The sequence below is a fragment of the Mauremys reevesii genome, linkage group 9 (assembly GCF_016161935.1).
Source record: "Mauremys reevesii isolate NIE-2019 linkage group 9, ASM1616193v1, whole genome shotgun sequence".
Taxonomy (NCBI): domain Eukaryota; kingdom Metazoa; phylum Chordata; order Testudines; family Geoemydidae; genus Mauremys; species Mauremys reevesii.
The window spans coordinates 81,306,028-81,433,035 of record NC_052631.1 but is presented as its reverse complement, the minus strand read 5'-3'; the positions used below and the strand labels follow the sequence as shown (position 1 = coordinate 81,433,035).

The following is a 127,008-nucleotide window of genomic DNA, read 5'->3' as shown; positions in this document are numbered from 1 at the left end:
GTGGTTGTAACACTGGTGTCCTAGTGATGGCTGAAGGCTTGGTTCAGAAGGTAGGTGAAGGTTGGAGTTTGCTTTTCCTTCTTCCAAAACATTTTGCCCACCGCTAAGTGCAATCCTACCACTTTGCCTTTCCCTATTTTGAAGGAGCCAATCCTTTTATTCAGTTTCTAGGACAAATGGGAAAGATTCTGGGAGACACCGGCTTCAGACTTCTGAGAAGAAGTTCCACAGACTGTTAAATGGCTTGCTTTGTTGACCCAGGGTACGTCTATACTACCTGCTGCATCGGCCAGTAGTGTTCGATGTATCGGGGATCGATTTATCGCATCTTGTCTAGACGCGATAAATCGATCCCCAAATTGACGCCTGTACTCCACCTCGGCAGGAGGAGTAAGCGGAGTCAACGGGGGAACCATGGCGGTCAACTCGCATCCGTGAGGACGGCCAGGTAAGTTCAACTAAGATACTTCGACTTGAGCTACATGAATAGCGTAGCTGAAGTTGCGTATCTTAGTTTGACCCTCACCCCCCTGTGTAACCCAAGCCTTTGCGTAGCTGAAGTCAAAGTCTCTTAGTTCAACTTACCTGCCCGTCCTCACGGCAGCGAGTCGACCGCTGCGGCTCCCCCGTCGACTCCGCTTACTCCTCCTGCTGAGGTGGAGTACAGGCATCAGTTTGGGGATCGATTTATCGCGTCTAGACGAGATGCGATAAATCGATCCCTGATACATCAAATAGTATAGACGTACCCTCACTGGGGGGAAGGGGGCGTTGAAATGGCTCTGAAGATTTTTCTCTGCCTCTGGCTGCAATGGGCCATTTTTGTTACTCATGTGACATGAGTGTGTATAAGAAACCATTCCTACAGTGGTACAGGTCTCCCGCCTGACTTCTCTTACTGTTTTCATCTCCAGGGGGTCCTCCCCTGAAAAAAGGTTCTAGGTATTGCTTTGTGATTGAAACTCCCTGAAAAGCAATAGGCAGAGCTCCTAATTTTATGGTACATGAGTCTCTGAATTATATCTTGCCTATCTGAATTATGTAGCAATGGGAAAACATGTAGGGGTTCCTGAAAATGACAAGGAAATAAGACAACCCTTCTGCTCCCTTCTCCTGCCAGTTTAGATTAAATCTAGGCAGAGGCTTTTTCAAGAGATAATCATCAGTGTTTCAAATTTTCTACCACTGGAGGCTACTGATGGAATCCATTTTACTAGGATTCAAGAGAGCATTAATCATTTAGAGAGACACTGTAACAAGGGCATAATCGTGACAATTAATGCTCGTGATCAACTATTATTTAAGAGTATAGATGGCACTAGACACAATCATGGTGATTCTGGATCACTGGTGCAGAGGTAATCCGATCAGTAAGCTTGGTAGAGCGAAGGAATTTCCACTCCCTTCCTCACAGTGGAGTTTTCACAGGTAAATTTTTTCACCTGCTTCTGAAGGATGGATCAGAGACCATTCATTACAATGAGGTAGGTATATGCTACATGTTCTATCCAATGCATTTGGGAATAGTTTTCATTCCCCTCTACCATCTGAACTAGGTCCACAGGTGCCAACTTTCCAAAGGCCCGGGGGGTGTTCGACTCCTGGCTCTGACCCAGGCTCCGCCCCCACTCTACCACTCCCCCAAGGCCCCACCATTTCCCCACCTCTTCATGCCCCTGCTTCACCCCTGCCCCACCTCTTCCACCCCCTTCCCTGAGCGCACCGCATCCTCGCTCCTTCCCCTTCCCTCCAAGCCTCCCGTATGCTGCAAAACAGTTGTTCATGGCAGGTGGGAGGCGCAGAAAGGGAGGGGGAGGCATTGAAGCATTGAGCCCACTGTGGAGCGGGAAGTGCTGGGGTGTGGGGTGGGGAGGCGCTGATAGGGTGGCTGCCGGTGTGAGCTCAGCACCCAGCATTTTTTTCCATGTGGGTGCTCTAGCCCTGGAGCACCCACGGAGTCGGCACCTATGCCTAAGTCCTTCTCATTTGTTTCTGCACTCACTGATAGAAAGAAATCAGTGGAGGACTCCCTATACCAGAAATAATTGATTTCTGCCTGCTGCACAGCACAGCTAGGGATGAACACATTGCATAAGCACTCCCAGCTGTTGCTTCAGCTCTCTCCGGGATATCCCTAATGACAAGTTTTCCCTCTGCTTACTTCTCGGGCTTTCCAAGAGCATGCCTGAGGCAACTGAGCCTAAATACAATGTAGGACATCCTTCTGGGCAGCTACACTGGAAACTTCAGAGCCTTTGGTATACACTTAGGTCGTTTGATTTTGTGTGCTTGCACTCTGTGGGCATATTGCTAAGAAATCGGTAGACTGTGTCATAATTTCCCAACACATCTGAGTGTTACTGCATGTGTCTTTGTCCCTTGGGCTTCCAGGAATGTGGCCTTGCTGACTTTTGCTCACTTTAAGTCTTACTCTGACTGTGAGAAACTGGGTGCTGTTTCATTCAGCCTTGTATAAGGGGCAAACCGGAAGATTGCAGGCTTGGCCAATTCTCTCTACTAAACAAACACATCATTCTCAAGGCTGCAAAACTTTCTTCCAATGCCAGCAATGACAAAAGCAAGGCCACCTGGCTGCAGCAACACTTCTGTTGCTCAGGAGTGTATCAGAAGCTGCTAGATGGGTGACATCCCTTTCTAGAGGGTTGAGAGAGCAATCTGCAAAGTCAACCTGGGAGAGTGGGGTGCAGGGAGACTAAGCTGCTGTGAAGTTCTGTTGGCTTTGGAGACCATTCTTGCCTTGTGAATTCACAGGCATATGGGCAGGTCACCGTTCATAGGTGCTATGCAGAATGATGCCATTGTATTCAGTGTGCCACTCTGTCAGCCCATCGAGTTCTAAATGCTCAGAGAGCTGGTGTTGTGATATGCTTCTAGATCACCAGTGAACCTCTTGACTAGGCCAATCTTTTTTACTATTTGGTTGTTCAGTGGTTGATGGGAAATGAGTTGGGGGAGGGTCTCAGTCTAGCTCCTATGGGACAGATGTCTCCACCTGGGTGGCATGAATTGGCCATCTTCTTGTCAAAGTTGGCATTGAGGACAAAATCTTAGAAAAGAGATGACTAAGGGGGGGAATATAATAGAGGTCTATAAAATCATGAATGGTATAGAAAAAGTGAATAAGGAAGTGTTATTTATCCTTTCACATAACACTATAACCAGGGGTCACCCAATGAAATTAATAGGTAGCAGGTTTAAAACAAACATAAGGAACACAATGCACAGTCAACCTGTGGAATTTGTTGCCAGGGGGTGTTGTGAAGGCCAAAAGTGTAACTGAGTTCAAAAAGAATTAGCTAACTTCATGGGGGTTAGGTCCATCAATAGCTATTAGCCAAGATGGTCAGGGACACAACCCCATGCTCTGGGTGTCTCTAAACCTCTTATTGCCTGAAGCTGGGATTGGATGACGGGGATGGATCTCTCACTAATTACCCTGTTCTGTCCATTCCCTCTGAAGCATCTGGCACTGTTAACAGTTAGGATACTGGGCTATATGGATCATGGGTCTGACCCAGAATGGCCATCCTTATGTTCTTAAGGACTGAGTGAGATACAGAGGCTGATCTTTTCCTCTCCTCCCTAGAGATGGTGGTTCTAGGTCAGTGTTGGCAGGCCTGTTCCATAGGTCTCTAGGGCTGTCAATTTAAATTGCAAATTCCCTTCAGCAAGAATGATTTCACCTCATCTGAGATTTCCACTTCTCTCTTGGATGTTGTTTTCAGAGCCCCTCACCTGTCATTTTAGCGCTATCGGTCCTGATTTTGTAACCTTGGGGTATGAGGTTTCTGGCACTTTACTGTAGTGATGGTTGAACCTCAAAGCATTCAGCAGATGCTGAACTTCACCATCTGTAATTTGGATGTAATTGATCTGCCAAACTGGGCCAGAACAGGTTGTTTCATGAGATTTCCAGAACCAGCATGCAGACAGCTCCTCTTGGGGTATCTTGACAACTTTGCTTCCAGGAGGAACCCAGAGCAGCACGGGCAGCTGTGAAAATCAGCAATGATGCAATTGTTAGCTATGTTCCGTTTAAGTCTGGGGCAAAAAAGTCTTTTATCTGAATTGTTTGGCCACCCCTTAAATATTGTGGAGGTAGCACTGTGTGGAAAGCACAGTTGGGTTACCAAAATCCTGCCTCTGTTCTTGCATAGGAGACGTGTAACAGAAATACACTAGCCACAGAAATGCTAATTGGACCCATATGACTTTTAGGAGCTCCATATGATGAAGCTTGTGTGCTTGCAGTTTATAGATCACAAAGACTGTGAATATTTCCTGCCATGGCATACCCTGGGGAACCCAAGTAAAGTCACAAGTGTATGTTTTACAGCAGGCTCAGGGCCAGATGTGTTTAATTGGTAGCCCTCCGTTGTGATTCCCTTGTCTATACTACATGCTCCATATTTCCCAGTCTCGTTTCTCCAGCCGACAGGAATCCGATTAGGTTGCATTCATGCAAAGAAAGGCATAGGGGATGAGTGATTTAATATCCAGAGAAAATCCCTCTCCATCTTTTGAGCAGCACTTCAGAATAACCTCAGTAGAGGCAGAAAGAACCCATCTCAGGTTTTACACTGTGCTTGCTGGGTCTGATCTATTATTGTTGCTATAATGCAACAGTTAGTTATTACAGGCAACGTATCTGCGTTGATTTGTTGTAAGCATCCCTGCAGAAACAGGTTGTGAGTTTTATGCAGACTTCCAGCCAGAATGGGCATATTCAGCAAAGTTCCTGGACCTTCACCTTCATATAGAGTTTTAGGGCCAAATCTAGCCCTAGTGAAAACGGGTGTGACTTCCATTCATACACTGAAAGCTGTCTCCCTCTTATGATGAGGATGAATTTAGCTCTTGGTGTATTATCAAGGCTCCCAGTGACTCTTTCAGAGGTTGAACTAACAAAGAGTAGAAATGAAGCATTTAGCAAATAATCCCCCCCGGGGGCGGGGAGAGGGAGAGCAAGCCCTGTTTGCACAATTTAAATCTGATCCTGAGCAGCTTTACTGTGCAGTATCCTCACTTCACTCCATACAGGATTAGCCCAGAGAGGCCCCCCTCGCCGAGCAATAGCATATTCTAGCAAGCTCTTTGGGTTTAAATCAACAGTGTCCCACCGCTAGCCCATACACAGGCTGCAGGTGCAGCACGGGTATGCTCATTCACCCTTAATCAAATTTCTGTTCTTAGAAACATTTGCTGAAGGGGTAAAGTTTGAGTCTGTTCAGATTTGAATGGCTCTAGTTTGCCCTTCCTTGTGCAGGGAATGGCAAGGACTGACACATGAAGATACATAGTGTAGGGACTTTCATGCAACTGCATTGTAGCCCTTCAAGAAGCTGGGTGCTTATGTAAATTCCTCAGGTGATCACTGCTTCGTTCTCCTGCTCAACTGGCAGTTGTTTCATAGGTGGCGGTGGCCCAGCTTGCACTGACCTCCTGTAACTTGTTTGACAGCTCTGCGGACAGAGTGACGGTGCATTTTATAAACCGGGATGGAGAGAGACTCACGGCCACAGCCAAAGAAGGGGAGAGTTTGCTGGAAGTGGTGGTTAATCAAAACCTGGGCATCGACGGCTTTGGTAGGTGCCCCCCCAGGGTCAAGCACAAATGTGAAATAAGCAATGCGGGGAATTGTGAGACTGCAGACTGTCAACGTCACTCATTGTTCTGGTTATCATCAGTTCTGCGGTTGGGTCAAACTCTGATCGCTGAACTGGGGGCCAGCTTCTCTCTCTGCCACACAGTCCTTAATGAGTATGTCTGTGTCCGGGGAGCAGGGGTTTCACATCCCTGTCTCATTTAAAGGGCCAGAACATCAATATCTGTGCACCCCGTCCTAGCTGGCATCCCATGGACTGTATTAATGTGGTTATTTGATACATCCAGATAAATATGTTCATATTTCAACTATATTCATTTGGCTTTGGGAGCCTTCTGGATAAGAGGCATGGGGCTGTCAGTAAATGTTAGTAGCAAGAATGGCTCCTTGATTTCCCTCTGGAACCTCTCCTGATGCACTTTCGGCCTGGGTATAGGCATGGCCGCCTCTTCTCCCAGTTCCTCAAGAATGTCTCCCTTACCTCCTTGCTGTTCTCTGATGCACTGTGCTGACCCCTCCCGCTTCCCACAGGTGCCTGTGAAGGGACATTGGCCTGCTCCACGTGTCACCTCATCTTTGAGGAGGACGTCTTTCAAAAGTTGGATGCCATTACAGACGAGGAGCTGGACATGCTGGATTTGGCCTATGGACTCACTGATACGTAAGCATTTCTGCCTGTTGGAGTTGGCCTACAGAAACCCACCACTTTCTGGACTGGGAACGTTCTGTCTCGCTCCTCGTAATCCAGTCTCTCAGTGTTTATAAGGCACCAGTTACTGAGAGGGTGTGATTTATTTTCTATTATGAATGTGTCTTAAGAATCTCCTTCCTCTGGGAGGGTAGTGCTACCTCCATCCTGTGATAGCTGAGCTGTTGTATGAATCTGGGGACAAAACAGAATGGTGCGGGCATTGGCGGTGGGAGCTAGTGGGTTCTTTCCTTTGCCATAAAAATGTCTGAGGCTCATTCTGTTGTGTCTGCTTTTCAGATCACGCCTAGGCTGCCAGGTGTGTGTGAAGAAGGCGATGGATGGTTTGACTGTCCAGGTCCCAGTGGAGGTTGCTGACATGAGGAGAGAGCTGGAAGTGGGAAAGCAAAGCAAATAATGTACAAATAATATTAGTAACCAGCATTGGCACCTGCACAAAACCTTCCCTTTGATTTAGGCGTTTTTTTTAAGTATGTTATATTTTATTGTTTCCATTGAGCCTTGTGACCAGTTTGCATTAGGTCACATAGGCCCTGATTCAGGATCCATCCCTATTCAGCAAAACTCTTCCTTACACATGTGCTAAACTTGAAGGACTTAAGCACATGCTTAGAGTTAAGAACATGCTTAAGTCTGCTGATGTTCAACAAAGCACTTCAGTGTTTTGCTTAAATGCTCTGCTGAATTGGGGCCATAGCAAACACAGGTGATTCTCTCCCTTCCTTGAAGTTAAGGACGTGCCATTCACAGTAACTGTTGGGAATTTTGCTGGATCTGGCTACTTAACTGTAGAGAGACTTCCCTTTTTGACATAGTTGGGGGGACGCTAGAATCATAATTGCATGCATCAGCTTGATTAAATAGGCTAAGTTAGTTTGATAAATAGCAATGGATTGATAACAGGATTCTGCTATTTTACACAGAAATGGAATTCTTTTTCCATAAATATGAACGTTTTGTGCCAATGTGCACCAACTGTGCTAATTTCTCCAAATATTTGCTCCTTTCCCCACTATTGTATCCCATTCCAGCTCAAAAATAAAAGGCTAATCACTGGGTTTCTAGACCAATTAACTTTTTGTTTTCCTGATGTGGTTGATAGTACAATGAATGAAATGGAGATTTGAGGCATGAACATGCAGTTGCTGTTTTAAAAGATGTATTTTACCTCCTGGATTCTTTCTTGATGGGCATGTCTAAGCTGCAGTCAGAGGTGTGACTGCAGCCTGTGTCGTCGTATCCAAGATCGCTTTGATCTGTCTCAAATGACAATAGCAGTGAAGCCCCAGCAGCATAAGCTGTATAACCCAACCTGCTCACTTCACTCTCCCTTAGACTTGAAAGGCCAAGCTGCAGCCTTTTTAATGCACTAGCACAAGTCTGTAGACCTGGGCTGAGAGGCTCACTCCCAGAGCCAGTGTAGACATGCCCTAGGTATGTACTCAAGCAGCTAGCCCGCTGCTTCGGCTTCACTGATCTTTGTATTCCAGCTAGCTAGACCAAAGCTAGCTCTGGCATGTAGACACATGCTGTAGTCACCTCTCTGACTACAGTGTAGACGTACCCTATATGTTTGAGTGAAATTTCTAAACTTGCCACTGAAGCCACATGGACATTTGAAGTCTGTATTCAGGTTTTCCATTCAGAAATCTTTCTCTCAGAAGTAAGGATTTGGTTGCAAATTCACAATGCATTTATCAGGCAATCAAAAAACAATGCCCTAATGGGAAACTGTCTATCAGCTTGCACTATGTTTTAGCAATAAAAGGGAATACTTTTTCACACAATGCATTATTAGACAGTGGAATTAATTGCCACAAGATATCATTGAGGCCAAGAATTTAGCAAGATTTAAAGAGTGGCTGGACATTTATATGAATAACAAGAATGTCCAGAGTTATAATAGCTGATGCTAACAAAAGAGTACTGCAAGGGAGATAAAATGTCATGTTTCAGGGTTACTTTAAGCTAATCTTTTAGAGATTAGGATGAGTCCTTCAGGGGCAGATTTTTCCACATCTGCTTACTGTGGGGTTTCTTGCATCTTCCTTCAAATTGTTTGGTGCCTGACATCTGCCATAAATCTGCTTCTTCACGTGCAATCCAATCCCATGTGGCTGATTTCAACCACCTAGCCTGTTTTGGCTGGGATAAGCATGCAGATTGCTAGATGCTGATGTGAACCATTTTAAACTGGGAAGCATGTGAAAACAGGCTCTTTGGTGAGATTTCCAGTGCCTCCTGCTCCTGAATTAGCTGGCAGTAAAATGAAAAAAGCCTTTCTCACAGTGATTTGGCACAGCCCAGGCTGGAAACCAGCAGCACTTACATGAGAAAATGGAACAAAAAAGTTAGCCAAACTCTTTCAAATAGCAAAGATTCTAGACAGGTCTTATTGTAGTTGACCTGATGTTGCCAACCGTACTGTCAATGGTAAATAACCCAGTGTCATTGTCACCTGCATCTCCTGGCATTTTTGTTTTTATGCTCCCTCTGTTATTTCTATACAGATTCCATTGTTCTTAGAAATATGCTCTGCCCTGCATTGCCTGGGTGGCCTGCAGGGTGTTTTGAGCTGCTGCTTTGATACTGAGAAGGTGATACACAAAGAGGTAAAAATACTGCACCGGGCTGTAGCATGAATGTGTATGGGTAATAACAGCACAACACACTTCACCAGAATGACTATCATGCTCATGATGTCTTTAGACTCTGAAGCAAGTTAAACCCCACTTATAATAGAAGGGTTCCATCCAGCTTGCTGAATGCCCCTTGCCTCACAATATACTCCCCAGTGCGGTAGGGAAGAGTTATCATCCCTATTGTACAGAAGCAGAACCTGAAGCACACAGAAGGGTTTTTGTTTTGTTTTTCTTTTTAAAGACACATTTTTCTGGCTTGGGCCAGGTTTTCAGCAGTGACTAGTCCATTTTGGGTTTCTGAGTACCCAACTAGAGACCTGCTAAAGGGCCCTCATTTTCAGAGAATGGGTGCTCAGCACTCTCTGAAAATCGGGTTGGGCACCCAAAACCACTAATCCTTTGCTTAGGCCCTAGGGTTAGGCACCTAAATAGAAGCAGACTGATTTTCAAAGCTGCTGGGGCTTCTGGTGATGTCTCAAGAATGAGGCAAGGGTAGTTAGTGCCGCCTCATTACGCGTCTCCTGGGCCTAGTGCCTAATGTGGTCACCACGGTCTAGATGGGATTATAACCCTGTCATTCACAGTCTGCTTGGTTTTGAAAAGCTCCACCCTGGATAGTCCCCAAAAGCAAGCTAGTAAAAGGGAATGGCTGCTACTGAGCTAACAATCCAAAAGCGAGCTGCTCCGAGGAACCACTCAGAGCAGAGCGGGAATGACCTGGTGGCTGAAAGCAGCTAGGCTTTGTTCTAGCAGCTGTCTTGGGCCTGTGCAGAATGGGGGCCTACTGAGAAGCAAGAGACTGGCCCCTCCCTCTGCACTTGGTTCTTCCCATATTTGCCTGAAGAAACCACACCTTTGGATTGTGTCACCACTCTTGAGGAGCTGGGGAGTGATAGCAGCAACAGCAGAGACTGCTGGGGTCCAGTTCCTTATTCCCCAACATGCATTAACCAGAGACATGTTCAGGTACTTGCATGTTATGGGCCCATTTTTTTCAGCTTCTGCACTATGTTCTTTAGCTTCAGTGGATTCTTTTGGTTGTTGGCACGAATGCACTACTAATAAAGGTTTAATAATAACAAAAGTCTTTCCTTCCCTCACAAAACACTCCTCAGAAAAATGACTCCACATATCTTCCATATCACCAAAGATAAGTAGGTTCTTCAGCAACCCAAACCATCATGAAAAGTCAAGCAGCATGACACACCACACATATACACCCCTAACCTGAGCCCAGTAGATATAATTCATTTGCAGGGGTCTCTGAAAGTGAGTTGGTACATCAATGCTATTGTATGGTGTGCTACAGTAAATGCAGTAGGGTGAGTTAAGGAGGGAATTTCTGCTTGTCGGTTGAATTGTCTTGCGTTTATCATGCATTTTATGTCAGACCCTTAGTGTAATGGGAATAAGATGATTATCATTCTAGAACCCTGGTGACTAAGGGTATGTCTACACTATGAAATTAGGTCAATTTTATAGAAGTCGATTTTTAGAAATTGATTTTATACAGTCGATTGCATATCCACACTAAGCGCATTAAGTCGGCAGAGTGCGTCCTCACTACCATGCCTAGCATCGACTTACGGAGCAGTGCACTGTGGTAGCTATCCCACAGTCCCCGCAGTCTCCACTGCCCATTGGAATTCTGGGTTAAGCTCCCAATGCCTGATAGGACAAAAAACATTGTTGCGGGTGGTTTGGGGTACATTTAGCCAGTGGCCTCTCCCTCTGTGAAAGCAACGGCAGACAGTTGTTTTGCGCCAGACACCAGAGCGATTAGAAGATCACAGCAAGGCGCTCTGTGCATTAGAGAGGCTTTGAAAACCAGTTTCATGACTGCCCAGGCTTTGGTGTGACAATTCTGTGTTTCTCCTAGATGCAAACCCAAACTCTTGTGATTTTAATTCCCTGTGAGCCAACTACCCTCCCCCCTTCGAAATAAAGTAACTATTGTTTTGAAACCATGCATTCTTTCTTTATTAATTAAAACAAATGAGATAACAGACAAGGTAGCCCGGGTGGGGTGCGGGAGGAGGGAAGGACAAGGCCACATTGCTTATTGAAGCCACACTAAAAATCAAATTGTCTGAATGACAGCCTTTTGTTGCTTTGGCCATCCTCTGCAGTGGAGTGGCTGAGTGCCCAGAGCCTTCCCTCCGCGTTCTTGGGTTTCTGGGTGAGGAGACTATGGAACATGGGGAGGAGAGTAGGCGGTTATACAGTGGATTCAGTGGTGGTCTGTGCTCTTGTTGGCTTTCCTGCAGCTCCAACAGATGCTTCATCATCATGTCTGTTTGCTCCCCTAACAGACGCTTCATCATGTCCTTTCCTGGCCACTGCCACTGAATGCCTCCAGGCATTAAGCTGTGCCCTATCAGTGCGGGAGGACTGCATGAGCTCGGAAAACATGTCATTGTGAGTGCCTTTTTTGTTCGCCTTCTAATCTGTGATAACTTCAGGGACAGAGATGATGGGGGAGCGTAGAAACATTCTACGCTCTATGATTTCTGGTCACCTGTGCTGCTGAGTATGCCACTCTGACCAAACAGGAAATGAAATTAAAAAGTTCCCGGAGCTTTTCCTGTGTACCTGGCTAGTGCATCGGAGTTCAAAGTGCTGTCCAGAGCAGTCACAATGAAGCACTCTGGGATAGCTCCTGGAGGCCAATACCGTCGATTTGCATCCTCACTACCCCAAATTCGACCCAGCAAAGTTGATTTTAGCACTACTCCCCTCACCGGGGAGGAGTACATAAGTCGATTTTAAGAGCCCGTTAGGTCGACAGAACAGGGTTGGTTGTGTGGATGTAGTCATTTTTAAATCGACCTAATGTGGCTAAATTTGACCTAACCCCGTAGTGTAGACCAGGCCTAATATTCCAGAATGCTGACCTTTTCAGTATTCCACATTTTTAATGCATGTTCCTACCAATCACATCCCCTTCAGGTGCACAGTATTATCATTTTTAATGATGATACTTAGCACAATAGAAAGACACATGGATTAGATTAATTAGAACACCAGAACTTTAACTATTCAAGTGTAAGGGGTTTAAGGTAGAATAGATAGTTCAAAAACTGGTTCCACATGATCAAATTAAGATGAGTCCAAACCAAATTATTTATCTGAACCTTCAAACTGAGTTTTGGCTAGAGTGGGAATCTGGATTCCCAGCCTTGGTTTTGTGTTTTGCTTTGCCGCACCAAGCCCTTACTGATGAAGTTTAGTAAAACCAGAGCTAAATTACCCCCTTGATCAGACCTTTAGTCAGGGTCATTAAACATAAGGCTTGACTTTCTAGAACAACATTGCTAAAAACAGCTCCATCTGGTTACTTAAAGAGAGAGATTTAGGCTGATGGCTACAGTTTGAGGAGTCATTCCTGTAGGTTTCAACTGGACACAAGGTGGCACTCTCTGTACAGCAGCATCACCAGATCCTTCAGTGAAGATAATAAAACAACAAGGCAGGGAATACAACCTCAGTTCCTTTTAAGACACCCTCCCCACTCTGCACCCTTGATCTTCTTCCCCTTCTTATAATCTCTCCAGTTTGGGCACTGAATTCACTCAAAACATCTATCCATATCAGAACTTGAAGACCTTCCCAGAGCAGTAATGCCTTTGGCTGGGCCTAGAGGAGTGCTGAAGTGAATCCTAGCCCTCTTTGGCTGCTGGAAGATCACCCCAGGGCCTTTAGGTAATGTGTAACAGAGGATAAAAGATTGACACCTTCCAAATATCCACTATAGGCTTTTGATTTCTGCTGCTTTTCCCTTAGGACAACATCACTGAAAAAGTACAGCTAGCAGAGACTAGGGATTGATGGATTTATGGAGACATTGCCCTGCACAGGTCTTTCCTACATACTCAGCCCACCACCAGTAGGTCAGATTCAATTTCCCAGCAGGACAATTAGAGGTTCCCAAGTTTATTTCAGGATTACAAGAGCATGATGCAGCGTCAGGGCTTCAGAGTCACTTTGATGAGTGTCCAGTTTGCCACTGCAGATTTAGCACCCTATGCAGTACAGCCCCTCACAGTGTCCTATGTGACAACCTTTTCCCAGTTGTTTTTCTTTGTCTCACTGCTTCACTGAGGCAGGCAGAAATGGGCAAAGGACAAAGCAGTGGGAGGCATTTTATTAAGAAATACACTTCTTGACAGGACCCTCCTGAAAATGAAAGAGAGACAACACCTTGCCCTGATCATCTTCGGTCCTTAGTCCCGACTCCTGCTCCTTTCTCCTGGCAGTAGGTAGTGGTGTATGTATAGCATAGATCACTGGTAGAGGGCTGGGTCACTACAGAGCAAAGATGTTGCTTCTTAGGGTACAAAATTAGGTTGATTTTATAGAAGTCGCTTTTTAGGAATTGATTTTATACGGTGGATTGTGTACGTCCCCACTAAGCGCATTAAGTCAGCAGAGTGTGTCCTCAATACCATGGCTAGCATTGACTCAAGGAGTGGTGCACTGTGGGAAGCTATCTCACATTTCCCACAGTCTCTGCTGCCCATTGAAATTATGAGTAAAGCTCACAGTGCCTGAAGGGGCAAAAACATTGTTGCGGGGGGGAGGGGGGAGGTTGGGTACATGTTGTCACTCTCCTCTCCCTCCATGAAAGCAACTGAAGACAATCATTTTGTGCCTTTTTGTCCGGGTTACCTGTGCAGACGCCATAGCATGGCAAGCATGAAGCCCGCTCAGCTTACCGCTGCTGTTGCGAGCATTGTAAACACCCCATGCATTATACTGCAGTATGTGCAGAACCTGGCTAAGAGACGCCAGCACGAGGACAATTGTGATGAGGATATGGCCACAGACGTTCCTGAAAGCACCGGATGTGGCAATTGGGACTTCATGGCGGCAGTGGGGCAGGTTGATACAGTGGAACACCGATTATGAGCCCGGCACAAGCACAGACTGGTGGGACCACATAGTGTTGCAGGTATGGGATGATTCATAAGGCCACTTTCCTGGAATGCTGTGAGTTGCTTTCCCCAGGCCTGAAGTGCAGTAATACCAAGATGAGAGCTGTCCTGACTGTTGAGAAGTGAGTGGCGATAGCCCTGTGGAAGCTTTCAATGCCTGACTGCTACCGGTCAATCAGGACTCAATTTAGAGTGGGCAAATCTACTGTTGGGACTGCTGTGATTCAAGTAGCCAGTGCAATCACTGATGTTCTGCTATCAAGGGTAGTGACTGTGAGAAATGTGCAGGTCATAGTGGGTGGCTTTGCTGCACTGGGGTTCCCTAACTGTGGTGGGGTGATAGACGGAACCCATATCCCTACCTTGCCAACCAGTACCTAAACTGCAAGGGGTACTTCTCAATGGTTCTGCAAGCACTGGTGGATCACAAGGGATGTTTCAGTGACATCAAAGTGGGATGGCTGGGAAAGGTGCATGACACTTGCATCTTTAGAAACTCCAAGCTGTCTGAGCAGCTGCAAGAAGGGACTTACTTCCCAGACCAGAAAATTACTGTTGGGGATGTTGAAATGCCAATAGTTATCCTTGGAGACCCAGCCTACCCCTTGCTCCCATGGCTCATGAAGCCATACACAGGCAGCCTGGACAGTAGTCAGGAGCTGTTCAACTTTAGGCTGAGCAAGTGCAGAATGGTGGTAGAATGTTCCTTTGAATGTTTAAAAGCTCGCTGGTGCTGTTTGCTGACTAGGTTAGACCTCAGCACAACCAATATTCCTATTGTTATTACTGCTTTCTGTGTGCTCCATAATATCTGTGAGAGTAAGGGGGAGATGTTTATGGTGGGATGGGAGGTTGAGGCAAATCGCCTGGCTGCCAGTTTTGAACAGCCAGAGACCAGGGCGATTAGAAGAGCACAGGTTGCCGTGCTGTGCATCAGAGAGGCTTTGAAAACCAGTTTCATGACTGGCCAGGCTACGGTGTGATAGTTGTGTGTTTTTTCTCCTTGATGCAAACCTGCCCCCTTTGTTGATTTTTAACTCTCTGTGAGCCAACTACCCTCCCCCTTTGATCACAGCTGGCAAAGGAAATAAAGTCACTATTGTTTTGAAACCATGCATTCTTTCTTTATTAATTAAAAAAAAGGGAGATAACTGATAAGGTACCCCTGGTGGGGTGTGGGAGGAGGGAAGGACAAGGCCACATTGCTTATTGTAGCCACACTACAAATCAAAATTGTTTGAATGACAGCCTTCTGTTGCTTGGGCCATCCTGTGGAGTGCAGTGGCTGGGTGCCCGGAGCCTCCCCCTGTGTTCTTGGGCATCTGGGTGAGGAGTATATGGAACTTGGGGAGGAGGGCAGGCGGTTGTACAGTGGATGCAGCGGAGGTCTGTGCTCTTGTTGGCTTTCCTGAAGCTCCACCAGATGCCTGAGCATGTCCGTTTGCTCCCCCATTAGCCTCAGCATTGCATCCTGCCTCTGCTCATCGTGGTCACTTAATGCTTTCCTGGACTCTGCCACTGAATGCCTCCATGCATTGAGCTGTGCCCTATCAGTGTGGGAGGACTGCATGAGCTCGGAAAACATGTAATTGGAAGTGTGTTTTTTTCGCCTTCTCATCTGTGATAACCTCATGGACAGAGATGATAGGGGGAGCATAGAAACATTTGCACCTGCGGGGGGATAAAAAGGGAGAGTAAAATTTAAGAAGATACATTTCTGAGAACAAAAGGGAGACTCTTTCACAGTGAATCAAGCCATTCACAGCAGACAGCACATGTGCTTTAGGTACAAGGTCACATTTTGCCATTTATATTGAGCACCTGCTGGTATGGTGACACATCACACATGGCTGGGCAACAGAATTCGGTTTCTAGGCAGCCATGATAAGCCAAAGGGTACATGGAGTTGGCTTCTTCTGTCTTCATAACATGTGGGAATGGTTTCAAACTGCATTACCCTCCTTTCCCATAGCAAACGATGCCGGTTGAGTTTGCCATTTAAAAGGAGGGGCTGCAGTTCTTGGGTGGATGTGCAGCACACACTTCCCCCCACCCCTCTGCGTGGCTATTTGGGATGATCCCTTTTAGCCAAGTGCAAACAGCCCAGCATGAATGGGGTCCTTTTACTGTTCCCTTACAAAAATTCCCCTATTTCAACCAGGTGACCATGAATGATATCACTCTCCTGAGGCTGACACAGAAAGATATAGACTGAATGTTGCTTGAATGCGACCAAAACCCAGGACCATTCGCTGCCATGCTTTGTGCTGCAATGATTCCAGACTACTTGCTACTGGCTTGACGTGGTAAAGTGTCCTACCGTGGAGGACGAAATAAGACAGCCCTCCCCAGAAACCTTCCACAATGGCTTTCAGAGTACCTCCAGGAGAGCTTCATGGAGATGTCCCTGGAGGATTCTCGCTCCATCCCCAGCCACATTAACAGACTTTTTCAGTAGCTGTACTGGCCGCCAATGCATCCTAAGTCTTCAGGGGAAATCAAACATTAAACACTATTGCTTTTAAACCCTGTACTGTAGTTACAAATGTGCACTCACCAGAGGGGTCTTCTCCACCGTCAAGGTCAGGGATCCCGCCTTGGGAGGATATCGGCTCCAGGGTGATGAAAAGGTCGTAGCTGCCAGGAAGAATGGATTCACTGCTTGCCTGCTGCACATTCCCCTCTTCCTCCTCTACAAAATCCTCCTCCGTGTTGTGTGAGACTCTCCACTTACAGGTGTTCATGGACAGTGGTGGTCCCTCCCCACCCCAAGAATGTGACGCAGCTGATCGTAGAAGCGGCATATATGGGGCTCTGACCCGGAGCGACCATTTGCCTCTTTTGGTAGGCTTGCCTGAGCTCCTTGACTTTCACGCGGCACTGCTGGGTGTCCCTGTTGTAGCCTCTGTCCATCATGCCCTGTGCGATTTTGGCATATATATTAGCATTTCTTCTTTTTGATCGGAGTTCTGCCTGCACAGATTCTTCTCCCCGCTTCAGCAGTCAGATCCAGTGTCTCCTGTTCGCTCCATGCTGGAGCTTGTTTGTGATTCTGGGGGGACTGCATGGTCACCTGTGCTGCTGAGCTCACCACGCTGACCAAACAGGAAATGAAATTCAAAAGTTTAAGGGGCTTTTCCTGTGTACCTGGCTAGTGCATCGGAGTTGAAAGTGCTGACCAAAGTGGTCACATTGGAGCACTCTGGGATAGCTCCCGGAGGCCAATAACGTTGATTTGCATCTGCATGATCCCAAACTCAATCCAGCAAGGTCGGTTTTAGTGCTACTCCCCTCATCGGGGAGGAGTACAGAAGTCGATTTTAAGAGCCCTTTAGGTCGACGGAACGGGGTTGGTTGTGTAGACGCTTCATTATAAAATCAACCTAACATGGCTAAATTCGACCTAACCCTGTAGTGTAGAGCAGGGCTTAGTGTGGTGAAATACTTCAGCACTAGAGAAGGGCCTGGATCCAAGCAACCTGAACAGTGGCTGGTGACTATGAAATCTAGCGCTAAATGGAGCAGTGCTGAGTATTCCTACCTCATAGTTGCAGAAGTGGGTCCTGACACTAGAACAAGGCTTCAGTCCCACATGGCAAATACAATCCAGCATTAGCCTCTATTCTATGCTGTCGTTTGGAAGTGATTCACATTTGATTCCTGGTCTTGGCTTCCTGCTCTTGGAGCTGCAAGTGCTGTGGGAAGGAGTCTCTAGCATTACTCTGAAATTGCCCTTCTGCCCCAGGAGTCCTTTGAGTGCATTAGGGGAGTTGGAATATGCTTTTTGCCATAGTGCCATACCTCAGAAGGGGTAAATAAAATAATCAACACCACCTGGGTCACTGGCAATGCATCAATGCTCCAGTTATTTCCACTCAACTTTCCCACCACACTGTGACTTTCCCATGCGAGAGCCAACAGGTCTGGCTCATTGCAGCTTCACCCTCAGTGCTCTCCTACTTATACTTCAAAGCTAGGCCACAAGCTGCTGCTGAAAGCTGTCAGCACCCCTTCCCTGAGTCCAGGCTTGAGGCCACATACCCAGCAGGTGACAAACTGAGTGATTAGCTGCTGGCTGACAGGATCGAGGGACTGTCACATTCCCATTCAGAATATGGCTGCCTTTCCAGGAAAAGGGGCTTAGGGTGAGAAGTCTGTTTCCTTTGATGTGTATGTAGTAAAAATAACCCTCGGTCCCTATTAGCACATGTACTCCCAGGCTGGTGGCACAGAGATGGGCCCACCACCCAAAAGGCTGCCTGGGAGACAAGGGCTGCTTGCTGGAAGAAAATCCACTATAGAGACAGCCTGGGAGAGCTGTTCTCCTGGGTTTGTTGATAGGTCAGAGGTGGAAGCAGGGATTCTGAGAGGAAAAGCTATAGCTGACCCTCACACTTGAATGGTTCCAGCCAGTCTGGAGGATGAGGTAGCAAAACGTTCACTCAAAATCTGAAGAAAATGGGCCTGAGGTACATGAATCACTGCCTCTCCGAGGCAATTGAGATGGTCTGCTCTGTCCTTGCTTTATCGGTCCGGTCAGGCACAGAGCATTGTTGGTTCATGGATGACAGCTACACAAGTCCCTTTCCTGAGTGATGACTGTCACTGGTGTCTTTCTGGTGTCCCTTCACATACAGCCTTTCAATATGACCAATAGCCATCCCTGTTCTGATTTCAGAAGGGTAGCCCCACGGGGAATGTCTACACAGGAGCCCGCATGTGTAATTTCCAGGTGGAGTAGCCATACCCACCCCTGCTCTAATCGAGCCGGCACGCTAAAAGTTGAAGCGCAGCCATGGCAGCATGAACAGTGGGAGGAGCTAATCACCCAAGCTTATACCTGGGGTCTCTGATGGGATAATCCTTGGGGCAGCTAGTCCGTCCTGCTATTCATGTCAGTGTGGTTACACTGCGCACTAGCTCCATGGGTGGGTACGTCTACATCTTTCAGCTCCAGTGTAGACATACACAGAGGAAAAATCCATCTATATACAAATACTAGGGCTACATGCTGAAGGAAGTTGTGGCCTTTTCTCATGGGAGAAGCCAGGCCTCTATATATTTGCATCCTTTCTCACTGAGCGGTCCATAAGCTGAGGAGTGCTGCAGAGGTTGACTGAGTTACTCCTGTAAGTAGTTCCCTGGCACGCCAGGTCATGGCACATCTTAGCACTATCAATGTTTTCAGCATTTTCTGGTTCTTTTGCACCCAAACAGTACAATTCTCATTAAAAAAAAAAAGCTCCTAAAATGTCATGGGCCAGATCCTCAGCTAGTGTAACTCAGCATTGCTCCACTGACTTCAACAGAGTGAGGATGATTTACACCAGTTGAGGATATGCCCTGTATTTGAGGGGGTTTTGTTTATTTCTAGGCGGTCTCCAGCAAACAGGGGCTATAACTGCCATTATATGATAGATGAAACATGAATGAAATAGCTCTGACACCCCCAGAAAGATGTGATAGCAGAGAAAAACAGCCAGACCTAGCATCCCTAGAACTAGAGCTAGCTAGACAATGACAGTAATGGCTGTGGGTAGTATTCTATCTGCCTCTGGACTGTCCAGCTGTGCCAGTTTAAAGTCATGGGGCCCGACTCACTGTGTGCATACAGCCACAGCGGCCTAGACTGAACACGTGAACATATTGCTCCACTCTAATGAGAGAGTAAAAGAGGGATCTCTCTCTTGCTGAACCTACAGGAACTATGCTACATGGTTTACTCTAATGAGTTGGGCATAATCCTGGTTGCCTGGAGCTCCTGAGTTCTAATCTCAACTCTGACAATTGCTTCTTCTGTGGCCTTGAGCAACTCATTTCACCTTGCTGCCTTGGTTTCCCCAGCTGTAAATATGGTGATACTCTCCTCAAGGGTTAATTAGTTAATGTCTGTAAAGGACTTTGAAGATGAAAAGCCCTCTATAAGTGCTGTGTCATTAAATTTATCTCTGCTGGAAGATATCATAGCTGGGTCAGTTACTGCAGACAACATACTTACTAAATCTTCAGTGTGGAAGTCATTCTCCCAGACAAAAATGTAGGTTATAATAATATTTTGATTCAGCCTGAAAATTTGGCTCCAGCAAGCCTTTCCTTTATCCTAATCTCGATTTGTCAGCTGCCATGCAATTCCGTCCCCCCCACCCCACCCACTATTTTTGCATCAATAAGAGCTAATACTATCTCTAACATGTGAATTGCATGCCATGCTGGCTGAATCAAGGCACTGGATGGCATGGTAGCCTACTGCCTAATGCAGCCTTATCAGGGACTGACAGAGGAGAATTGGTCTCACAATAATTAAGTTAGAAATAATATTTTGGTCCCTTCAACTGTCAGTTCCTATCTGCTGTCTCAAAATGCCTGAGATTAGAAGTGGCCGTTTTGGAGTATCAGCCCAGTGGTAGCAGGGAGGCCAGTACATGTTGGTGTCTTTACCACATAGTCACTTACAAAAAATTACAAATTTGCTAATGGGCTGGATCCAACTCCCACTGAAGCCAAAGGAAAGACTGCCACTAACTTCCATGAGCGTTGGATTTGGCCCCATGTGAGCATCTGCGGCTAGACCGCTGTGAAGAAACTCTCCCCGTGCAGTGACATTGACTGTTACCCCATCCCCCAACACACGTGATTTGCTGGATTCACCTTGTGGTGTGTTTTCCACTTCCCATCAGACCCGAAAGCAGTTTCTGACAATTGCATTTGGTTCCCCCTGGTGATGAAAGCTGTTTTGGCTGAGGGAGGGGTGGGAATATCGCTAAATCATAGTCCTGCCATGAGTGGGGGGAATGGATTAGGGGCCCTCTCGAGGTCCCTTCTAGTTCTATGATTCTATAACTGCTAAGGGCTCAGTTTAAATAAATAAATTAATAAACAATGCTCCCATGACATCAATGTGAATTTGGAGGCAAATAACCAGCATTTGTGCGATTCATGGAAATCTGCATCTAATTCACTGACAATCTTCATAACTACAAGCAAAAGTAACCCCCGAAAGGGCAGAAAAAGAAAAACTGAGGAGGAAAGCAGGGAACATGCTGAAGGCACTCAGAGCTCGCTGCACCTGTGGTGGTTAGAATGATGATGTGGAGGCCACTCCCCTTTTCATACCCTCAGATCTCTCCATGCGGGGAGTGTGAGGCCAGTGGGACATTGCTCAACAGATGCTTCTGGTGCAGGTGCCTTTAGCCCACAAATGGAGCTCTGCAGAGGGCAGCTGAAAACGAACTTGTGGTTTTTGCATAGGGTCTTGCTATTTAGTATTATGCTCAGCCAGGATCCTGACTCACCTAGGACGTAGGGTGAAGTGATGGAGGCTATTGCCAAAGAGGGCAAATGAGGGGGGAACACCAGTCTCCATTTTCTGGCCTGTGGTCCCAGGGAACTCTGAATTGTCTCATGAATGAATTTGCTTCAGTTTGATCAGAAGCCTTTGGTGCCCATGCTCCCTGAACAACTTTGGTGCTGAGATTTTAAACACTATTGTAAAATTGCTCTTTGATGCTGGAAAGGCTCAAGTACAAAAGACGCTAGGGCACTGGCCGTGCTCGGGGCTGTATGTTTACACTGCAAAATAAAATAAAGACTCGATGGCAGCGAGTCTCAGAGTCTGGGTCAACTGGGCTCAGGGGGCTTGCGCATTCGGGCTAAAAAATAGCAGGGTGGCTGTTCCCACTCCAGCTGGTGCCTGGGCTCTGAGCTTGCTCCCCTGTCACCGGGTTTCAGAGCCCAGGCTCCAGCCCGAGCGAGAACATTTACACTACTATTTTCAGCCCTGGTAGCACACAGCCTGTAAGCCCGTCAAGTGATGCAGGCTCTGAGACTCACGGCTGCAGGATTTTTCTTCTTCTTCAGTGTAGACCTACCCTTGGACTGAGGGAATGCAAGCACGAGATGTCATTAGCAGTTACAGAGAGCCCCGTGCCCCCATCTCTGGCACATTAAAGCATTGATAGCTGATGGAAAGAAGGTAGAGTTGCCAAGTTTCTAATAGCAGAAAACCGAACACTCTTGCCCTGCCTCTTCTCCAAGGCCCCGCCCCTGCCCTGCCCCTTCCCTGAGGCTCCACCCCTCACTCACTCCATCCCCCCCTCCCTCCATCACTCGCTCTCCCCCACCCTTGCTCATTTGCTCATTTTCAGTGCAAGGCCCAGGCAGGCACCAGGAGCTGACTTGAAGCTGCAACAGTTTGACTGTGGGAGATGGAATGTGTGATTCAAATACCCTTCACCTCACCAGGGAGATTTTAAACACCGTTGTAAAATTAATTCCCCCCCAAAAGAGCCTCACTCACTCGCAATGAGTGAGACTAAAGAGGCTATTGTAGGAGCTTGATTTTTTTTCTTGCCTTCACCCAGCTGTCCTGGTAGGAGATCCAGTAGTGCTGCAGTCACTGACTGACTTCTTCTGCACCTGACAATGAACAGCGGGGGAAAAGTGATGCTGTTCCATGCTTAATGATTAGTTTAATTGTTTAAAGGTATGCTTTGATAGATAGTATATGCAATGTGGACAAATTGATGTTATGGGAGTCTTAATGTTAACATTTCCTGACACTTATGTTTAAATATATAAGCTTAATATTGCAGTGATGTTATTTTATGAATTCTTTAGCGCTCTTCTATTTTAAGAAGTTGAGGTTGCATAAAATGTAAGTCATGCTGCAGAAACTGACCCGTCCCTATTTTACCATCTGGCTAACCAATAGATTGTCTAGTGTTCTTCCCCCCACCCCCACCTGTACTGTGTCCTAGATTTATCCCAAAGCAGGTTGAGAGGAAATATGGAATGTCACACACAGCATGACCACCTGTCCTTCATTCGGTGCCCAATGCTCCACATTACACATCAAATCAATAAATATTGTCTTGTATACACCAATAATCATGCAAAGGCTTGAGCACTGTAATATAATGTGTTATTTGTATATGAGTGTGCGTCACAAATAAAACATTGGGGAGGTGCCCTTAAAAATAAACTTTCTCCTATAATTTCCAAGTTGTCCTTTATTTGACACATAAAGGGTCTGTCTATGGGCATGAGGGCGATTACCATAGCCAGGGACTAGCTCAGCGGTTTCAGGAACATCAGGCCTAGTGACGCTCTGCCTTCCCTATTGCCAGGCCCCTTTTGTGCACCATCAGACCACATGAGCCACTTACTTTCTGCATCTTTCTGCCCAGCCTCACAGCACCACCCCTGGATGCACTGACAGAGACACGCCCCAAACCACACGAACCTACATGCACCTCCTGCAGTGGGGGACTGGCCTGCACAGCCACCTAGGCTAGCAGCTGCTGTGTCCCTCTTGCTGGGAGGGAGTGTGTGTCCCTCTCATTTTTCCCACACGTGCAGAATGAATTTTGTTACGTGACACATCACCTTCGTTTGGTGCACGTAACGCAATTCATGTGGTGGGGGTGGGGCCGAGGGTTTCGGCGTGTGGGAGGGGGCTCAGGGCTGGGGCAGAGGGTTGGGGTGCAGGGGAGTGAGGACTCTGGCAGGGGGTGTAGCTGAAGATGAGGGGCTCAGGGCTGGGGCATAGGGGTGAGGTGCGGGGGAGGGGAATGAGGGCTCTGGCTGGGGGTGGAGGCTCTGGGGTGGGGCCAGGGATGAGGGGTGTCAAGGTTCCTTCCCCACTCTGAACTTTAGGGTACAGATGTGGGGACCTGCGTGGACACTTCTAAGCTTAATTACAAGCTTAGATCCGGTAACACTGCCACCAGCCAGAATTCCAGTGTCTGGCACACTCCCTGTTCCCCCAAAACTTTCCCCTCCCTGTAGAGCCTTGAGGCTTTTCCACCAAGTCCCTGGTGATACCGAGCCAACCCCTTGGATCTTAACACAAGGAGAAATTAACCATTCCCCCCTGCTTTCCCCCACCAACTCCTGGTGAGTCCAGACCCAATGCCCTGGGATTTTAAAACAAGAAAGAAAAAAAAATCAATCAGGTTCTTAAAAAGAAAACTTTTAATTAAAGAAAGGAAGGTAAAAATCATCTCTGTAAAATCAGGATGGAAAATACTTTACAGGGTACTTAGATTTATATAGCCCAGAGAAAACCCCTCTAGCCTTAGGTTCAAAGTTACAGCAAACAGAGGTAAAATCCTCTCAGCAAAAAGGAACATTTACAGGTTGAGAAAACAAACATAAGACTAACACGCCTTGCCTGTGCTACTTACAAGTTTGAAACATGAGAGACTGATTCAGAGAGATTTGGCGAGCCTGGATTGACATCTGGTCCCTCTTTGTCCCAAGAGCGAACAACTCCCAAACAAAGAGCACAAACAAAAGACTTCCCTCCACCAAGATTTGAAAGTATCGTGTCCCCTTATTGATCCTCTGGTCAGGTGTCAGCCAGGTTTACTGAGCTTCTTAACCCTTTACAGGTAAAAGAGACATTAACCCTTAACTATCTATTTATGACAAGGGGTTTGGAGTGCAGGCTGCCCCAGGATTACAGCAGGAGAGAGGACTCTCTCCTCCCACAGCAGCACCTGGTCTGGGGTGGGGACAGGTGCCTCTCCCCCAGCCATGGCAGATTTGGGGCTGGGCTGAGGCTGCGCAGCTTAGAAGGAACTAATAGTGTCTACACAGCAAGTAAAGTTGGCTGCCCCCTGTCCGGGGCTCGCTGTGGGGCTGTGTCTGGGCTAGCTGAACCCCAAGCTCTGAGACCCCCCCCCAAGGGGTGGGGGGACTCAGAAAGCCCAAATGTCTGCACAGAAATGTTACAGCCCCAGTCTGCTGAGCCAGGCCAGCAGGGCATTTAACTGAAGTGTAGACATACCCCAGAGAGCTGAGGGGGCTGAAGTGGAGGCTCCTGGGTAGGGACTACAGGGGAGGGAGCCACAAATTCGGAGCATCTCTTCCTGAACCCCCCCCAAGCAACTGCTGGCCGCTTGTGTGGAGCAGGGCCACCTACCTGGGGCGGCTGCAAGGAAGAACAGGAGGGTGGTTGGGGCTGGGGGTGTGGGAGAGGGTCAGAGGGCAGAAAGGGGTTCTGGGCTGGGGGTTGAGGTGCGGGAGGGAGCGTGTAGGCTCTGCGGTAGGGCCAGGGAAAAGGGTTGGGGTGTAGGAGGGGGCTCCAGGAGGGGAGGTGGGGCTGAGAGTTTCGGCATGTGGGTGGGGGCGCTGGGCTGGGGAAGGGGGCTGGGGGTGTGGGCGGGGGTGAGGGATCTGGGGTGGGGGGGGGGGTTAGGGCTTCAGGCTGCAGGGGCTGGAGATGAGGGGTTTGGGGTTCAGGAGGGGGCTCTGGGCTGGGGCCCAAGGAGTTCGGCATGTGGGCGTGTGCAGGGCTGGGGCAGGGGTGTGTGGGATCTGGATGGCTCTGGCTGATGCAGTTCATGGGGGCTCCAGGAAGCGCTGACCTCAGGAGGCCCCTTAAATAGCAGCCGCACCAGCACTGCCCGGCATTTCCTGGGGCCAGAGAAAGCAGCAGCATGTCTGGCTCCTAGGCAGAGGAGTGCCAGCTCCACAATGCGCATTGGCCATGTTGCCCCAGATTCATGCCCACCATGGCTTCTTGGGCAATGGGCACTGTGGCGCCTGCTTAGGATGGTGCCTGCAGGTGGGGTCAGTGCACGGGGGTCCCTTTCTGACCGGACACCTGGCAACCCTAAAAGAAGTGCAAGTGTTGCAGGCACGGCCATTATATCTCTTGGTCTGCTGTGGCCTGTAAAAGTAGGAGCGTTGCAACGTGACCACAAACGCGTGCTGCTGACTAGTGGCGGAAGGGTGGTTGGGGGGGGCTGATGATATCACCCTGTTTGTGTTAACCGAGGACAGAGTTAGTACAAATATGAGTCATCGCTGTGGGGCAGTGTGTTCCCGCCTTTCTAGTGTGTCTCTCAGAAGCTTTGTGTTGCCCATAAACCGTTTTTCCCTCAGCAAGAGGAAAATCCACTAAAACTCTAACACAGGATAAACTGGGGGTTGTGTGATCTACCCTAAAAGGGCGCTTTGGTGACACTTGACCTCTGAGCGGCCTCTGACCTTGTTGAACCTTGTGAAACTGGCAGAGGCTAATGTGTGGAGGGACTGGGGGGGGGAGGGGGGGGCGGAATGGGCTGCCTTAACTTTCTGGCTAAGCAGCAAATACAGAATTGTTTATGTAGGCTGGCAAAGGAAAAGGCTGTAGGCCCTCAGGGGTGTTTACACTAAAAGAGTTTGTTTCTTGGACGGCAGCTCAGTGAGGAGAAACGAGGGGGCCTCAAAATAGCGAGCAGGTCATGCTTTCCAAAGTCAAAGTTATAAAGGGATCAGGCTTAGGAAAGAGGTGGCATCACACCCCACAGCCATGCTGGTTCGTCCGTGGCTCAGGAGAATAAAGGCTACGTGGCCCCATGCCACACACTCCCACTCCTCCCCCCCCCCAACATGTCCTGGCCATAGTTCAGGGGCAGTTGGGTCCCCAGACCACAAACAACGATGCGCTCCACTACTCTGAAGGAGAATATATGAAAAACTTTAGGTTTAAGACACCAGAGATAAGGAGGCAAATTCTCTCCCACGGTTAGTCCCCGCCCATTGTGCTGAATGCCTCTCTCACTGCAACCACAGGTATCCACTAATGTGAAAAGCAGACACACACATGGCCTTGTTATTGTAGGGTTGCTTATGGATGCTGGGACTGCACATGCAGGGTTGTCATTATACAGTTCTTACAGGAGCGGGGCAGCATAGAGAGTTGTTCACAACGTAGGCCTGCTTGTGCTGGTCTCTGGTAGCACACTGGGTCGCTGCATCGTGGCTTGTTATTATAGGTTTGCTTCACAGGACTGAGCTATTGAAAGTTTTTCTCCTATTCCCCTGCCCCCCCAGTCTTTGTTTGGAAAAATATACAGGGAGAACCACCCAGACCTGACATTCCTAGGTCAAGAGAGCAAAGGACCTAGTTGGAGCCTCCTGAGCTTGACACTAGCTCTTTAAACTTGCTGAAATGTCAGCAGAATTATTCTTAGTGTCTTTATGTGACAGAGACTTGAAAGCTTTTGCTCTGCCTTTGGCCAAGGCTCTGGATTGAGAGGTTCTGCCAAAACTCCTTGTTTGGACTGCGAACAGCTCAGCCACTAGACCCGTTTACTATTCATTAAACTGTTTGGAGTACAGATTAACTTCTGGCCCGCCAAGTACAGATTAACTCCGGTCTCAATTTTTATGACTTTTTCACCTGCCATGAAAGGGGAACTTAGGACACTTCGACAAGGGCTGACTCATTTCACTGTAGCCTCTGCAGGTTTCTCAATAGCCACCACAGAAATGCAGTTCATCTTATAGCAATACTTTTATTGCATTGCAATAATACATGTGTTCTGCTAAACTTTTTTCAGCAAGCTAGTGATTCCCTACACCTCCCAGGGTACGTGCCAAGAGAAACTGTTTTCCTCAATCGTCAGCAGTGGAAATGAACCGCTGCTGCCAAAATTGTGCCGTTCTACACAAATATCAATAGCTCTTGGGCTTAAAGTGCAGCCTTCACAAAGAATAACAAACAGATTGTCTATGCTGATTAAAGTCAAGTGCTAAAGTCAGACAAGCTGAATAGTTCTGATTGCTTTCATAAGTCAGCGAAAAGTAATTTGTGAGGGAGGTCATGACAGCTTCACAGCCATCGAAGTGGCCAAATTCTTCCCTGGTGCAACAGCCTCGTTGTCAGGGATTAATCTGGCCCAACTGTGACAGTTACAAAATAAAATGGAAGCATACTGGATGGCTCAGACGACTGGGCTACAGAGCTCACGTACTGTTTAGTGGCCTGACGGAAATCTACGCTAGAGCCGAAGTGACCTAAAGTTGCAGTCGTCTCACAGAGATTCAGTGAGTGCTTTGAAATGAAATGATTGGTCTTAGTCCAGAGCCCAGTGACCAAACAGCCACAGCACACACACACAACTGGCACCTTTCTCAATGGAGAGGCCAAGGGCTGGAAGGACGGAGGGTCAGTGACCTTGGGCAAGTCACTTACTCTTTATTGTCCATCTGTAAAGGGAGCTTATTGAGTCGCCCTATGTGCCAGGTATAGGGTGAGGATAAATGCATTAACATTGGGAAGGGGCTCAGCTTGTATGGCTGTCTGTCATATCCAACGATGACATCACAGCATTTTGCCTCTCCTCTTGTGGCTAGATAGTCAGAGCTGCGAGGAGCCAGGGCACAAACAGATGTCACATAGACAAGTGTAGGCTCCTACTGAAGAGTTGGCACCATGCTTGGCCCTTTTTCTAGTCTGTCCATTCCTCGGGTTGGAATTCAGGTATTATAGTGCTAAAGGCTACAGAAGTAACTAGGTAGCTAGAATGGGCATGGGGATGCAACATTACTCCTGGAGGAGGGGCCTTCCAGCTCACTGGGCTGGGCTCAGTGTTTGTGTGTCTGTGAAGTTTGTATTGCTGCTGCCCAGACCATATATGGACTCTGGAGCAGGAGAAAACATCAATCCCAGGGCTGTCAATCCAGCGCCTCTTCCCAGCACTAACTACTGTAAAACTAAAGACAAGGAAACACTAGACGGGCGCCAGGCATTAAATGACAAACAAAGCTGTGTTTCTTTTATTGAAATAATTACAACCATAGCTTGGGAAAAGAAGGTGAACATCTCTTCAGTGAACATGTGTGAGGGAAACGATAGTGGGCGTTTTGTAGTACAATTATATACATCTTTCATCAGGCAAAGGCCATCCAGGTGAACCAGGAATAAGAACAGGAGTACTTGTGGCACCTTAGAGACTAACAAATTTATTTCAGCATAAGCTTTCGTGGGCTAGATAAATTTGTTAGTTTCTAAGGTGCCACAAGTACTCCTGTTCTTTTTGCGGATACAGACTAACACGGCTGCTACTCTGAAACCAGGAATAAGAGGATGCACAGATTGTGTCAAAAGCTACATGTACCCAACTGAGCTCAGTACACCTTGGAAAATGGGCTATTGTGCTCACCTTCTCCTCTGATGACATGTAATTTACCAGGAACAGCCAAAGAGCATGGGACAAGCTTCTTCCCTAGTGATTTCCAGGGGCATTGATCAGAGCGGTGATGGTGATTTGTACTGATTAGACATTACCTCCCTCTGCATTAGGATCCAACCCTGTGAGGTGTTGAGCAGCTCCAGCAGTGGGAAAGGGAAGTGCTCAGTCGCTTGTAGGAACCACTTAGCACTGTGAAGGATCAGGCCCTAAAGCAGTGAACAGAGATGCACAAATTCCTTGGGCTCTGCTTTTCTCTTCTCTGCCCTCCCTACTTTTACTTTAACATGATGGGTGTGGCAGTGTGGGGACCAGCTTTGGAAACTCCTGCAAAACATTCAAACCAAACATCCAAAAAACTTCAACCTCTGTGACTTTTCCCATCTATAGAAACTTGCGAGTCTTAACCTCCATCAAACTAAGGCTTCAGCCTCTTTGGAAGTGAGATGCAGCATCCTTAACTTCCAAACAAGTTTGAATGGGTCTGACCTAGCTGAGGATTTCAGGACAGGCTCATTGAATGCAGTGGTTCAGATGCTCTGAGGCTATGTTTTCACGTTTCCTGTCCTGATGAATCACTGGCAGCTTCATTATTAAATCCTCTCTAAAATTCACATCATTTGTACTTATCCCCAGATCCAGGCCTGCTGCAGTCAGTCGACACATTGGTGCATACACTTCACTGAGTGGGAATTAATCACTACTCGGGGGAAGCTGAAACTGTCTAGCAGCTGCTGTTTTTTCAGCCATATGTAGTCCAGTACTTGGACTGCATGGCAGCTTTCTGGCCAGAGAGGATCTTACTTCAGTATCTACTCGGCAACACTTCTCAACTACTTCCACAACTCCTTGGACATCATGCCAAAACCAAACCACACTCAACTCCTCCTAAGAATGGTTAAGGATTTAATTAGGATCCCCACATTCACTGCCTCTATACCTGAGAAGGGAGTTCTTGAAATTTCACCATCAGTTAAAGTCCCCAGGAAATAATTATTTTGTCCAGGACACTTATATAGGACCAGCCACTCGCTGAGAAGAACCAAGGAGCAGACCCCCAGCTAGTGTAAATTGTCATAAAGTAGAACCTCAGAATTATGAACATCAGAGTTACAAACTGACCAGTCAACCACATTTGGAACCAAAAGTATGCAATCAGGCAGCAGCAAAAAAAAAAAAGGCAAATACAGTACAGTACTGCACTGTATTAAATATAAACTACTAAAAAAATAAAGGAAAAGTTTAAAAAGATTTGAGAAGGTCAGGAAACGGTTTCTGTGTTTGTTTCATTTAAATTAAGAGGGTTAAAAGCAGCATTTTTCTTCTGCATAGTAAAGTTTCAAAGCTGTATTAAGTCAATGTTCAGTTGCAAGTTTTTGAAAGAACAACCATAACGTTTTGTTCAGAGTTACAAACATTTCAGAGTTACGAACAACCTCCATTCCCCAGATGTTCGTAACTCTGAGGTTCTACTGTAGTTCCATTGAAGACAGTGGAGCCACAACCATTTACACAAGCTGAGGATCTGAACCAAATACTTGCTGGGCGAAGCCAGAAGAAGAGAAAGTGGATGCACGATAACAGATTAACATTGCAATTTTCAAGGTGCCTAATCCTTTAACTCAATGGGAATTGGGCAACTGATTCCCTTAGGTGCCTTGGAAATCCCAGCCTCAGTCAACAAAGAAAACCCTTCAATTTTAAGCCAAACTATGGGGGGGACAAGGAGGTTAGAGAAAGAAGAACTAGCTGTGCATTTTGAGTTGGGGTGAAGCATCATACTTTGAATTTCAATAAACATTGGTGACAAAAAATTAACAACATTGTGGAGTTTTGTACAAACTTAAAAAATTTGCAGAGTGACTCAAAGCTTTGCTCCACTGTCAAGGATCCACCATGATTTTTTTTTATGAAATGTAAGATAAGTTCGCTGTTCAAGCCCTCCACTCACCCACACACACCTATGACTTGAGGCAAAATCAGGGGAGCTTGAAATTCAGATGAAGGTCTCTGTACAATTCAATTAATTTAAAACTCTAGGGGAGGATTCAGCCCACTGGGCACTGGTCAGTTAAGTACCTTTTGTAGAAAAAAGGTAGCAAAGAATAAAAAAAACCCCAAAACCCAAACATTAATTACACATTAGCATCACTTCACACTTATTGACCCACACAGTCTGTAAGATTCTTCACACCTTGATTGTATTTTACAGAACGTTTTCCCAGCACGCTTTATAAAAAACAGTCACAGGTCCCACTCTCTCCTCTCCTAGACAAATGTCTCTTCTGCAAATGCCACTGTCTTGCACTCCTCTGGAGATGCATCCGCGTGTGGTTGGCTTTTGAGCCACTCCACCCTGCCCCGGATGAGTTCGCTCTCCACAGCTTCTGCATCTGCTGCATGGCAGTTCTTAGCCTCATCGTGCTTGAAGTATTCCCTGACGGTGTTGCGGATGGAGGCCGGGAGGATGATGCGGATGGTGTGGCTGAAGGCGTTGATGCTCTTCCTGTGGCTTTTGGCAGATGCCACTTGCTGAACATCGTCCATCAGCCCCTCTGCAGGGGGAATGCTTTGGGGAGTCTCTTTGCACTCCACCTGCAGCCGCTGGCTCGTTGCTTCGTGATGGTATCTCCTGGAGACAGACTGCAGCACCAAAGGGGTGTTCTGCCCATAAAACACTGTCTGGGGTATATGGACTCTTACTGTTTGTTGGCTCTTGGACATGTTTTGGTCACTGCTGCTGTTCGATTTGGTGCTATGGACGCTCACTGAGAAACTCTCATCCTCCTGTTCCATTGGAGACCCCTGTGGGCTTCCTTTATTTGGGGCCATGTAAAAGGTTATCTTGGTGCGCTTCAGGCTTTCCTGCCTGGGAGGGGAAACCTCTGGGCCTTTTATCTCAATGTGCTTAACTGATTTCTCCCTGGGCCCTTGCTGGCCAGTCGCTGATGAGCTCTCATTGGTTGGGATATGAGTGGGGGGGTCTCTTTTACATTCAGACTCCTTGAAATAACATTGTTTTTTGAGAGCTTGTCCAGAGCCCCTGGCACATCTCACTTGTCTTTCCTCTTCCTCCCAGTCACTCTCATTTAACAGGCTTCCCATGGCTGCCCCATTGATGGGCACAAAGCCCTTCACTTCCCCAATGGTATGACTGCTCCCCGTGTCTCTCTGCTCAGACTTGCTCCATGAGTCCAAGTCACAAGGGTTCAAGGGCAAAGGAGATGTCAAGGGCTTTTTCCATTCTTTCAGGGACCTCTGTGCTGTCTTTGGAGACAAGGCATGGAGTCGGGTGGAAGTGCCAAACATGAAAGGCAGGGAGGAGACATCTGTGGGGCTGAAGGCTGAGGACTCAGAGCAGTAGGAGAAAGCGCTGTCTAAGGAGCTTAGTGAGGAGGCTGAAGGGGAAGTGGTGGTCGAGGAAAGGCTGGAGAAGCTGGACCTGTTGGACAGGCTGGTTTTCTGAAGGCTGAGCTTCTTCACCCTAGAGCTGGTCTGAGGTGATTGCCAGAAATTCTGCCTGGTCTTATTCAGCCCAGGGCTCAGGCCTTCATCAATCAGCTTCTGGCTCTCCAGCTGCAGCTGCTTGAGCCTCTGGATGTAATCATTGTGACTATGCATGATGGTGGCATCACAGCTGGACTGGCGGGCCACCGGCTCATGGCACTGGGCCAGGACCTGAGAGCTGAGGCAGACACTGGGCTCAGAAGAGCACCGATCCCTCGCAGGACTCAGTGAACGTATCGAGTCAATGGAGCAGAAGGAGCCCTCTTCCTCGAGGAGGTCGTAGCTGTCTGCGCTGGCATTCTTCCTGGTTTTGCTTTGGTAGCAGGCGGTGATCTCACTAAACAGATCCCAATCTTCCTGCTCCTCTTCAAGTAACAAACCACTGGACGGGTCAAACATGGAGACGGCTTCAGGCACGCGATGATGCTTTGGTCTTTCCTGGTCACAGGCAGCAAACTCCATCTCATCAGAGGAATCAGTGTGCTGAGCCATGCCAATACCTGGGGAAGACATGCAGAGAGAATGCAAATTAACTCTTTGCAATTCTACAGAAATGCACATAATTATCTATGGTCCTATCTACCTGCCAAAGTGCCTATTAACTAGGTACCAAAGACTATGTCTGCACCTAGAGCTGGAGGCGATACCCAGCTTGAGGAGACAAACCCATGCTAGCTCTGATTGAGCGAGTGCGCTAAAAATAGAGGGTAGCTGTGGTGGTGCGAGTGGCAGGAAAGGCCAGCTGTCCTGAGTGTGTGTCCAGCATCGCAGATTCTCACCCCCCAGCTCAAACTGCAGCCATACTCTACTGCATTTACTACTACAACTGAAACAACCGAGTACCTGCCCTTTGCAGATCTTCAAGTGCTTTATGAATGTTAATTAATTAATTAATTAATTAATTCTCACAAGACTTCTGCGAGGCAGAAAGAGAATTATCCACCGTGTTTTACAGTTGGGGAAACTGAGGCCTGGAGTGGGGAAATGATTTTCTCAAGGCTACCCAGGCAAGTCTGTGGCAGAAGTGGAAATGGAACTCCAGAATCCTGGCTCACAAGACTCAGGCTCTCATCATTAGACCACAGTCTGTGTATATTCAGTAGAGGCACATGGATCCCTTTAAATTCTGACCTACTAAGTCTAATTTTAGAAAATCGGTTTAAACTGTTTCACTTTAAAAAAAAATAAAAAAGGCTGTTGGGAAATGGTGCTTGCTCCATGAATTCTGAGGCAAATTGTCTGTCTGTCAAACCTGGAGGAGCTGGAAACAGCAGCAGGGTAATGGAGAAGGGGGAAGCCAGCCAAATAGGGATGCATATCCGAGGTGCTGTGCCTGCATCCTCCAATGCCCTCGTCAAAACATAGGTAGGAAGTAAGGGGAAAGGACTGGCTGAGAACGAGTCCCCTCTTTTAGTTTCCGCTGGACAAAGAGTGTGGGAATTGTAGTCTTCTTTGTAAGAGGCATTTGACAGTGGTTGTGAGTGACCAGACATCTCTGGGGAAGTGCCACAGCCTTACCCAGGAAATCCTCAGAGCTTTTTGACTTTTCTTTGTCTGGTCTTTGAAACAGCGAAGTGATGTCACCTCCAAAAATTTCTGCTGAGTTTTCAATCAGGAACTGCACTAACATGGCCACCTGCCAAAGGAGAGGAAACACTAGGGTCAGTTTGGGGAAAATATATCCACCTCTATTATCCTCCAAGACAAATTAGCCCAGGGAGAAAATATGATGATGCCTTTCTCTGCACAAACGCAACACTTAATCCAGAAGCTTCTTTTTGGCTCAGAAAGCTAGGAAGCATCTCTTCTAGCTTGGATGCTTGTGTATTAGTCATAGCTGGAGGCAAGAAGCTGGACTAAAGAAGTGTGAGCTGATACAGCAAATCCTGTGGTCCTAATTATTATTGTCATCATCTCACAGGCAATATGTGTCCTGATGTTAGATTTGTTCCTCTCTGCAGGATAGTGCCACCATTATTAGATATTTCAGATGGGGACACAGTTCGTGATGCTAAGTGCCCTCCTAGCCACTCCCAGCACAAGATGTCCAGCAGGGAAGGCCATTTGTTAGAGCAGATCATGACTTCTTTTGGTGCCTCCATCCCTGAAGAACCTCGGTGGCCAAGTCACCCCACAACAATCTGCACAGGGTGGTGGAGGTAAAGGGGGTAAATTACTACTTACCTAAAGTAGTTTTACCCTATAGTTCCTTTGTAGGCCATAGAGGAATATGTCATAGGAGATGGGAAGAAAATCATGGGCAGAATCCCACCAAGAGTATTTACCTTTTTAGTAGACCTGCTTTCCTCTTCAGGCCCAGTGGGGCTAGGAAGCCATAGCATGTTGGGAGCTATGCAAAGAGCCAGGTTAAATGCATTCATCTGATTCTCCCCTGAATTCTGCTCAATCTGATGCAGGACTCCGAACAGGTGTCTGAGTAAAATGAGGTTGGCTTCTGGGAGCTGCTTCACCAAACTGTCCAGGGAAAAGAAACAAAGCAAAACAAGGAGCTTGTAAAACCTGGCCCCCAAAATGACAATTGACTTTCAAAAACCCTGCCTATACTACAGGTACAATGGCATTTTTGTAACCTGTTTGTGACACTCTCAGCTGACCCCTCTACAACAAATAGGATTGAGTTACATTCGCCACACAGTTATGTCGCTATCATGTTTGTGCATTCACACCTACCATGCTGTCTAATGCATTCTGGGAAAATTTGGACTTTAGTCCATAGTGCCTCAGCAGATGCTGGAGGACACACATACAGACCAATGTCAGCAGTACGGACAGTGATGCATTTTGCTAGGACTTATGGTACAGAGATCTGAGGGGAAGGAGGACCAGCCAAACTTCCCGTTTAAACCCCCTCCCCTGTGCTCAGTCAGGTATAGGAAGAGGTTGACATATAGGTTATGCCCATGTGATGCTAATGCACAAGTCCTGCTCAGTGTGCCAGTCTGAGGCAGGTAAATAAACTCATCAGGTCCCTGATACTATGTCTGGCAGGCTACTCCTTCCTGACTATCACACTGATGTGGCTATCGTTTTAACTTTGTGCATGCAAGAAAGAACCACCATAGTTAAGCATCTAATTCCATTTATACCCAATGGTACCACTGAAATCACTGTCCTTTCTTTGCTTGAATTCTAGTAATTATGACTGGTCATCAGAAAAGATTTTTTTTTTTTTTGGTAGGGGGCAGGGTGGAGGTTTGGTAAAGAAAAAAAAATCTCATGAACAATTTTGTCAAAAATGTCAACATCTTTCACTAAAAATTGTTTTGATGAAAATGTTCTGACCAACTCTGCAAGCAACTGGCATTCATAGGCATCAGCAGCCAGTGGATCAAGAGCAGTGAGCTGGCCTAGAGCAATATGAGGAGTCTCTTAGAACATGGTAACTATGCTGTGTGGGTGGAAATGATACATGCCTCCTCAAGAGAGACACAGTGGGACATTTACATACCTTTTGATGGCTTCAATCTTATGCCCTCGATTTACTGTGTCCACGGCTTCCATCCACAGCCCGTGCATGTCTGAGGATAGAACACTATCAGGTATATTTCGTAGAAAATCCTGAATTAAATATATATATGCAGAGTAGTCTGGTCAGTTTTGAATCGTTTGTTTCATGATGCATAAACGTTCATTTTTATTAAACATAAGATAAAATGAAACGTGACACAAATCAATTCCCACAAGGCCTCCCTGCTCCCCATGCATGCAGCACTGCAAACAGAGTTGGTCTGTGTATCGTAGAAGGAAAAGGACCATCTAATCCATCCATTGGCCAGAGCTGGATTATTCTCCATAGTACTGTACATTTGCCAGAGGTTTGTCTAGTCCATATTTAAATGTCCAAACAATGGGGTTTCTACCACTTCCCTTGGGATACTATTCCACAGCCTAATATATGGCTTGAATTGGAATCAGTCTGAATTCCCCGCTCAAGCAAACAGTGACCTGGGGAGATTTCTACCCTGTAGGCTGGCCAACAAGTGGAGAACTGGGAACACATTTCAAGTGCAGGCCTGAACTATTCTCATCTCATTTACACCTCAGTCCTCCAGTGCCTTCCCACAAGTTCTTCCACAATTAACTGGGAAATAATTCACAGAGCAGCTCCACTTGCTGTAGCACAAAGAACCTCCCAAAGTCCTAGCGACATACACCAATGAGAGCAGTGCCGTGTGGACACAGCAGCTCGAATGTTGTACTGCAGTGTGGCTGCTTGCACTTGACAGGAATACCGGTAACTTGAATGCAGGTAATTCAAGTTAACTCTGCAGTGCAGACACAGCCCTGATCTCTTTAACCCCTTGCTGCCTGAGGTTTTGCTGTAGTTTTGCATTAGAACAAGGGTTCTCAAACTGGGGGTCGGGACCCCTCAGGGGGTCACGAGGTTGTTACATGGGGGGTCGTGAGCTGTCAGCCTCCATCCCCAATCCCACTTTGCCTCCAGCATTTATAATGGTCTTAAATATATAAAAAGTGTTTTTCAGTTATAAGGGGGGTGGGGTCACATTCAGAGGCTTGCTATGTGAAAGGGGTCACCAGTATAAAAGTTTGAGAACCACTGCATTAGAAGGTACAAAAAGGGATACTGGCCTGAGGGCAATATTCCTTTCTGCCTGTTAAAGACCATTAAGGCAGCAAATCTCCATTCATGCAGGGGCATGTCTCCTTTCTTACATGTACCCAGCCATGAGATGGGGGTGGGGTATGCAGAATGTGCCCATTTAAAAATGCTTTCCCCTGGCTGGCAGGATCATGTTACTCCCCTCACTGAATGCAAAGTGCTGTGCTAGGGTATGGTTTTAGCCCAGAGGGCAGTATCGCTTGGAGTAACTTACAGTGATGACTGCTGCAGCCACAAAGACTGACTCGCCATCCATCTGGACATCATCTCCAGAGTTCAATTTCTCTTTCAGTTCCTTGCAGATCTTGGCATTGGCGGAGCGCCTGAAAATGCCCCTTGTGGAGGGACCTTCATGGTACAGCAGGAGCAGCATGTCCTAGGAGAAAGCCGAGCCCCAAGATAGATTTAAAAGGGTTTATCATCTGAACCCATATTGTGTCAGACCTCACAAACTAAGCAGGCTAAGGCTGGTCAGCATTAGATAGGAGATCCTCAAGGAAACCTAGATGGTACAGGAAGTGCTATGGATGACTCTGTAGGGGATGCTTTTGTTCATGATATTGAATGAGTACTGAATCAATGTTATAGCACAGGAGAGGACTACTCCTCCTCGCCCCATACACACCTGGGTGATGGGAGCCTCAGAGATACCACAGATGACTAAAAGCAGCAAAGAATCCTGTGGCACCTTATAGACTAACAGACGTTTTGCAGCATGAGCTTTCGTGGGTGAATACCCACTTCTTCGGATGCAAGATGACTGAGACAGAGGTGGGTTGATAGACGATATAGTCAAACTCATGCTGGGATTCATGACATAACCCCCCTCTTACCATAATAGGCTTGGGGAGGATTCCATCAGGACACACAGAGGACAAAGACAGGCCGAAGAGTTTCCGTGGGGTGGGGGGAGAATGTGATACTGGGCTGCCTGTGGGGGTGCTGGTGGTCCGGCGCAAAGCCCAGTCAATCAAAGATTTCTTCCTCTTGGTATGTTTCTGCAAGGATTCTGAAATAGCCAAGAGCCCCTTGCGTTACAGTGTGCTCATTGTGCAAGGACTGTGCATTAGCCACGGGGTGGGGGTCAGAGTCATGCAGGTGGGTTTATATCTGTTACAGGGACATGTAATGTCAAAGTTCCTATGTCATGGACTGGAACTATATGGGAGTCTTGACTGGGAGAAGTCTCTTAAATCCAGTGGGCAGAGTAAGGTCAGTCACCCAATGAAAACCCACAGGGCAAATAGTTCACAAACACGCCATTGCACAGACAGTGTCTAGCACGGTGGGGCCCATTCTTGGCTGGCCCTTCGGCACTACCGTAATAAACGTTAGTAATAATAACAACAGTCATTTATCTGCGGTGAAGAAGGGCTGGGCAGTCATGTGTCTCCTTACTGCAGTGCAGCGAGTGGCTTGGGGCTGGGCATATTCCCTAGCACTTTGAGGGCTGAATGCTCCAAAGGAGTTAGGTGCTGTGATGCTGTGTGCCATGACGTGTCACTTTTAGGGGCCTGGGGAAATCACTGCTATTCACAATGCCCGAGTTAGGTGCCTAGGCTCCTATACAGTGACGGGGGAGAGCTAGCCACCTTAGAATGCAAGTCACAAAAGCCAGCAGGCTGGGCGGGGAGCCAGCGGTGGGTGGGGGTGGGTGGGTACTAATTTCCACCCCTTTCTAAGAGATAGGCGCCTAAGTCCAAGCTGCAGGGAGGCACCTAACTCTGTTTCTGATTCGTAGCTGGGAACCCCCTTTTGATTTAAGGAGCCTGTACCATCTTAGCAACATGCAGGTGGGAGATGGAGGAGAGGAGGCGCCCAGTGGTTAGGGTACTCTCCTGGGATGCGGGAGAGCAACAGTTCAAGTTCCCCTCTTTGAAGAGGGATCTGCACCTCTCAGGTGAGTGCCCTACCCACTGGGCTGTGGGATATTTTACATATATAGGGAGTCCTTCAGTCTCCCAAGTTGAAGCTGTTGCACTGTGGGTTAATAATGTTATGGGGGAGAGGCTGCTGCGTCATGTAAGCTCACCTAAGGGGGTGGATCTGGTAGGCAGCCCCTGAGCACACCTATCAGATCAGGTGAGTTAGGCTGGCAAGTGCCTCTCTTCCCCTGTTTTGAGAATCACTCCAGGACTTAGTTGGGTGATAGGCCCCTGAATGCCCACAGGCAGGCAGCCATGCTCATGCCCAGAGGGAGAAACACAGGCACCTAGGGAACTTCAGTGCAAAAACTTAGGTGGTAGGTGAGTTTAGGCACTTTCAAGGTTCAGCAGGAGTTTTGTTCATCACAGTGAACCCGAAACTGGAACTTATAAGGTGTCTAAATCACGGACTTCAGCACCTAACTTCTTTTGTGCATTCAGCCCTGAGTGATTAACTTCTTCTATCTCTTGGTGAATATGTTATCTGTGAATCATCTTTTTTATTACGTGTGCAGCTCTACAGAGGGTCAAATAATATTCATCAAAGAAACTACTGGCGCATTTTTTGTCAATTGGCAAATAAATTTGTCATGGATAATTCTTGTATCATTTGAATGGCTCAAACATGGATGTTATTACATGCTGAGTTCAAGGCATCAGTAAACCATTAGCCAGTCAATAAGCAAAGACTTCAGAGACAACATGTCTCCTATGCTTCTTGGGAAGACCTGGTCAGAGAGCTATATATGGTCTCTTTGGTGACACTGTGTGTGGAGCATAGCAATTCATCCAAGGGGATCGTAACTTTCTTTTGAATGCTAACCAAGTACCTAAAATTTGGTAATGAGAGCCAGAGTAATGGTTAAGGGTGAAGTCCTGCTACCACTGAAGTCAATGTATGTTCAGAGGGAGCAGGAACAGGCTCTGATTTATGAAGGGACAAAATCAACCCTCCTTTCACTGCAGATATAGTCAAGCTGAGAGTGTCTCTCTAAAATAAAAACACGATGCAACAGAAAGTCAGCAACTGCCACAGGGAGAGCTCCCAAGTCCTTTGAAGGGACACACAGTATCATCCGGGCTCTCACCTCTCCTCAGCTGCCTGGGAGCTTGGGGCCTGGGTTTCAGGATGAACTGACACTGCCTGTCCTTGGGAAGCTGATCCAGGATGGTGGCCTCCGTCCCATCAGCTAGGAGTGTGTTGTTGTTGGTTCCTTGGTGCTGGTCAACAGAGTCTCGGAGGCAGCTGAGTATGATGCTGAAAGGATGCTCATGACCTGTTGCGACAAGAGCCACAGAAAGACCAAGTGAGGATGCAGAACTCATGAATTTCATACTGCGAAAGCCATTAGGGGACCCGGTTTGGTTTATAGTGGTCAGACATCCACATCTCTCAACTTCCACAGCAGTAAGTTGGTGGCAATCTCATCAGAGAGCCCAAGGACTGAATGGGCCATGGAGACTGAGCCCTGCTATTACTCCTTGATGTGCTTTCCTCTAGGTCAGAGGTGAGGTGCACTGCTGAGTGGCAAGGATTTGGGGAAGCCAATTGGCTCTGCTGTGCCAATGCTGCACATGCTCTGGGGTAAAGAGAAAAGTTTGACCGAAGAGGGTTTCAGCCTAGAACCTTGCACGAGCACCAGCGTTCTCTCTAATTTTTCCCATGCATGTGCGGAATGAATTTTGTTATATGCACCAATATGGAGGTCATGTGTGACAAATCACTTCCATATTGGTGCACATAACAAAATTCATGTGGTGGGGGTGGGGCTGAGGGGTTTAGAGGGTGGGAGGTGGCTCAGGGCTGGGGCAGAGGGTTGAGGTGCAGGGGAAGAGAGGGGATGAGGGCTTCGGCTGTGGGTGAAGGCTCTGGGGTGGGGCTGGGGATGAAGGGTTTGGGGTTCAGGCTGCACCGGGGCTACAGGGGGGAAGGGAGGACTCCCCCCAGCTCTCTCTCCCCGCAGCAGCACCTGAGCTGGGACAGATAGGTGCCTCTCCCTGCCACGGTAGCTCCAGGGCTGGGGCCACGGGATAGGCGCCTCTCCCCTGGCCGCAGCAGTTCTGGGGCAGGGCTGGGTTGGGTTGGGGCTGGGGGAGGGGCACCTCTCCCTGCTGTGGCAGGTCCAGGGCTGGGGGAGAGGCATCTCTCTTCACCGCAGCCGAGTGCCTGCGCGGGGCTTAATAGGCTGCTGCATGGCCACGCAGCTTAGAGGGAACTTAGACGAGCACGACATTCAGTAGGGGAAAAGAAATCTAAGATAAAAAGGAGAATCATAAAAGTGAAGTTTCAGTTGCTTTTTCAGATGTGAGAAGTTGCCTTGAAGAATGCAGACAGGAGTGTAAAGATCAATGCAGCAACTCTTAGATTTAAAATGATATGCTGGATGGCCTCACTAGGCATTCATCCCTCAGCCTTCCCAAATCTGAATACAGAGGAACGCATCATTATTAAGATTTGAAGTACAGTAGTGCTTAGAGGCCGCAGCTAGGATTGGGCACCATTGTGCTAGGCACTGCACAAAATGCATAGTGAGAAATGAACCCCGCTGTGAAGAGATTACAGTTTAAATGTAACCCACACACCTTCTGGGTGTGGTGTTCTGTCCCCTCAAGTGACACTGAGACCACTTAGAGAGAGATTAATGAGTCTACTCTACAGCCCTAGCTAAGAGCCATATGGCTTGAGGCTCATGCATTTAGCTTCAGAGGCCCCGGGTTTGAGTTACATGAACAGACAGGATGGACAAGGGTGGGAGGGAAAACAGAGAGGCAAAGTGACTTGTCCAAGGTCACACAGCTGGCCAGTGGCAGAGCTGGGAATAGATCCCGCTTCTCTTCTGACTCCCACTCCAGTGCACTATCTACTAACCACACACTCTGAGGCACACATTCTGAGCTTGTTTATTTGTAGTGGCAGTGGAAAGTGGAAAGTTTACTTTAAGATCTTCCTGGGTTTGGTAACCCATTATAATACTGGCTATTGGAGATATGAAAAAGGTTCCTGAAGGATGGAGGCTGACTCTTGCTGAGTGTGTGAGCACATGTGTATGTATGCACTGAAGGGTGGGGAGAATTGTTTTTTTAATAGTTTCACATTATCAGATGTGAATACAATCTCATTTGGAAAGACAATATAATTTTATTTACTTTAAACAGACACCAAAGGGACATGGATCAAGTTTGATCCGTCTACCTTTGGGCACACATCTGTGTTTTTATGGGGGTGTCACTATTTACATCCCCCCCCCCGCTCCATAAATATGTCAGGACTGTTTTTAAAACCAATCAATCAATCAATCAATCAGTCAAAAGCCACCAGCCAAATCTTCATTAGCCACCCTAGATAACACTTTATGTGCACACCTCTATATAACAAACCAGAATGTGTGTCCCTCTACTCACAAGCTACCCTACAACAGCAATCCAGTGTGTGAATTCCTGTGTTCACGAGGTATTCTACAATCAACCAACTGGTGCACATAGCCTATACTAACATTCACTATCCTGTGCTCACACACTGTTTACACCAAAGGGACATGCATCAAGCTTGGTCCGTCTACCTTTGGGCACACATCTGAGTTTTTATGGGGGTACATATCCTATACTAACGTTCACTACCCTGTGTTCACACGCTACCCTACAATAAAAATCCAGCAGGTGCTTCCCTTCACTAATGACCGTAACAAGTAAGCATGCTCAGACAGCACTTGCGAGAAACACCAACAATCACAAACCAATGTGTGCTGCTAAGTGCTCATAAACAACCCTACCATACAATCTTATGATGATAACAAGCTCTTAAGAGCACGCCTGCAATAACAAACCAGTGTGTTCAAACCCTAGAGGAGAATGAATCCAGAAAGGAAACCACATCTCAATTTCAGCAACAGTGGGAAAGTAACTACTTTTTAAAATGACGAAATACACATTAGAGAGATAAGGTGGGTGAGGTAATATATTTTATTGGACCAGCTTTTGTTGGTGAGAGAGACAAGCTTTCAAGCTACACAAAGCTCTTCTTCAGGTCTGAGAGATGAAGAAGAGCTCAGTTTAGCTTGAAAGTTTGTCTCTCTCACCAGCAGAAGTTGGTCCAATAAACAGTATTACCTCACCCACCTTGTCTCTCTAATGTCCTGGGACCAATACTTCTGCAACTATGCTGCATATGAAATACATTTTGACAGGCGTCACTGGAAGCTGACTGTATCCAAGTGCAAAATTTGTCCATTGGGGTATCACTCAAGCCATTACATGTTATGATTGAACCTCAAAAGATTTAGCCTAGGTAGCTAATCATCAATTTAGCCCTCAGGATATTGGTCAAAATATTGGACATGAGGCTTGGACCTTAAAAATTTCTGTTCAGATATGCAACCCGGTTTGTTTACCTGCTGTGTCCGCAGGTTCGGCTGATCGTGGCTCCCAGTGGCCGTGGTCACCGGTCCAGGCTAGTGGGGGCTGCGGGAAGCGGCACGGGCCGAGCGATGTACTGGCCGCCCTTCCCGCAGGCCCCATTGGCCTTGAGCGGCGAACCGCGGCCAGTGGGAGCCGCGAACAGCCAAACCTGTGGACACAGCAGGTAAACAAACCAGCCTGGCCGACCAGCAGCTTTCCCTGAACAAGCAGTGGCCCGACTTTGAGAAGCACTGGTTTAGATGCTTCAGAGCAACTTTGATCTGGACATTGTGTAACACGCAATAACACAGAGTGATTCTTTGTTCCCACCCCATTGCTAGATCACATATAGAATTCCGACTGTTTACGAGAGTAGCACAAGGGCAGCCTGTCTCTTTCAAAAGGATCAGTACTTCATAGCTTTGGTCATGTTAAAAGTATCAGGAGGACAGCGTACCTTCTGATATTTTGGGGATTCTGGTATCTGACAGGAACCGCAAAGATCTGAACATATATTAAAATAAAACCTAAAACAAATAACCAAAGTTTTTTGAACTTCAGAAAAAGTTCAGGTTGGGTTTGATTCTTATTTTATCCAAATGGCCCTTCCCTAAATATGATTCTATCACAGCGTCATACATAATAATAGAATTTGTTATGAATTGCTATGGGAAAGATTGGAGAGACTTGTTTCATACACTTTGCCAAAGTAAATACCCTGTCTAATTTTAATTGTACATTTAATCTTACTTCACTGTCTTGTTTTTGCCAATGATGCAAATATGAAAAAAATATTTTTTTGCAAACTTCAGCTTCGGTACTTTCTAAGATTAATGCCTGGAATTAATAAGACAAAACACTGTGTTTTATTTTGTTTGGTGGTGATGTATTTCTGAAATCATCTCACGTAAAGCCCTGATAGTGCCCTGGCTCTGAAACCCCAATATGCACATTTATTTTCCTTCCAACCTCCCAAAGTTTTTATAATCTAAACAGAAATTGTAAAAAAAAAAGGAACTTTTCAAGTAAACAATTTGCAAAGGACAATTCCCCAAATGCCCTGTGTCTCCTTGTGAGATTAGAGTGGGTATTCAGACTAAAGCAACACAAAAAGCCTTGTGAAATGAACCGTCTACTTAATAGGCTATGACCTCTTGCCTGAAAAACAATTTCTTTAAATCTGAGCTGGACTGCTTTGAAAAATAAATACCAAACAAGAAACATTAATACTTTGGGCTCTTGATAGCAGGCTTAAACATCGCCAACAAATACATTTTAAAACACTTCTTCCTTCACTTACCTACCTGCCAAGACCTGCTTCCTCTGCAAGATTGAAAGCCATTGCTACTATCTAACACAACATGCTAAATGCAGTCCTTGTTATTCTTTAGGTGTTAGGGTGTGATTTGCTCCCCAAGAAGTCAATAATAGCTGAAAGCACTCAGGACCTAGTGGGAGATGCCCAGCCCAGATTGATAGAGTCCAGTCTGGCAAGTCCTTTGTGTGTGTGTGGAACAACCAACTGAAAGTGGTAGACAGATGCCAAGAGCTCACACCCAGGGGTGCACAGCATTTCTTAACAATGGATTGTGAGTGCAACACCAGGACTTTAAAGAGTCAGCATGCAGGTTGAGATGGATTTTGCAAAGAGACAGAGATGCTTCCCTTATTCATTGATCATCATCATCATCACTGACCTGCTACATCAGCACCTACATGCTGGCATACCTAAATGAAAAATGGAAGTGCTCTTACCAATAAGGGGATAAGCAGGGTCATCCTTTCCTGATATCACCCAGAGGTGGTAGTCACTTGGTCTACCCTGTGGATTGAGGAAGAGAAGGGAAAAATATAAAAGGGACCAAGGACTGAAAAGAAGGACCAGAGCAGCTGGACACAGCACACAAAACAACTGGAAGAGGTAACAGTGGAACAGGCCAAGAGTCAGGAAATGAATAGCTGTAAACATCTGGGGAAACAACCTGGTTAAGAGTGACAAGCTCTCAGAATCTGTTTGTCTGACATGCAGAGGAAGGTTAAAGGTTCAGGAGAGGGAGAGAAAGGTAATCAGAAGGATGAAAACAAACTAGGGTTTCCCCAACATCCACATAGAAGGCTCAGAATCAGGAAGTCTCTTGACATATTGATCAGACATCATCACTCAATTCCAAGACCTCTCAGGAACAGTGGCATTTACTGGCTACAAAAGGGTGAGTGCAACACTCAGTACGAGCTTCAAGTTCAGAAGGTTTCTATGTTTTGCCTTGACTGACATGTCAGGTTACAAATATTGCTATTCAAGTTCACACAGACACAAGTATTTCCTATCTCCCATCAGCTTGTATAATGAAGTGCAAGCAGGCTTGCATAGTATTTTGTGTTCGCTTATTATGCAAGTTGAAGAAAGAGATGAAATATTCATTTCTGCCTTAGATTGCAAGCTCTCTGAGGCAAGGAACATGACTAGCTATGGCAGGGGTAGGCAACCCATGGCACAGGTGCCGAAGGCAGCATGCGAGCTGATTTTCAGTGGCACTCACATTGCCTGGGTCCTGGCTACCAGTCTGGGGGGCGCTGCATTTTAATTTAATTTTAAATGAAGCTTCTTAACCATTTTGAAATCTTATTAACTTTATCTACAACAATAGTTTAGTTATATATTATAGACTTCTAGAAAGAGACCTTCTAAAAATATTAAAATGTATTACTGGCACGCAAAACCTTAAATTACAGTGAATAAATGAAGACTCGGCACAGCACTTCTGAAAGGTTGCCGACCTCTGAACTATGGGTATGTAAAGTTGCATGTTAATTTATGACACCACAGAAATGATTTTTTAATATAATTAATAAGAAATGAGGCTTCACATATATGTATAGTCAATGTGTTGCACAGCTACCCTTGGCATTAATCTATTGGGATATTGTTTTGCCTCTTTTCAATATTGTGATGGACCGCTACTGTTAGCAAAGGCTCAGCTGATAGTAGCAATGATTTATTCAGTAATTTCACAGCTTTATTCATAACTGTTTGGAGATTCCTGGCCAAGATCAGCTCTGGTAGAAATGGGTATAAGTCTCTGGAAATCAATGGAGTTGCATCTACTTACCCAAATTTGGTCCATTACATGGAGGTGTGTTTTTATAAATCTTTATATCTGCACAAACATATTCTCTGTAGTCTGGAGAATACTAGTGTTCTAATGGCTAACTACAGCCAGTCATTGTCAATTTTTACCAGACTCCACCATATCTGTACCGTACTGTAAAACAGATGTTGCCAACTTTCCAACAGAATATCTGGCAAGATGTGCAGTGGCTACTTACAGGAAGTCCAAGCTGATTAGCTGTCCTCTTGATCACATTGTCTGCCGTTTCTGTGTTGGACACATTTATTGTAGTGGTCTAGGCAAGGAAGACAGAGTACTTAGAAAGCTAATGGGCTGGAAATGGCGAGGGTTGAGGTTTGGTAACGTTGTCACATGGCTTGAAAATCAAGGCAAGATGCTACTTTCTTGTCACCTGTTTAGGCAGGGTAGTGTCTGACATTGCCAAACATGAAGCAACGATAACACCATGAAGGTTAAGGTTTTACCGCTAATTTATTAGCTTGATAATACACTGGTATTTTTATTGGACATGGAAGATTTGGACCAAGCTGGGAATACAGTAGGATCATTCCTAAGCACAATTATATTACAATGGAACAACAATGCTCACCACCTTCTTTCTATCACTTTTCTAACACGGCACACAAAAGTAACACAATGGAAATGCAAACCACAGAATCCCAGTGGGACTTAAACATCATGCTGCTAGAGATGAAACCCAAACTGGTAGCTCCACTGTTAGCACAGGAGTGAAACACAGTGCAGAACTCTAGCAATGCAATGGGATTTTGTAGTCTTTTCCTGAGGGAAGGACGATCATAAGGTGAGGATGAACCAATGTGCCAGGCATGAAGCTCAGAACTTAGTGACAGGAATATGAAAAAGGCAAGAAAATGCTCCAGCAGATAAACCGAGGTGACCCTGCCAATGAATCTACCAGGAACAAAGTATTCCATCTATTGCACCAGAAACGAGAGTTATTAGGCACTACTCTAGTTGTAGCCACTAAAGAGGAGGGCTAACACAAGGCAAAGAAATTAAAGCAGGTGGCCAAAAATAACCTCCAGAACTAGCTTTTTTGGTGAGGCTAGTTATGCCTGAGCCAACACTTCCTAATTTCCTGAATTGACCTGTCTCTGAAAGGGGCTTCCAATGGAAGAATCCAGAGGATAGATTGTGAGTCCTCTTTAATCACCTTCTCAAGTAGGGCCTAGCTCAGGAGTGGCCAACCTGTGGCTCCGGAGCCACATGTGGCTCTTCAGCAATTAATATGCAGCTCCTTGTATAGGCACTGATTCTGGGGCTGGAGCTACAGGCACCAACTTTCCAATGTGCCAGGGGATGCTCACTACTCAACCCCTGGCTCTGCCGCAGGCCCTGTCCCCACTCCATCCCTCCCTGCCCCCTCCCCTGAGCCTGCAGTGCCCTCGCTCATCCCCCATCCCACCCCAGAGCCTCCTGCTGGCCACAAAACAGCTGATCAGGAGGTGTGGGGAGGGAGAGGGAGGCGCTGATTGTGGGGCTGCCGGAGGGCATGGGGGAGGATGATGGGGGGCTGCTGATGTATTACTGTGGCTCTTTGGCAATGTACATTGATAAATTCTGGCTCCTTCTCAGGCTCAGGTTGGCCATCTCTGGTCTAGCTACTTTAGCAAGGATGCTGGATACATTATCAGCATAACAGCCTCCCCATACCCACTCTAGATCTCCATGCAGTGTTGGTCTGATGAGTAGATTCTCAGTTTTACTCACAGAAGTACAGTTGTCAGCATCCAGAAGGAGGATTTGGACTGTTAGGTTTTTTGGATATTCATTCTGTTTCATCTCATTGATTTGCCTGAAAATCAGGGGGTGGAAAAAAACAGAAACAATCACATCATAACAGAGTTTGAGAAAATAGCTACAGCAAATGCATCTTAACACCCAATGAGGCAACTACCAAAAAGTGACCTCTTCAAGTTGAGGGTGTTGATTAGTCCCACAACAGGAGATCCCAATGGATGCTAACCTCATAGAGAATGGATTGGATATGACAAAAATCAGAATGTATTGTGGATTATTTGGAGAATAGAGGTGACCTAAGAGTCTCAACTGCCTCTAGGACAGCTGGGGAGATTGTTTGGACTATCTGGGCCAAACTCTGCTCTCAACAGAAGGCGCATAAGTGACTATGCTACTGGAGAGGAGATCCCAGCCTCCTGCTTGGGAAGTCAGTGCCTATGAGCATGGAATTGAGAGGAAACAAGGCCTGTTGTGTTGAGACAAATTGGTTTAGAAGATTTGTTCAATCCTAGAAGACCCATTATATCCACCCATCTACTTGCCCATCTGTGTTCTAAGGGGCTTTTTCAATATAGTCATGGATTCATAGAAGTGATGGGCTGAAAGGGATCTCGAGAAGTCAACAACTCCAGCCCCCTGTGCTGAGGTAGGACCAAGTAAACCTATACCACCCTTGACCTGTGTTTGTCCAACCTGTTCTTAAAAACCTCCAGTGATAGGAATTCTACAACCTCCCTTGGAAGCCTATTCCAGAGCTAAAGTACCCTTATAGTTTGAAAGTTTTCCCCTAATATCTAACCTGAAGCTCCCATGCTGCAAATTAAGCCCACTACTTCTTGTTCTACATTCAGTGGACAAGGAAAACAATTGATTTCTGTCTTCTTGATAACAGCCATTAACATATTTGAAGACTGTTATCAGGCCCCCCACACAGTCTTTTTTTTTTTTTTCAAAACTAAACTTAACCTTTCCTCATAGGTCAGGTTTTCTAAACCCTTTATTATTTTTGTTGCTCTTCTCTGGACTCGCTCCAGTTTGTCCACATCTTTCCTAAAGTGTGGTGCTCGGAACTGAACATAGTACTACAGCTGAGGCCTCAGCACTGCCAACTAGAGTGGGACAGTTATCTTGTGTCTTATATACAACATTACTGTAATATACCCCAGAATGATATTAGCCTTTTTCACAGCTGCATCACATTGTTGACTCATATTCAGTGTGATCCACAATCACCCCCAGATCCTTTTCAGCAGTACTATCATCTAGCCAGTTATTCCCTATTTTGAAGTTTTTCATTTGATTTTTCCTTCCTAAGTGAAGTACTTTTCACTTGTCTTTCCTGAATATCATCTTGTTGATTTCAGACCAATTCTCTAATTTGTCAAGGTTGTTTTTAATGCTAAACCTGCCCTCCAAAGCATTTGCAACCCCTCCTAGATTGGTGTCATCTGCAAATTTTACAAGCATACTCTCCACTCCATTACCCAGGTCATTAATGAAAATACTGACTAATACCAGGACTGATCCCTGTGGTACCCCACTTGATACACCCTCCCAGGCTGATAACAACTCGTTGAGTCTGGTCTTTCAACCAGTTGTGCACGCACCTTATAGTACTTTCATCTAGACCATATTTCCCTAGTTGGCTTATAAGAATGGCATGTGAGACTGTGTCAAAGCCTTAGTAAAATCAAGATATAGCATGTCTATTGCTTTTCCACTATCCGCTAGGTCAGTAACCCTGTCAAAGAAGGAAATTAGGTTGGTTTGGCATTATTTGTTCTTGACTAATCCTTGCTGGCTATTCCTTATAACCCTATTGTCTCTTAGATGCTTACAAATTGATTGTTTAATTTGTTCCAATATCTTCTAGTATCAAAGTTAAGTTTTCTAGGTGACACGTTGGAGGGACACATAGGGGGACACCAGCTAAAGGGGGGCACGCGAGCTCCCATGTGACCTGCACATTAAGGACAGCTACAATATTCTGTTGCATCTGTCCCACTGATGACTGGAGATAATTTTTAAGTCTTCTGATGCTGGAGAATGAGTTCAGGATGATACAGGAACAGTAAGAAGGACATTTGCGGTACTCTGGAAACATAATGCTTCCAGGGTACAGCAAATAACTCCAAGATCTCTTTCTTGATGGGTAACAGCTAATTTAGGCACCATCATTTTGTATGTATTGTTGGGATTATGTTTTGCCACATGCATTACTTTGCATTTAACATTGAATTTCGTCTGCCATTTTGTTGCCAAGTCACCCAATTTTGTGTGATCCCTTTGTAACTCTTTGCAGTCTGTTTTGGACTTAACTATCTTGAGTAATTTTGTATCATCTGCAAACTTTGCCACCTCACTGTTCAACATATTCATAAATGATCTGCAAAAATGGGTGAACAGCGCTGATCCCAGACCAGTACAGAGCCCGGGGGATACCTCTATTTACCTCTCTTCATTCTGAAAATGGACTATTTATTCCTAACCTTTGTTTCTTGTCTTTTAACTGGGAATGTTTTCAGGATCATCTAACAATCCTTAATTAAACTTAATGACAAGCTTTTTGTTATCTTAATCACCTTGCCTCTTTTATAAACAAACTCCCTGCTTCAAGGGCAGAAGATGTTAACAGCACAGAACTCATCACATTCCACACTCAAGCTCTGACTCCTGGGTGCTGATGGGCCCTTGCCCCCCTTCCCTCCTCCAGATGATTGGGGAGAGGCAGGTGACTCTTTGCCCCTCCCCCTCCCATGTCTCCTCCCTCCATTTGTCTGGGACCTCACCCATCTTCCATGGGAAGATAATGGTTAATGGTTCCAAGGTTGCTTCGGCTAGTTCCTCAAGAACTGTAGGATGAATTTCATCCTGCCTTGCCAACTGGAATACATCTGACGTATCTAAATATTCTTAACATGTTCTTTCCCTATTTTGGCTTGCCTTTCTTCCCCTTGTCGATAATATTAATTATGTTGAGTATATGGTCACTATTACATTTTTTAGTGAAGTCTGAAGCAAAATAGGCATTAAACACCTCTGCCCTCTTGATGTCATCAGTTATTAGCTCTTCTTCCCAACTAAGCAGAGGGCCTACCTTTTCCTTTGTCTTTTTCTTGCTCCTAATGCATTTAAATAACCACTTCTTATTGTCTTTCCCAGTTCTGTTAAGATTGTCTTTTTCTATGCTTACCTGTGGGCTTACTGTGGGCTTTTGTCACCTGCCCCTTTGAGTTTCACCTGCCCCTTTGAGTCTCATGTAATAGCTAAAGACTTACACTGTAACCCAGATTCTCTTACTGGCCCCCTTCTCCCTTCACAGCTCACATGAAGGCAGAGGCTGCTGACAAGGGATTTTCAAATGCATAAAAGGCCATTAGGAACCCATTGAAGGGCAAGGGGAATGGGGTATCTAGCATCTAAACTCTCCCCCTAGCTGTTTATAAAGGGACAGCATAGCAAGAGGAGAAGGATGCGACTCTTACCACAGTAATGTTGAGAGCCAGCGCGCCTTCTCTTCGGGTGAGCTGAGAAGAAAAAGAGAGGCAAAATATTGAATAATGGCTAAATGACTAATGGCGTTTGGAGACTCTACCAGGCTTTGCTTATATTTAGCCGTAAGTCTCAGTTCCTTCCTGGAAGCCCTAGAACAAAAGTGCAGTCTTTCCTGGTTCTGTTCTATTTTAACAAAAAGAAATAATAATAATAAAACCCCAAGAGCAGCCGAGCTGAACTAGATTTCCTGGCCAACCAAAGGGGTGTTCAGATAAGGAACAAATATCTTCCTGTGACGGAGTTAGCAAGTCATGTGTGTCTTTATTTTATTGTAATGACCTTTAATTGATATTTTGTTTCTACTGTCATTTCCTTTCCTATGCTTACAATTCCTAGAAGCCTTCGCTGGCAGTATTGGTCACTAATATCTCCACTGCTATGGTCTGGATAAAAAAAAGATCTATCCAGGCGACAGATGCCTGAGGCCTCCAGTGCAGGAATTAGTGCACATGGCATAATAAAGTGAAAAGCAGCATCCCCACTGTTCAGAGGGGATGGAACAACAAGTGTGAAATGAGATGGTGGATCCCAATTCCTTTGCCACCAAGCCAGTTGTCCAAAGCACAAACATCAGCAGTACCTTAGCACTGACTAGTACTCCTTGCTGGCTATCAGCCAAAAGGGCCAGGATTGAATGGTCCATGGAGACCGAAATACCCTCTTATCCCTGCATGATTGGGACACACTGGTGGACAAAAGTGTGTGAAGGAAGCTTGCAATGTAGCTTCCCACATTGTACCAGATGTGTGGCTCTCCAGGGCTGTCATTCTGGCATCTTTCACCCGCATAATTCACCTCTCCTTAATAATAAAATGTGGGCAGAAAAACAGCCGGAAGGGGCATACCCAAAGACGAAAACGCCATTCTCACTGAACAGCCTGGAGTTCTTTTCAGAAAGTGCCATATGTGCCCTGTTCCCGTTTGCTGTCAGGTTAGTCAAGATGATCTTAATATGTGAATATTTACCCTGAATTTAACCTGCAAATGTTTTATTTTAAAATGGGTTGGATGTTTTTAATGGACCAGGAAAATAAGTGTTGGTTGAAAGAACTCCTTCTCACGGGGAAGCAGAGATAAGGAGGGACGGGGGAAGAATTCATTGCACTCTTTAGGGTCCAGAGAACCGCACTGAACTGGCTAGTGTGCACATGCACCAGAGGCCTATCATGAGTGGAATCAGAGCCACTCAGTTTTGTGCCATAACCCCACTCCATCTAAGGTACTTACACCGCCACCATTACCACTGAGCAGCTCACAGTCTTTAGTGCATTTATCCTCACAATGTCCCTGTGAGGTACAGAGGTACTATTAGGAAGAACTGAGGCCCAGAAGAATCTAGAGGTGTGTCTACATAGCCAGCAGCAGCAAGCTCCTGAGATGACAGACTTGGGCTAGTGGGGCCTGTGCTAGTGCTCTGAAAATAGTTGTGTAGACAGGGCTTTGAAGCTGCAGTGGGGCTGAAGCTCGGGCTCGGAACCCAGCCTCCTGCTCCTAAGCTTCAGAGCCTGAGCTCCAGCCTGAGACACAACTTCAAAGCACTGTCTACACAGCTATTTTAGGGCACTAACCCAAATCTGATGACCCAGGCTGGGAGGCTCATTGCTATGGGCTGTGTACACAAACCCAAAGTAACTTCCTTAAGATCACAGAGGAAGGTTGTGGTAGAACCAGGACCTGAAGCTAGGTCTTGCACATCACCCTGAATGATCCTTCTTCTCTTTCACTGTGTTGCTAATAGTTAACAGAAATTCTTCTTTAGCTCACTTCATGAGGGTCTGTGTTTTTGGAACAGGGGCTCAGAGTTCTAGACTCTCTGTCAGCATTTAGTTCTAAACATGCAGCATAGTGATAGCTGCGAGACTGCAATGCAGTGGGTTTGTTACTGGGCCATGATACCTGAAGGAGACAACAGAGTTGGTGGTAGGCCAGCCAATGACAAATGAATTCTCAGGGCTCATCTTTTTCTCGGACACTTCGTTGAGACAAGAACCAATCCATACTTCACTCAGGCGCACCTGCTTCTTCAGCTTCAAGCTGGAGGAGGACCTGGAATTCAAACCAGAGATTGCTTAGGCTAATGAGACTGGCTAGAGAGAGGCATAGCACATGTACAGCCCTCCTTGTCTGTCTCCATTGATGCATTTGTACTGATATATAAAGTATCCCGGTGCTGGGCCTCAGTGTTACCAAACCATGTGCCATACCATGGTGGTTTTGTGATTCAGACAAATTACTACCACAAACAAATAAGCATTGTTGAGATCAGCTAAGCTATTTACCTATCAGCTAAGTAGGAATTGAAGAGAACTAGCCAAAAGGTGAGTTAATTTTCTGTCTTCTGCATGGAGCCCCTTTCATTCGATTTCCTCAGCACTGGTAAGAATGCCATGTCACTTCTTCAAGGAGTCTCATGAAGCAAAGGGCAAACTTACTTAGTTCAGCTCATGTTGCTTTATGAAAATGCAATGATAAATTAAGGGTAGACATTCCCAGCAGGGGCCAACACATTTCTGGGGGTGGAATGGGGAAGTTGCAAACTTTTAGAAGCCCCTTTAAAAATGCGGCTGTCCTGGTACCCTCATCCACAAATGCCCTTGATCCTGGCTCACGCTGGCTACTAGGTGTATAGACATAACCCTTGTGTAGCTTGCCACATTCTCTTACTTGGACTTGGCAATGACCAGCATGTCACTGAAGAGGAACAAATGTCTCTCCTGGGTCTGCAGTCCCATGGTAAGTTGTACCCTCTCATCCAAGATGAAAACAGAATTTGGGCTACTGAAAGCCCCGGTTGGTAGCCCATTGTCTGGGTGCGATGAGGAAAGAGTAATTTCCCTGGAAAAAAATCATTACATGAATTGTGCAATTATTGCAACTCCTATAGACTTCGTTAATAACCCAATAGACTGATGGCTATTTCATTTCTTCTCACATAGGCTCAGACTCAGCTTAATGAAAGCTGGCTATATATTTTATACTGAATATGGAGGAAATCCTGAGGTCCTTACTCAGTTTTCATTTTATTCAGGCAAGAGCAGTGGTGAGCTGGAGCTGGTTCACACTGGTTTGTACAAACCAGTTATTAAATTTTGAAGCAGTTTTAGAACCAGTTGTTAACCTGCTTCCCTGCAAGGGGGCGCTGTGGCTTTGATGGGCTCTGGCCAGGAAGTGATGTAATTCCTCCTCTGGCCACTGGGGGCGCTGTGCTGCAGGAGCCATGTGGGCCATCGCCTGGCCCTGGGCACAGGCCATGTTGCTGCTGCTGCTCCCCCAACCCCCGGCCCTGGGGCTCCTGCTGCTGCCTGGTGGGTCCCTGGCTGCTCTGCTGGGCCTGGGCTGCGTCCTGCTGCTCGGGCTGCTCTGAGCCGCTCTCCCCGTGAGGACCTGCCACCCTGCCTGCAGCCAGCCCCTGTCTCCAGCCAGCCCCTGCCTCACCCTCTGCCCTGCCCGCACCCCCTGCCCTGCCTGCACCCCCTGCCCTGCCTGCACCAGCCCCGCATCCCCTGCCCTGCCCGCAACCAGCCCCTGTCTCCAGCCAGCCCCTGCTGCACCCCCTGCCCTGCCTGCACCAGCCCCGCACCCCCTGCCCTGCCTGCAGCCAGTCCCTGTCTCCAGCCAGCCCCTGCTGCACCCCCTGCCCTGCCTGCACCAGCCCCGCATCCCCTGCCCTGCCCGCAGCCAGTCCCGCACCCCCTGCCCTGCCTGCAGCCAGTCCCTGTCTCCAGCCAGCCCCTGCTGCACCCCCTGCCCTGCCTGCACCAGCCCCACATCCCCTGCCCTGCCTGCAGCCAGCCCTGCACCCCCTGTCTGCAGCCAGCCCCTGCCGCACCCCCTGCCCTGCCCGCACCAGCCCCGCACCCCTTGCCCGCAGCCAGCCCCTGCCACCCCCCTGCCCGGTCTCTAGCCAACTCCTGCTACACACCCCCTACCCGAAGCCAGCCAGCCCTGCACTCCTGTCTCCAGCCAACCCCTGCCGTACCCCCCTGCGGCCCTGCCTGAAGCTGGCTACCCCCCACTTCCCTGTCTCCAGCCAGCCCTGCACCCCCCCCCCGCCCTGCCTGCAGCCAGCCCCTACCTCCAGTTAGCCACTGCCCTGCCTCCAGCTAGCCTCACACCTAAGTCTCCAGCCAACCCTTCACCCCCTTGCCTCCAGCCTACCCCGCACCCTCCTGTCTCCAGTCAGCTCTGCACCCCTTGCTCGGCCCACAGCCAGTCCTGCCTGCCCTGCGTCCAGCTAGCCCTGTCCCATGCCCCTGTCTGCAGCTGGCCCCACGTCCACTGGTGCCCTGCAGTTCCCAGGGCAGTAATCCTGAACGCCTGCTTCAATGAGGGGGGCAGGGAGCAGCTGGGACCCACACATGTGCACACACACCCCCAGGGAGTGGCGGGGACCCACACATGCGAAACGGAGCTCATTTCTAGTTCAGGCCCATCTTTTTAAAAAAGAACTTTAGGTGGTGTTAACATACAACCGTATTTTCCCGGACATGTCAGGCTTTTGGTTCTTAAATCGCCGTCCGGGAGGAATACGGACATATGGTAACCCTATTGGTACAAAAAATACATATTGTGGCACATCCCTTAAATCAGAACTTTTTATAGGGAACCGGTTGTTAAGATTTTGGCAGCTTATCACTGGGCAACAGTACTGTTATCTGAGTAAAGATCTCAGATTGTGATCCTATAAGTAGAAAAGGGGCTGAGATCCATGCATGAGGTCACTAATTAGCAGGGAGTGCAGGCAAATTTGTAGTGTAGTTGATCAGTTCCATTTTTATCAATGCTTGTTCCATCCACACCAAATTGCTTGTCCGTTCCTGGGCTGTAGCAGGATGACTATTTACTGTGTATACTAGTCTAGTTCCATGCACCTGATTCAGGGATCTAGCTATAATTTTATAAAAACACTTTGAAGTCTACTGATTAAAAGCGTTATAAAAGAATTAGGTATTATTGTTATTGTAATCCAACTATTTTTTGTTGCTACCTTAGGCTGATTTGGGTCAATATTTTGCCAAAGAAACAATGGCTGCTATATCTCTATTGCACTCAGCAAGCAGTTGCTGGGATTAAACTCGATTCCTTACTCATGCAAATGAGCAAAATGTAATAACGCCACCATCTTACTATTCTTTTCCCTTCCCATCTCAAAATTCTCAAGTATGAATTGCATATGCTCTCTCCCACTCTATCGATTTAGTAATAAATGCAGCAATGACACGTTGTGAAGAATCATCAGTAATGAGAGAGGTGGGACAGATCTTCACTCTCTGCTGCTACCCTAGCTGTAGTATGTGGGATTGCCTCTGCTGAATATGCACAAGCGCTCTGCCCAGACTGTCTGCAAGGTCGAAGCACCCTTGGTGGTGTGAGTACACAATCAGTCCTCGTTGGATTTATTATTCTCATAGAAATGGCTGTAAATGCACAACAGGCCAGACTCTGCCACCTTTACTCCTATTGAGTAGTACCTTAGTGTGAGTGGTCCCATTAAAATAAACAATACTGACAAACCTTTGTACTTATAGGGTGAGATTTTCAACAGCCTAACTCTGCTGCCAATACTCAAGAGTAAAGCCGCTCACTGGCTTTAATGGGAGCAGGGCTAAGCCAACACAAACTGCTTTTGAAAACCCCACCTGCAGAGTCCCCGAACACCTGCATTCTTGCAAGCCGGAGTCTCTGGCTTGTCCCAGCCTGGCACGCTTATGCTCACAGACAAGCACATAAGCCTGGTGCCTCTACAAGTGAAAAGATCAGTTCACTTTAAAACATGCCTATGAAAGCTTCCCCTGTGTGACAGTGGAGCAGTGGAGACAGGAACACCAAACAATCTCAGCAGTGATTTCTTAATGCTGGAGAAGTTACAAGGTTTGGTAAACACAACAGAAGAGTAGCAACAACAAAATAAATAAATAAATAAAAAAATCACCAGTGCTCTGGTGGCCCAAGTAAAGATGGCATTGTACCAGCTCCCTCTGAGGCAATACGTCATGAGAAATGTTTAGAGCTTCCCTCCCCTTGCAAAGATGTTCTCCAGCCAAATAAAGTCAAGAATTTGTTTCTCTTTTTTGACTCAGTGTGATATGGGAGGATGGCGGGGATGGTTGAGGGAGGGAAGCAAAAGCATTTCTGAGACCACATTACTTGGGCAAGAGACGTAGGTGACGGTATTTCTGCCATTTATTTTAAACCACCCTAAAACATTGGCTTCTGTCTGAACATTTCACAAAAGCAGGACTTACTCCCAAGCAGTTAAATACAGGGTGAAAGGAAACTGCTGCTCTTGGAAAGGGCTGCTTGGTGCAAAATGTAAATCACTTAAGTTTTTATCTTTTAAACAAATATTTATTTTAACTAAACAAATCACTGCAGCAATGTTATTTATGAGGGTGTTATCAGAGCCAAACAGAGAAAGAGCATGGCATTCCTTGATCTGTCCTCTAATTGTTACACTGTGCAGGGTGGGGAGAAACTGCCTGAGCTCTAAGATGGTTATTCTCTCATCAAAGGGCTGTGAGGCTTGACTACTGTACAGCACTTGATATTTCAGCACAGGAGTTGGAAGGTCAGTGTGTTCATACTTGACTATAAACACTGGAAGTCTGGGTGCTTTATCTCTGAAGAAACTAAAGTCAGTGGGGGCACTGGATGGCTCCAGACCATGTAAGTGGGAAAGGGAGCTTTTCGCATGAGGTCACCAGTTAATACATCGCCCAGGTTGGTAGCAAATGAAAGCTGTTACCATCTGAAAAGTGACTTGTTTGAAATGAGTCTAGAGAAGTCTGTCCAGTTCCTAGCGGAAATGTGCCCGTAGCTCATAACCAACCATTGTATTGACAGTTTCAGCAGAGAAGGCGAGGACAGAATGGGTCACAAACTGAATTCCCATCTCTCCCCTTGAGTGGCTGGGCATGGGAGCACATTGGTGGAATGGTACAGAGAGCTCACTGCACCTGCTCTGAGCATAGGCGCTGACTGCATGCGTGGGTGCTCCGGGGCTGGAGCACCCACTGGGAAAAATTAGCAGGTGCTCCACACCCACCAGCAGCCAAGCTCCCCCCGCCTCTTTCCTGACTCCTCCCTTGAGTGTGCCGCGTTCCCGCTCTCCCCCTCTCTCCCAGCACTTCCGCCAGCCACCAAACAGCTGTTTGGCGGTACTCCAGGAGGGAGGGGAAGGAGCAGGGACACAGTGCGCTCAAGGGAGGAGGTGGGGAAGAGGCGGGGCTGGGGCAGCGACTTGGGGAAGGGGGTGGAAGGGGGGTGGTGTGGAGGTGGAGCAGGGGTAGGAAGAGGCAGGGCGGGGTTGGGGAATTGGGGGAAGGGGTGGAGTGGGGGCAGGGCCAGGGGAAAAGTGGGGGTCGAGCACCCACCACTGGAGCAGGAGTCAGCGCCTATGGCTCGGAGGATAACTAACCAGGGCTGCCAACCCACCCTCTCTCACAGCACCTGCATTCACTTCCAAAGCTTATGCCTTTGGTATCACTGCCCATCCCTACCCCTCTTGCTGGGAGACTGAATAATTGTCTCTGTGTGTTCCTCTCATCTGGGTGCCATTAGGATGTTTGTTCACCAATGCGAGAAGCTTAGGTAACAAAATGGAGGAACTGGAGCTCCTGGTCCGGGAATTGAAACCGGATATCGTAGGAATAACAGAAACATGGTGGAACGGTAGCCATGACTGGAGTACAGGTATGGAAGGGTATGTGCTGTTTAGGAAAGACCGATGCAAAGGTAAAGGTGGGGGAGTAGCACTGTATATCAATAATGAGGTAAAATGTAATGAGATAACTAGCGCTGCAATGGACAATACGGAGTCTGTTTGGGCAATGGTCACATTGGGGAGGAAAACTACCAGAGCCTCATCCAGGATAGTGATTGGGGTGTGCTATAGACCGCCGGGATCTAGCTTAGAGATGGATAGGGAGCTCTTTAATGTTTTTAAGGAGGTAAACACTAATAGGAACTGCTTGATCATGGGGGACTTTAACTTCCCGGATATAGATTGGGAAACAAATGCTAGTAATAATAATAGGGCTCAGCTTTTCCTAGACGTGATAGCTAATGAATTCCTTCATCAAGTGGTTGCTGAACCGACGAGGGGGGATGCCATTTTAGATTTGATTTTGGTGAGTAACGAGGACCTTGTTGAGGACATTGTTGTAGGGGACAACCTTGGCTCGAGTGATCATGAGCTAATTCGTTTCCAAATAAATGGGAGGATAATCAATAGTGCATCTGAGACTAGGGTGTATGATTTCAAAGGGGCTAATTTTACTAAATTAAGGCGACTAGTTAGGGAAGTGGACTGGGCTAACATATTTAGGGATCTAAGGGCAGATGACGCCTGGGGTTACTTCAAGTTGAAGTTGCAGGAGTTGTCAGAGGCATGTATCCCGAGAAGGGTGAAACGGCTCGTAGGTAGCAGTTTTAGACCGAGCTGGATGAGCAAGCGTCTTAGAGGGGTCATTAAGAAAAAGCAGAAAGCGTACCAGGAGTGGAAACTGGGAGGGATCAGCAAGGAAACCTACCTTATTGAGGTCAGAGGGTGCAGGGAAGCTGTGAGAAAGGCAAAGCGACGAGTGGAGATGGATCTAGCGAAGGGGATTAAAACCAATAGCAAACGGTTTTTAGCCATATAAATAGGAAGAAAACCAAGAAAGAAGAAGTGGGACCGCTTAAAACTTTAAATGGAGTGGAGATTAGGGATAATCTTGGAATGGCACAATATCTGAACGAATACTTTGCCTCTGTCTTTAATGAGGCTAATGAAGGGCTAAGGAATAGTGATAGAGGACCGATGGGAATGAAGATATGGGGGTAGACATTACGGTAGCTGAGGTAGAAGCCAAACTGGAACAGCTTAACGGAAGTAAATCGGGGGGCCCGGATAATCTTCATCCTAGAATATTAAGGGAATTGGCGAGGATATTGCTAGCCGTTAGCGATAATCTTTAATAAATCCCTAAATTCGGGATTGTACCGACTGACTGGAGATTAGCTAATGTAGTTCCTATATTCAAGAAGGGGAAAAAAGTGACCCGGGAATTATAGGCCTGTTAGTCTAACATCTGTAGTATGCAAAGTCATGGAAAAAATCTTAAAAGAGAGAGTGGTTCGGAGCATGAGGCGATGGCAACTGGGATAGATTACAGCATGGATTTACGAAAGGTAGATCGTGCCAAACCAACTTGATCTCCTTCTTTGAGAGAGTAACAGATTTTTAGACAAGGGAAATGCGGTTGATCTCATATATATGAAATTCAGTAAGGCGTTTGATATGGTACCGCATGAAGAATTACTGGTTAAATTGGAAAAGATGGGGATCAAGTGAAAATCCAGAGGTGGATAAGGAGCTGGTTAAAGGGGAGACTGCAGAGGGTAGTATTGAAGGGGAACTGTCCAGTTGGAGGGGTTACCAGTGGAGTTCCTCAAGGCTCGGTTTTGGGTCCGATTTTATTCAATCTATTTATTGCTGACCTGGGAACCAAGAGTAGGAGTGGGCTGATAAAGTTTGCGGATGACACCAAGTTGGGGGGTATTGTCAATTCGGAAGAGGATCGGGATATTCTCCAGGGAGATTTAGATGACCTTGTAAACTGGAGTATTAGTAACAGGATGAAATTCAATAGTGAGAAGTGTAAGGTTATGCATTTAGGGATGTCTAACAAGAACTTTAGTTATAAGCTGGGGACGCACCAGTTGGAAGTAACGGAGGAGGAGAAGGACCTAGGAGTCCTGGTTGATCGCAAGATGACTATGAGTAGGCAATGTGATGTGGCGTTAAAAAGCTAATGCGGTCTTGGGTTGCATTAGGCGAGGTATTTCTAGTAGGGATAAGGAGGTGCTAGTCCCGTTATATAAGGCGCTGGTGAGACCTCATTTGGAGTATTGTGTGCAGTTTTGGTCTCCTATGTTTAAGAAGGATGAATTCAAACTAGAACAGGTACAAAGAAGGGCCACTAGAATGATCCGAGGAATGGAAGGCCTTTCGTATGAAAGGAGACTTGAGGAGCTCGGTTTGTTTTCCTTAACCAAAAGAAGGATGAGAGGAGATATGATTACACTCTTTAAATATATCAGAGGATAAATACCAGGAAGGAGAAGAATTATTTCAGCTCAGTGCTAATGTGGACACGAGGACGAACGGATATAAACTGTCAGTCAGGAAATTCAGGCTTGAAATTAGACGAAGGTTTCTAACCATCAGGGAGTGCAATACTGGAACAGTCAACCGAGGGAAACAGTGCGGGCGAAGGACCTCCACGACTTTAAGATTAAGCTAGATAAGTTTATGGAGGGGATGGTATGATAGGATAACGGGCTTAGTCAATAGGTCAATTATGTGCCTGGTATGATGTAACCTTTTCCAGAGGGTTTGGCTGGAGAGTCTTGCCCGCATGCTCGGGGTTCAGCTGACCGCCATATTTGGGGTCGGGAAGGAATTTTCCTCCAGGGAAGATTGGCTATGGCCCTGGAGGTTTTTCGCCTTCCTCCGAAGCATGGGGCAGGGTTCACTTGCTAAGGAGTGGGTGGATCGGCTTATGTGGCCTGCATCTTGCAGGAGGTCAGACTAGATGATCATAATGGTCCCTTCTGATCTTGAATTCTATGATTCTATGATTCTATGATTTTGATTCTTCCCGTTTTCTAGATTTGATTAAGAGTTTCCAGACTCAAACCATTGCCTGTGATTGTAGTGAAAGTCCCATGTGGGCCCTGACCCTGATCTCTCCTAAGCAAGTTGGCAAGTGACTTCAGCAGGAGCAAGCCCAGCCCCTAAAGGGCTTCTCTGTATCAAGAGACTCTGTTTTGACACTTGCCAATGCTGTTTTTCACCGATGGCTGCACATCACTGGCACCAATAACCAAGGACAGAGGAGTCCTTCAAGTGAAGGTCTGCTTTGGGCAGCTTGTATTTCCAAAGTTTGCTTCTGTCTACTTTTCCATTACATCAGTAACTTAGTTTCTTAGGACATCTCTGTTTCGGCTTCTCATACTCTTGCCTGTTGCTGGTTAGATGGCAGACTAAACAGCAATGAATCCATCAGGCAAACATTCATTGACTTCCCAGTTGGAATTACACAAAGCCGAGAGAGGGTTTATCTCATTTAGAGCAGGGCAAGAAAGTGAAACGGAGGACTGGAATTTTTGTTCTTTGTTGGTTTTTGACATTTTTTTAAAAGTAAAAATTCCTGATTTCTTTTAAGGGACTCACTGGCCATCTGTTGTTTGGCTTCCAGAGAGATTAAAGTCAGGCTGCTATGACTAACCAAATATTTATCATACGTGTGGCTTGGCTACTGACATACAAACTTCACCTTAATGTTGGCTGGTTTTCCATGCAGTAAAGGCTAGATCCTGACCTGACTTACACCAGTGTAAGCCCCGAGTGACTCCACTGAGGGCAATTGAGTTATGCTGGATTTATATCTGTGTAGGTGAGATCACAGTCTGGCACTACATGTTTTCAGCATCACATTTTTAAAGCATGTTCCAAAAAGGAAACTGGAACCCCTCCAGATGGGAGGTCTGTCCTGACACTAATGGCTCCTGGTATCGGCAGCTGAATTAAAACATGGATTAGCAAATCTATTTGATTTGATTTTTTTATTTGTAAAAAGGGGGCTAAAGGACTGGTGGGGATATTGGGGAGATGATTCCTTACCTGGAATAGGATTTGGACTTGCTTAGAGCTTTACTAATGGCAGAAGAGGTGGAGCGTCTCCTTTGGACTATGGGCTTCATTTTCTGTGGGAGAAAGATATATTCCAGTTAGTGTAACCAGCACCCGCTCTGCACTCAGTTTACCACTGCAGCTCTGTTTACTGCCTTCTGTTTTTTTATATGCAGTTTCTTTTTCTCTAGTTACCACTCACTGACCCTAGACATAGAAAGCAACACGAATCGTGCTTCCACTGAAGTTTCACTTCCTTTCCTTGCTACTCAAACGCTCGTCGGTTTTCACATTTACTCAAGAGATTCAAGATTTTCCTAACTGGAAATATATCCAGTTTTCACAGCCAAAAATCAAAGTGAGTAAGAGTAATGGGCTGAAATAGAGCAGAGGAGAATTTAGGCTGCATATCAGGAAAAACTACCTAACATTCATGTCTAGTAGACAGTGGAACAGTCTGGTAAGAGAAATAATGGAAACCCCATTTGAAACTGGACTGGACAAAGCCATGGAGAGTATATAGGGAGCAATCATTTATTGGCTGGAGAGTTGGATGAGATTACCTAATTACCTAATACCTCCTCTATTTCTAATTTCTATGATTCATGGATTCAGCATACAGCCTGTTATTAACACCCCTAAGAGTGTGTCTTTCTTCTGAACACTCATCATTTTTAATTGTCTGAACCAGAGATATCTTATCTGCCGCGTGAATGAAGTGACTATTGATCCTTGTCAGTTTGAAGGGTAAGGCCTCCAGTGAATATGTGTGTGTTGGGGACAGGTCTTTTATTTTTTCAATAAATTTTGTGCTGGGGAAAGATGCCAGATTTCCAGCCTGGTGACAAATCCTGGAATCATTAATACTACTTGTGGAGTAAAGCACTACTAACTGAGAATAAGGGTGGCAGAAAAAGTTACCTTAAACAGCTCAGCACCTCTATTTCCAGCTTTAAGGACCCAGTAGCAGAGAGTTTGTTGAGAATTATAAATCATGGGACATCGACATGGGGGGGGATGCTCAATTAGAGAGGCAATATTCCTTCTCTAATGGAACATTCCACCAGAAGGACCAGTAATGTCCCCACCATCCATGAGGTCAGCCAGGGATAAACTGGTGATCAGGGAAAGACACCTCTAAGCTCAATGAAAACACTTTTCTTGATAACATTCTTTTTGAGAATGCAGGGGAAAGTAAGTTTCTACCCTCCTTGTTTTATATAATAAAATAATACAATAAATAATAATAACAATAAAAAAGCATATTTCTTTGTATAAAGCCAAAAGCTTGTTAGCTGTTTTGCAGTCACGTAGGGTGACAAGGTCCTGCCCCCAAAGAGGTAGCACTTTAAATACAATCTGAATACATTGCATGGTCTTCCTCAAGAAGGCACCTTTTATTATCTGTCTATTGCCTAAACTATGCTCATCACCATGGTAACTGAACTCCTTTTCTCTTCCTGTAATCCCTGCCTCATTCACCACACACCTTTCATCATCTACAACAAATGAGGTGGGGAGTCCTGCAGATGAAAGTCTCCTTTACTTCACAACCCCGATTCACCCCTCAGAGCAGATCCATCCTGTGCACTGAATAAAGCAGGAGTCCTGTGGAAAAAATAGTGTGTGGTCATGTAACTAAAGACTGGATCATAATGCATATGCACAAGGGGGCTGAATTAAGGTTGCCCAGACAAACTTAATTCATGTATTTCCTAACTTTCAAGTGTGTATATATATATCATTAGTAAGGTTGCAAAGTCAAACACTGGAATATATATATATGTGTACCTCCCTCTTTCCCCTGATGTGACTCTGCTAAGCAAAGAGCCATTTCTGTCCTAAGGAGTTTCACAGAGGGAACTGAATAAAAATAACATCAGCTCAAAAATGTTTGTTTAAAAAAAGAAGAGGCCATGCTGAGAGGGAACATCTGGCTTTCAGAGGTACCCTAGTGGGATAAAATGTTCTTACAAAACATGATACAGTAAAGCAGCAGTAATGCATCATCTTAGGGAGGGGAGACTAGGAGGGGAGACCAGGGTTGGGGGTGGGCTCCAGCAGTCTTCAGTTAGAGATGTGACTAGAGTTAATGCAGTAGAGCAGGGGTGGCCAACCTGAGCCTGCGAAGGAGCCAGAATTTACCGATGTACATTGCCACAGTAATACATCAGCAGCCCCCGCATCAGCTCCCACCCCCGCTCGCAGCGCTGCCCACCCACAAGCAGCCCCGCTGATCAGCGCCTTCCCCTCCCTTCCCACACCTCCTGATCAGCTGTTTCATGGCATGCAGGAGGCTCTGGAGGAGGGGAAGGAGTGAGGGCACTGCAGGCTCAGGCGCCCCCCCCGGCCCATTGCAAAGTTGGCACCTGTAGCTCCAACCCCGGAGTCGGTGCCTGTACAAGGAGCCGCATATTAACCGCATGTGGCTTCTGAAGAGCTGCATGTGGCTCCGGAGCCACAGGTTGGCCACCCCTGCAGTAGAGCATCTGTGAAGAGTTGATGTATATAGCCAACACTTCGGGGCACAGAAAATAATGTATCACCTAAAACTGTTTTAATAATATTAAATGAACCTGGCCCCTTTCAGCCCCCCAAAATCTCAAAGCACATTACAAACCACTGGTATGTAAAGGAATCACCTTCCACTTAAGTGCAGTCTCATCTGTGGCATAATGTGGCAGCTAGGGTGACCAGATGTCCCGATTTTATAGGGACAGTGCCGATTTTTGGGTCTTTTTCTTATATAGGTTCCTATTACCCCTCACCCCCGTCCCAACTTTTCACATTTGCTGTATGGTCACCCTAGTGGCAGCTGTTTAGTAGTGCATATCAACACCACACAGGATAGACGGTGTGGAAGGATGTCTTACTTCAATTAAAGTTCAGGCAGTCTGAATGTAATTACCCAAAATGGAGTGTGGCCAGAATCCTTGGGAATAGCATTGTGGGTTTTTGGATAACCATACATGGTTTTATATCTTATCTGAACACCGGCAGCTCCAGCAGCACAGCAGTGTCAGAAGCACTGGATCCATATTGACTTAGCAGGAAGAGCATAACTGACCAATTCATCGACATCACTCCCAGCAGCAAGTAGGTTACTTGTGGAGGTCTCATATCCATGTAGTGACCAGGCTTAATCTGAGGTGTTATGGCTACAGGAGGATATGTCTCTCACTCACTGACTTCAGACAAAATTCTTTTGCTGTATTGAGGTTGTTTTATTTGGGTCAGGCTCTAATTCAATAAAGAAAAGGTAGCCTGGATTGGAAATCCATTTGAGATACAATGCTGGCTCTTGGCAAACTAGAAAAATCTCTTTCCCAACCCTGTACCAGAGTCATAAATTATTTTGCTGCCCTAGCCAATCACCTGTTCTGCTTCTAGTAGCATTACCCAAACACCGCAATAAGGTGGTACAATGGGCAATCTGCCAGGGGCATAGGGGGTGGACCTAACTGGCATAACTTTAGAAATATTTATGATTTGGCTCTTATCTTCCTTGCTAGATGGAAAGAAATTACTGTTCAATAGCAATATACTATAAACCCACAACTGTTCAGCTTTTCCTTTCCTTCCGGAGAGCACCGGGCTGTGCATCCCATTTTAAGGTGCATCAGACTATACCTAGGGTAATGTTTTGACTATCTCTGGTTTATAAGGGAAAGACAGCTTTGCTAATGCAATCCTCAAGAGGCTATCAGACACGGAACTAAGTCTCATAACTCCTTGGATATTCTTCCAGTGATGCACTCCCATGTGCAAAAAGTGCTCTGGACACTGCTTGTCTCTGAAGATCCTTATGCAATCCTCATCTGGCGTTTGTCAACTCCTGGAATTCTGGACTGAGCTTCTAGGAGGTCCTACCCTATGGCCTACAACATAATGGCTACCAGAGCCCTCTGACCTCATTTACCAGCATTCTTGGAGTCCAAGTAGGAACAGAATGGACTAGAAACTCCTGCTGAGGCCATTTGGAGGCTTCTACATGGGGTGGTATAGCAAGGCAGTTTTCTGGGCCAGTGATGAGCCAGGGCTACTTAGCCCCCTCAGTGTGAGGGAACAGCCTGACTCGGAGACAAAGACACTAAGAGACTCAGTTTAGTTTCAGTTTTAAGCTTTGACTAATTGGGAGCTGAGGGTATGTCTACACTATGAAATTAAGTCGATTTTATAAAAGTCAATTTTTTAGAATTCGATTTTATACAGTCTTTTGCGTATATCCACACTAAGCGCATTAAGTTGGCGGGGTGCGTCCTCACTACCACGGCTACCATCAACTTACAGAGCGGTGCACTGTGGGTAGTTATCCCACAGTTCCCACAGTCTCCGCTGCCCATTGGAATTCTGGGTTAAGCTCCCAATGCCTGATGGGGCAAAAACTTTGTCGCGGGTGGTTTGGGTACATGTCATCAGGCTCCCCCCTCCCTCCCTCCTTCCGTGAAAGCAATAGCAGAGAATCGTTTCATGCCTTTTTTCCGGGGTCTCGTCCGCCGGACCTGCTCAGCTCGCTGCCTCCCTGGATGATCGGAACCCCAGGCAGGCAGTGGGCTGAGCGGGGACGGCGGAGGGAGCCCCAGACCAGCAGTGGGCTGAGCAGCTCAGAGTGCTGCCAGTCTGAGGCTCTGTCCACCAGCTCCTGCCAGCCGGGGGTCCCGCTCAGCCCCGCTCATCTGGCAGATCTAGATGAGGTCAATCGGGGTGCCTGGACAGACATGGCTATCCTCCTCTTAGAGCACCGAATGGGAGTGACTCCAGGTCATTCTCTTCTTTAAGTTTCGTCTCATGGAGATTCAGTCCTGCCTGAAATATCATGCGAGCTGGAGGCTTCTGCCTCAGGCTGCTCTCTCAGATGGCATTACCACGCGGTCGTACCTACCCCAGCCTGCCCCTTGCTCCCACGGCTCATGAAGCCTAGACAGTAGTAAGGAGCAGTTCAACTTGTGGAATGACAAATCCAGAACAACAGATTGCACTCTATGGGCCACGTTAAGATTATTTCAGAGTCCTAGATAGCATTTAGTCCCTATAAAAGGTTCATGAAAATTCCCCCCCCTAACAAAAATGTTAATTTATCAAAGCAGCTGAAAGGGTAAGGAACCCGGGACTATAACTTAGAGAGAGCTTCCATATAATTTAATTCATAATTGATATAATTCAAAGTAAAATTTCACTGCACAGTCTGTTCTAAGACTAAAAATGCAGGGGAGGAGTCAGAAAAAGGAACAGTGGTTTTGAACTGGGGACATTTTGAGTGTTAGGTGAACATGATCACCACCACACGACTGGGCTTTTGCATGTTAGGTGACTGTGATAACCACTACACTACAGGGCTTCTCTTTTTTTGCCACAGGCTTTGCTGAATGCACAGGAATGTTTTCTCTAGCTACAGAAGCTACCTAATGCAATGTCTATATCTATGGCCTTCCTGCTCATAAAGCGGTCATGCCCCCGCCCTAGGCTGACACAGCGCGGACACAACGCTGTGCATGTGACACAACGACCTGGCTCGGGCAGGATCGCTAGTGAGGCATGATACTTTTGCCGTTAAGTAAACACAGCAGTTCTTTCCTGGCCTCTGCCACTGAATGCCTCCATGCATTACGCTGTGCCCTATCAGTGTGGGAGGACTGCACAAGCTCGGAAAACATGTCATCGCGAGTGCGTTTTTTTCCGCCTTCTAATCTGCGATGACCTCAGGGACAGAGATGATAGGGGGAGCGTAGAAACATTCTAGGGGGACTGCATGGTCACCTGTGCTGCTGAGTGCTGCTGAGTTCGCCATGCTGGCCAAGCAGGAAATGAGATTCAAAAGTTCCCAGGGCTTTTTCTGTGTACCTGGCTAGTGCATCTGAGTTCAAAGTGCTGTCCAGAGCAGTCACAATGGAGCACTCTGGGATAGCTCCTGGAGGCCAATACCGTTGAATTGGGTCCACACTACCCCAAATTAGACCCAGCGATGCCGATTTCAGCACTAATCCCCTCATTGGGGGAGGAGTACAGAAATCGATTTTAAGAGCCCTTTAAGTTGACAAAAATGGCTTCGTCGTTTGGATGGGTGCAGGTTTAAATCGATCTAACACTGCTAAATTTGACCTAGACTCGTAGTGTAGACCAGGACTGAGAGGCAAGCAGGCAGCACAGGGAATCTCTGATGAACTCCCCTCCCCACAAAGGTTAAAGGAGGCTTTGAAATGCTGTGGGATCTAGTGCATGGGTCAGGCAGCAATTCTAGGCCTACAGAGACCAGCGCTCCAAGTGGCAGAGACTTGACCCACCGCCAGGTCCCAAAACCCCAAAAGGACTCCCCCACTGCCTCCTCTGTGCCAGCACATTTCCCTGCTGCAGGGAGCTGCCAGGATCTTTCCTATGGCGTTCAGTAGCACTGGTCAAAAATTTTCAGTTGAAACTCTTTTCGCAATGAAAATTCATATTGTAAATGAAAATTTTAATTTCTTATGAAATTTTCCTTTTATTATGAAAAAAACTAAAAAAATTGATTTTCAATAAAATTTTGAGGTTTAAAAACATTTTTTTTATTTTATAGCTGTATCTGTGAAAAATGTTTGGTCATTGCTTTTTCATTGAAAACCCTGAAAAAAAATCTGAAAAATACTTGCTATTTTCCAATTAGTTGTACTGTCTAACATTCACTTCTAGTCCTTTTGTGGTACAGACATGGATCATTAAGCACTCATTGCTCACTCAGACCAGGAGTGATATTTTGGCACTGGTTCAGGATTTAAAATAGCAAGTCCCAGATCTCTGAGCAGTGCCATTTTTCTGTGAACATTTTATTTCCCAAGAATGCTATTACATAACTTGTGTTACTTATAGAACAAGGATATTATACAGCACACATGAAGGCTCTCTGTCATGGTCTAACTCGTAAGCATGCTAAGCTTCAGTAATAAGGTGTAGGACAAGTAGCTTTATTCAATGCATGCAACTTGACTACAGCACTGCTATAGAGAACTGACTAAACACTCCCACAGTGGCCTGTGCCTGTATGTACTGGGTGTCACGTAAAACCTGAACTGGACTCTTCAGGAGGCTGTCTATGCTTTGGTTATTCCAAAGTCCTCATACAGCACATGGACTGGTTTCTCTCTGGAAAATTACCCTCCCTTCACTATGTTCCAAATTAAATTAAAACTTAAGTAAACAGTCAAAGCTCCAGTATCTTGCTTCAGACTTGTGTCTAGTTCACAAGAAACTCCTGGAATAATCCCAGGCTTTTTTGAATCTCTGGATGAATACAAGGAGAGTTCCGAGTATTCTCTGCCTTCATCAGGGCTGGAAATGCCACAGAACAGTCTCTCCCATATGTTGAAATGAAGAGTGGAGTGGCAGCATATACATTAAAATATAGCCCAGTCAAAACAAGTTAATCTCACTTTTATCACACCAGAAACCATTTGGGTGAAGGCACAGGTCAGTTATTTTATCACAACTGGCTCTCTGGAGGTTAGTTCTCATGTATGCTATTTCATTGTGGCCCAGCAGAGTACAGGGCTATGAGGCTGAACTGCTGGACTCTTGTCCTGGTTCTGACGCTGAGTGGCCTTTCCTTCTCTAGTAACAGACGGGGGCCACCACAGATGTGATGAGGATTCATTAGTTAAAGGTGTACTTTGAGTTTCTTGGGTGATGTGCTATGGATGTTAAGAGCTGGGCTCAAGAAGTGCATAACAATAAGAATATTTATTGGTTCTACAAAAGCCAGCAACAAAGCTGTATATTCTTCAGTGCCATCTACTGGCACCTTGTCTATTAACTATTTGCATATCTCCTGACCTCTTACATATAGTGCACTCCTATGACAATAAAAGTGCTAGTTCTGAACTGGCTAAAGTGCATGTGTATCATTGCCTTCTATATGTCACAGACCCCATGCTGCTAACAACTAACAGCCATTCTCCTTTACCTCAGCTGGCAGAGGCTTATGCTTCTGAAGCAGGAGGATCTGAGTTCTACCTCCACTGTCACCACTCAGTTCCAACTGGCCCAGTGAGATCTCTGGCTTTGTTCCACAATCGTTATTTGAAAAGGTGGAGGGAAACTCTCTCCTGCATCATCTGGCATTATGTTGAGTAGCTGTTCTAGACTGAAGTGAGCACAGTTCAAATTAACCAGGCACTTGAATCTGAAAGCTGTCACAGAGAGGCAGCACGATCTCTCCTCTGTTTTGTTGCCATAGCAACAGATTCACGTTTACTCAACATACTTCCAAAGTGCTTGAACACTTGCAACACTCCAGGCTGTGTTTGTACATTACTCATCCCAGAGCTGCCAATTTTAGTTGTGTATTTCTTGGCACTGGCAAGAGTTGTGAGTCTAATATCCCTCATTCCAAACCCATGTATGGCCTACAATATCAAGTCGGCCTGCCAGCGCAAACTGGGCGTTTTTCTTACCCCCGCCCCATTGACCCCTGTGCTCAAGTGTTATTATCCAGACCTTTAACTTAGGATGGAGCAGAAGAAAAATACACCTGCTGAGTGCAGGGTTGATTTTCCTTCTGACATTGTACGGACAGAACAGACGTCAAGCAAGACATACTCGATGTGCCTGTGCCTTTATTAATGCATTCCCTGTTGGGTCACGGACTTTCTCCATCTGCCTTTCAGGAAAGAAGGACTGTGTGCTGACATCATGGAGTTGCCGCACGTTACTCAATTTCTAGAGACGATACAAAATTCAGAGTTCAGATGTGATTCCAGACCTGAGCTTCTCTAGAGTTCATGGATGTTTGGATCTGGGAGTTTCCTGCACATCTTCACTACAAAGAAATCTCACCAGGCCTAACAAGCCAAGGAGAGTCAGGCCTGGGCACTACTTGTGAATCCAGGTGCTACAGGAAGCAGTGTTGGTTAATCAATAAATGGTTGTAGAGAAGGGGGCACTCTTCTCTCTGGGTATGTCTTCACTACCCGCCAGATCCAGCGGGGATTGATTTATTGCATCTAGGCTAGACGCGATAAATCGACCCCCAAGTGCTCTCCTGTCGACTCCTGTACTCCAGTGCCGTGAGAGGCGCAAGCAGAGTCAACAGGGGAGCAGCAGCAGTTGACTCACTGCGGTGAAGACACCATGGTAGGTCGATCTAAGTACACCAACTTCAGCTACATTATTCACGTGGCTGAAGTTGCGTAACTTAGATCAGTCCCCTCCCTAGTGTAGACCAGGGCTTAGAGTCAGTTCTCAGATACTCTGGAGAGGAGAGGCTATATTGTATATAGCTAGATATATAAAATATCTAGGAGAGAGAGAACTAGTGTCACAGCAAGATGGTAGCAGTGGAGGTGTGCAAATTCACAATTTATATTTCACATGAATATCATCCCCCCTCCCCGAATTTCACTTTTCCCCAAATTTTAAGCGATATGCATCAGTTTACAAAGAAAACCTGACAAAGCTCATTCCTCTCCCCCACTCCCATGATGTCTTTGAAGCAAAGCCAAAGCCAGTTTGAACAATTGGTCTATTTTTCAATGGAAAAATAGGTCCACTTTGCTCAAAAGAATTCATGTACTGAAGCAAGGTATTTTGATTTGTAAGTTTGCGAAGAAATGTGAACTCTGAGTAGTTTTGCATTCCATTACAAATATTACACCCCCTCCAGTTAGGAGGCACCCTGCTGCCAGAGGTGCGGTCTTTCAGATGAAACACAAAACCAAGGTCCTGCTGGTTCTGCATCATTACATTACATTACAAAGCACTTTGGACTAGAGTAGGGATGATGTTAGTATCACAAATGACTTTTTGTTAAGTGCTTTCTGCCTACCAAACTGTTCCCTGCAGTTTCATTTGGAGAGTGTTTTCTGTGCAGAATTGCGGAATAATGTTAATTAACTAATGACTATCACCACAGAGGTGGCTGTATCACATTGATGGATTCCGTGATTAATTTATACACTGTAAAGTCATGGTGCAGATATAACATTATTATTCAGATTTTAGGAAATTTCTGAAGGGGCTTTATTTAAGAATCAAGTAAAAGTAGAGGAACAATAAACCAAAAACTTGGTCTCAGAGCCATCCGTATGAAATCAATTGCTGCTTCCCTTCCAGTTAATAATGACTTTGTGTTGCCAGCAGCATTCCAACAAAAGTGTCTTGACGTGAGACTCTTCTGCCATCTGCTCCATGATGTTTTCTCTTCTGTTTATGTGAACAGAGGACAGTCTTGCAATGTGCTTTTAGATGTTCCATTTGCCTTTTATTTAGAGAATCAAGAGACCGAGGGAGTGAAAGAGATGAAGGCTTTGTGTGAATGGGAATCTGGAATTAGATCACCTTGAAAACAGTGACTGGTCCTTTTTATGACGACGTATGTCTACTCAGTTTCCTTTTAAAGTGGCTTTAGGGTTGGGGAAAAGTGCTGACAAATACCGTGGAGAATGAAATCCTGCTATTTACGTGCAGTGTGGAGTATAGGGCATATGGAGTAATAGTTAGCATGGGGGAAAAGGAGCAAGGAAATCTTGGTTCTAGTCCTGACTTCTATGGTTCACTGCATGACCTTTGGGAAGTCATCTGACCTATCTGTAAAATGGGGATAGCAGTTCCCGCACCTTTCCAAGCCCTCAGATATTCAGATGAAAAGCTGCTTCATCAGTGCAGCACAATCTACACACACTGCCACATGCCTCACTCCTGTCACGCCAGGAGCCCCTCTGGTGGTATAAGAGGAGTGTTTTCACAGTCTTGCTCTCCTTAGTGAGCAGCTATTAGAAGAAGAAAAGACCCCCAAATTCTCATCCAAATGTGATCCTTCAAATAGATTTGTTGTGAGTTTGGGTCTCGAGCAGGACAAAGAAGTGTCTGTTTTCTCCAAATCCGTTCCCCTATGCCTGTCTGGTGAAAGAAGCTATATTCAGCACAACCATGATGATGATGATCATTATGATGCATTGTTAGTTGATTTCCTTGCATTTGTCAGCAACAGATAGGTCAACATAACCTGTATGGTGACAGAGCCTGGCCAGGAGCAGATTTTAATGAAATAGCCTCTGTGGGAAAATACGTTTTGTATGAACCAGTTCCTGACACCAACAGCTGCTTCCTGTACCAGCCTGCTAGCATGCAGCTCACATCCTTCCAGGATTCTCTCACTAAATGCCACTGATCATGGAGAAGGCTGCACTGAGGTCCCAGTGGCCAGGGTGGGGAGATGCTGGCTCAAAGTGGAGGGGCTGAAAAACTCCCCCAAACTTTTGATATTTGCTGTCAAGCGAGGGAGTGACAGTTGGGTGGGGGTCAAAGTGGAGGTGAAGGTGACAAATTTCAACAAACTCCTCCGAGTTAAATCCCAGGCTGGTCTACTCCACAAAACAAAGGACAAGGGACCAGATCCTGAGCTGGGGTCAACTGGTATATAGCGCCATTGAAGTCAATCGCCGTCAGCCAGTTTACATCTGCTGAGGAGCCAACCTGAAATCAGTGGATTCTCAGGGGAAGCTTTAATTTCCCCAGAGCTCAGAACATTCTTTTTTTGGTTTGTAAGGATAAGTAAAGACAGTAAAAGAGAGAGAGAGAGCTTTGGAGAGAGGGGTTTGGAATTACACTGCTGCTTTGGCAGTTCCTGCGTTATCCCAGCGCCAGCACTGGGATATTTATGTTCAGATGGGAAAGTGAAGTTGATCTTCAGTAACAAGCAATGGCCAATAGTTGTTGCCCCTTTTGCCAGGACATTTCAGTGCCTTGCTTGTATAGGCAGCATAGGCTATAGTGGCAAAAAAGCCTCCACAATTGCTCCTGAACATATCTGAGAGTGCATTTTGGGGACAACAGTCACTTGCGGGTGCAGATCAACAGAGCCCGATTATCCCATATTGAACCTTGAACTTTCATTTGCACACATCTGAAGTGCTTGCAAAATGCCAACGTGCAGCTCTGCCTCCCCTCTGAAAAGATGGAGGTGACAGAACAAGGTGCGAGGCAGGGGAGAGTCAGGCCCCTAGAATTTAGACATTTCAACAACTTATTGCTCTTGCAAGCCTCCGCCCTCCCCAGGAACTGCCACAACTGCAGTCCTGGCTAGCACCCCCAAAAGGGTTAAGGAGAGACAAAGAGCAAGTGTAACCCTGACCTCATCCCACCTGCTGCACAGACAGGGACAGGGAACGCACACTACTTCTTCCTGAGTTGAGAGGCAGGAGGCGAGCCCCCTGCTCAGTGAGGTCCTTCAGAAGGCACCGTCTCTCCGAGAGGCACAATGCTTCCCATTGTTCCACCTGAGTGGCTCAGCTCCATTCTTCTGCCAGTGCATGCCTCTGCCTCTATTTTTCAGACAGATTTTGCTGCTTGATGGTGTGGTTACTGCGCCCCGAGACACTGCTGGCTCCCCCCGACCACCAATTGCTCCTCTCGGCCTGCCTGCCAGCTGGCCAATGGCTCCTCCACACCCCTGGCCCCACCCCCTGCTGCTCTCAGCCCCCTGGCCAGACCCCAGTACACCTCCGGCTCCGGGAAGTCTCTGCTTCCCACCACCTGTGGGGCCCCGCCTGTCTCCCCGGAGCTGAGCCGCCTGGGACTGGTGCAGAAGCCTGGCCAGTCTCAGCCAGGTGTGTGTGGGGGGAACAGTGTGGAGGGCTTGGTTAGGCCCCTCCAGGCAAGTGTGTCTTGAGGGACCCTGGCCGGGACAGGCCCAGGCCTGGCTGATGGCACCACTCCTGAGGGGATGGAGTGATACCCGGCCCTGGGACCACCCTGGCTGCGCTGCCGGCTCAGCCCGGCAGACACAGTCACCTCCCAGCAGGGCCAGTGAGTGCGGACGGGAGGCAGGGCGTGGGGGAGTGGGTCTGGGGGGCATCTGGGGGAGTGCTGGGCTGTGAAGGGGCAGGGAAGATCTGGTGTGTTGGGGCACTAGGCAGTGGGGGTTTTGTGGGTGGTGCTGGGCAGTTGTGGTGGGGCTGGGGGCAGCGGGTGCTGGGCAGGGGGCGCTGGGCAGGGGTGGTGGTGTGCAGGGCACTGGGCATTTGTGGGTGGGTCCTGAGGGCCTCTGGCCATAGGGAGTCAGGGGGGGTGTTGGGCAGGGGGCTGTGTGGTACGGCATGAGCCTGCCCCCGAGGGGAAGGGACATGCTGGCAGCACGGGGCTGGGCAGGCCACTGTGCATCTGGCAACTGCCGGTTTGTAAATAGTGCCCTTGCACTGAGCGGAGCGGAGTGGGGCCACCCCTGCCATGCAAGGCCCCATTGCCTCTGGCTGGCCCCTTGCTCTGGGGACTGACCTCCCCGCACCATGCTCCACTGTCTCCATGAGGGCACACAAAAGGTTAATCCGGCCAAAACTGTAGCCCCCGCTCTCAGGGAAGTGCAATGTTCTCACTGGGAGCACAGCTCCCTGAAAGCTTGTGAAGTAGGCAGCACCCTCCCCTGTCTAGGGTGACCAGATATCCCGATTTTATATGGACAGTCCCGATATTTGGGGCTTTTTCTTATATAGGCTCCTATTACCCCCTAACCCTTTGTCCTGATTTTTCACACTTGCTGTCTGGTCACCCTGTCCCCCCCCACCCAATGCATTGGTGGGGTAGGGTATGCTGCAGCCCTCAAAGAAATGTAGAATTTGTGTGCTCCCCTGCACACAGGAGCACACTGGAAAGTACTCTGCCCTGTGCAGGCACCACATCTTTGGTACTTCCTCTGGGGCACTGGCATTTCTCTCTGTCCCCAATGCAGGGCTCTGCCTATATGGTACAATCTAGCCCTTACTGACTATGGACAACTTACATCGCCTCACTTCCCCTATCTGTAAAATGGGGTTAATAATGTACTTCCCTGCCTCATAGGGGTCTCTGAGGCCCAGGTCATTAAATGTTGTGAATCACGTTTTGATCCTGGGTTCAGGGATAAGCCCGGGAAAATTCCTTCTTCCTCTTCGGGTGCCCAGAATTCTGGCTCTGGTTCTATTATCTGCAACCTCTACTATTCTGCTCTCTCTGCCTCTGTGCAGTGCTGGACTTTGTCAACAAACATCACCCCTGTGTCAGATATTCCATCCCACAGCATGGGGTGGGCCTCTTCCCAATATTCAGAATACCCAGGAGAAAATGAAACGGGCTAAACTTGTGGTGTTAATCTGCCAGGTTTTCATTTCAGGGACAACAACATTTTACTGGCTGGAGGAGTCGCCACTTGCACTGAACTATGATTCTCGTCTTTCTTCAGCTACTCCAGCCCCAGGAATGAATGCCACATTGGGGTGTTTGTGTTACACAAGGCTATAATCTCTGTTCCGGTGGCATGTGTGTATGTAAGTAGGGACAGGATAGCTTTATAATAGACAAGCAAACCCCGTCTTGGAAGAAGGATGACTTGTTTTTAAGAGTTCCCTTTTAGTACATTACCTACTTGTGGGCCAGCACCCAAAGTGGCACAACTCTATATGATCATGATTGAGTTTCCACCATTGCAAGAAGTGGGATGCTGCCCAGTCTCAGCAAAGGTGCCATTGGTTTTTCTATATCTTCTGTAGACATACACTAATGCTTTGCTTTTCTATAGTGTCTTCCATCTGAGGATCTTAAAGCACTTTACAAACATGAATCAATTAAGTCTCACAGCATCCTTGTTACATACAGTAGATAGGCATTAGAGTGCCCACTTTAAACATGGTGAAACTGAGGCTCAAAAAGGCTTAAGTAACTAACACAAGATAGCACAAAGAAGCAGTAGCAGAGTTAGAAAGAGAATCCAGGTCTCCTTACTCTGGTCCCCTCCTCTAATCACTAGAAACATTCCCCCACAAATATTATTACAATTTATTAATTGTAAACAACCACAAGTGAGACCAAGCCCCTGCCCGAGGACTTTACATTCTAATCCAGACAGACACCACACTAATAATGTAAGGAGTGAGTGGGAGGGTAGGAGCAGACAGTCAGAGAAGATTAATCTTATACAATATTGTAACTAATCTTTGGCCACTCAGAAATTCCTGGAATCAGGGAGGATTGAACTCAGATTATCCTGCTCCAAAAGTACAGACCCTTGCCACTTGAGCTGAAGGAGAATCTCCATTAACAACAAACAGTATAGGGCATATGACATGGAGTTAAGAGTTCTGAATCATCCAGTAGAAGGTTGTGGCTCAGATACATACTAGCCAATTCATATGACTATCCTATAACTATTGCCCATATTGTTGCTCTGAAAATCTTCCAGTCACAACACCATCACATTTTCAGTGCTTTACTGGCTAACATCACACGTTAAAAGTGGACTAGCCTAGCTGTGCCATATTGCTTCATGTCAGGTAAGGACATTTTAGTATTTCATGTTATTTCACTTTGAAAGGGAAAACTATTCTATACTCAGAAGGGAGGTGCCAGTGGAAAGCAGCCGTTTTATTAGTTCTTGGGATGGATTTTGCCAGCAGAGGCATATGGTAAAGCATTAACTTTTCCCTATGAACAATAGTCAGGCTTCTTTAACCCTTCAGCCTCTTCTTGGAGCCACAATTAGTCAAAGGAAGAAGCATAAATAATACTGGGTGGCCACAGTGTGTTATCTGGGGATGAAAGCCCCGTCAGAGAAAGAGCCAGCTGAGGGTGAACTGAGAGCTAAGAAGATTGGTTGTATATATTTATCTGAGCTGTTTTACACAAGCTCATTTTCACTTGGCATTTTACTAATCACTTTTCTTTACTTTTTTATTTCTCCAAAAGAAAAATCCAAATCCAAACATTTCTTAAAATATGCAGAGCCCGACGGTGCTAAATCACATCTGAAGGACGTGCTTTGAAAATAGCTTCATTTCCTTCCAAGAAATGGAACCCCACCAATTTATTTTAAAATGTCCCATATCAGCGGGTCAGGGAGGGGCGGAACTCATCTGCCAACAGCCAAGTGGGTTTTCCAGGACTGACCCATACTATTCTATTCCATTTCATCTCTTCAGCTCTCATGAATTATTTATACCTGCAGGGTTATGCTCAGGATCCCTGGAACAACATAAAAATGAATGGTAAAAATGATGTCCTCAAAAGGACAAAAGCTGTTGCTGATGTAAGCAAAGCTCAAGCAAACAGACCTTCCGCTGGAGAGAACTCTGCCCAGGGCAACGTTGGGAAGGGTCAGATCCCGATCCAAACATCATGGTTCGGAACTGCCTCAAAGTTGGCTAAGTTTGGTTCTGGGCCAGTGGCTACTAAACGCAGCTTGATTGTATGAAAGCTTTGGAAGCCTTAAGAAACACCTCGGGTTTCTCCCAGCAGACTCTGTGTTGCAAGGCGAGTTGTTCCCAATGCAGCATTGCTATACAAGCATCCTCACCGTGTATCAGTATGTAGTGCTGTTTGTATCATGAGGCTGCAGAGTTGCACTGCTGAGATTAGAACCCTAAAAACAAATTCAGGAGTCTTAATTGCCCTGCAGGCTGCAGGATAGTCCTAAGAGAAGTGTAAATGACCCACAACCTTGGTGACAGGCAACAACACCTAAACCTAAATAGGTTGAAGTTCTTTAGAAAGGAATCCCATAGTTCTGAGCAGAAGAGTAAGGACAGAGATTAATTATTATTATTTATATTGCAGTAGTGCTTAAGAGTCCCTGTCATGGTCCAGGACCCCATGGTGCTAGATAGCAGTCACTTCATTATCTGGCATCACAGACAGAAAGATGATTCCTGCTGCAATAGAGAACTGACACACTAAGGAAGCAAAACTCCTGATATTTTCAGGCTTCAGCCCATTGACACTGTGGTGATGGACAGAATCTGTGATAATTTATGAGAACCTCTACTGCTGCAAACAACCAAGCCTCCTCTTTTCTCCATAACTCTAGAAGTTCAGCACTTGGGCATGTCTATCTGTATCTTTGGGGACATCCTATCAGAATAAAATACCATCCTGTACAGAAAATAAAAGATCAGACTGGAAGATACAATGGCCAGTTATAGACATGGTGACTCTTAACAGATAAAGTGAAGTTTTAGAATTGTTTATTTTCTTTAACAAGTAGCCGGGTGCAGCCTTATTCCTAAGCTTTAATGGTTTTAGATCCTGTTTTTAGTGCCTTTTTTCTATCTAACTAGGATATTTCATTCTGTTCTATGTGTTTACCCCTAATGAACCAACCAATGTATGGTGCAGCTGGAAGTATGTAAAGTTTCCTTGCAATCCTCAGGGCATTGTATTGTTGTGCACACTGCATTGTTATTATGTGGATTGTGATAGAACCTGGAGTGCCCAGTTAGGATCAGAGCATTGTATAAGCACAAAGTAAGGTGCCCTCTTCCTAACAAGAGGCAGCTTGAGTACTCGGTCATTTTTTTTGTTTTTTTCTTGTATGTGTAATTTATTCAGTGGCTTACGTTCTAGGATATTTATTTTGGTGGCAGATGACCCACTAAGTGTTTGCTCCTGTTCCCGCAAGGTCTTACCATTGACTTCAACAGGATCAAGTCTTGAACGTTTGAGTTTCAGTTCAAATTCAGAAGCTGTTCTCATCCCTATCTGCCTGGGCTGAGAGTCTCACAAGACCAAGCTTTTCACATCTTTCCAGTTTGCATCAAAACAATTAAATCACAAGTTGGCAGGAACTAAAGAAATCAGTAAGTAAAGACATCTTAGAAGAGCCCAGTTCTTCCTGTTTCTGGCCAGGTTATTATACAGCAAAAGAAACCTCTGGAATGGGAGTTTATTGGTTTCCCCTCAAGTCCAAGTTAAGAGGGCCACAAGAAGCAGAAAAAGTGAAACAGTTTGTAAACTTAGCTAAATATTTTTTGACATGCATAAAGCTCCCACAGGCTTTAGTTCAAGCCTTGAGCAGTTCTTAGTCTATCCAAACTGAGACTCATCTCTGATCTATAGGTATTAATAGAAATATTTGCTACATTCCCTCTACAAAGGAAGGTTCTGTTCTTCTGAGGTTCTACAGCTACACCTATCACTGTAGTATCTGAGTGCGTCATATGGAGATGTTCTTTTCAAAGATTCCAGAGAGTCTATTTTTTTTTAAATATTACTTTCCCTTGTCACTTGTCTTCCCAAGAAAGACCAGGACAGACTCTCTTGACAGTGCAGTGTCTCTACTCTCATCTTCTTACTGCCTCCCTCAGGGTTGGAGGCATCTGTCAGTTACTTGGGAATGTTCTTTCTTAGGGAACTGTTTCTTGCTTCTCCAGTTGTGAGAGTCTCTCTCATTTTTTTACATATTTATTATTTTTACCATTAGGCTTGGATGATTTCCAGTAATGAATATGCCCTTAAACAATTCCAAAGAAACAACCAAGAAGCCCTGCATGGGAAACCAACGCAGACAGACTTTAAAAATGCCTTTTAAACCTTTAATGAAGGCTGGGACTTTGGAAGAGAAGCCCCTACTGTGAAGTCGGATGTATATATAATGGGAGGGAACTTATTGGATTTCTAGGTATAAAAATTCGTCAATGAGTCCAATGTAAATTATGAACAGAGGTTTTTTTTTCTAAAGTGCAAATAAATTCTTCACTGAACCAAGATTTAGCCAAATGAAAAAGTTGTGTAGCCGCCAAACCCAAGGAATGGAAGAATGTAACACATGCCTTTGTGCCTTTAAAAAAAAAACCCACACACACTGTTTTTTCTTCTCCACTGCACAATTCTCTCCACTGCTTCCATATTAAAAATACAAATGTATGGACAGTTGGGTGGGAAAGTGGGATTATTTCATGCTGCTGTACACAGGGAATTAGACAGCAGTATGATTGCTCAAAGCTCCAGTATGAAACTGGAGACAAGCCTGTTAAGAGTCTTTGGATTAAGTTTAGAGGCGAGAGCAACAAGGGTGATGTCGTGGTGGGCGTCTGCTATAAACCACCAGACCAGGAGGATGAGGTAGATGAGGCTTTCTTTGGACAACTAACAGAAGTTTCCAGATCACAGGCCCTGGTTCTCATGGGGGACTTCAATCACCCTGGCATCTGCTGGGAGAACAATACAGCACACAGACAATCCAGGAAGTTTTTGGAGAGTGTTGGGGACAACTTCCTCGTGCAAGTGCTGGAGGAACCAACTAGGGGCCGTGCACCCTTGACCTGCTGCTCACAAACAGGGAAGAATTGTTAGGGGAAGTAGAAGTGGGTGACAACCTGGGCAGCAGTGACCATGAGATGGTTGAGTTCAGGATCATGACAAAAGGAAGAAAGGAGAGCAGCAGAATACGGACCTTGGACTTCAGAAAAGCAGACTTTGACCCCCTCAGGGAACTGATGGGAGGCTAATATGAGGGGGGAAAGGAATTCAGGAGAGCTGGCTGTATTTTAAAGAAGCCTTATTGAGGTTGCAGGAACAAACCATCCCAATGTGCATAAAGAATAGCAAATATGGTAGGCGACTAGCTTGGCTTAACAGAGAAATCTTCGGTGAGTTTAAACACAAAAAGGAAGCTTACAAGAAGTGGAAACTTGGACAGATGACTAAGGAGGAGTATAAAAATATTGCTTGAGCATGCACCGGTGTAATGAGGAAGGCCAAAGCACAATTGGAGTTGCAGCTAGCAAGGGATGTAAAGGGTAAACAGAAGGGTTTCTACAGGTATGTTAGCAACAAGAAGGTGGTCAGGGAAAGTGGGGGACCCTTACTGAATGGGGGAGGCAACCTAGTGACAATTGATGTAGAAAAAGCTGAAGTACTCAGTTTTATTTTTGCCTTGGTCTTCACAGACAAGGTCAGCTCCCAGACTGCTTCAATGGGCAGCACAGTGTGGGGAGAAGGCGAGCAGCCCTCAGTGCTGAAAGAACAGGTTAAGGACTATTTAGAAAAGCTGGACATGCACAAGTCCATGGGGTCGGATGCACTGCATCCGAGGGTGCTGAGGGAGTTGGCTGATGTGATTGCAGAGCCATTGGTCATTATCTCTGAAAACTCATGGCAATTGGGGGATGTCCCGGATGATTGGAAAAAGGCAAATATAGTGCCCATCTTTAAAAAAGGCAAGAAGGAGAATCTGGGGAACTACAGACTGGTCAGTCTCACCTCAGTCCCTGGAAAAATCATGGAGCAGGTCCTCAAGGAATCCATTTTGAAGCACTTGGAGGAAAGGAAGGTGATCAGGAACAGTCAACATGGATTCACCAAGTGCAAGTCATGTCTGACCAACCTGATTGCCTTCTATGATGAGATGACTGGCTCTCTGGATATGGGGAAAGTGGTGGATGTGATATACCTTGATTTTAGCAAAGATTTTGGTACGGTCTCCCATGGTATTCTTGCCAGCAAGTTAAAGAAGTGTGAATTGGATGAATGGGCTATAAGGTGGATAGAAAGCTGGCTAGAGTATCCGGCTCAACGGGTAGTGATCAATGGCCCGATGTCTAGTTGGCAGCCAGTATCAAGCAGAGTGTCCCAGGGGGTTTTGTTCAACATCTTCATTAATGATCTGGATGATGGCGTGGGTTGCACCCTCAGCAAGTTTGTGGATGACTCTAAGCTGGGGGGAGAGATCGATATGCTGGAGGGTAGGGATAGGGTCCAGAGTGACATAGACAAATTGGAGGATTGGGCCAAAAGAAAACAGATGAGGTTGAACTTAGGACAGAAGAATCCCAGGCACTGCTACAGGTTGTGACTGACTGGCTAAGCGGCAGTTCTGCAGAAAAGGATCTGGGGATTACAGTGGAAGAGAAGCTGGATATGAGTCAACAGTGTGCCCTTGTTGCCAAGAAGGCTAACAGCATATTGGGCAGCATTAGTAGGAGCATTGCCAGCAGATTGAGGGAAGTGATTATTTCCCTCTATTAGACACTGGTGAGGCCACATGTGGAGTATTGTGTTCAGTTTTGGGCCCCTTGCTACAGAAAGGATGTGGACAAATTGGAGAGAGTCCAGTGGAGGGCAACGAATATGATTAGGGGGTTGGGGCACATGACTTTTGAGGAGAGGCTGAGGGAACTGGGCTTATTTAGTCTGCAAAAGAGAAGAGTGAGGGGGGATCTGATAGCAGCCTTCAACCACCTGAAGGGGGGTTCCAAAGAGGATGGAGCTCGGCTGTTCTCAGTGACGGCAGATGACAGAACAAGGAGCAATCGTCCCAAGTTGTAGTGGGGGAGGTCTAGGTTGGATATTAGAAAAAATTATTTCACTAGGAGGGTGGTGAAGCACTAGAATGGGTTACCTAGTGAGGTAGTGGAATCTTCATCCTTAGAGGTTTTTAAGGCCTGGCTTGACAAAGCCCTGACTGGGATGATTTAGTTGGGGTTGATCCTGCTTTGAGCAGGGGGTTGAACTAGATGACCTCCTGAGGTCTCTTGCAACCCTAATTTTCTATGATTCTATGATCTGAATTTGAGAGTCAAGCTTGTTCCTTTCTCCTCTGGCAGGCAGGGGCTGAGACTCTACGGTACACCATGAGAGGGGTGAGAAAAAGGAAAATATAACCATGCAAGGGAGAGAAAAGACCAACAATAACACTATGTGAGGCAGTAATACTTCAGGTCCATTGGGAACATGATATGATACCCCAGCTCCATCTCCATTTCCCAAAGGTTTCAGATATCTCATTCTCCTCCACTGAAATACAACCACCTCTGGAGTAGAATGCTGCAGCACCAAGCTTCCCTTGCTCAGCCCCTAGGGGTGAGAAGGAAGTTCTCTTTGCATGAGCCATTGAATTTTTGGTCTCGTAGGTATGTCTACGCTGCAGTTAGTCACCTGTGACTGGCCCTTGTCAGCTGACTCAGGCTCGCTGAGGCTAAGGGGCTGTTTAACTGCAGTGTAGATGTTCGGGCTTGGGCTGCAGTCTGAGCCCTGGGCTTCTTACATTTTACAGGGTCCTAGAACCTAGGGTCCAGCCCAAGCCTGAATGGCTACACTGCAATTAAGCAGTGCCTTAGCCTGAGCTCTGCGAGCGTGAGTCAGCTGGCACGGGCCAGCCGTGAGTTTTTAATTGCAGTGTAGACGTACCCTCAGATGAGATTACCATCAAAGAGGCCATCTACTGCTATTTGTGCTGGTGGTTTCAGTGATGTGGACACCTATCCATTAGGAACTGGGATGAGACCCACCAATTCATTACACAGACATTTGCTTTCTTTGATTCATTAAAAGCAACTTTATTCCTCTGCTAGGTTTCCCCAGCTCTATTGCATCAGAGCCCTTTGCAGAAGGTCATGAGGTTTATCTCACAAATGAATTATTTGCAAATGGAGGTGGTTTGTGGATAACTAAGTCTTCCCTACTGCATGAGCTGTCAACAGAAACCCAATGGCCTTGGTACCCTGTGGGTTTAAGTATGTAGTAGATATTATAGCTATTCTGAGTCTGGTGCGTCCCGTGTATTTACATTAATTAAATCATTTCATTTGCAACTTGGCAATGGAAGAGAGCTTGAAAAGAGGCAGCTGTGTGCATCTGGATTTCATTAGAGTTGAACATTAATCCCTTTATGCCTTATAAGCATCCCTTTAGTGTTATACAGTTTTGGATTTACTAAATGGCATTCTCAGAACTGGCTGGTGGAAAAAACAGGCTAATCAGCAGTGACCCTTACAAAGTACACAGCATGAAAAGAAGTCCCCTCCTTGCATCACTCACCCACCTGCCAATGCCTTCTTAAAACTTGAGATAGGCTTACGAAAGATTCAAGCACCCCCAAACTTTGGAAAGCAACATTCCTGGATCTGAACTTCATAATCCTCAGGGGAGTAACTCTGGATTTTACACAACCATTGTAAATAGCAAGAGGATATGGCCAAAGAAGTGCCTTTTATTTTTGCTAGTTTTTGGGAGGGCAGCAAGAGATGGGTGGAATTGTAAGAGAGGCAGTTGGAGACACATCACTGAACAGGTAGTGAAAGGTTGGGGTTGAGACAGAGGTTTGGGAGTGTTCAGCATAAGGGTATTATTTGAATTCATGCAAGGAACAGGGAGTAAAAGAGCAGTGAGAGGGCTGAGAACAGACAATGGGAGAAGCTAACATAGTGAGGGGAAGGAGGAGTTGCCCACGGAGGTGGTGAAGGAGAGATTAGAAAGGGACAAAGATCTGAGAGTATATAGTACTGCTAATTTTCAATAGGCTCAGCTCAGGAAGGTATTTTTTTCCATAGGATGAACTTGTATAAAAGACTGCCATTTTGAAGGGGGAGGTAACACCTTCTTCTAGAGCACCCACATCTGGCCACTCTCGAACCGTGTCTACACTACAACAAAAGGTGTGTTCTTAACTAAGGTTAGCTAAATCAAGTTAAAATAGCATTGAAGACTCGGCAACTCAGGTTAGCAGCTCGAGATGACAGATTGCAGGCCATCGGGCTGTTTTGATATATCAATTCTGATGTCTCTATTTCTAGTGCAGCATTAAAGAACTGCCAATGGTCAATAGGAAACGTTGAGAAATGTTTTATTTCAAGATGATTCTGCTATTTTTCATATATTATTTTCTGTCTTCTGCTTTACCTGTTTGTTTTGTTTAGTTTTGTTTGATCATTGGGGGGGGAGGAGGCATTCTTGTGAAAACAGACTCAGGTGAAACTGGGAACAGTGCCATGGCACATTATCAGGGGCAGAAGGCCCCAGAATGATGGGAACAAACCCTAAAGAAGTGTACTGACTACCCCCAGAGTTCCACACAGCTCTACGCTTTATCAATCCCTCCAGTGTCTTGAGTTCTCTGAATTCTTTGCAATTTGTCAAAATCTGTCTGGTATTCAGTACTGAGAACCTCAATACAACATCCCAATTGCATTTGCACCAGACATATAGAGAGGGACTATGCTCTGTGATATGTTAGCAGTCATTAAATTACTCCTATCTGTTATCTACCTGTCCTAGCAGTATTTCCCCACAACATACACCCCCCCCACACCCACCCACAAAGTTCTTTGGCTTGTCACGTCTCCAATAAAGGCTGCAGGCAACTCCAAAAACAGAACAAACATTTCAATGAGAATTATGAAAAATAAGTTATCACAAAAACATCCTGTTTTCCTTCAGATTCGCTCTCTCTCACTATAGACTACACCCCACCCTGCCTGTTTTCAGAGAGACTGATTATGGGCACTGGGTTTTGGAAACTTTCTCAATCACTTTTCCAATTCTTATCTGAACAGCCTGTTTGTTCACTATGGGGCGGGGGATGAGAGGTGTAGAAGGGGAAGAGAATGGGGTGAGAGAGTGTGGCTCCCCCTCCCCCAACACTTTCACGTATGGAAACAGGAAAATTAGCAACAGCATCATTTTCTGATCCCAGTGATTGAAACATCTACTGGTAAATCTGGGCCCCTGGCAGGGATATATATTCCTGCTAAAACACACATGCCAGGCCAGCGCCTGTGTAATGGGGTTGATGATACCCTCTTGTGCCATGGTGATGAGGGTACCCCTGAGAACGTGTATACATTAGAGCTCTAACCAGGGGCACCCACAGAAGGAGGGGGATTTGGCAACTTGCAAATCTCCAACTTTCATCCATGGGCAATGACTGATGTGCAGATCAGGCCATTCTTTAGGGACCATCGCTGAAAGACCACACCTACATTTTAGTTGCCAACCACTGGAATGATACCAGCTGACAAACACTGGCTGGCTGGCACAATTCTATTGCCATTTGGAGATGGTACTTCTGGAATAAAGTACTGGTGCACAGCGGGTGTGATGACTGCAAGTGAGGGTAGCACGGGAGTGAGTGAATGAGTGCAAGATTGGGGGGCCGTGTGAATGCATGTAAGTGTGTGCTAGTACAATGTGGGTGTAAATAGGAGTGGATGTTTCTGACTGTACTACAGAAGTGTACAGATTTGAATGTGTATGTAGATTTAGTAGTGTAATATCAGCATGTGGGTTCTGGAATGGTAGCATAGGTATCCATGAAGGAGTGTGTAATTGGTCTGAGTAAGTGCACTGGTATAATGTAGGAATGTGTGCAGATATAATGTAGGTGTTTATGAGTGTACATGTGAATTGGTGTCATGTAGGTGTCTGAAGATGACAGTACAGCTGAAATCAAGGCGGCTATGGAGGCGGATGTCATATAGGTGTGCTGATATCAGATACTCTTGTGGCTGTGTCTAGGTGTGAGCGGCTGTAACATGCATAGTTGTCTGAGAACAGCAAATCAGCTAAGCAGTTTCCTTCCTTATTTGTCATACCAAGATGCAATTTGTATAGAACTAAACAATTCTACATGCAGCACAACAATCAGCGGCTAGACCCAATGCTTCCCCTAAGGAGCCTGGGGTGGAAGAGGGCTAGTTTGCTACTATGGATTTTTTTTAAAAAAATGCACATATTTTAAAAAATAAGTCAGAATCCTACATAGATCATGAATAAGGGGACTCAGCATCTCTTGGCTAATTAGAGTGAATGTCCACTAGGTCTTCAGGCTGGTGGCTAAAAAAAATTAAAAAAACACTGATGTGTTCATCATCTGATATATGTAAGCAGAAGATGCAGCCTGACTAGTGTTTGTTTAGAATAGAAGCTCTTGGCTCACGTCCATTGAAGTCCCGGTAGCAGTGTAACACATTACCACACAGGAGATTTGTGTGCAGTGCAGGGGTAGTCCCAGGACTTTCTCCTTTCCAAGGCCTGTGCAGCTAAGGCTCAATGAAGAGGGGCAGATTGGAGAAGCACTCCACATTCAAACATTGACCCCAGCCTCATGCAATTGGAAATTTCAGGAGAACCTGATGTTTTCTATACAGGGGCGGCTCTACGTTTTTGGCCGCCCCAAGCAGTCATGCGTGGGAGGCGCCCCGGAGCCGCGGGAGCAGCGGACCTCCCGCGGGCATGACTGCAGAGGGTCCGCTGGTCCCGCGTGGCTCGGCTGGACCTCCCGGCTGCGGACGGTTCGCGGGTCCGGCGGCTCCGCTTGAGCTGCCGCAGTCATGCCTGCGGCAGTTCCAGCCGAGCCGCGGGACGAGCGCCCCCTCCGCAGTCATGCCTGCGGCAGGTCCAGTCATCCCGGGCCTCCGGTGGACCTCCCGCAGGCATGACTGCGGCCGGTCCGCCCCAGCCTGCCGCCCACCCCCGGCGGCAGGGGACGCCCCCTACATTTTGCCGCCCTACGCACCAGCTTGTTTTGCTGGTGCCTAGAGCCGCCCCTGTTTCTATACTTATTCTGGTTCTGGTCCCAGTTGGAACTCAGATACAGAGATGCTCAAAAATAACTTGAAGAAAAAGATAAGCCATATACAATTTTGTTCACCAGGAGAACTTTACAAAGCCTTTGACAACCCCTTGTATTTAGTTGCTAGAACACAGAGGAGCCAGAAGACACTGCCAGTCACTATATCTCCCATGCTGGCCGTGTTCTAAAAACAACTGAGAGATTTCATTTCTAAATGTTTGCTATGTAATTCATATTTGAATAACATGGCTCAAAGCTAAATAGCAATACCCTGAAAAAGTTGATTTCAGCAAATTAAAAGTCTTTTTTAAGAGTAAACGTGATAGGTTTTCTCTTCTCTTCTACAAGGAGCATGTGTAAATTATTGGGAGTCACTAAAATATGCTATTACAAATTTTCTTTCAAGATCCATTTGACTGACTGTATGGACAATTAGATCTTGGAGAAATGTGTTTTGTTAGTTAGGATATAGTTCTTTTGAGAAGCTGTGCATATTACTAGTGAAGCTCCTTGCTGCTTTAGTGTATCTCTCAAGTGAATCCTTTATTATCTGCAGGGCCACTGCCTGCAATATATACCCAGTCAAGCCAACAAAAACATTATGTGGGGCCAACATTACATGACATAGTGTTGTGAGGTGAGGTGGTATATCAGACCAGGCCTTTGATATTTTTTTTTTTTTACAGTTTAATTATTTTTCTTGTCCACATTCCAGATGATGATGATGTATTATTTTAAAACTAATAAAGACATTACAAAAATTAACCCAGCTTTTCTTTCAATTTTAGAAAATGTTCAAGTTTTGAACAAAAGTTCTGGAAGGTTATTTTGTTTGAATCAATTTGCCCATCCCTAATCCCTAAATTCCAGAGGCAAGGAGATACACGCATTAATTTTCCTTCCTACTTGCCTTTGCTGGCTGGATTTGCTGTCAGAATGATAGAGGAAAGGTGCTGCTATGGAGGATGAAAAGGTAGTGATGCCCCAATATGAAAGAGTAGGAGAAAAGATCAGTTCTGGCCTGGACACAGAGAAAAAGAGACCAGAAGTTGAACTTCAGTTCTGATGACATCCCCTCCAGCACTTTGTAACAACTATAGAAGAGACTGGCCCCAGAGAGCCCACTGCACCTAGCGCATAGTGGAACAGGACTAGCGAGGTCTCATCAGTGCTGTGCGGATACACAGGCAGGGCAGCAATGATCAATAACATTTTTAGTTCTGCAAAGCCGTCGAGTCTCAGTGCCTTGATTTTGAGCTCCCAGCCACATGGGACAAAACCGATAATCAGGCCATTGAAAATATCGCTATCACTAGGATTGCACTGCAAACAGGAAGCTGCAGAGCTCTGACATACCTCCTTAGCTCAGGATTCATAATAGGTTTAGATTAGGGCAGCCACTTTTTTGTGTTGAAATTTCCCCTCTCCCCCCCGCCAAAAAAAAAGTTTGTTATTTTTCAATGTTAAGAGATATGGCAGAGAACACAGTCCCCTCCACCCCCAGTTGCTAGCACAAAGAGCTCCCCTTGGCTCATTGCAGCTGTCCTGCTAGCATAATAGGTGTGAAGCTTAACCTGCTATTTATGGATGGAGAACTGAATCGACCAGCATTGGAAACATTGTCATGTGATATTTATCTAGTACTTTACATCCCAAAGGATCCCAAACATTACTTACATAGGAAACACTTCACCTACCACTGAAATGCAACCACCTCTGGAGTGGAACACATCAGTTGTTTCACAATAAACAGGGACACCACAGAACAGTTTCAGAAAGGAAGAAGAAATGTGTAGCCAAATGAACCTGTAGGGGGGATTTGGGTTTGTAATAACCCAAGGCAGAATTTTGGTTATCAGGAGACCCGGGCTAATATCTTTACCCAAGTGAAAAGCATAGAGTGGTGAGTTAAGCATTTCAAAGACTGTTGATGTTACTCTGAATCTAGTGGCATCTATACTTCTCCCTTTGACGCCAAATACCGGATTGTTTATATTACATAGCACTGATTAAGTGATATCATGCCATCATTTGTTTAGAAATAAACTACTAAGATCAGTGTGACACCAACAGAAACTGCATCTGCTCCTTTCCAGATTTTAGGGATAACTCACATCTTTTATTTTTAGCCATAAAATAGCCCAGGGGGCTGATGGAGATTCATTGTTGAATATTAGTGCACAGTGAGATGGAGTAGAGAGATATTTGTATGACCTCCTATTACAGCTTTCTAATGGAGAGAATGACAGGCAGGTTACAGGCCAGCTGAATGGCTTGGGAAGTTAAACCTACCGTGTGAGACAAAATAATACCTAACAACTTAGATGGAGGCACTGAAACTTGTGGACGCTCAGGAAAAAAGACAACAGTTTTCAGACAGATTCTAAGTGGGAATAAACATGGGCTCAGTAAACAGAAGTGGTGGAAAGTTAAGCAAATAAAGAAAACAATGAAGTGGGTAGGAGGAATGTGAAAAAGACCAAGGGATTTGCTTACTGGTTCCTAGCATGGAAACACACAGTTTCTGCAGACAAATTAAAGCACATGCCGGAGCCCCAAACACAACTCAGCTGTGCATTCATCTCCCCTTTAACATGCCAGCCTTGTACTTGCCTTCCCCCACTCCTGCATCCACACTCTTGGGTCTTCTTCGCTCTGTCCCTTGGGCAGATTAGCCTTCTGTTGAGGAGTCATCCTTCTGGCTGGGTGTTGGTCCTTCTGAGTACATGATTTATTCCCAACCTCACATGTTTGTCTATTGCCACAGTCAGAGGGGAGAGGGAAAAATCCCAAGGAGGGGGGGAGTTGTTACTGGGTCTATTTTACAAGTCCCAATTGTTGAAGTATCAGTCAGATAATCCTTGGATTCCGTTAGGTTCTGCCAGCTCCAGAGCACAGGAGCGAGTGACTAGAGCAAGTAACATTGCCTGCTTGCTTTTTCTGATCAGCTGAGAGGGGATGCAGCTAAGTTCCTCCTACTTGCACTGCCTAAATAAGGACATTGACTCACAGTTGGCTACACGGTGCTCCTTTCTGAAAGCACTTACTGCTAACAGCAATCTTGCTCTTTAACTAAAATGCTGCACAAAGTGAGCATAGAAAAGGAACCTGAACTCAGAGTCTGAGATCACAAGGGGATCCTTCATTCTTGAAATAAGGGGCAGGAGTCCTTGCTTTGCCAAATGCAGAACCCCTTGAGGACTGAATAATATCGATTCCCAACAGAACACAACACTCCTGAGGTTCTGGTTCTGACAAAACACAGCTCTGGGCTGCTTCCTGCTTTTCTTAAAAAAAGAAACACTGCACTGCCTTGATCACTGCTGAGGCTTGGCAAGAATGACTTTCAAACAGAAAGTTTTCTTGTTTACACAGCACAGGCTTCCAATGACTTAAAAATACATGTTCGTTATTCCATCTTCCTTGAAAAGCAATGGTTTGAATTATACCCTCCGTTTTATTTAGGGTCTAATCCAAAGCCCACCAAAGAAAAGGGAAAAAAACTCCTCCTGGCTTCAGTGGGCTTTGGATCAGGCCTGTATGAACTCAGAAAGTTTTGCAAACCCCTCAAAAGTTGAGGAGGTTTGGGAAGGCTCAAGCAGTACCTCTTTTTCGCCTGCTGAATCCTTCTGCACATTCCAGATATTAGGAAACAACCTGGTCTTTATTAGAACAGCAAGCCCTTCCCCTAGCAAATCAGCCAGGCATTTCCCATTCTGTATTCTTTCCAGATAAACTCAAGATGTGAAAGCAGAGTGGAAAAATTCACACCACTGATGAAACCGGGAGGAATGTCACGTTTCAGGGTTGAGTGTGTGAGACAAACAAACCTTCATGTTTTCACCTCACATTTTTCTCCATGTGGCAAAAAAGTAAATAAAAAATAATAATAATAAAAAGGAGGGTAGTTTACTGGGGAAAAGGCAGAATCTCTGTTGAATATGGACATTTCCATGCAGGGTAAAATCTGCCATTTGTTCCAGGGTAGAAGCTGCACATATCTTTCTTTGACAAAAACAAACAAAAAAACCCAAACCCCACACATTTTAAAGCATTAGTGGCACTGACCAAATTCTTGCCCCATAGTGCAGAATCTCAGTTTTTGTAGAATAAAAATTCACAAAGCCAGAATTGGTACCATTCGTGACTTGGTCTAGCAGCCAGTGGACAGCTATCTGCATCTGCATCACCCCAGAGTTGGCGCTAACAGGTACCTTTTCTGAGCAGACTCAGCTGTGAGGCCCGGGACTGAATGGGCCAGGGATAATGAACACTGCCCCCACTCTGAGAAGTGGCCCCTCCATGTCAGGGGTGAAGCATGGTGGCATTGCCCTGCTACTGCCCATGCTGTTCCCATTCTGGGATAGAAGACTACAGTCTATGAGGCTGTTATGCTGGTACCCGTCACCACCAACTCTAGGTTCACTTTACCTTGTCACATGTGTTTGTTGAGTCTTCTTCAAAAAGAGTTTGCAATCTAATTTAAGAGAAGGTACCATATCTTCCTCTAAGTTTGTGCAGCACCTAGCACAATGTAACCTCAATCCTGACTGTAACCTCTAAGTTCTACCACAATACTATGCAAATAAATAAATAGATAGATATGCATGGATGCACGCGCTGGCCACACATTCATTCCGTAAAACACTCTATGGTGAGAGCTCTACAGAAATTCTTTTGAGAGCATAAATCCACGCAGTGATGACAGACATTCTTCCCTGGGACTATTTCCGTAATTCCTTCCCCCATGTCAATAAAAGTCATAATTACAGCACACTGCATGGATCTGAAACAACCTGCCATGGGAGACACCCAATTTTCCACTCTTCTGTTCCTTTCATGGAGAATTTACAATTCACTGACCTTGAGGCTAAACATAGGTATGTGTCTTGTTTGTAACACAGTGTGAGAGAATCGACGAATGATAAACACAGTGGATCATAAAGAGCAGATCAGTGGGAAGGTGAGTGCATTTAATAATGCAAATCCTTGCTTTTGGAAAGATCACTATGGGCGTCTATTGCTTTGTTCCTTGTTTTTATTAGGCAAACATTTTTGGGAAGCTGTGGCTCGGCACTGGTCTTTGCCAGACCAATGTCTTTCCAGCCTGTTTGGATGCCAAGACACACTGGCGAGGCCAGTATTGTTCCCTCTGGGTATCTACTCTTTTCTACAATTGGATATTTGACAGGAACATTGTGTCACTTGAGTAACTCACCACTTTTTTCCACCTTTCTTTAAAAAAAACAACAACAACAAAAAAAAACAGTGAACTCTGCACTGGTGAAAGATGCCAGCTAGACACCCTTGGAGACTGAGCCCTGGAATGGAGAAACCATCTCTGTATGTGAGAGGGTCAGTCAGTCTCCTTGGTCTATTCAGTCCTTGGCCTCTTTTGGAGCCTGCCAACAAGGAAGCCAGTTAATGCCAATTGTGTTCATGGGCATTGTCATGAAGTGATTATTTATTAGTACTACCAAAATATAGGAGGCTGGGGTTTTCAAAAGACCCTAAGGGAGATAGGTGCCCAAATCCCATTGAAAGTCAGTGGCAGGCTAAAATCCTTAGGCACTACTTTAAAAATACCAGCCTGGTTTCCTAATGTCCCCCCCCATCAACACAGTTTCTTGGCCCCATATATGTAGCTAAGGGATATGTGTGATGTTCCCCTGGTATTATCTGGACCGGTGATCTGCTAGGTCAACCCAATCCTTGACTCTGGGAGCCAGCCTTACCCTGCTCTGCTGTGAGAACCCCTACTCCTGGGCTGTTCACACACAGCCTCTGGCATGTAAACTACTCCTTGGATTGTGCAACTGAATGACACTAGCCAATACCTTGAGTCCCAGACACAACCCTAGGAACCTCCGTCTTGCAGTGTCCAGTTATGCCTGCTGGACACTGCAAGCTTATATGAGTTTGTCAATTTAACAAAGAAATTTATATGTACCAAGCATTTATTCTCAAGGGGAGTCTCTGACATGCTTCAAACCTAACACACTGCTTCAGGCAGAATAAACAAACAGATTTGTTAACTACAAAGATAGATTTTAAGTGATTATAAGTCAAAGCACAAGAAGTCAGATTTGGTCAAATGAAATAAAAGCAAAATGCATTCTTAACACTTTCAGTGCCCTTACATACTTCTCACCACAGGCTGGCTGGTTGCCCTTCAGCCAGGCTCTCCCTTTGATCAGCGCTTCAGTCGCTTGGTGGTGATGTCTATAGATGGAGGTGGGAGAGAGAGGAAGAGCACGGCAAACATTTCTCCCTTTTATCATGTTCTTTCTTCCCTCTTGGCTTTGTCCCCCCACCACCTCATTGCAGTTCCAAACTGTGCAAAGGAAGGGAGGTGACTCACTCGAGAGTCCAACAGATCCTTTGTTGTTGCCTAGGCCAGTGTTCTTTGTTCCTGTGAGGCTGGGCTGGGTTTGTCCCATAGATGCCCTGATGAGGTGTGAACTGCCCCGCTGTTCTTGGAGAGTTTTTGCTTGGGCTTGTTTTAAGCCATGAGGACACATTTTCAGCCTCATAAGTATATACATGAAATTATAACCTATAACATTACTAAAACATTACTATAACAACAATGCTCAGTGCATCAAGAGCCTTCCGAAGACTCCCGACATGACAAACTTTGCATTGGATACCCCACAATCATTTTATAAGGATGAACATGGGGGTGTAGGGTGTTATGTCAGTTCCATCTGAGACTGGCCCAAACTCCTTGCATACCTCCTTTACCAATGCTCTCTAAAGTGGTCTCTAAGGTCCAGAGTTGCTGTCTGACAGGGCAGAGTAGTTTCATAGATTCTAAGGCCAGAAGGGACCACTGTGATCATCTAGTTTGACCTCCTCTATAGCACTGGCTATAGAATTTATCCCAAATAATTCCTTATGAAAAGGACATGAGAACTAATTGGATCCAAGTTTATTTACTTTGAAAAGTTTGTATCTCATGTGAAGTTTCCTTTTGAAAGTCTTTCATTTGCACTACAGGGAAACCTCACCTGTGTGTGGAAGTCCCCTTTTGAGTCATTAAAGATGCCACTTGAGAAAATATCTTCCAAAGAAAACAAATACCAAGGCTGGGATACTTTCACATTTCCATCACTTTGAGGGATTTCAATACTATAAAACACCCTCTAGACCTAGACTGTGTTTGAAAATAGACGAACCTGAACTATAATATACTCAGATATCTTCCAATGAAAAGCTTAATCCTTGCCAACCTCAAGCATTCAAAAATCATGGGTCAGCTCCCCCTCGCCCCCAAATTGGGAGATTTAAAAAAATAATAGTACATTTTGGGTTCTTTTTATTTGCCTTCTGGTACACCCTAGTCATGTTTTCAAGCTTTTCTCCCAAACCAGGGGAATTAGAAATTTACTTTTAAAATGGAAGTTGAGAGTCTCACATAAACATAGTATCATAAAAATGTAGGGCTGGAAGGAACTGCCAGATGTCATTTAGTCCAGTCCCCTGCGCTGAGGCAGGACCATGTAAACCTAGACCTTCCCTGAGAGCTGTTTGTCCAACCTGTTCTTACAAACCTCCAGTGATGGGGATTCCACAACCTCCCTTGGAAGCCTATTCCAGAGCGTTAACTATCCTTATGAAGTTTTTCTTAATATCTAACCTAAGTCTCCCTTGCTGCAGATTAAGCCCATTACTTCTTGTCCTACCTTCAGTGGACATGGAGAACAATTGATCACAGTCCTCTTTATAGCAGATCTTATCATATTTGAAGACAGTTATCAGATTCCCCTATTTATCCCCAGGAACTGAGGCCTTAAGAAGAATATTAAATATAATGAGACTTGCAATAAAATCTCAAGTTAGCAACATTGGTTATCACCATAAATATTTGTATTGCAATATGTAGCCTCATTAAGTCCTGCATGGGAGCTAAGTTACACATAGTAGTAACTGTTTGCCCATCTGGCTTTTACTTATTTTGCTGAATTTGCATGTAGTAGAATGAAAATGGCTGTCTCATGGCAAGATATGTTTTCATTAGAGCTAGGTGACAGTTTTGTTCAAAACCATTTTTTTTTAAAACAAAAATCGACCTTTTCTTTAAGGAAATATTTTAATGGAAAAAATCTCCATTTTGCCTGAAATCTTTTCAGCAAAACCTCCAAACCCTTAAAAAATGTGTTTTGTGAAAACAGAAAAACAATTTTTTCACAGATTTTGGTTTCAGTTTTTCAAAAGACAGACAAAGCAAAACTACCCCATTCCCCCCCCAAAATAATGGAAAATTAAAAATAAAAATCAACATATTTCAACCAGCTCTAATTTTATTATTTAATTGTTGGACAATATTTATGAATATTAAGTTCTAGGCAGTGTTTGCAATAAGGCAAACAGGAAAAACAGGCCAGATGCATTTAGGATCCAAGACAATGACAGAGTTGATTGATATGACATGGATTAATGACACCTAGGTACATGACATCCTGTGTTTTTGTGTGTGTTTGTGCAGTGCCTGGTGCAATGGATCCTCAATCCTGATAGGGGCCTCCAGGCACTCTTCTCTCTCTCTCTTATGCCTCTTTATTCCATATAGAACATAGGGACTTCACCACTGCCTTCCAACTTTGCCGATATCCTGCTGCAGTCTTAGTTTCTGCCTGTGTCACTTTGACAGCTTTCACTTCTGTTTCTATTGTACATTTCTATGTTATCCTTGGCCTACCTCATCATCTCTTGCCCTGGGGGTTCCAGTCCAACCTCTGAGCACTACTACAATATTAATAATTAATAATAGGAACAAGTTTTGTGAATAACCTTATAGACTAACAGACGTTTTGGAGCATGAGCTTTTTTTTATATATATAAAATTTGCATATATATACCTGCCCCTGGAAATTTCCACTACATGCATCCGACGAAGTGGGTATTCACCCACGAAAGCTCATGCTCGAAAACGTCTGTTAGTCTATAAGGTGCCACAGGATTCTTTGCTGCTTTTACAGATCCAGACTAACACGGCTACCCCTCTGATACTGTGAATAAAGTGACTTTACAACTCCCCAAGGAACTCTCCAGTTAAAATTTAAATCTCCTGCTACCTCTCTCCTAGCCTGATGGGCAGAGAATGCTCTTTTTCTAACATTAAGTTCTTCAAGCTATCAGAGTTTGACAACAACCTTTACATTAATTATCAAGGCCCAGATCCTCAAAGGTATTTAGGCCCCTAACTCTCATTGAAATCAACGGGAGTTAAGCGCATAAATATCTTTGAGGATCTGGGCCCAAAAGCCATAGGTACAGTGTATTTACTACACCCCAATAATAGTCCTGTAGAGTTCAGTTCTTTACTATGTTACCTGACATTAATTTATGACTGGTGGGGTACCAAGTTTACCATTGTCTTGCAGATTAACAAAAGAGTATCAGCTCCCTGACTGCCTGTGCTCATAAACATCCACCCAAAGAAGCCTCCTAGAAAAGCTCACAAATTATGGTTTTACATGTCCAGGTTGACGATACTCATGGTAGAGGGTTCAGAAATAGAACAGCATTTTCTCAGAGAAGTTTGTTTTATAATGTCAAAGCAGCTGTGTTTAGAATCAAATATGAGGAAAGGAAACAGATGAATCATGTGAAGGGCTAGAGTACAAAGGCTGGGGCACAACTGCTTCAGAGTAGAACTGGTGCCATGGAATTTAAGAAGGTTATTTCTGCATGGATTGTCTTTGCTCGTGACTTTGTTGATGCAGTCCATCATCTGCCTGTCTTTCTGAATCACTCCACAATGTTTTTTCATGCTGTGTCCACCCGAAATATGAACACTTAAAAAACATTTTTTTAAAGATACGAGTGCTCCAAGCCAGCCATATTGGCTTCAAGCCTGGATATTACATGGAGGAATTTTCAGTCTTGGAAACCTGACAGCATCTATGGTCCCGAGGCCCTTGGTGTCTTTCAAAGGGACATTAAATGTCAGTGCTCAGTTGAAACTGCCTGTTCGTGAAAGCTCAAAACCAACTCATTCAAATTGTCTTTTTCCATACAAGTTTTTACAGAGTCCTGCAAAAATGACTTGGAAATTGTTTAACTTTCTGTCTCATTAGGACATTAAAACAAATTGTCTGACAATGCCTATTCCAAAGACACACACCGTGTAGTGTCAGATTGAAGGCAGCTGATATTAATGTGCTTCCACCCTCTCGGCCTTGCTATACTACAAATACAGTCAGCCAAAGGACCTAGTTACAATACAGTTCTCCGCTCTACTGGTTCAGCACTGTTGCGAGTTGTCACCTAGATTGGACCGAACCATGTTCTGTAGCCAGGGTAAAACCTTGGATGTTTACCTTGATTACGGAACAAAATTGAGATCCCATTTATTCTATAGATTAGAATAATTTTGTAATGGGATATCGAGACAACACTGTTGTAACCAGGTCTTCTTGACCCAGTTGTGTTTGCAGTGTAGCTGTGTCCTCTATTTGATACAAGTGACTCAATAGCAGACTGATGAATGCTGAACAAAGGAGGGTTGCTTGGCAGGTATATGTATTTTTATTCACGAATTAAGTTGTGTAATCATTATTTGCCTGCGTGAAGAATGTATTTCAATCGATTCTACCAATGTAAATGATAATTTGACCAGTTTCAATAAGGTCCCTACTGTGCCAAGGAGTCAAATACTGTAGCTATCCCTACTGTCCCTTTATGGAAGCCTTTAAGACTAATAATTTCATTTTCCATTTTGCAGGCTAAGCTAGGAGACAACTCTTATTATTATTTACTGTTTGTATTGTGCTGTTACTGCCCAGAAGTTCCAGTCAGGTGTGAGCACACATAGGGGTCAGACAGCAATGTTTCCCTCCATTTATGGCATTTCACCACTAGCTTAGCTTCACTTTCACAACTAGCTAGCTCCACTAGGTGGGATTTTTGCCTGTTCCTGAACCCTGAAGTAATAGGTTATTCCTGGAGGCAGGAAACTGGATTAGATAGACTACTGACCTGAGCTGGGGTAGACTTCTCTATCTTCCTATGCCTTAAATTCATCCAATACACTGGATCCGATCTTTGACACCTAGAGGTTCACAACACTGCATCCTTCCTGGTCCATGCTGCTTATAGAATATAGCAACTTGGTGACTGTGGCTGAATCTGATTCTCTAGCTAAATGTCCAGTCGGTTTCTGCTACAGAAATAATACATCCTATATGCATTGTATAATCTGCTGGAGGAAACACGATATAAATCAAGTAGAACACACTAGCATCCTGTTTGCCTGGTTGTTCTCTGAGACAGAGCTGAACTCAGGCCAAAGACTATAGGGATTTCTCTGAGTCTAACATCTCTTAAGGTCACTAAAGTCATCACAAGGCAGTATCTTTCCCTATGGCAAACATTCCCTTTGCTTTCCTTCCTCACTCCAAAGAGCCAGTTTTTCTTGCCAGAGTCTGTAATCTCTGAACCAGCATTCTAGTTACATATTTTCCATGCAGTTTTCAGTAACTGAATTTTCTTAGGGTACGTCTACACTACCTGCCAGATCGGCGGGTAGCGATCGATCTATTGGGGATCGATTTATCGCGTGTAGTGTAGACACGATAAATCGATCCCCAATCACTCTTCCGTCGACTGCTGAACTCCAGCTCGGTGAGAGGCGGAAGCAAAGTCGATGGGGGAGCGGCGGCCATCGATCCCACACCGCGAGGATGCAAAGTAAGTGATTCTAAGTCGATCTAAGATACGTCAACTTCAGCTAAGCTATTCTCGTAGTTGAAGTTGCGTATCTTAGATCGATCCTCCCCCCAGTGTAGACCAGGCCTTAGTCTTGATCTGTGACCTCAAACCACATTGTCACAGAGATGAGCATGCTGCCATAGAAGAGGTTTGCTGTGAGCTCATAAGGTATATATGTATGCATGCATTTTGCCATGTGTATGGGGGTATGTGTGTGTCCGTGAGAGCATACATGTGCAATCATGTTCTTGGGCTGACCGTCAGGCGGCTTCACTCTTTATGATGGGGCCAGGAAGAAGGTGCAGCACAAGACTATATCAAACAATCTGAAATGTACACATATCCTGGCAGACCCAACTAACAAATGTAAGATAGTGGGCATACGGCTGGGGTTCTGAAGTACAGTACAGGCACAATATAAAGCAGGGAGGGCTGGAATACTGTGATTGACAAGTGAGTGTATTGCACAACCCGTCTTGCAGAGGCCAATGGGAAGGATGCTAAATGCACATAGCACTTGGTGCAGACAGGCTGGTAAACACAAAAAGAATCAAAGCACAAATAGCAATAGCCTCCCTCCCTGCTTCTCTGGTCATCATACCAAAGAACATCATAGAGGGTGACACATATAGTCCATGGCCATCATAGGTGGGCAAGGTGGGGAGACTGTATGTTTTCAGTATTAAATGCAACCCCTCTATCCCCCTCCCCATACAAACAACCCATCCACAATGATTATGGTGTTCAAATTGTACATATAAAACAATGACGACAAAAAAATCAGACTGCAAAACAAAAACAATCACCTTACTATGTCTGAGTTGCATATGCTGTTCAATGTAAGGGCTTGTCTACATTTGGGAAAATGCCTCAGTAGCTGGTGTGCACTAGCTTTTCTGCACTAACTCCCCGAGTGAACACTTGCCGGATCGGCGGGTAGTGATCGATCTATCGGGGATCGATTTATTGTGTGTAGTGTAGTGTAGTTAAATCGATCCCCGATCGCTCTCCCATTGACTGCTGAACTCCAGCTTGGCGAGAGGTGGAAGCAAAGTCGACAGGGGAGCGGTGGCTGTCGATCCGTGCCGCGAGGCCTGGTCTACACTGTGGAGGGATCGATCTAAGATACGTAACTTCAGCTATGAGACTAGCGTAGCTGAAGTTGATGTATCTTAGATCAACTTAGAATCACTTACTTCGCGTCCTAGTGGCGCGGAATCGACTGCCGCCGCTCCCCCGTCAACTTTGCTTCCGCCTCTCACCGAGCTGGAGTTCAGCAGTCGATGGGAGAGCGATCGGGGATTGATTTATCACGTCTACATTACACGCAATAAATCGATCCCCGATTGATTGATCGCTACCCACTGATCTGGCGGGTAGTGTAGACGTACCCTAAGTGATTCTATGTCGATCTAAGATGTGTCGACTTCAGTTACACTATTCTCGTAGCTGAAGTTGCGTATCTTAGATCGATTCCCACCCCCTCCCCCCAGTATAGACCAGGCCTTATTCCAGACTAAAAACACCTTTGTGAACAGTAGCTTAATGCGCTTTGGAAATGTACTAATCTAAGTGTGTGGAGGAGCTAGTGTGCTTTAAATTCAGACCATAGCTTACTGTGCACTAACATCCCCATGTAGACAAGCCCTAATATAGTAAGCTACACTGTTAACCAGGCAAACAGGATTAGAAAACACTACATGGGCACTATGTGGCCAAATTAGTGTGGCTTTTGGGACCTTGACTTTTGCACTTCCAGCCTTTTTGTGACTAACTGCAGTGTCAGTGCTGGGTTAGGCCCCAGTTCAGCAAAGCATTTAAACATGTGCTTAACTTTAAGCATGTCTGTAGTTCCTGTCCCACTGAAATCAAAGGGATTACTCATGTGCTAGCCCCTGTTCATTGTATTCCAGATGCTAACCTTGCGCATGGTTTCCCCATCTGTAAAATGGGGATAATGATGCTTATCTTCTTTGTGAAGTGCCTTGAGATCTACTGATGAAAAATGTTACACAAGAACTAGTTATTATTAAATGAGAAGAATTTGGACCAGGTTTCAAAGTTTAAATGACTGATTCCCCAGTTCCTTGCAGCTTGTGTCATCATTTACATCTGTGCCAAGTGAGTGTAAAAATGCCATCAGATCAGAATACTTGTGTTTTACAACCCACTTGGCACAGGTGTGAATGAGGATGCAAGGAACTGGGGAATCAGGTCCTACAGCTGAGAGGTGAATGGAATAGAGGAAGACTATATTCACACCATACGTATATCCTGATAATACATTATACCATTATCTGCCATATGTTAATTGCTCCAAGGTTGTGTGTGTATAACATGTTAGTATAAATTAATAAACAAAATGATTAGAGGGAAATCAGATGTGTGACTGCTGTGTTTTCCCAGAGCAAGCACATACTTTTCTAAGCATGAGTGAACCCGAAGTGTGCTTACTCCCAGACTTTGTTCTCAGACCATGTGTAATGTCAGGGCACTTGTTATCCACATTGCTGAGTGTCATCCCATGGGTAAGATGAAGGTGGGTTTTACAAACAATGGGTGGACACTGTCTGGCCCTGTAAAAATGCACAATGTGAAGGGAGAGGGTGCATGGAACCATCCTGGTCCTTCTGCACGCACAGCCTGGCTGAGAAGGAATCACAGTGACACCTGCTGTTCTAGCCTTCCTGAAGCAGGTGGGGGTTGGATCCATGGCTCCACTTCCTTGCACGCTGGTCTGACTGCTAGGGCTGGCACAGGCAGAAACAAAGCGGGCGGCAGCAGCAGCTGCATGGTGTCTGTCCCCCCAGTGTCACCAGAGGCAATTCAAAGGCAGCTGGAGTGCCTCAAGCTCCAGCTGCTAATGAGGTGCCCCTCTAGAGTGCCCCCAACTCATGCCAGCAGCTAAAAACTCACCTCAATTTTTATTTGGCTGTTTGAACATCTCATCAGCCAATGCTGCTGCCTCCTGAGGGCTCCCCACATGCCCTTATTGGTTCCAGATAGGTCTCAATGACTGGCCATCAATGGGAAAGTATGTGCTTTTGAGAGTACTTTTACTACATCAGGACACAGCCCATACCCCTGGGCTGTCCCCATTGGCAGTTCCCCACCGCTGCCTCCTAAACATAATTTAGCATTTATATTGAGAAAGAAAAAGTGACAACTGCATCCTTTGGGCACCCTGGGAGCGATTGATCGAGGTTCATGAAAATGAGTTAGCTCATGTATTGTGCACCAGAAACGTGAAGCAGGTGTGGCTTAGAAGGCTCCCTCTGGGATCGACCTGCTTTCTTTGTAGGTCCTGCTGGCACTGACTCAGCAGCCAGCAATGAAGAGCAGGTGGCTGGGAGGAACGAAGGGTCAAAAAAAAAATCATGAATTCCTTTCTGCCTTCAAACCTTTGTCCATTTCTAGGATCAAACTCTCCTGAGACTCTGAACATCCCCCAACCCCTGGCTGGTCATTTTCATGCAATTGCAGATTCTGGCCAGCATAGGCCAGAACTAATACCATGATAGTCTCTCAATATTTCTGGTTGAATTGGCAGGCTTAATAGGTTTCCATTAATCATCCACAAGGCTGGGTTCTGCTAAGCATTGAATCTTTCTAGGTTCACCCTTTCCTACAGCTGCCCCCATTTATGTTCAGTTAGAGATGGGTCCACTCTCTACTGGATTTTGAACCTCAAAGTTTGGGTGTATTTGGATTTTGTTCAGCCATTACAGAGAGAGGGGTTGGCTGTGAAATAAAGATCTGAGTTTGAATTTCAACTTCCCAAAGTTTGGGGATGTTTGTAAGCTGGGGTTTAGGGTAAGGACCATACCTTCTATGACCACAACTTCCACAGGTATCCTTGAGGGGACAGTAACCCCTAACCCTGTCAACAGGGCATAATAGGGTCCCCATCCTGAATGGGATCTGTGGATGCCTCTCTAATATAAATACTAAGCAACAATATCGGTAGGAAAGGCCATTTCTGTCTGAGATGTCTTAAAGGAGAAAATAACCATTTCATTTCATGGTCTATTTGTCTCTGACATGGCTGTGGGCAGAACTCAAGAGCAGTCACCATTTAGGGCACAAATGTCTAGCTTCAGGAATTTACTGTGGGCTTCCCTACTTTGTGCGGAGGATGCAATACTGGGAACGTAGCATAAGAGCCACAAAGGGTGGGCCAAGAAAAGGGAGTGTGGCTTAGACAGAAGCATGAAATGGCAGCAGAACGGGAGAGCAGCAGAAGCCATGACAAAGTAGAACTGGTGTCTCAAGTTGTACTGATGGCCTGTGACCCCGGACCCACCTCATCTTCCTCCCAAAAGTGCAATTGTATGTGAAAATGTTTATCTAGTTGTGAAACAAGCTGAAAATAGCATAACACTTCCCTTCCTCATGCTATATCAGGCCTTCCCTGTGGACAGCCTCAGAATGGCCTTGCCTAAAAGGACATTAGCATGCGAGAGCAACTGACACAGGCAGGGCAGACAACTCAATTGGTGGCAGCAGGGCTTTCACTGGAGCCCTTCCAATCCCAGCTGCTTTTGTTCACCTCCATCTAAAACCTGGTAGGCCAGCCATGCAGACGGTCTTCCCCAGAGCTTCAGGGAGGGGCCATGATGTTTCTTAAGAGCTGGGCCCCTCCCTCCATAGACCTGTGGGGATTCAAGCGGGTTTTCTGATCCTTTCATCCCCTCGCCTGCGAGAAATGGGGGATAAGCTTTCTAACAGCGAGCTGCAGTGGCAGTATAACAACATTGCTGTGGGATACTTGCTGTTGCCCTTTGCATGTTTATTCTGTGCCACTTTCCTGATTTTTATGACGTGAACCTTTTAAGGTGAGGAATTATTTGCTGGGGAAATGGATGGGTGGCAGTGATGGCTTCCTAGATCCTGTGTGACACAGGAGAGCTTCCTTCTTCCATGACTCTGCTGTGAGGGTTTTGACAGGTTTCTAATGAAAGAGTGATTAATACATGATTCATAACCCTGATTCGTGACACCTTTTGTGCTGGGAAGCAGGACGTTTGCATTCCCAGCACACCTGCGTTTTACGGGAGCTGTGATTTTCTTGCCTCATTTATTTTGTTAGATGCCTTTTGCATCGTCACCTTGGTTGGGATGTTCTCTCTTCCTCTGTTTTATTCATCTGTCATGTCAGTATCTACCCTGTCTTCCACCACACTCTAATCTAATTTGTCTGCTTGCCTATGTGAACAGCTGACTGACTATCATTTAGCAAGACCAGCCTGGTAAGTGCTTCGGGAACTGTGGGCAGAATTAGCCACTGCCAGCGGGGAAAGGAAATCTGCAAACTGGACTGGCTGGCACAAAAACAGTTATTTCCCAAACTAAGAAAGTCTCATTGTTGCGCTAAGGGCGGGGCAGGCAGGAGGGGATGCGTGCGTCAGTGCAGAAATGTGCTGTCCTTCACGTTATCGAGGTCAGAGCTGCAATAAGTCTCTGCACTGACACAGATGAAGAACTCAAGTGCACACAAGCCCGAACATAACTAACTAGACTGGCTGGTCACTTCCTCTTCTAGGACAAGAGAGGCAGGGTGCCTCCTGGAAGCCTCAGCAGGCTCCCTCCTGAATCTAAGAGCTTCACATCCATAATTCCTCTGCTGGGGACACCTACTCGAATCACAAACATCCCAAGATTAAAGTCTTGCTGGGACTGCCCCTGAAAAGTGAGAGAAATCCTTCACTATTATTCAAAGATCCAGCTCCAGTCATGTGCCCAGGTTTCTCATAGCCCTCTGCTGCGGCTGCTCTTGGACCTAAAAACCTTCTCAGCTGGCCTGATTGAATCTGGCTAGTGGAAATGGTATAGGGGAACAAACTGTGTTTTGTGCACAAGTATGTAATCAGGGAGTCAAATCCTAGCCTCATTTACTTCTATACAACTCCTTTGAAATCAATGGGACAGTAATAGAGTAACTGAGATCAGAATTTGGACCAACATGTATATAAACAACTCTTACCAGAAGGTCTGTTTCACATGGGCCTCTGCTTTTAATGTGAATCATGTTTGTTTCAGACACAGGGGCAGATTCAGCTGCTTTGGTGATGTAGTGCATCCATAAACCTGGTTTAACGGGCATACTGGGATTCTTATTTGAGATTACACATTATTCTATTACACCAGATTTTATTTTATAAAATAAAATCACATGTAATAGTAAATGCTACAGGATTCAGACTAAAGTCATGTGAGTCACTTGGGGCCAGGTTCTGCTTTTGATGAAACCAGTGTAAATCAAGTATAACTTGATTTAAATGGAGTTGCTCTGTAAAACAGAGGGAGCAGAAGGAGTTACTAGTGTAAACTGGTATAACAGAAAATAATTCAGGTCCTGATTCTGCTCTCACTTTAATCAGGAATAATTCTACTAGGTCAATGGAGTTACTTGTACCAGTTTTCATAAAAGTGGAGAACTGAACTCAGCAACTCCACATGTAAGATATTTGTGGATGCTCATGTCTCTTTTTTATGGTAAGAGTAAGGGATGAAAAATTAGATTTCTTTCCGTGACCTGTCCCAAACTCCTCCTGTATAATGCTGCAATTACTTCTATTACAAAGATCCTGAAGCAACAAAGTCATTGTATTGATTTACTCCATAAGAGATGGAGAAAAATTAGTGTAAAAGGAACGATGCAGCTCCAATGAATAAAATGGGACAAACTCAGCTCTGCCATGAGCGGAGATGCAACTCTACAGAGTTTAGAGAAGTTGTGATTTCTTACAGCAGAGTGAATGTGACCCAGAGTAACAGAAGTGGAAACTAACAATCAACAGTTTAGTGGTTTAAAAAAAAAAAGGGTGCATAAACTAACCTATATAGTCCCCATAGAAGTGGGTACACTCCCTTTATCTGCATTTACCCTCATCTACACTATTGCTGCTATTGTACTCCAGTGGGGAATCTGGCCACACGAGTCACACCCACCCACAAGGTAGCTGCATTGAACGGCATGTTATAGGCTGACAGGCCAAAATTTGTCAACTAGTTAACATTATTTTATAGAGAATGAGTTGTTCATAACCCACACCTTGTCAGCATTCCTGAACTGGGTAATGAATGGCTCCAAACACTAAAATATTCAAATATATGTTTGGACACAGTCTTCGTCAGGGGAGTGTGTGTGATGTTTGTTTGTGCACCCATTTGTGATGCATGGTGTGTTATGTATTGTGACAAAGTTCCTCCTCTACCTTGGTGGGTCCTGCACTTATTGGTGGATTTGCTCACCTCACAGATTCACCCTATGGGTCAGGAAGCAGCCCAGAGACCTTCCTCTCTGGTAGAAGCCACAGTCCAGGTCAATTCTTCCTGTGTTTGATCAGAAGTTGGCAGGTTTTGGGGGAACCCAGGCCCACCTTCTACTCCGGGTGCCAGCCCAGGGCCCTGTGGACTGCAGCTGTCTAAAGTGCCTCCTGGTACAGTTGCGTGATAGCTACAGCTCCCTGGGCTACTTCCCCATGGCCTCCCCCAAACACCTTCTTTGTCCTCACCACCAGACCTTCCTCCTGATGTCTGATAACACTTATACTTCTCAGCCCTCCAGCAGTGCCTACTCACTCTCAGCTTCTTGCATGCCTCTTGCTCCCAGTTCCTCTCATGCACTTCCTCTCCTCTGGTGCCCTTTGGCCTGACTGGAGTGAGCCCTTTTATAGCATCAAAGGGGCCTTAATTAGAGTCAGGTGCTTAACAGCCTCACCTGACTCTTAGCAGGTTAATTGCAGTCAGGTGTTCTCATTAGCCTGGAGCAGCCCCTGCTCTGGTCACTCAGGGAACAGAAAACTGCTTATCCAGTGGTCAGTTCATCTCCCTTCTACTACTCTGATGTTCCCAACTGGCCTGGGTCTATCACAGTATGTTCAGATTTTCTGGCCCACTTAAAATATCTTTGGCTGGAGGCAGCTCTGTGAGTTTGAAGCAAGTCCAACACACCTCAGATGTCACTTTTGCCATTAGGTCACCATTTAGGCAAAATGTACAAGACCTTTGAACATGTTGTTTTAACATTTTTTCTCTTATTTGATCCTGCTCCAGGCCAATTAGACTCCACCAAAGGAAGAAAAAACCCTCTGCTAACCTGGATTATAACAGCTGGGCACACAAATCGCATTCAGGGTCTTCTGAGATGGAGTGTCATCACTGGAGTGTGAGTTCTAGAAGGGTTCAACACCCACTGAAATTAATGGAAGACACTGCTGCCCACCTAAATTCTGGTGAGGAGCCTGGTCGGAGTGGGGGGGGGGAAATCAGTGGAATACTTTATTCAGACAAAGTGTAACAAGTCACCAGGCAGCTGATTTTCCCTCTACAGGATACAAACAACACATCAGGCCTGAGGTTTCTCTCTCTTCATTCTAATTTGATTCTATCTACTAACATTTTTATACCACACTTGAATCATGGTGAGAAAGAGGCTGATTTAGAGATGGATCCAGTCCAAAAGTCCAGATTTCAACACCCTGAAAGCTTTGAGGAAGTGCGGATCCGAGTACTAGCTGTGTGCCTTGGGCTCATTTCAGATTCAACTCATCTTCTTTGAAATCAGAGGGAGAGAAGCACAAACCCACAAAGGGTTAAAGTAATATGGAAAAGAATGGCCAGTGTCATGTTATGATGATGCAGGAAACATTGTTTTCTCAGTGATAAACAGGAAACTTTGAATGAATTTGATAAAACCTTTTACACTAAAGAGAGAGATACCAGCTGGCAGATTTATATTTTTATTTTCTTTTAACACTCCTCAAACCACCAGGCACAACAGCAGCTCTACAGCTCTGCTGCCTCCAGAGAGCTTTCCAAAGATGCAATGTTTGTTTGTTTGAAGGGAAAGCCAGTACTGGCTGAACTCTGTCACCCTCCCTCGCCTGGATCAAAATGATTTTTCTGCTTCAGAGGATGATGCCAAATTCACATGCACTGTTAATTGGTAAATAATATTGTGACCCAAAAGCTCTCAGCTAGAAGACACAACATGAGAGTGGGGTATCTCATTAGTCAGCATGGCGCATCTACTCCCTCCCTCTCTTACCCTTCCCCACGATCTTCTCCCATTCTCCCCTCCACAAATACACATACGTGTCTCCCTCACACAACCCCCTGCCTTTCACACAGACACACACACGCCCATCTCCTACTCTCACACATACGTACCCCTCCCTCTCTCTAGAGCATATGCAAAGAAAGGAATTTCCTTTGATTGTCCATACAATCATTGTAAGCCCCACCCATCTCCCGTTTATTTGTTACAACACCACATTGAGTAGCCCTGCTGAGGGGCAACCCATTGATAGTCCTACAGAACAAGTCTTCTGATTTCCAAACTGTGGACCATGGGACTTTTCTGCCACTCCAGAGAATGAAACATGCTCAGAACGGCACAGTGAGGGATTGCGGTGTTGGTAGGGTCTCTCCCTTGCCAGGGGTCTGCAGATTGAAAGTCTCTCTTTATCCCCAGGCAGGTATAGCACAGGCAGCAGCAAGAAAAGCTTCTCCCAGTCACCCACGACCCCCTGAAAATGACCTCCTCTGTGACCTAAAGGGACCATGCGTGAGGGTGAGGAGTTCACTCTCCGTGGAGCACACATTTGTCACTCTCAACAAAAGGGCCCAGGGAGGCAGTAAGCACCGACTGTGGTGACTGTAAACTGCTCCAAGCCCACCAACTCATTTCACGTAGGCCACCAAATGGCAACCAAGGGCTGGATCCTCAGCCGGTGTACGTAGGTCAATAGAGCTACAGCAATTTACACCACTGAGGATCTGACCTAGAATGTCCTTTTAAAAAAGCATGTACTTTGGGATGCAAGCCACTCTGCAGAAAGTTGTTCTCAGATCATTATGATGGGGCACATATCACCCGAATGTTCTGACACTCTCGGGTCATCATGATGGGACACACCATCTCTACGTTCCGATGCTCTCAAATCATTGTGAGACTACACATTTTCTTAAGTAAATTCTCTTTCCTCTCTGAAAAGAAAGTTCCACAGTGCATACTGTTTTCCTAAACTGTTAGGAAGCAGTGTAGCAGTGTTTATTACAACTTTCTCTGAACAGTTCTAGGACAGTGGTGTCAAAACAGTTCTTCCCTGGAAACTAGAGCAGAACTATTGCTAGTTTTCTCTGAGTTCTATTTGATCTCCCCCAGTATTGGTCCCAATGACAGCCAAACTCAGAAGAAGTCATTATGTAGATGGTAGCAATGCCTACAGGCCTCAACCAAGAATGGGGCCCCATTGTGCTAGGTGCTGTACAAACATATAGTGAGAGACTGTGCCTGCCCCCATGAGCTTACAGACTAGATTGGCAACGCAGAGGGAGGGTGGTGAGGGAAAGAGAAGCACACAGAGGTGGAGTGGTTTGCCCAAGATCACACACCAGGTCAGTGACAGGACTGCGGATAGAACCCACTTCTCCTGACTCTCAGTCCCATGCCTGCTCCCCTGAGGCATACTGTGTAAGAGTGCAGATGGGTTGAAGGAGGAGCAGAATCTCAAGGCTGAGACATGTCTTTACCTTGCCACCCTCCTCTTCTCTTTATCTGTTTTGTTTGCTACATTTTGCAGGGGATCACCGCCCAGCTGAGATAAGAAGGAATGAAACCCTCTTCCCTCAGTCTATTGTTTACAGCTCCTTCCTGAACTTTGAGGTGGCAGTAGCGGCAGGAGAAATGGAGTAAAAAATCAGGCCCAAAGTTTGAACTGCCGAAACTGTACGAAAGCAGTGAAAACAAAATGCATGTGGCAAAGCTGATTGTCGCCTGGGGATAGTTTTAATAGACAAACTTGGCATCACTATCACTTCCTGCACATGAACATCTCTTTGAGCTGTCTATGTCCTGAAACAGGGATGGGGGCAGAAGGAAGCAGGAATGTTTTATAATGAGTTGAAGGCTACAGAGATTCTTGAAGCTATTCCCTGGAAATGCCTGACCGCTGCTTTTCTTAAACACTGCACGCAAGAACAGCCACAAAACCCATAGATCTTTCATGAACCCAACATCCATCCATGCACTGGCTGCTGACATCCTGTCATGCCAGGGCATTTCCCGAATTCCTACTCCAAAAGAGGGAATTGAACTGTTTTTGGACAGTGATTAGCACAGGCAGGTTCTGGTCTATGACGGGTTCCTAGGCACTAAATACAAATAACTAAACAACCACCCACCCATACACCCACTGCTTGATAAACAGGAACATGCTGAACACATTAAATTCCTTAAAGGGACACTGTGTCTGTGCCAGAGACACTTTTTGGACAGTATTTGTGTTCTAACACATTGGGCCAGATCCCTAGCTGGTGTCAGTTGACACTGCTCCAATGACTTATCAATTCCATTTCTGTCACTGTGCTGCACACGGGGGCTTCTTAACACTTGACAACAACAGCAGGAAAAGGACTCACATCCTACAACTCTAAAATCACAAGCCTCTCCCCTGGGAGCTGATGGATAATCTCCACTGGCTGCTTACAGTACGGGGTCTGTGTCCCACAGCCAGGACATTTCTCTATCTGGGAAATGTCTTCTCCTGTACTTAATAGATTGAAATTCCAATCCATTTGATAGCTAGTGTTCACCACAATCTGTCAGAAACATACACCTCCAAGTAGTGCAGATTCTGATTCCTAGGACACCCTGGACTATTCTAGTCTATGGAAGACATTTGGGATTAGCTTCTGTGGCAGGAGGAACTAAATAATCTTCTCCACAAACATCTTTCACAAGCGAGCCTGCTGGAGCAGCTGCACTGAGATGAGTGTGTGTGTTGTGGGGTGGGGGGGGGGGGTGGAGAAATGGATGCAAACACATGCAACAGAAAAAGAAATTGTTGTTGTGCCAGATTACCCTGCAGGCACCTTTAGGACAGCCTGTGGCCTGAAGGCTAAAATGAACATATTAATCTGTATCGCTAGCTGCCTGCTGGAGCACATGTGCATCAACAAAGAGAGACCTACCATGCAGGAAGCATTTGGATAACTGCAGGGATAATTGTTAATTTCCCTAGCCATTAGATGGGATCTCTTTGATTGTTCATGTGGGCAGAAATACATACACAAAGCAATAATATGTAGGAGTGTCTGTCTGACTGTCTCAGGGACTGAGCCAGAGCCCATTGCTGTCAAATGAAAGTTTTCCCATTGATTTCAAGGGGCTTGACTCAGGGTCTTCGAGAAAAAGCATGTACACACACACACACACACACACGTTCTTTTGGTCTAACTGTTTAAACAACCAGGATTACGTTTACAAACGTATTTAGGTACCTAAAGATGCAGAGAGGCCGGGCTTTAGAAGAGTAACTAAACAAGTTAGGCACCTAAACCCAACTGAAATTTAATGGGATTCAGGCACTGAACTCAGGAACATTATGAATCCCTCTAGGTGCATATCTACATCGTTAGGTGCCTAAATAGCTTTATGAATCCGGCTCCTTGTGTTCTCTGTCTCGCTCAGTATTGTTGATGGAAACAAAGTGAAAACAAGGTTATTGCTGTTTCCCATGTGGCTGTGCCCTAGGGAAGCTCTGTTCAGAAAAATAAAGCTAAACCTTTGTTCCAAATTCACACTAAAGCCAAAACTTTGAGATTCAACAAAGTTTGTTTTGGGACTCAGGACAAGGGGTCCTGCTCTAGTCTGTTCATACCTAGAGATCTACACAGAGCATTTGGTAATTCAATAGTAATATAATAAAATGAACCTGTGTAATCTATAAAACTAGAGTGGGGGAAGGTGGGGGAAAAATATTGAAGATCAATTTTTTAATAGCCAAAAACGCCCAACATTTCATCTAAGAACCCATTTTGGCCAGAAATTTTTGATTTGGAAATGTCACCATAGTGTCTCATGGGAGTTGTAGTTCAGGGGCCTTGTACCCTCATTGTCCTCTATGGGTCATTGACATCCTGCCTGGACTACTATTCTCAGGATGCACCATCTCCCGGTACTTGCTAAGCTGCATCATAGGATATGTAGTCCAGATAACAATCCTTACATATAGAGGAAAATGGAGGCATGAGGCCTCTTAACTACATGTCTTATGAAGCACTGAAGTAGTATTACAGAATTTAAAATTTCTTTTTTTGTGTCAGTCTCTGTCACCACCTCCCCACCCCCAATTTTGGGGTGTTTCCAGTTTTCCTACACAAAAACAGTTTTGAAGTAAAGTTTCTGGGCTAGCATCATATAATTTCCATGCGTCCTCATCCCTCACACTTGGAAATGTGACATTAGGATAATTTTCCAGACCACTTCAATTATTTAAAAAGGTGTATATCTCTCCAAGTTCTGACCTTGTGCTGAGAAAATGCTATGAAAAATTATTCTCACAGGATTTCCTGCCTTGTAGGAAGAAGGAAATATCAGGACTCTCATGACAGATCTGGTTCTCATAGGATTCTCAGCCCAGTTCTTCAGACGCCAATTCTTTTGAATAGGTTTGGATTAGAGATGAGTGTGAAGCAAACCCCGCTGAACTGTGGAAACATTGGAATCCAGATCACAACCCAGAATCTTGCAGCTTGGGTGTTTCTCTAGTTCTGATCAGTATCAGAATTGAACCCCATATCCAGCCCTTTTAAAGTTTGCGCATTGGGATTGTATATGTGTGTGGGCAATTTGTGTGACCACATGAGTGTCTCTCGCTCCTGGCTTTCCCAAGGCAGCTTAAAAACTTCACTTGAAAAATAGCTTCTCGGGTTACCTTGAGAATAACTCAGTCAGCAAAAAGTGATAAAATACTGATTAAAAAAATGTAGAGCATAGACTGAGGCAACAAAGATAAACAAACTAGAAATTCATTTACAGGGTGTGCTTAGGGCAAGCAGATGTCCCAGCAGCAATCAGTTTTTCTAAGAATGCTGTTCCTTTCTGCCTCCGGCTTGGGGCCTCTCATTCGGTCACCTTTGAACAATATTTTAGCAGGTGCAGTCCTTTTCCTGTGCTTGTTATTGCTGCGAAGACCGTGCTGGGAAAGGGCTGAATGAAATGTTTATGCATTTACCTGCTGAGGGACAGGACAACAATGCTGAGCTGAGCTTTGTCTCCAGTATCAATACTTAGGAAACGGTAACTAGGATTTTGACACCAGATTTAACTGATACTCTGCCTCAGGTTCAGAGTTTGCAGTTTCAGATTCAGTTTTACTTTTTTAGTATTTAAGATGCTTGATACTTCCACTCCACCGTAGGTAAGCAAAATAGCACATGCACAGTATATACACCCCTCTCAGTTCATTGCTGTCCATGACCATATCTTGTTTTTTACATTCTGTAGTCAACTCACCTTGTGATCTCAGAAGCTTAATAATGGTTCAATCTGGGGAACCTTACTCGTACGTGTAAGACTTGCTCATGTAAGTGCTTTCATTGATTTGTTGGATTGGGTTCCAAGTTAAGCTAGGTTGGTACTTGGAGGGGAGATTTCCAAGAACCATTTAGAAGAAAAGCTGGCAATTCCTCTGAGTTAGTGTCGTAGCAACGTTCGAGTGTGGTGCTACTGTGCACTATGGTGCTGGAGATGCCATTTTCTTATTAGGTATAAAATTGTGGTGTTAAACATTTGTTATAATTAAAGACAGAGTAGCACTTTCCACAAGTATAGGCAGGTGTTAACCCTAGTGTCCTCCTGGAAAAAATTTCCACTTGGCCTAATTCAGTGCATCAAAAACTCCCTTTTAGGGCCGTCAAGCGATTAAAACAATTAATTGCGATTGGGCATTGTTAAAAAATAGAATACCATTTAAATATTTTTGTATGTTTGGATTAATATATTAATTTCAATTACAACACAGAATACAAAGTGTGCAGTGCTCACTTTATATTTATTTTTATTACAAATATTTGCACTGTAAAAAACAAAAGAAATGGTATATTTCAATTCACCTAATACAAGCACTGTAGTGCAATCTCTTTATAATGAAAGTTGAACTTACAAATGTAGAATTATGTACAAAAAATAATTGCATTAAAAAATAAAACAGTGTAAAACTTTAGAACCCACAAGTCCACTCAGTCCTACTTCAGCCAATCGCTCAGACGAACAAGTTTGGTTGCAATTTGCAGGTGATAATGCTGCCCACGTCTTGTTTACGATGTCACCTGAAAGTGAGAAGAGGTGTTCACATGGCACTGTTGTAGCGGCATCGCAAGATATTTACATGCCAGATGCGCTAAAGATTCAGATGCCCTTCATGCTTCAACCACCATTCCAGAAGACATGCGTCCATGCTGATGACCAGGGCCGTCCTTACCCATACGCAAAGTACGCAGCTGCATAGAGCACCAGGAAACTGCATGCTGCTCCAGCCCCTGCCCCGCCTCTTCCCCAGGCCTCCTGCCTCTTCTGCCCCTGCTCCACCCCAGCCCCACTCCTTTCTGCCCCTGCTTCTCTCCAGCCCTGCCCCTGAGGACTGCAGCAGGGCCAGGCCTGCACTCACTGGCGGTGGGAAGTGCAGGGACCTGGCCTCAGCCGTGCCACCGATGAGTGCTGGGGGGCAGTTCACCCTGCTCCCCAAGCCAGCCCGCCTCCCCCTGGGGGGGGGGGGGCTGCATAGGGCCCCAGATGACTGGTTCTGCTCGATAACAATCCAAAGCAGAGCGGACCGATGCATGTTCATTTTCATCATCTGAATCAGATGCCACCAGTAGAAGGTTGATTTTCTTTTGTGGTTCGGGTTCTGTAGTTTCCACATCGGAGTGTTGCTCTTTTGAGACATCTGAAAGCATGCTCCACACCTTGTCCCTCTCAGATTTTGGAAGGCACTTCAGATTCTTACACCTTGGGTCGAGTGCTGTATCTATCCTTAGAAATCTCACATTGGTACATTCTTTGTGTTTTGTCAAATCTGCTGTGAAAGTGTTCTTAAATCGATCGTGTGCTGGGTCATCATCCAAGACTGCTATACCAAAAAATATATGGCAGAATGTGGGTAAAACATAATAGGAGACATACAATTCTCCCCTAAGAAGTTCAGTCAGAGTTAATTAATACATTTTTTTTAAATGAGCGTTGTCAGCATGGAAGCATGTCCTCTGGAATGGTGGCTGAAGTATGAAGAGACATACAAATGTTTAGCATATCTGGCACATAAATACCTTAAGAACATACATAACATAAGAACGGCCGTACCGGGTCAGACCAAAGGTCCATCTAGCCCAGTATCTGTCTACCGACAGTGGTCAATGCCAGGTGCCCCAACAGGAGTGAACCTAACAGGCAATGATCAAGTGATCACTCTCCTGCCATCCATCTCCATCCTCTGGCAAACAGAGGCTAGGGACACCATTCCTTACCCATCCTGGCTAAGAGCCATTTATGGACTTAACCACCATGAATTTATCCAGTTCTCTTTTAAACGCTGTTATAGTCCTAGCCTTCACAACCTCCTCAGGTAAGGAGTTCCACAAGTTGACTGTGCGCTGAGTGAAGAAGAACTTCCTCTTATTTCTTTTAAACCTGCTGCCCATTAATTTCATTTGATGACCCCTAGTTCTTGTATTATGGGAATAAGTAAATAACTTTTCCTTATCCACTTTCTCCACACCACTCATGATTTTATATACCTCTATCATATCCCCCCTTAGTCTCCTCTTTTCCAAGCTGAAGAGTCCTAGCCTCTTTAATCTTTCCTCATATGGGACCCTCTCCAAACCCCTAATCATTTTAGTTGCCCTTTTCTGAACCTTTTCTAGTGCCAGTATATCATTTTGAGGTGAGGAGACCACATCTGTACACAGTATTCGAGATGTGGGCATACCATGGATTTATATAAGGGCAATAATATATTCTCAGTCTTATTCTCTATCCCCTTTTTAATGATTCCTAACAACCTGTTTGCAACGCTGTTTACAAAAGTGCCATACGAATGCCTGTTCTCACTTCCAGGTGACGTAAATAAGAAGCAGTCAGAAGTATCTCTCAGGAGTCCGGTGGCACCTTCAAGACTAACAGATTTATTTGGGCATAAGCTTTTGCGGGTAAAAAAAACCCTCACTTCAGATGCATAGAGTGAAAGTTACAGATGCAGGCATTATATAATGACACATGAAGAGAAGGGAGTACCTCACAAATGGAGAACCAGTGTTGACAGGGCCAATTCAATCAGGGTGGATGTAGTCCACTCCCAATAATAGATGAGGAGGTGTCAATTCCAGGAGAGGCAAAGCTGCTTTTGTAATGAGCCAGCCACTTCCAGTCTCTATTCAAATCCAAATTAATCGTGTTAAATTTGCAAATGAATTTTAGATCTGCTGTTTCTCTTTGAAGTCTGTTTCTGAAGTTTTTTTGTTCAAGAATAGCTACTTTTAAATCTGCTATAGAATATCCAGGGAGATTGAAGTGTTCACCTTCAGGCTTTTGTATGTTACCATTCCTGATGTCCGATTTGTGTCCATTTATTCTTTTACATAAAAATACATACATTTTCAAGTTACACTTTCATGATAAAGAGATTGCACTACAGTACTTGTATGAGGTGAACTGAAAGATACTATTTCTTTTGTTTATAATTTTTACAGTGCAAATATTTGTAATAAAAAATAATATAAAGTGAGCACTGTACACTTTATATTCTGTGTTGTAATAGAAATCAACATATTTGAAAAATGTAGAAAAACATCCACAAATATTTAATACATTTCAATTGGTGTTCTATTGTTTAACAGTGTGATTAAGCGTGATTAATTTTTTTTCCTTGCAGTTAATTTTTGAGTTCATCGCATGAGTTAACTGCGATTAATCGACAGCCCTACTCCCTTTTCATGTAGATACAGTAGGGTGTTTCACTCTTACATATTGTTGCTTGATAGCTTGTGGATCCCACTACAGTGGGAGAAATGATCACTTTAGTAACCCTTCTTTATCTCGCTGGAGGATATTTTTAGGCTCAATTAATACATGCAAAGTGATTTGATATTTTTTATGGGATGAGTTTGAAGTATCAAGTTCATTTGTTTGATCCCCTGACTCTACCAATCTTGTCATAAGGATGATGAACTGCCCTCAAGCTATTTTTCTGGCACGTTAGGCTCCAGACTTCCTTCAGCACCAGACACATGGGTCTTATTGTTCAACTGATTTTCTTCTTGAACAACAATGAAAAAAATCTTTACTGCAGCAGATGTAAGGAGGAAAATATTCCTCTCCACATTTGTTTAAATTCAGGTGTGTTTTGAATATGATTCCAGGGCCACAATGAGGTCTTTGTCTATTGGTCAGCAGCTTGATCCCCGGTTTCCAAGACTAGATGGCAAATCCTGACATTGTGTGGCAGAGGCCTTACCAAGCTAGTCCTTGAACCTGTTAAGAGCTTGTTCTGTTCACGCCATAGAGGCATGCAGCATGTAAGCTTGACCTCTTTTTCCATGGATGTGAGCTAGTAGGGGATGGGAATATTGAAGTAGGTTCCACTAGGGTACTCGGAGTGGCTGTATGAGGAACCAAATAAAAAGCAGACTCAGGTGAGGGGTTTTCCTTCCCCCCCACCAAGTTGCCACAGTGACTATCTGTGCACCTCTGCCATCTACCTGGACAGAAGGTGTTAGACCTGCTCATATGTACATCAGTTTCCTCTGCTGACAGAGCTAGTAGATTTGTTAATTTAGGTTCAGAGTGCATTGGGTTATATGTCTGTTAACTGCTGCCCAATATGGATGTGAGAGTCAACTTGCTTCTGGATGCTACGCAGGTTGGCTGAAATTGTTGGCAGAAGTTCTCAGCAAGCTTTCAGGCCATATACTCCCTGTACTGGTATTCCTCTCCCCTTCCCACCCAGTTAAAGTGGTACATATTTTGCATGACTGAGAACGTAAGCAATAGTGTTATACTGCAACTCTTACTCATGTGAGTCATTGTGCTGACTTCAGTGAGGGGGCATTGACATAACCAAATAGAACTGCAGCAGTGCACCCAACAGCGATGTTATCAAAAAGATGAATGTAAGAGAAACACCAGGATTTTAGTGGTATTGACTCCAGTTTTATATATGTTTTTATATAATGCTGTGCACATGATCAAAGCTCACACAATCTTATGAATTTTCCCAGCTTCAGGCTGAAGCTAGCCAAGGCACTGCCAGGCTAAAAGGCTCCTCCCAGACCTGGAATTCACTGGGGGAAAAAGTCTCCTTGGGTGCCTTATGGCCAGACCCTGCAGCCTATACTCACCCAAGTAGTTCCACTGAAAGCAGTGGGATGATGCACATGAAGGGCTGCAAGATGGGACCCACCATGATGATGGTTAATAGAAAGCACAGAACTTTACAGGGCAAAAAATTAAAAGCTCCATCCCCCTGCCCCAAAGCTTGGTCTAATTCAGACACACACAATGCACAGGAGAACAGATAAAGCTAGCTGAGTTCAGTGTATTTAATGACTCAGAAAGCCTTAATGACCATGACAAGTGGCATGGCAGTACAGTCAGCAGGAGAATCAGTGTAGAGAGAAGTGGGTTTTAAGAGAGCTTTGAGGAGCAAGACCATTCTCTAACTTAAGGCTCTTTTACAACCTTAATGTACCAGTCAATATTTGTCTGGCTGACCAATTTGAAGGAGAGAAGGGTTGATTTCAATTAAAGTGGGTTAACAAGAGGGGGAATTGTATTTACATGACACTGACTTTTGCTTGTCAGTGGAAGGTCAAGTCTTAGATGTCTAAGACGTCCTTTTAAATAGGTTTTGTTTTAAAGAAGAAAAAACACATTTGAGGCCCAGGGTGAAAGAGGATTAGATCCCTTTTAGCCACCCTTTGGGCTATGACTGCCAGGTATCTCAGAGCGGGCTTGCCCACTGCAAGTTTCTTTCCTCTGACTTTAACTGACATTTCTCTCACCAGGGTGAAACCTGGGAGAGACACACTATTCCATCTACAGTTTCAGTCAAAAGAAGTAATGACACTAGAAAACTGCTCTCATGCTGTGGCAGCACCACACTACATCTCAGGCTAAGTTTGACAGAACCAGACACTTCCCCATCAAGTGTCTGCCCTGGTCTATCAGGCTAGATAGGCCCTTGGTTTCATCCAGTATAACAATTCCTATGAGAGGATCAGTACTGACACAGGAGACCAGCTTCATCAGAAGTAGATAGTTTTAAAACCGTAATTTATATAGCAAGTGACATTTCTGATTTGTTAAAATTTGATACAGTGCCAAGTTCTACATCCACAATAAATAAGGGCCACATTTTCAGTGGTGCTCGCCCTGGCCTTTACAGGCAACTCAGTTAGTTTGAAATCTGCATGCAATCAAGAAATGCAAGCGAGCTGCATGCCCAAAGTTGCAAGGATATTTGCTGTGTTATGTACGTATTTAGTTTTAGTGCTCCAAAGGGTGCAGAACACTTTACAGCACAGATGCAATGGCTAAGGTTAAAAGAGAGCAGGGGATACGCAGGAAGAATACAGTTAATGAAGATCACTTGAAACGTGTAGCATGGAACAAATCTATACTGTGGCAAAGTTCCTCCTCTCCTCTAGTAGGTCCTGCGCTTATTGGCGGATTTCTTCCCCTCAGTGGTTTTCCCCTTGGATGAAACCCATAGATTGGATCAACTACTCCTATGTCTGATTAGGAGTAGCAGGGCTAGGGGGGAACCCGGGCCCACCCTCTACTCCGGGTTCCAGCCCAGGGCCCTGTGAATTGCAGCAGTCTCTATAGTGCTACTTGTAACCGCTGCTTGACTGCTACAGCTCCCTGGGCTACTTCCCCATAGCCTCCTTCAAACACCTTCTTTATCCTCACCACAGGATCCTCCTGGTGTCTGATGCTGCTTGATTGTATGGTGTTTTCCTCAATCCTCCAGTAGTACCCCCTCTCAGTTCTTAGTTCCTTGTGTCTCTTGCTCCCCACTCCTCATGCACACTTCTTTCCTCTGGCTCCTCCTCCCTAGACTGGAGTGAGCTCCCCTTTTTATACCAGGTGCCTTGATTAGCCTGTCCTGATTGGCTGCAGGTGCTCCAATCAATGTAGCTCTCTCCGGTGCCTTCTAGAAAGTTCTTAATTGGCCCCAGGTGCCTTGATTAGCCTGGAGCAACTGCCATTTTGGTTCCCATGGTACTAGGGATTTGCTTAGCCTGGAGCTAACATACCTGCTCCTCAATACTTTCCTGTAGCCATCCGGCCTTGCTCCATCACATAACCTCATTAAAATCAAAGGTCACGCCCATGCCTGTCACGTGTTTACAAGTTAACTCAGTCTTTTTTCTCCTGAGTTTTTGCATTACATACTAAATCACATTGTTAGGAGTGTACACACACACACACACACCAGCCAAAAAATGGTTAGAGATGTTGAAAGTCTAAATGTTTTGGCAAAGGCCCTTTATCACAGTGATTCACAACACTTGTTTGCCAGTCAAACTGTTACGAGCAAGTTGTCCTGGAAACCAAACAAGTTTAGTATTAAGTGACAGGTGTTTATTAATAGGTGTTTTTTATTTCTCCCAAGCAGCATGTTGCTGGCTTAGCTGCCCCATCAGAACCCAGTCAACTTCTCAGCATGTTGTTGGACAGTTCTCAAAAGGTAAGTGTGATGGGCCAAATTCCTCCCTAGTATTGTGCTGTTGTCTCTAACTGTAGGTCTTCTGGGAGGTTCAGGAGTGCTGGGACACCAAATTTCATCTAGGAATAATTTCTAGTGTCAAAGCAGGTGCACCATGGCAGAAGCAAACACTGTAAATGCTTCAGCTGCTAGCACCTTGGGGGACCCCCAATATGCATTCCCCAACTGCCTTCAAACACTGCTCTGCCCCCATAACCCAGACACAGCCTTTGTGACCCACTGTTCCCCCTCTGGCTTCCAACTTCAACAGAATCTGCCCCAGATGACCATCCATCATTTCCCTGCAGTGGAAAAGAGAAGCAGCAGGTTCATCCAGAGAAGATTTGCAACATGCCCTCGACTGACTTTACCACTCAGAGGGCTCATTACAACTTTGCTGGTTACACCAGAGAAGAATATGGCCCTCGAATGTGTTGCCCATTCCTGGATAGAGCCTTGAGCCAGCACTCGCCACAAGAACCCAATCCGTGCCTTGACCTTTTGAAGAGATCTTATGAATCATTTATTGGTTGTGACTATGGCTGAAAGGCAAGGTTTGAACCTGCCGTTTACTATACTAGAGACATCTGCCTTTCAGTTGCCCAACACATCCCAAGAAAAGAAAGCTTTGAACTGTTACCCTATTGCACTCTCTTTTCATAACTCCTCAAGAAGGCAGGCAAACACCAGAATGATGGCCTACCCAATGCCAGAAGCACCTCTAAAATCTCTGCATAAGAAAGTTGCACCTGTATAGCTTGAATTGGCTTTTTAACGGATATAGTTTGATCAGTGCAAGAGGATGTGTGAACGTTTCAGTATAGGAGTGGGTTATTTCAGTATAATTAAGGCTGTAGCCTAATTGTTCCCAAGGCTAACCTGAAATAAACCACTCTAAATATGAAATAAGGCCAAAATCCTGCAAACACTTAAATATGTGATTAATTCCACTGCTGTGAGCTGCTCTATTGAAATCAATGGAGCTAGTCATGGTAGACAATTGAAGCACGTGCATAAGTGTCGCAGGATTGGGGCCCCAGGAGTGTCCACAAAAGCTTTTTGCATTGGTAACTATGCCAGTTTCAATTCAGTCCTGAAGTGGTACAGATGCAGTTGTCTTGGGTAGACAAGTCCCAGCCAGAGAGCTACATTGAACTCAAATCCAGAAACCTGTGCACTATATTCTGAGATTCTGTGACAATAGAATGTGCTGCAGATTTTACCGTTCAGCAAAATTTAAGTTCTCTTTTAAGCAAAGTGTATCAGAATCAGGTCTTACATTTCTATCGCCTGGGACTGGGAAGATACATTCCGTTCGCACTCAAAGAGCCAACGGCTTCAGTGCTGCCTTGAATCTTGATGCAGATGGAAGAATGGTTTTGACAGAGAAATGAAGTGCCCATTTCACCTCAAATGCATGTTAAACCTGAAATCTAGTGAGGACAGAATAGGTGCCAGCACTGTTAACTATTTAACCAGCCAATGTGTTAATCTGGCATTGCTGAATGCAGTGGTAGATTTTGAGGCAAGCAGTAGTAGAGCTGTTAGTTGCAAGGGGGAGTGCGGGGGAGAGATTGACTAGGGGTTCAAGCTCTGCAGCAAGTTTCAAGCCACCTCTGACCTACAGAGAGAGAAAGATGTTTCCCCTCTCCACTGTCAAATGCCTCAGCAACCTCCCATGCCTTTGTAAGGCCCCAAAGCCCCACTTCCCTACCCACCTGCGAAAACCTTCCCCCAGACAACTTCTGTTTATGGTTCAATATGGCAGTTTCCTCCAATATCCTTAGAAGACCTTATTGAATTAAATTTAAGTATGTTTGGGGTCCATTGTATTAATGGAATGGTGTGTGTATTATTGTGGGCCAGGGATTGTATACAATTCCATACGGGAAGGTGAACCCAGCTCCTCCAGGAGCTAAGAACAGTGTGTGTGTGTGTGGGGGGGGGGGGGTGATTAGGCTGTACCACCACCTGGGGGGACTCTCATATACTAGTTCAAACTGGAGTCTCCATAGGCCAACAGCCAAAGAAAGGACTTTTGGTATAAATAGCTGGAGTTTAAACTGACTCAAGGTCTTCTTTCTTATCCAGCAAGGAGATGGGGCCTTTTGTTAAGCCTCCCACGTGCCCAATCCTTCCTGGGGACGGTTGGAAGGACTTCAGCCTATTAAGGCCCCATAAGGCTTTAGGATACATATAATAACTTTGAGTTTCTCTGTAATGCTTGTATCTTAAGCATAAGCATCCTTGCTTATAATGGGCTGTGTGGTAACTTAACTGCTGGCAGTTGCTTTGTTCATAGACCTCAAAGAGAAAGCAGCATGCAGGAACTAGCTTGTTTGGGCAGTCTGGTTTGCTGGAAATATCCCAGCATAGGCTGGGAACTATGGAGCCTGGGTAAACCCTAATCAGAAGGGGGGAGGGAAGAGAGAGAGAAAGAAGTGGAGGCCTATCCCCACATGAGAGGGCAACCAAGGAGCCAGGAGCTTAGAGTGGGTGCCCTTGAGGGACCAATGACAAGGAATACAGGTGGAGTTGCCCTGAACTCTTGACAGTGTAGCTAAGCATTGTGAATAAAATAAATCTGGAATACAATTGTATCACACTCTGCATGGTCCAAGACAGACAGCAGGGAAAACTCAAGTAGGGTACAAGAGTTCACAGGGTTGATTGAGGCAGTTCCCCACACACCCTGGGCAGAGGATCCCCTGCAAGTCTTATTAGGCTCATCAGGCCTCTCCCAGCTGGTACAGCCTGTCCAGTAGTCTCTTTAGAATCAAAGAAAGGAAGTGTCCCATGAGGAAAACAAACTCAGTAGTCCCATGCCAGGCCTACCTTCTTCTAGAGGGCGCTAGCAGTCTACAGAAGTTCTAGGCTAGTCCATTTCTCACAAAACCAGAGCTCTGTTCTCTTTCCTAGCTACACAGTTCTCCTCTTCCCTTTTTAACTTCCCCTCATTACCTGAGAGTGAGGGCAGGTGTAGTAGGGCAGGGCTGAGTGGGCCAACAACAGCTCGTTAGTCCTGGCTGGCTCAGTGTGGGGTTGCTATACCCCACCTCACCAATGAAGGCTGAAAATTTTGGTCTAGTGTAAACTAAATTGAATTTTGTCTCACATTCAGTCACAAGGAATAGGGTACTGGTTATATAACTCAGGTTTATTGTTAATTTAGTGAAAAAACTACTTTATTTATTAGAACTCAGTCTGAAGTGCCAGAGAACTCAGGAGGTCTGGCTGCAAATTGTAAATCCAGCTTCCCATGAGGGTACGTGGGGCCTTGCCCAAAGCTTGCTCCCATCACTGTGTAATCATCACAGTGATGCCTGCTGCTGGACTGAGGACTGCAATTCTGTTCCAAGCCATGTAGGCTCCTCAGGGTGGCTTCCAAGAGCATGTATGCAGGGAAAGAATGAACCATATAACTCAGGGCTGCCAGCCTCTCCATCCCAGCTCTTCCCATTTCCATTTTGGTACGTGGCCCAGGTATTCTCAGATAGTTCTCAGGAGCGGGAGGCAGCACAGCTGGAGACTATGAGCCATAGCTCAAAGCTTTCAAATGGATCCCAAAATAATCTAGTTGGTTCTGCACGCTGAGCAGCCAATTTAACAGCTATAGTATTGGGCCCTCAAATACAGAGGCATGCAGGCTCCCATTAGATTGTTTAGTATAGCAGCATCTCACTGCCTCAATGGCTCAGGACCCCACAGTGCCATGTCACTATGCAATGAGATTGCAATGATGCATCCTGATATGACTTCACCTTTAGAGTACACAACATCTTTGCAAGTTCTGTTCTTTCCCCTTCCTCATTCAGGACTCCTTTAACCCAGGCATGTTGCTGAGGACCCACAGCATTGCAGTGCTTGGCTTTCTGATTTCCATTCACCAAGCAATATCACCCAGCAACTTGCAGCTGCACTACAGGGCAGTGAGGCCAGAAATGGTAACTGGGCTTCCAGCAAACAGAAACAGGACAGCCAAACAATAACTTGATCACTGCCGGTGACTAGAGTGACCGTGGGCCAGAGACAGATGCTTCTGTGCCTTCTCCAGATGATTACAGCAGAATATGGGCAATTTGTTTTCAAGAGGAAAAACAAAACAAAAAAACCCCACATTCTAAGTCTTGGTAAAAAAGGAACTGGTTTATTTATTTATTCATTCCCCAAATCAAGTAATTGAATAAAAATGGGAAATTAAAATTGAAATTTC

General features: G+C 45.6%; 2 protein-coding genes across 3 annotated transcripts in view; one reads left to right on the top strand and one right to left on the bottom strand.

Annotated features, from left to right (window-relative positions):
- The window catches only part of LOC120372635 (adrenodoxin-like), a 14,894-nt gene extending 4,356 nt beyond the window's left edge, over window positions 1-10,538 (top strand). For both annotated transcript variants that reach the window (XM_039489904.1, XM_039489905.1), the window contains exons 2-4: window positions 5,482-5,606; window positions 6,158-6,287; window positions 6,615-10,538. In XM_039489904.1, the coding sequence (XP_039345838.1) occupies window positions 5,482-5,606; window positions 6,158-6,287; window positions 6,615-6,732 (373 nt within the window). In that variant the 3' untranslated portion in view covers window positions 6,733-10,538. The remainder of the gene's footprint in view (window positions 1-5,481; window positions 5,607-6,157; window positions 6,288-6,614) is intronic.
- Window positions 10,539-30,281: 19,743 nt separating this feature from the next.
- On the bottom strand, window positions 30,282-92,420 carry LOC120371357 (rho GTPase-activating protein 20-like). Its single transcript, XM_039487009.1, has 15 exons — window positions 92,137-92,420; window positions 63,459-63,541; window positions 54,455-54,625; window positions 53,687-53,836; window positions 51,721-51,762; window positions 48,206-48,290; window positions 46,671-46,748; window positions 45,099-45,165; window positions 40,037-40,225; window positions 37,857-38,032; window positions 37,238-37,399; window positions 35,851-35,960; window positions 34,667-34,856; window positions 33,900-34,017; window positions 30,282-32,881 (listed from the first exon to the last, which is right to left on the bottom strand). The coding sequence occupies exons 1-15, from the start codon at window positions 92,215-92,217 to the stop codon at window positions 31,143-31,145; spliced, it is 3,441 nt and encodes a 1,146-aa protein (XP_039342943.1). The 5' UTR covers window positions 92,218-92,420; the 3' UTR covers window positions 30,282-31,142.
- Window positions 92,421-127,008: the final 34,588 nt, after the last annotated feature.

Excerpts from the sequence above, each read along its gene's own strand:
- LOC120371357 (XM_039487009.1), bottom strand. The coding sequence starts at position 92,217 with ATGACTCCTCAACAGAAGGCTAATCTGCCCAAGGGACAGAGCGAAGAA. Across the intron at positions 45,166-46,670 it reads CTAATCAGCTTGGACTTCCT|GGTAGACCAAGTGACTACCA; the intron begins GTAAGTAGCCAC and ends CTCAATCCACAG. Across the intron at positions 40,226-45,098 it reads CCCTGCTTATCCCCTTATTG|GTCATGAGCATCCTTTCAGC; the intron begins GTAAGAGCACTT and ends TTGTCGCAACAG.